At 47.4% G+C, this 142,666-nt stretch overlaps 3 protein-coding genes across 5 annotated transcripts; 2 read left to right on the top strand and 1 right to left on the bottom strand.

Moving 5' to 3' along the window:
* Window positions 1-21,719: 21,719 nt before the first annotated feature.
* Window positions 21,720-46,787, bottom strand: P3H1 (prolyl 3-hydroxylase 1). Of its 2 annotated transcripts, none has more exons than XM_077837250.1 (15): window positions 46,374-46,787; window positions 40,208-40,360; window positions 38,305-38,494; window positions 37,847-37,978; window positions 32,034-32,173; window positions 30,888-30,977; window positions 30,547-30,599; window positions 29,918-30,039; window positions 29,508-29,635; window positions 28,540-28,635; window positions 27,904-28,054; window positions 26,320-26,437; window positions 25,756-25,831; window positions 23,253-23,393; window positions 21,720-22,390 (listed from the first exon to the last, which is right to left on the bottom strand). In XM_077837250.1, the coding sequence occupies exons 1-15, from the start codon at window positions 46,785-46,787 to the stop codon at window positions 22,247-22,249; spliced, it is 2,148 nt and encodes a 715-aa protein (XP_077693376.1). In that variant the 3' UTR covers window positions 21,720-22,246. The 2 variants fall into 2 exon arrangements, with proteins under 2 accessions (XP_077693376.1, XP_077693377.1); XM_077837251.1 differs by lacking the exon at window positions 46,374-46,787 and adding an exon at window positions 41,143-41,236.
* A 127-nt stretch (window positions 46,788-46,914) lies between these two features.
* On the top strand, window positions 46,915-60,353 carry C18H1orf50 (chromosome 18 C1orf50 homolog). The gene is made up of 5 exons (XM_077837567.1): window positions 46,915-46,957; window positions 47,058-47,143; window positions 53,449-53,535; window positions 55,163-55,294; window positions 57,787-60,353. The coding sequence occupies exons 1-5, from the start codon at window positions 46,915-46,917 to the stop codon at window positions 57,970-57,972; spliced, it is 534 nt and encodes a 177-aa protein (XP_077693693.1). The 3' UTR covers window positions 57,973-60,353.
* A 4,914-nt stretch (window positions 60,354-65,267) lies between these two features.
* On the top strand, window positions 65,268-115,670 carry CDC42 (cell division cycle 42). Of its 2 annotated transcripts, none has more exons than XM_077837109.1 (6): window positions 65,268-65,358; window positions 80,944-81,085; window positions 100,796-100,868; window positions 104,600-104,709; window positions 104,822-105,019; window positions 113,675-115,670. In XM_077837109.1, the coding sequence occupies exons 2-6, from the start codon at window positions 80,981-80,983 to the stop codon at window positions 113,762-113,764; spliced, it is 576 nt and encodes a 191-aa protein (XP_077693235.1). In that variant the 5' UTR covers window positions 65,268-65,358; window positions 80,944-80,980; the 3' UTR covers window positions 113,765-115,670. The 2 variants fall into 2 exon arrangements, with proteins under 2 accessions (XP_077693235.1, XP_077693236.1); XM_077837110.1 differs by lacking the exon at window positions 65,268-65,358 and adding an exon at window positions 66,229-66,252.
* Window positions 115,671-142,666: the final 26,996 nt, after the last annotated feature.

The raw sequence follows: 142,666 nt of genomic DNA on the forward strand, positions 1-142,666 counted from the left end.
ATGGGCCTGGGGTGCAGGTTATCCTATCATAGAATCATAGAATCTTAGGGTTGGAAGGGACCTCAGGAGGTCATCTAGTCCAACCCCCTGCTCACAGCAGGACCAATCCCCAACTAAATCATCCCAGCCACGGCTTTGTCAAACCTGACCTTAAAAATCTCAAAGGAAGGAGATTCCACCACCTCCCTAGGTAATGTATTCCAGTGCTTCACCACCCTCCTCATGAAAAAGTTTTTCTTAATATCCAACCTAAACCTCCCCCACCGCAACTTGAGACCATTACTCCTTGTTCTGTCATCTGCTACCACTGAGAACAGTCTAGAGCCATCCTCTTTGGAACCCCCCTTCAGGTAGCTGAAAGCAGCTATCAAATCCCACCTCATTCTTCTCTTCTGCAGGCTAAACAATCCCAGTTCCCTCAGCCTCTCCTCGTAAGTCAAGTGTTCCAGTCCCCTAATCATTTTTGTTGCCCTCCGCTGGACTCTTTCCAATTTTTTCACATCCTTCTTGTGGTGTGGGACCCAAAACTGGACACAGTACTCCAGATGAGGTCTCACCAATGTCGAATAGAGGGGAACAATCACGTCCCTCGATCTGCTGGCAATGCCCCTACTTATATATCCCAAAATGCCATTGGCCTTCTTGGCAACAAGGGCACACTGTTGACTCATATCCAGCTTCTCATCCACTGTAACCCCTAGGTCCTTTTCTGCAGAACTGCTGCCGAGCCATTCGGTCCCTAGTCTTAGCGGTGCATGGGATTCTTCTGTCCTAAGTGCAGGACTCTGCACTTGTCCTTGTTGAACCTCATCAGATTTCTTTTGGCCCAGTCCTCTAATTTGCCTAGGTCCCACTGTATACTATCCCTACCCTCTAGCGTATCTACCTCTCCTCCCAGTTTAGTGTCATCTGCAAACTTGCTGAGGGTGCAATCCATACCATCCTCCAGATCATTAATGAAGATATTGAACAAAACCGGCCCCAGGACTGACCTTTGGGGCACTCCGCTTGATACCGGCTGCCAACTAGACATGGAGCCATTGATCACTACCTGTTGAGCCCGATGATCTAGCCAGCTTTCTATCTACCTTGTAATCCATTCATCCAGCCCATACTTCTTTAACTTGCTGACAAGTATACTGTGGGAGACAGTGTCAAAAGCTTTGCTAAAGTCAAGGAATAACACATCCACTGCTTTCTCCTCATCCACAGAGCCAGTTATCTCGTCATAGAAGGCAATTAGATTAGTCAGGCATGACTTGCCCTTGGTGAATCCATGCTGACTGTTCCTGATCACTTTCCTCTCCTCTAAGTGCTTCAGAATTGATTCCTTGAGGACCTGCTCCATGATTTTTCCGGGGACTGAGGTGAGGCTGACTGGCCTGTAGTTCCCAGGATCCTCCTTCTTCCCTTTTTTAAAGATGGGCGCTACATTACCCTTTTTCCAGTCGTCCAGGACTTCCCCCGATTGCCATGAGTTTTCAAAGATAATGGTCAGTGGCTCTGCAATAACATCCGCCAACTCCTTTAGCACTCTCGGATGCAGCGCATCCGGCCCCATGGACTTGTGCACGTCCAGCTTTTCTAAATAGTCCCGAACCACTTCTTTCTCCACACAGGGCTGGTCACCTCCTCCCCATGCTGTGCTGCCCAGTGCAGCAGTCTGGGAGCTGACCTCGTTCCTGAAGACAGAGGCAAAAAAAGCATTGAGTACATTAGCTTTTTCCACATCCTCTGTCACTAGGTTGCCTCCCTCATTCAATAAGGGGCCCACACTTTCCTTGACTTTCTTCTTGTTGCTAAGATACCTGAAGAAACCCTTCTTGTTACTCTTAACATCTCTTGCTAGCTGCAGCTCCAACTGTGATTTGGCCTTCCTGATTTCACTCCTGCATGCCTGAGCAATATTTTTATACTCATCCCTGGTCATTTGTCCAATCTTCCACTTCTTATAAGCTTCTTTTTTGTGTTTAAGATCAGCAAGGATTTCACTGTTAAGCCAAGTTGGTCGCCTGCCATATTTACTATTTTTTCTACACATTGGGATGGTTTGTCCCTGTAACCTCAATAACAATTCTTTAAAATACAGCCAGCTCTCCTGGACTCCTTTCCCCCTCATGACAGGTTTCAGAGTAGCAGTCGTATTAGTCTGTATCCGCAAAAAGAAAAGGAGTACTTGTGGCCTCTAAGGTGCCACAAGTACTCCTTTTCTTCCCCCCTGTCATGTTATTCTCCCAGGGGATCGGGCTGTGATGAAGCGGGACTGTTCTTAATGTTTCCTCTGAATAGTGTGTGGGTGCCTCAGTTTCCCCTATGCAGTTCTTAAGTATCTAGGTGGTGGGATAAGGGTGTATGATCGTTGCAGAGCTCTAGAGGGCAGGTGTGTGCAGGGGTCTGGACACAGAGAATGGCCAACACCCTGTTTCCTGGCAACTGATGGCCTGGGCCCTTCCCCCCTGCAAGGTGAGAGCTAAAGGGTTGGAGAACAAAGGAATCAGGTGACCTCCTGGCCCGGGAAAGGGACAAAGCCCAGAGGAGGAGGGGCTGGAGAGAGTTTCAGTTTGGGGCTGGCTGGGGACATGGAGTGAAGGGCAGCAGTGGTTGTCTGGCTCACTGCCCCCCAAAATGGACCCAGCTGAGGGGTCCTGTTCTCTGCACCTACAAGCTCTGTGTTAGACCATGTTCCTGTCATCTAGTAAACCTTCTGTTTTACTGTCTGGCTGAGAGTCACGTCTGACTGCAGAGTTGGAGTGCAGGACCCTCTGGCTTCCCCAGGAGCCTGCCTGGGCGGACTCGCTGTGGGAACCGCACGGAAGGGCAGAGAGGATGCTGAATGCTCCGAGGACAGACCCAGGAAGGTGGAAGTTGTGTGAGCTGTTTGCCCTGCAGACAGTCTGCTCCCAGAGAGGAGACTTCCCCAGAGTCCTGCCTGGCTTTGTAGGGAGCAGTTCCAGAGCATCGCCCGGGGACTCCATGACACGGGCCCATCAGTTCCCTGAGGTTGTCAAAGTCTGCTTTTCTGAAGTCCAGGGTCCATATTCTGCTGCTCTCCTTTCTTCCTTGTGTCAGGATCCTGAACTCGACCATCTCATGGTCACTGCCTCCCAGGTTCCCATCCTGTGATAAAGCTGTCCAAGTCCCTGGTGTTCTGTTTCAAAGAAGACACTGGAAGGGGTGGGGGGAAGAGGGATAAGTGCAGGAGAGGCGGGGTCCTAATTCTGAGCTCACACTCATGCAAACCAGGAAAAACTCCACTGAAATCAAGGGAGTCACATCAGCGTAAGAGAAATCAGAATCAAGGCCCAAATTTCAGAAGCTCTGAGCCCTCACAACTCCAATGGAAGCCCAAGGGAATTGCGGCAGCTCAAGTGACCTCTTTGAAAATCAGGTCCATGGTGCTTCTGTTTCAGAAATGACCTGGTGTCATTGAGGCCTCATGGGAATTTGAAAGGGTTGAACCCTCATTGCTCCAACTCCAGGAATTCATCTTTCATGGAAGTGCAGAAAGAGCCAATGGCAAAAGAGCCTGAGATGAATGTTAATGAGTGTAACCTTTGCCTCTCATTTGTTTGCGTCCAAGGACTGCTTTGTGCTGAGCCTGGCTCTGTGGGTGAAGTGTGGCATTTGGGATGGAATCTGGGTGCACCACTTTTGTAAACAAGACTTTCATTGACACAAGATGTTTTTGATCATTTATTTCTCTGGACAAATAAACTTCAACGTTGCCCAAGGAAGTACACTGGAAAGTGAGAGCTCGCCTTCCTTTTAATGTTGACAGGTAACAGCCTGGCTTCATTGAGGTAACCTGGCCCCCCCTCAAGCAGACATGCTGGAAAGGTGCCAGGATCACAGCAGAGAGGAATTAAAAAAGGGGTTGGTCTTAGAAACTGCCCATAAACTTGCAGAAGGAAGTAAATGTGAGTCAGGTCAGGCCCATACTGTGGCTGACCACGATCATTATGAGAAAATCTCTTGCAGAGTTTCTTCCCTTTTAGGGGTTGCATTTAAAATTCATCCCAGCACAGGGAAATGCTGGGACAAGCAGGTGGGGCATTTCCTCCCACGGTTCAGTAACTGCAACTCGTTGGGAAATTATTTTTTCTTCCTACAAAAATTTGGTAAAAATGGAAAAGTTTCATTTTCAACTAAATTAACATCTTTCTTCAATAGTTTTGGGGTTTGCATCAACACTTTTTGGTTGCTGAGCACTGAAAATCTCAGAGCCAGGGAGTTCTCCACACTCAGCCTAAACCTGTCCTTAATCCCATCCTGACATGGTCATGGTGCTACCATAATGTGAATAATTAATGAATAGCCCCTCTCAATCTTTTGTGTTAAAACCCTTGAAATATCTGCAGACTGTCCTGACACCCCTTAGTCATGGCTTAGGCAACTCAGACTTTTTTAGGCCTTTCAATCTTCCTGCCAGGCCCCTGATCACTTTTGTTGGTACGTTCTGTATCTTTCTGGCAATGTGCTTTGCAGAGCTGAACAAGGCATTCCAGGTGGAGTCGTGTCAGATAGAGAGGCTGCTGCCTCCCTGTGCTGGATTTGAGGCCCAAAATTGCATTGACCTTATCATCTACTGCATCCCACTGTAAACTCAGGTCGAAGTTGCTGTCCATTCTCCTTGTCGGGCTCCATGTCCATTCCTGCTTCCACGGTCTCTCCCTACCAGTGAGTAGTTGTGCTTCAGGTTATTTTGGAGAAGGTGGATTTCAAACAACTACAGGAGAGAGTCACGGGCTCCAAACCCAGAGACTGAGGCTAAGAAAAGGTGGGGCACTGAGCGAGCTCAGGGCAGAGAGACTTCTTCACATTCAGGGAACCAGGGAAAGCAGAACACGGCCAGGCATTTGGAGGGTAATCACTGTAGGGGCTGAATGCTGGGCAGAGGACAGCAGATCCAGCTGGCCATTGCACCCTCCTTTAGGACCAACACTTGACAATTTACTCCACTCCTGTGGTCCTGCAAACGGTGCCAGGCATACACATAAGGGAGCGCTGTGATCTTACACCAACAACTGACATTTCCACTGTGCTTGAATTTTTTGGACCCTCCCTCACTGTGTTCCCCAGAAATGGTAATTTCTAGACACTCCCTAGCCTGGCTGGCTGGAGTGGTTGTGGTTTGGGGCAGACGGTTTCGGTTTAACCCTGTTTCATACAGGGTCTCTCTCCTCTGCATTACAGGTGTGTGCATTACCCAAAGTAATAAAGAACCCTGTGCCGTCAGGGACCAGAACCTGAGTCTGACGTGTTCCAGTGGCAATGCAGCCTTTGCCACTGGAACACGTGAGACTCAGGTTCTGGTCCCTGATGGCACAGGGCCTTTCCCTCCACCCGACTGAGTCCAGGTTAATTCCACTCCAGAAAGCTGCGGCTAATCCCCACCTTGGTCTATGCTCTCCCGCGCTGCCAGCAGACCACTTGTACAGTGTGCTCTGCTGTCTGCCCCAGCTTACAGGGCTCCTGCTGGGGAGCTGGCAGAGCTGAATTCCAGGCTATTACGGGCGATTAGAGACTTCGGAGCATGTGGTAATAGTGAGGCAGGAGGTGACTGGGCAGGTTACTGTCACTCTGCTTGCCAAGCGGAAACAGGCTGCTCACTACAGCTGACTTCTCGCTTCTATACATCAGGGCGGCTGGGAAACGACTGGCCCAAGAGAGGGGTTGTGAGTGAAAACATGGCTCCCGAGCTCTGCAAGCATTCGCTCCTCATTGGCTGTCAGTGGGTCCTGTACAGGGGATGTCTCCTGAACCCTCAACCTGGCCACATTTGTATCCCAGACTTGGACAAACCCCACACAGCTCCCCTGTGGTTTTGCTGCATGGATTTCCTTTGCAGGTCGGCAGGGCTGCTGGTCATGGGGATGCTGAGAGCCATTGAACCAAACTGTAAACCCTGGATGTAATGGAAACCACTTCCAGCCAGGGGGTGCTGCAGCACCCCAGCACCCCAAGATCCAGCTCCTAGGCCAGCTAGTCCCCAAGGGCGGGGAGTGAGCGCAGCACCTCCTGCTGCTGGAGTCCTCCAGGGAGATCACTTGCGTGCAGAGGAATTGAACCCAGCTGAGCTCAGTGGCTGTGGTTGCTTTGTGGGGCTGGGAGACTGGCAGCTGGGTGTGGGAAGGGGGAGGGACTTGTGCATGCTGGGCTTAGGAAAGGGTTAGGCCAACACACAACTTCCCATTGCCGGGAAACAGGGACATCAGTGTCACATCTGTTACATCCCATCCTGCTGATCTGTCCTTGCCCCCTGGAGAGCGCCAGGCCCCTCAGCCCCATGGGAGTCAGACGCCTTGGGGGGTGGGGGGCACATGGAGAGAGCAGGACCCACAGGCTGAGGGATCTGTGGGAATAAAGACATACCAGATAGTGAGCCTGGGCCACACTGACTGGGGGAGGCAGCCGATCAGGGAAAACACAGGACGGCTTTGGGGGTCAAGCCCTGCAGAACCCAGCTCAGCCCAAAGGAGAAGCCCGTGTCTGAGGACCTGATTTGTCATCAGCCAATGGCTCCATTGTGCCAGCCGGGCTAACAGAGGAGCCATTGGAGAGGAGTTAACATTCCCCCAGGCTCTGCATGGGCGTAGACAGCTGGGAGGTTGCTGGCGGGGGTGGGGGTTAGCCCCCCCAAAATGTAGGAATTGCATTAATACATAAAGGAAACACAATGTTTGGAGCAGAAGCTCATTTGTCTCATTTTAATAAAAGTGGACTCATTTAATCACGGTGCAAAACTCCAGATTGAAGTGACACCACCAGCTGTTCTTTTATTATTTATCTCTTGTCCCCCGATCAGGCTGTCTACACCCCTGTTCTGGGGACTTCCGCGGTGCAGGGGGCCTCCACAACCGCCCGGGGCACAGAGGACACCTCAGAACAAGGGTGTGTGTGGGCGGGGGACACATGGCCTGGGTACTTCCCCAGTGTTTACACAACTGGGTTAAACTGGGAGGGAACCAACATGGAGACCCTGGGGATTAGAGGATTCCTGCCAAAACAGACACCCCACCATGGCCTTCCTCAAAAAAACACCTAGGCACTTGGGAGCCATCTCTGCTGGGTGCTTCCTCAGCAGCTGGAACAGCTTCCTTCCAGCAGGCCATGGCTGGAAGGGGTCTTGTGCCAGGGCTGTATTTCAAAGCCGTCTGGGAAACTGCCTGTGTAAGATCAACCATGTTTCCCAGGGCAGCGACTGCAGTGAGCTGGAGAAGTCATCAGGGTGATGGGTTCCGTCCAGCACCGGGCTCCTGCTGGTCTTTCAGCCAGACACAGATCATTTGACTTGCAGTTCAGCCAACGTTTTCCGGAAGAATCTGTTTGTCCCTGGGAATGGCTGTGCCGCAGGGAAGGAGCAGAAGCAATTGTGCCGCCAAGGGGCAGATGCAGCAAAAGAAACAGCAGGAAAAGAGGAGCTTCCAGAAGAAAACCAAATAGCCTGGTGGGCTTTGGGCTGACTTGATCCCTGAGCAAGGAGAGGGGAGCCCCTGTCCATGCAGTGCCCCTCCCATGGCCCGCATGAGCCCCCACTGCTCTTTGTGAGCTCTTCTGCACGCTCCTGGGGCTGGAAATGTTTAACTCTCCTGCGAATTCTCATTAGCAATCTGCTCACACCTGCATTCCTGAGCACACCAGAGGGCATCGCACTCTCCTGCATGTTCTCCCGGGAGGCCACCACCCAAGGGGTAAAACGTTCAATGGACTGAAAAGGGAATCGCGCCTTGGCTGAGCTCTAGCCCCTCACCTTGAGATCGCCTGCCCCAAGAGCCCAACCATCTCCCCACACAACTCCCCAGCAGTATGCCTCAGCTCCCTGGCTCATTGTCTCAGCTTCATACCATCCTGAATGGCCAGGGTCCTCTGCAGCTCTCTCTGCTCCCCACCCACAACCTCTCAGCTTCTCATCTGTAATTCCCCAGCCCCACCTTGAGGTCTGCTCTGCATCTTGGTTATGCTGTTCCCGCTCCCCTTCCCCCAGCACCTCGGCAGGGATCATAGAATCACAGAATATCAGGGTTGGAAGGGACCTCAGGAGGCCATCTAGTCCAACTCTCCAAACTCAAAGCAGGACCAATCCCCAACTAAATCATCCCAGCCAGGGCTTTGTCATCATCCCAGGGATGGCTTTTGCTGGGGAAAGTGATTTGATTTCATGCCCAGGAAGTGATCTCTGATCTGAGGCCTTTGCAACAGAAAAGTAAGAGAGCAAGCGAGAGGCTGTTCCAGAACACCCAATAGCCCAGTGGCCAGGGCACTTGGCTGGGATGCAGGAGGCCTGTTGTCAGATCCCCATGGTCTGATCTGGAGCAGGGACTTGAAATGCCTAGCAAGCGCTCTAAGTCCCAGGCTTAGCTGGGGACAGGACTCTCTCAATCTCGCCCACTGAAGCGATATACTTGGGGAAAGAGAGGAATTGACTCTCTAGCGGGGTGGCTAGTGCACTCAGTGGAGAGGTCAGAGACTCCAGTTCCTGCTCCCATGACTATTTCTAGCAGGAGAAATTGAGACACCCCAGAATGCCTCAGCGCCTGGTGGCCAGGTTGCGCACCTGAGCTGGGGAGACCCCTGGTTCAAATCCCTTCTCTACTTCAGGCAGGGGGGGAATTTCACATGGGTCTCCCACGTCCTAGGTGAGTGCACTGAGTGAAGGGAGATCAGCTCCGCCTGCCCCCAGCTAGTTTGTGTGGAGTTAGGCATGTGCCACTTGCCTGCAAGGAAGAGCTTAGATGCCTGAGTCCAGGAGAAAATTCCCGGCTGGCTGTGAATTGCAAAGAGAGGTAGACAGTGAACCCCCTGAGAAGGGCAGGGCTTAGGACCCTCCTCTCTTCTCAGCATCCCCTGATGGCTGGCTTAGGCGGCTCCCTGCCCACCATGCCGGTGCTTGTGGATCCCATTCCCAGCTGCTCATCTCTCCCCATGCATTGTACAGGGAGCGCAGGCTCCTGACTCAGGATTTGCGAATTCCACCGGGTGGCCGCAGGACACCTAGAAGCTCGGTGCTGCAATGCTGAATCTAGCCCCAGGGTCGGGAATCCTGCACCCTCTGACACCAGAGCTGTTTGGCCCAGTCTTGTGACCAAAGTGTTTCTGTGACACTCCAGCTTCTCCCACTAACAGCCCAATCGTAAGGCCAGCAAAGGAAGAGAAAACCTCAGAGCCCCACCCGCTTCATCAACTCTTTACTATTGGCCTGAAGCCCCCAGCCGCTGGAGTCAGGGAAGGGTGAAGCTTTGCTCCTGGCTCTACTCTGCCTCCTGATCCATCTTGCCCAAATTCCCATCATCCCCTATCCACCATGGCCTTCTGCTCAAACCTGCTCTGGCCCTGGCATGGCTGTAACACCCTGGGAGCGTACCGGGGCTTTCAGCCTGAGCAAGGAGTGACCGTTCTCATTTCAATGAGGAACATACTGAATGGCCAGTAGGGGCCATTAGATCATCTAGTCCGACCTGCTGCATGACCCAGGTCAGAGACCCTCCCCGCAGGGAGGGAATCAGTCACTATTATCTAAGGCCATTTAGCTCAGGAACTTGTGGTTGCATGAGAGCGGATCTCCCAGAGACAGCCAGTGTCGATGCAGAAGTTGTGTGTGGTGAAGAATCCAGCACTCCCCCTGCTCCATGCCGTCTCATTAGAGCTCAGGAAGACACCTCAGGAGCGGTGCTCATGGACGGGACGCCGGAGGCTAAATCCTTCCCTTGCCTTTCTCCATCCAAGAGCTCTTGCTTTCATTTTATCCTCTGTTAAAGGGCTGGATCCAGCCCCCATCTCCCAGCAGCATCTCTGACCCTCGGAGCTCCTGACCTATCAGCTGGTCCAGTGCTCAGTGCCCCACCCAGAGGTGATCAGGCAGTTGGGTGGGTGTCAGAGAGACAGCACCAGCCCTCTCAATGAAAACACAGGCACACTGGGGCTTGAGAAGCTGAACTAATCACGACATCCTGCTTCCAGGCTCTGGGTGTCTGAGTTCAAGTTCTCCCCCAGCTCTCCCAGATGGGGCTATTTGTGACAAGCAGATTAGATTGTTTATTAAACTATTTCTTCTGTCTTTCTAAATATTATTTATCTGCCCAGTTGGGCATTTTTATGCAGATCTGTCTGTACTCACATTCTCCGGATGGTTATGCTAATGGCAGGAGCTGCCAGACTCCAGCAGGGAACAATCCTTGCCCCTGTTCAGGAGCATGGCACAGAATGTTCCTCTTGTTCCTGCAGGGTGGCAGTGCCCAGCTCAGAGATGTGGGCGCAGAGGTGGCAGAGCACAGGCCTGGGCTGCCCTGGCCCTGCTAACACACACATGCCGACCACTGGGGCAGGCCTGCTGCCTCCTCACAACAACCGTCTCCAGCGACTGTCCATCCTACTCAGACTGCTGCATCCAGGGCCGGCCTGAGGGGTCTTTGGGTCCCTTTCTGCTTCCTGCTAGAGCAGTGGGGCTCGGCTATGGGGACTTTTCAGCCAAAGGGGTCGATTTGGACTGGTTACATTTTCAAGGCTCTGAGCGTGGAAACGGGCTGACACTTCGAGTACATCTACACTGCACAAACCCCCTGCACCAGCCAGTGTCAGCGCTGGGGCTAGAGACCTGGGCTCACGCTACGGCACTAAATGTAGCCACTCAGAGGTTCCCGCTTGGGCTGTGATGCCACCCTCCTCTCTGGGTTTCAGAGCCCGGGCTCCAGCCGGAGCGGAAATGTCTCCACAGCTATTTTTAGTGCCGTAGCACGAGCCCAAGTTGGTAGCTCTGGGCTCTGAGACTCGCTCCCCCGGGGTTGGGTTTGTTTTGCAGTGTGGACGTACCCTTAAGCCTAGTTCCTCAAAAGCATTTAGGCCCCTAACTCCCATGGAGTTCAATGGCCTTTCTCTTTTCCCACGCATGCTTAGATTCTGGGTCCATTTCAAGCCGCCCCAAGTCAGGGGAGCTGCTTGCTAGGAAACCAACCCTCGAAGCAGCGATTGAACAGAACAGCCTGCCCCTCCATGCAGCAGGCCTGGGATGTTTTACTGATGAACTGGACTAGTCCAAGCACTGGTTTCTGCTCAGCCAGCCAGAAGTGTCTCTAATGCAAATCCATACACCACCTCAGTCCGGCATTCACTGCTGCAAACTCTGGCAGGAGAGATTTGGGCAGATGTTTGAGGTGACCTAATCAAAAGCCAAGAGCTTAGTATAGGTCACTGGCTTTGAAATGATACCAACCACCTCCAAGTGGGACAGAGAAATGTTAGTTTCTCTTGCTGGAGATTCATTCGACAAACTTGGGAAATGCATAACAACATACAGGATACTCCCATTTATCCCAGACCCCATTATCTGAACCTCTGCATTATCCAGATCCCTTCCTTGTCCCTGTCCCCAGCACAACTGTCTATCAGTTAGCCACCCCGCCCAGCTGCTGGCATACACATCCCTGCCCCCTGGCCTCTTCCCTATGCCTCTGGGTGGAGTTGCTCTTCATCTGGTCAGTGTCATAGCTCTGGCCCTGGCTGATGCAGCATGGAGGTGCTCAGATCACTCTTCAGTGCGGCCCCCATGCTGCTCCCTGGCTGGCCCACAGGAGCCAGTGCTGGGGATCATGGGCACCCCAAACCGAGCAACTGCAGAAATCTGGCTGCTAGGGAGTCTACTGCACATGTGTAGTGACAGCAGCAAAGTCTATACACTGTTCACCTGTTTCTGGCTGAAAGGGAGAGCTCTGGGGCGAGAGGCTGCCCGCTCAAGTATACAAAGTCTTGGTTATGTGAACAAAATCCACGTCCCCCATGCTATTGGATAATCTGGAGTATAAACAATGTACTCCATATTTATACAGGGCCCAATTCTGCTCCCCGTGCTCTGCTGAGCAAGTCCTTTGTTCCACTAATAATCCCACTGAAATCAGATTTGATGATGACCTAAGGGTGGCAGAAGCGGACACTATTATACTGTGATCATAACCAGGGCTGGCGTTAGGGAAAATGGCACCCTGGGCAAACCTGTACTTTGGTGCCCCTGGCCCCCGTGCTCCCCCCACTGCCCTTGGGCCTCGCTGCCTCCCCACCCATCCCCCTGCACTCTGCTGCCTCCGCACCCATGCCCCCAGGCCTTTTCCCCCAACCCCACATCCCCGCTGCCTCCCCCCCATTGTTGCAGAAGTGGAAGGAACCTCCTCATCCTACCTCAGCATCCAGCCTTCCTCAGCTCTCACCCCCACTCAGCCAGTGTCCCTTGTTCTCCTGCCACAGCCACGCACCCGCCCCCCCCCTTCAGGAGCCCCAGGGAGGTGCAGAGCGGCGAGTTGAGGAAGGATGGGAAGGAGGGGGCAGCAATTGAGGGGGAGAGGTGGTTGGATGACAGAACGAAATGGAAGAGACAAGGAAGATAGCGCTCTGTCAGTGGTGCCTGACCTTTTATGGCTCCCCCTCTTGTGAGTGGGACTCTGGCAAGAGTGTGAAGGGGTCATCCCTATGCACGCCGTGCGGTTGGCTGTTGGAGGTCATGCTGTGGAGGGGCCGGGCCTGGGAAAATCGTGCCCCCCCCCCCCACCGACCATGGTGGTTCTACTTGGCATCCCAGCCTGGCCTGTGTTGTGGGGCCTCTGGTGTCATTCAGCTGAAGCACGGTGAGGAGTGGGACTGGGGGCAAGGGGGAGGCTGGGCCTGCATCCCCTCCTTGCCCCCTGACCATGGCACCCTCTCCTAAGGCCAGCCCTGATGACACCAACTTGTCCAAACCTGACTGTAGAGCTCATCGCTCTGGAAGTCGGAGGCCTAATGTTTTCAGTGTGAGAAATACCATGGCTTTTCTAACAGGGGGGTGAGGACCCTTGGACACTCATGGTCACCTCGGGCAGGTGAGTGTCTCTTTCCCGAAGATTATTTGCCAAGGACTCCTGACTGGCTGGCAGAGGAGTGGAGTGCACAGGGATACAACAAGCAGCTCTTTGCACCTATCTTTCAGGGTAGGGCTTGAGTGAAGTACCAAGATTTTTCTGGGGGAGGAAGATGCTTCCAAATGTCACAGCAGCCTCCTCCTACAGAGATGGACTGGATTCCCTGCCAGTTCAGGGACGATTGTTATTTACACTGTGGTATACGTCTGGGCTCAGGACTTCAGAATGCTAGGCCATCTACAAACCCTAGAAAGACTCTCTCTGCCCCCTATGGTCTAGTCTGCCTTTTGCTCCAGGTGGCAGCTGGAGGGGGAAGGAAGCTCCCTGTTGGCCTAATATACATTCGGTTAGTACATACCACAGAGGATGAAGACCTGGCAGTTATAAGAGCTGAACTGACCTATGTTTTTCCCAGAGTTCTGTTCACTCACGCTAAGCTACATCCCACAAGGCCATGCAATTAGTCCCACCCAGCATATGGACTAAACAAATGGAAACTTGTCAAAATCAAGACACTCATTGTATGTCTTAGTACAACTAGGGAGGTACCTTCATAGACCAGTACCTGGAATGGTAGTATTTAAAACAAAGATAAAGAAAGGTACAGAACAAGTTAAGGAACTAGGGCAAACTGGTGGATTACATTTTAGTAACGTGTAACTGGTGTGCAGAGTAGCAGCCGTGTTAGTCTGTATCCGCAAAAAGAAAAGGAGGACTTGTGGCACCTTAGAGACGAACAAATTTATTTGAGCATAAGTTTTCGGGAGCTACAGCCCACTTCATCGGATGCATTCAGTGGAAAATACAGTGGGGAGATTTATATACACAGAGAACATGAAACAATGGGTGTTACCATACACACTAACGAGAATGATCAGGTAAGGTGAGCTATTACCAGCAGGAGAGCGGGGAGGGTGGGATCTTTTGTAGTGATAATCAAGGTGGGCCATTTCCAGCAGTTGACAAGAACGTCTGAGGAATGGTGGCGGGGGTGTGGGTGTGTGTGTAAACACGGGGAAATAGTTTTTCTTTGTGTAATGACCCATCCACTCCCAGTCTTTATTCAAGCCTAAGTTAATTGTATCCCGTTTGCAAATTAATTCCAATTCAGCAGTCTCTCGTTGGAGTCTGTTTTTGAAGTTTTTTTGTTGAAGAATTGCCACTTTTAGGTCTGTAATTGAGTGACCAAAGAGATTAAAGTGTTCTCCGACTGGTTTTTGAATGTTATAATTCTTGACGTCTGATTTGTGTTCATTTATTCTTTTACGTAGAGACTGTCCAGTTTGACCAATGTACATGGCAGAGGGGCATTGCTGGCACATGATGGCATATATGACATTGGTAGATGTGCAGGTGAATGAGCCTCTGACGCTGTGGCTGATGTGATTAGGCCCTATGATGGTGTCCCCTGAATAGATATGTGGACACAGTTGGCAACAGGCTTCGTTGCAAGGATAGGTTCCTGGGTTAGTGGTTCTGTTGTGTGGTTGCTGGTGAGTATTTGCTTCAGGTTGGGGGACTGTCTGTAAGCAAGGACTGGCCTGTCTCCCAAGATCTGTGAGAGTGATGGGTCATCCTTCAGGATAGGTTGTAGATCCTTGATGATGCATTGGAGAGGTTTTAGTTGGGGGCTGAAGGTGATGGCTAGTGGCGTTCTGTTATTTTCTTTGTTGGGCCTGTCCTGTAGTAGGTGACTTCTGGGTACTCTTCTGGCTCCGTCAATCTGTTTCTTCACTTCAGCAGGTGGGTACTGTAGTTGTAAGAATGTTTGATAGAGATCTTGTAGGTGTTTGGCTCTGTCTGAGGGGTTGAAGCAAATGCGGTTGTATCGTAGAGCTTGGCTGTAGACAATGGATCGTGTGGTGTGGTCTGGATGAAAGCTGGAGGCATGTAGGTAAGTACAGCAGACAGTAGGTTTCCGGTATAGGGTGGTGTTTATGTGACCATTGCTTATTAGCACCGTAGTGTCCAGGAAGTGGATCTCTTGTGTGGACTGGTCCAGGCTGAGGTTGATGGTGGGATGGAAACTGTTGAAATCATGGTGAAATTCCTCAAGGGCTTCTTTTCCATGGGTCCAGATGATGATGTCATCAATGTAGTGCAAGCAGTATCTATTCAGGGGACACCATCATAGGGCCTAATCACATCAGCCACACTATCAGAGGCTTGTTCACCTGCACATCTACCAATGTGATATATGCCCTCTTGTGCCAGCAATGCCCCTCTGCCATGTACATTGGTCAAACTGGACAGTCTCTACGTAAAAGAATAAATGGACACAAATCACAGAATCATAGAATACCAGGGTTGGAAGGGACCACAGGAGGTCATCTAGTCCAACCCCCTGCTCAAAGCAGGACCAATCCCCAACTAAATCATCCCAGCCAGAGCTTTGTCAAGCCTGACCTTAAAAATATCTAAGGAAGGAGATTCCACCACCTCCTAGGTAACGCATTCCAATGTTTCACCACCCTCCTAGTGAAAAAGTTTTTCCTAATATCCAACCTAAACCTCCCCCACTGCAACTTGGGACCATTACTCCTTGTTCTGTCATCAGCTACCACTGAGAACAGTCTAGAGCCATCCTCTTTGGAACCCCCTTTCAGGTAGTTGAAAGCAGCTATCAAATCCCCCCCTCATTCTTCTCTTCCGCAGACTAAATCCCAGTTCCCTCAGCCTCTCCTCATAAGTCTTGTGTTCCAGTCCCCTAGTCATTTTTGTTGCCCTCCGCTGGACTCTTTCCAATTTTTCCACATCCTTCTTGTAGTGTGGGACCCAAAACTGGACACAGTACTCCAGATGAGGCCTCACCAACGTTGAATAGAGGGGAACGATCACATCCCTCAATCTGATGGCAATGCCCCTACTTATACATCCCAAAATGCCATTGGCCTTCTTGGCAACAAGGGCACACTGTTGACTCATATCCAGCTTCTCGTCCACTGTAACCCCTAGGTCCTTTTCTGCAGAACTGCTGCCGAGCCATTTGGTCCCTAGTCTGTAGCGGTGCATGGGATTCTTCCGTCCTAAGTGCAGGACTCTGCACTTGTCCTTGTTGAACCTCATCAGATTTCTTTTGGCCCAATCCTCTAATTTGTCTAGGGCCCTCTGTATCCTATCCCTACCCTCCAGCGTATCTACCTCTCCTCCCAGTTTAGTGTCATCTGCAAACTTGCTGAGGGTGCAATCCACACCATCCTCCAGCTCATTAATGAAGATATTGAACAAAACCGGCCCCAGGACCGACCCTAGGGGCACTCCACTTGATACTGGCTGCCAACTAGATATGGAGCCATTGATCACTACCCGTTGAGCCCGACAATCTAGCCAACTTTCTATCCACCTTATAGTTCACTCCTCCAGCCCATACTTCTTTAACTTGCTGGCAAGAATACTGTGGGAGACCGTGTCAAAAGCTTTGCTAAAGTCAAGGAACAACACGTCCAACGCTTTCCCCTCATCCACAGAGCCAGTTATCTCGTCATAGAAGGCAATTAGATTAGTCAGGCATGACTTGCCCTTGGTGAATCCATGCTGACTGTTCCTGATCAGACGTCAAGAATTATAACATTCAAAAACCAGTCAGAGAACACTTCAAGCTCTTTGGTCACTCGATTACAGACCTAAAAGTGGCAATTCTTCAACAAAAAAACTTCAAAAACAGACTCCAACGAGAGACTGCTGAATTGGAATTAATTTGCCAACTGGATACAATTAACTTAGGCTTGAATAAAGACTGGGAGTGGATGGGTCATTACACAAAGTAAAACTATTTCCCCATGTTTTCCCCCCCACCCGCCTCAATTCCTCAGACGTTCTTGTCAATTGCTGGAAATGGCCCACCTTGATTATCACTACAAAAGGTTCCTTCCCCCGCTCTTCTGCTGGTAATAGCTCATCTTACCTGATCATTCTCGTTAGTGTGTATGGTAACACCCATTTTTTCATGTTCTCTGTGTATATAAATCTCCCCACTGTATTTTCCACTGAATGCATCCTATGAAGTGAGCTGTAGCTCACGAAAGCTTATGCTCAAATAAATTTGTTCGTCTCTAAGGTGCCACAAGTCCTCCTTTTCTTTTTGTAAAAGGTGTGGTAACTTGTGAAGTCAGCCTGTAAGTATTCCTAGCTGAAATGTGTCATCATCTGAGGAGCGCACCTACTGTGGAAGGTAAATTTAACAACTCTGCCTGGAGACTGGTATCGTATTGAACCTTTCTTCCTCTATTACACTATTACTGACTTTTAGCAATGAACCTGACCAGCATTGGTTGTTTGGTCTCTTGAATATATTTCACACTGTACCAAAGTGTGGTCAAGCAATTGCCTATGCAATTTATCAGCATCCTAAAACACATCTGCATGCCCAGAGATGGCTGGATTCCTAGAAGAAGGGCACTGCTGAGCACCAGGTTATAGCAGTATGCTGGAGTTTGCTCTGCAGTATCTACCCAAATTCTGCATCCTTCCACATAGCTCAGGGGCAATCATTAAACTAGGGAACAGAACCGTGTAGCAGAGCACAGGCCTAAACTGAGTCACATACTGCCCAATGCTAAAGCCCCCTCCCCTCCCTTCTGTTGGTTACCCACATCCTCCCTCAGGTCCACCTTAGATTGGAGCTTCTTTGGAGGCAGGGACTGTGGGGGGCACATGGTCCCCCTTTGTTGGCTCTATACAAATAAATCTGAAGCTGGGCTGCTCACAGCCTGGGGAGCAGGGAATGGCTGACTGCATCAAGGCCCCTATGCTTACCTCTACATCAAAGCGGGTCTTTGGGGTCCCCCACTTCCCATCCCTGGACCGCGGCATACCCTCAGATTTCAGAGCATGTACAAATAGCCTCAGGCAGCTGGAGGCTTCACAGGGGCTGCCAGCGTGCTCTCTAGGAACGCCCCTACTAGCTATCAGGGTAAGTGCTAGCAGGCAGCTGGGTTCCCTTGAGGGGCTATGAAGCCAAGAGGAAGAGGATGGGGCTGGTACTGCTGGGAGCTGACGCCAGCTTTTAGTTTCAGTTGGAATCTGATCCAAACCTTCTTCATCAGCAGCAGGTTGTTACTGCAAGTGTCCGGCTGGACATTCAAGCAGCTTCCCCCACAGGTCATCACAGGGGGCTGGGCCAGTCCCTCCAGCAGGTGAAAGTGGAGGAACCCAGCCCTTCGCCCTGCTTGCAGAGACCGGGCTGACAGATGAATTGCCTGTAGAGACCCTATCACTGCAAGCTGCCAGTATTTTTGCATGCCCCCAGCTCCTACATACAAACACGCCCCTTCCAGAGCCCAGCCTTGGCCTAGTAACAGAGCTCTGGTGCTAATGGCCAGGTGTGCATTTCACTCCCATGGAGGTCAGAGAGAGGTGCAGAGACTCACTAGGGCTCCTGCAGGCCACTTTACCTTTGAGAACATAACATGAGAACAAACGGTTGCCTGTGCCCCAAATCGAACAGCCCTGCTCCCCCCTCGCCCCCGGAAGGCTGCTGGCGCTCAGCAAAGAGGAGTCACATTAACGCCAATTGTGGGGACTCCACTGATTTTACAGATTGGTTCAAGCTAATAAAAGCCTCTTGCTAAGCTCTACATGCAGCACACAGCCCCCTCCCTTCAACCCACTGCCTATGGGGAAAGCCGGCCTCCATGGCACAGCCTGCAGGCTGTTGAATCGGGGGGGGCAGGTGGCAGACTCAAGGACCCCTCCCTGAAAACATCCTGCTGCAGCCCCTCTCAGTGAAGCTAAGAGCCTGCTATGCTGTAGCATCTCCACTGATTCATTCACCTGCTGCATGTCACTGCTCAGGTAGCCAGGACTCAAACCACTGCAGGCTGTCAGCTGTGCAGCTGCTCCCTGGGAATTCTGTGCCAACCCCATCAGATGCTGCTGCTCTCACAGCCTGGTAGGCAATTGCTGCTGCTCTCCTACAAACCCTGTGCCGCTGGCCCCTTACTCCCTGGCTGGCAGGATCCTGTTCTGCCTGGTTAAATCCTTTACACATTCCCAGACAGCATCCAGCCAAGGGGACATCGCGACATGAAACAGTTCCACCCCCCAAAGTACAAATATAGTTGGAAACAAAGGCTTGATGAGAGCAGGTCCAATAATGAACAAGGGGAATAAAATAAGTGCTAACTTTACACTGGCTGAACTGCTGGCTGGCTTTGCAAACAGCAGGAGGTGATGCATGTCGCCCATTGTTCTCTCTAGCCCTGGGATAGTTTCTTTCCCTGCCCTCACCTTGCCCCTTAGTTCTTCTTTCACAGGCATCACAAGTCAATATCGCGACTGATGTAGCAGTTAGATGGCTGAACATCAAGGGCAGCGAGGTGTTGCATTTCACCCTTCAACCATCTAACTGCGCACTCCTCCCACCTGTTTGACCATCTGCCCCGCAATCACACTGTGACGACTGGGGTTAAGCCAAATTTCTGTACGGTGGCAGCCACTCTCACTGTTCCACTCAGCAGCCTGTTAAGCACAGTCCAGGATCCGTGTCCCAGGGTGCAAACAAGTGGATGTGAATTCTAAAGTTCATCGGCATGTCTGCGTCTCTATCCCACAGTAGCTGCCACTCTGCGAGGACACTGCTGTCTGCCCTGATAGCATTGTTCATCTGAGATTGGCACCAGACCGGCAGCACTGGACGTGAACGCACAAATGGCTGCTGCAAAAGGATGTCACGGAGTCAATCACAGAAAGTCAGCAGGAACGGCAGGTGGAGGGGTTTTCTTCTGGAGGTGGGCTGGTCTTCTGACAGGAAGCACGTTGCTTATTTGCATCTATTGGAACCATTGTTAGCCTTGCATGCAGCAGGTTGTTTTCATCAGTCGTAGCCCTCCATGCAGTTTTAAGGGTAATGACATTGGGTCGAAGTTTAGAGGGAGCTGTATGAGCCAACACACAGATGTTAACGTGTGGCCAAGGCAACCACTAACGATACGGATGGCTGTATTCAGCTCTGCATCAATGAGATGCGTACGCTGACGTCTGCCCAAACTGTAGCAATTCTATTGAAGCAAATACCAGCGCCAGGACTGAGGTTCATAAAACATCTGCCTCTGCTCCTCAGAAGGTTCCTGCTAGTTTCTGGATCAAGGTAGTGCGGGAGGTGAACTTTTTTCTTAAGTGTTCTAGATGGGACCTCTATGGTAGACTATGGTCCGGTCTGACTCCTAAATAAGTGACAACTGGCTGTAAAGGGAGTGGACAATTAACAACACCGACTGTAATGGGCTGATTGGCCAGGTGATTGTTTAGAAGGAAGGCTGCAGCCACTATCTTAGACTCACTTAATGTACGACTCCACTGATGAAGGTAACTGGCCAGAGCATTCATGTCCTGGCTGAGTGATCTTCAATATTGCTTAGAGTGTTACCCACATCATCACAACAGATGTTCCCCTGCCCTCTCACGGCGAGTCGCATAAAGCAAAATTTAAGGAGACAAGATGCAGGATGCATGCTCGCGTTCTAAGCAAATCCTAAGTTCAGTCCTTTTCATAGAGGGAAAGAGTCCCTGTGCCATGAACCGCTCAGCTCAGCTCGCTCTCCGCTGGCCTGGTTAGGAACTGCTGCCCTCAAGTGGGCAAACTACAGCCAGAAGGCTCTTCAGCCAACAAAACTGGAAGGGACCATCTATCCCAGTGCAGGTTCCATCCTACTTGTTGGATGCAGAGGCATCGTTGCTTGCTGAGAGGCCTTTGGCATGGAAGGGCTTTGATTCCCAAAGGATGCTCCAGCTGGTCCAGTAATCCCCATTAGCTCTGAGCATGGAAAAGCAGGGAGCCAGCCAGAATGGCAGCTTACGTGACACTGGGATTCTGAATTCTTCTACATGTGCCATCTATCAGCTTCAAGAACTGCACTGACAACAGCTCATGCAGAGAGCCCAGGAGATCCCAAGGGAATGGATATGGAGTATGGCAGGACAGCATAGCCCAGGCAAACTATACGGGGAACTAATATTCAATAATGGGCTCTTCAGGCTAGCAGACAAAGGTCTGACATGATCCAGTGGCTGGATGCTGAAGCTGGACAAGTTCAGACTGGAAAACAGGTGTCCATTTTTAGCAGAGAGTAATTAACCATTGGAAGAAGTTGCCAAGGGTCACGGAGGATTCTCCATCACTGGCCATTTTCAAATCAAGATGGAGGTTTTTCTCCCAGATCTGCTGTAGGAATGATTTTGGGGCAGGTCTCTGGCCTGCGCTACACAGGCAGTCAGACGAGGTGACCCCAGTGGGCCCTTCAGGGCTTGGAATCCACGACTCGACTTGCAGCACTCACAGCAAGCGCTATGGAAAATAAGCAGAGGAGCACGGATGAGGGTTACAGGCATGAAACCTGGAAGGTGCAGAGATGAGAGAAGGGCCAGAAAGGAAGCAGCAAGACAAGTGGGAGAGTGGAGACAGGCAAGGGAAGGATAAAGTGGGGGACAGAGCAGGGGACAAGGGCATCGTTGCCATAAGATACCATGATATTGTCCAAGCATGGACAATACACAGGGCAGAGTGGGATCCAGATGGTCCATTTCCAGAGGGAGACATTCATTAAAGGGCCGTTGCAGGGCAAAGGAGGACAAGGAATGCAGTGGATACCAGACACCTCCCAAATGAGGTCCTCAGTGGGGAGTACGGCACAGAATCCACAGCTCTGTAGCAAACAGACTTGCAACATGAACCCGGGCACTGAGCCAACAGACCCGTCCCCGTCTTCACAGCATCCCATGGTGCAGGGAGCCAACGGGTGCCTTGACTGCTGCCTATCCACTCAGTGGATCGACACTCTACTTATCCACACAGACACCAGGCTGTGACCCAGGGAGGAGCTGATCAAAGGAGAAACCAACAGATTAGAAAAGAAACCTTTATTCCCTGGTTGTCATTCGAAGGCACAGCCGTGACACAGTGTGTTCGAACCAACAGGCCCTTTGGAGGTTCACTGGCTGCAGCTCCAACCCTGACCAGCATCTCCCTAACTCCAGGCACTGGAAGTCCTCCCAGCAGCCCAGAACTTTGATCCCTCCCAGAACGTGTATGTCTCACAGTGTCTTACCCTGGGTTAGTCATGTCCTCACTGCAGGAGATGGGGAGGCAGGATGTGACTAGTGACACCAGGCACTTCTCAGGCATGTGGCCCAAAGCAAATCCAGCAAAGCTTCCTCTCCAGCCCCAGCTATGCCTTAGCTTCTGGGCAGGCCAAGGAAATCTCTGCTCCTGACAAGAGCTTTAAGGGAGTTAGTTGCCTTCAGTTTCAGGTCCAGTGTCCTGAATCCACGAGCTGCAGTCAAGGGGGTTTGAGTCCTGAAACGAGATATCTAGTCCCGCTTCCCTCAGCAGGGCCGAGCTGGCACCTAACAGGGCCCTTCCTGGAGGGCCATCACAACTCGTCCTTTCCCTCTACACTCTGCCCAGGAGCGTCTGTCATGGCTGGCAGCTCTGCTTCCGGCCCCTTCAGCTGAGACAAATCCACCTCCTCTGTGTTGAAGAGCATCTTCACCAGATCATCAGCCTGCACACGCTCCTGGGGGGAAAGGGCAGGTTAGAGCACGCCGCAAGAGCCAGCCCCCTGCTTTGCCCTTGTGGCACTGGGGAGGGGATCCCCAGAGCATAATGGGATCACACCCCAAATGCAAGGGCATAGGACTCAGAGGGACCTCCTGGGTCAGTGAGTCCTGTCCCTGCTATCGTAGCCAACCATTCAGATAACCCCATTCAGAAGCTTAGGACCTGCTCCAGAATCTCACTGCCTGGATGGCTAGAAACCTCCTAATGTCCAGCCTGAGTTTACTCCTGGCCAGCCCATTTATTCTTGTGCTGATGCTGTTCTTTAGCCTAAACAGCTCTTCCCCGCACCTGGTGTCGTAATAGACAGCAGTCAGCTCCCTCTCAGCCTGCGTTTCAGGCTACCCAAGCCCTGCTCTTTCAATTTGCTCTCGTAAGATCAGCTCTCCATCCCCCTGAGCATCCCAGCAGCCCTTCTCTGCCTCACTCCAGCACGGATTCATCTTTCTAGCACACGGGTGACCAGAACAGCACACACTGCTCCAGATGAGGTCTCACCAGTACTTGGTACAATGACATTAGAACGTCCCAACCTCTACTTAAAACATGCCCCTCCTCCCCTCCCCAACACACACAGCCTAGGCTTGCCTTTGATATTTTCACAGCCTGACACTTGCACAGCAGCTGCAGGGGGAAAGGCAAGTCCCCAGGGATCTCAGCCAGCTGTTTTCCGTACCCCAGAGCCCATTCCAGCGCTATGGAAGCCTCCTTGAGGAAGGCAGGGCAGAGGAGGAGGAGGGGGTAGGTGCACAGCTGGGGGACAGGCATGCGTGTGAGTGGAGAGGTGCCGAGGCAGTATGCCAATGCGGGGCAGTACTTACTCGTTCGCTGTGTCGCGGGTCCAGAGTGAACCACAGGGCAATGGCACACCGCTGGCCCTTGGTCACGGCCTTCACCCCGTGCGGGTTCTCCGAGCCAGAGGAGAAGCCGACAGCACGCCCGCACTGCGGCTGTACCTCTGCCTGCAGGGGACAGGTGCACGGATTAGGACCCAACCATCCAGGCAGCAGCGGGTAATGAGGGACGGGTGAGGTAAGAGCCAGCAGACAGGCCAGTCAACAGGGGAGACAGGACCTTGGGGGCCAGCTGGAGAGGGGATATTTGGGGGGGGATTAGAGTCCCCAGTGCAGGGCAGAAGCAGAGGCATCCCACTGCAGAGGGGTGGCAGCAGGGGACTATGCTCTCAGACCCTGCTGTGCAGAGAGAACTCCAGGCAATGCCGGGCAGTGGGAGCGTCTGCCCAGGAAGTGGCTGGGACAGCCCAGGTCATACCCACTCGGCTCCCCAGCTCTCCTGGAGGTTCCATCGACACCCAGCCTGAGTGATGCAGCACATGCTCTGCCACTGGGTCTTCCCCCGTGGGAGGAGCTCCCCAGGTTCCTGGAGGCCATGGAGGCTAGCCAGGCAGTCAGGCGCCAGGGGATTAGCCTCCACAGGGATCACTCCTGCCCTGTACTGCAGCAGAGCCCCAATTCTGCCCCTTGTGACGATGACGTTGTCTAATTTATAACTATGCAAATCATTCTTGCTACCACCATTATATAATTCCAATGAATCTTATACAAAATATAACTCATGGCCAGAAAGGGTTAAACAGCTTGCAGGCTAACTAGCCCAAAGCTGACCTTTAAAGACATATTAGAAATGGCAAGTAGGGCCATTCTATGGCTAGATAGGCTAGAACTTTGCAATGCAAACCTGTATTGTCAGAAATTAGAAGTGATACTATTTGTGTGTATCTTAGATGCTAACAGTGTAAACAGACAGTGCCTGTCTGTCACTATAGCTACTAATTCAGAGCTCAAAAGGGAATATTAACATTTAGATGAATCCTGGGCGAAATAATGTCATTGTTTGTATGTCTCTGAAGTTTGTGATAGCCTGCCTAATGGATAAATTGCCCTATGTTAATTTGTGTAACTAATTACTGGTGGTGTTTAGAAAACAGAAGGTTACATCCAAAGCCTATTGTTTATTCAGGACTGTGGGGTCAAGTAGATGCTAGAACATCAAGTGGATGTATAAAAAGAATCTTGGGGCCTGATCCTGTTTATCTCAGATCTGCTTAAGGTTTCATGCAGGGGAAGCCTATGCCACAAGGACTGAGCTCCTACCTCTGACTGGACCACCCTGAAATATAACCATTGGACTATAACCTATGGACTATTTCTGAAAGAACTCCTTGCAAATACAAAGCTCACCATCTCTGCTATGAATCTGAACCTCAAGAATTGAACTCATGTCTGTATTTATACTGATCTTTTAACCATACTCTCTCTCTTTTGATTTTTAATAAATTTTAGTTTAGTTAATAAAAATTGGCTGCAGTGCGTATTTGGGTAAGATCTGGAATATTCAGTAACCTGGGAGGTGATGTGTCTGACCCTTTGGGATTGGTAGAACCTGTTCTTTTATACAGATGCTCCCTGGGTTACACAAGACCTAACTTATGCAAATCTGCACTTATGGAAAAAGTTCCATAAGCTAGAAATAGGAACGGGTTTTTTTGTGTGTGTTTTTTTTTTTTTTTTGGCGTAATGGTTGAGTATACGTTTCCGACTTACGCAAAATTCAAGTTATGCAAGGCATTGTGGAATGGAACGATTGTGTAAGTCAGGGAGCGTCTGTATGATGAAGTAAGATTTTCAGAAATCTTCATCATATCTGACATGGGTACCTGGATGGAGGCTTGAGGCTGGGTCACTTCAAGGGAACTGTGCTGTTTGGACTTCTGAGTAACCAGTGAGGTATAACAGAAGCTGTTTAGTGCTGGCTGTGTAAATCTACACATTGAATTATCCACCAGTTTTGGGGTTTGTCTGCCCCATTCTTTGCAGTTCACCCTAATTGAGTGACCTCGGCTGACTCCCCACTGGGACCCTGGTCACACCCCTCTGTAGAGATGGCCCCATCCCACATCAGAGTGCAGCCATCTCCATTTCCCAGCCAGGGTAACAGCGGGAGTGCTGCCTCCCAGCCCTCTCAGCACCGGAACAGTCACGCTGCTCCAATGGGGAGTTATTCCTGATTAGCTCCATGCACAGATGCTCGTAGTCCAGTGGATTAAGCTAATTTGGAATAAAGCATTCTGGAATCAAAGTATCCACACAGGGAGTTAATTGGGAGTACTTAATCCACTTTAAAGTCACAACCTACCTCATTCTGGATTAATTTTCACGTGTAAACAAGCTCTCAGGGTGAACCCCGAGTGTTAGCCACAGGCAGAGTGGGGCAGGAACTGGGTAGAGCAGAAATGAGTCTCCAACCTCTCCAGAGCTGCCCAAACCAGAATCACTGTGCCCTTGGGGCAGACAAGCTACTTACAGTCACGGTGGTGGCGTCCAGTTCGGTGAAGTAGAAGGCTCCTCCTTCGAAGTCCCCATTGAGATACAAGATGACACTAGAGCCAGACAGAGCAGAGAAGGCATTCACTACCCAGCAGCCTCAGCACGCCTCCCTCTGCCCCAGGACTAGCCAGAGAAGAGACACCTACCGATCCCTCTCCCCCTTTCCCAAGCAGGCAGCGAGCATGGCAGGAAGCCTTTCTGCAGCCTTGCTGCTGTGGACTCTGAATGCTGGACAGCTCTGGATCTTCCTTCACACACGACAATGTCCAGGAGCAGTTGTAGCCACACTTCTGAGACTCCCTATTCAGCAAGGTCCCTGTAACTAAGTGTGTTGGCCCCTTTAAGTGCAGGTGCTGGCAGCCTGTCTGTCACTGGGGCTCGGTGGGGAATTCTGGGAAATGTAGTTCCCCAGTAAGGACTGAAAGGCCAGTGATCAGGTCACCAAGTAGAACCAGGCAATTGCAGGATGGGGACTCAGCCTAGCTCCTGTGAGCCTAGGCAGACTGTGCCTTGAGCCAAACACTGCTCGCATGGCTGTTACCTGTAGTCCCGGAATGTGTACGCTGGCGGCTCCTTGACGCACACCATGGCCTCTGCATTGAGAATGCAGTTATCCACGTGCACGGCATGGCTGGAGTCTGTCCGGTCTGCTTGCTTATCTGAGATGGAACGAAGCGTGGGTGGTTACAGAGCCTGTCCTGAGACGGCAGGATGTCCATCTACGGTCACCAACCCCTGCACCCCAGGGCACTCACAGCAAGGATGCCCTAACCCCATGAGCCTCTCCCCTCACAATGCTCTGACCTGCGATTTCGGGGAGGCCAGAATTCAGTGGCAGCTGGCAGAGCTGTGGTCCCTTGTTCCCTAGGCCTATAAGGAGTGGCACTGCTCCATGTCTTAGGGGTGCAATACCCCCAAACCTACCGCATCATCTCAATGGGAGCTCATGATTCCAGTTCAAACAATGACATGTTATAACTATCCCACTGCTCACCCTAGCGGACACATCCAGCCAATGCACTTTCCAGTTAGGATGGATGCACTGGGGGATACTGGGAATGGCTGGCCAAGTTCCTGGGGTGGGGGAACTAGGAGTTCAAGCAACCCCCAGAATTCCCAGTCACATCTGCCCCCGCCCATGAGACCTCAGAACCTCCCTCCCAGATTTTTAAAGGTACGTACATATCGTTGGGCTCAGCACTGCAACAGCAAACTGATTTCAGAGCCTAAGTCTCATGCTCTTTAGGAGCCTAAACTCACTGACAGGATTTTGGCTCTGTTCCTAAATCACTTTGGAAAATGTGAGTCTCCTAAGTCAGCTAGGCTCTGCAATACTGAGAACAGCAACACCATAATACATTTCACAATCTGGGCCAAAAGCTTTAAGTGCCTCTGAATGCTGGAAACCTGAATCACTTGCCTCCTCTGGTGTCAAGAGCTCCAACGCCCCCCTATCCAGCTGCTAACTCCCTGGCTGCCACTTTATGTGATGCTGTTATTTGCTGCCAGCAAAACATGGAGGCATTTTTGAATTGAAGCCACTGCAGAATCAACGGCTGAGTTCTGCAGAAGTGACGGGATTCAGCTTGCCACAGAGCAGGCAGCGCCTTGGTGCCAGTCTAGGACACAAGGCTGAAGTTCTGAGCAGTGACTATAACACGCCATCTCCCTCTTCCACTGCATAGTTTGCTCTCCATGTCCTCTGGATTTAGCAACCAAATCTGCACAGCTTCTTCCTCCTGTTAGCCCTGCAGAGCCAGCCCAGCCAAGAGGGAGGGAGCTGGAGTCTGTCCCCTCCTGCACATCAACAGAATGGTTAGCTAAGTGCCAGTCAGTTACACCTGGGCCAACTCACCCACACTACCTGGGCTGCACAGGTGGCATCAAGGGCAGAATCCTTATTACGAGGCAGGTGAGAGACAGAGAGCCCCCTGGAGAAGTGGTTTGATGGTTGTAAAGGGAGTCCCCCCGGCAGCAGCTACCCACAGGGCTGTGGGAGGAGACGGAGGGGTCCTGCCACCAGCAGCAGCCTGAATCACGAACACCGGGAAGGGGAGGTGCAAGACCAGCAGCCCACTGAGCAAGGGCGGGGGGGGGGGGGGGGGGGGCGCTGCCAGCTACTTGCCTGCGATGGCCGTGCGGCACACCAGGTGAGAGTAGGAAAAATAGAGCGGGGTGTCCAGGCGGAAGTAGGACTCCATCACGCGCCGCACCTTCTCCGTCACATTGTAGTAGAGCCTGGCACTGTGCATGGACACCTTGCCCTCCTGCCCCAGCTGCAGGGGGAGACAGAGAGCAGGAGCAGCAGTCAGGCGGCCTGGCTTCTTCCTCAGTGATCTCACCAGGTTTTGTCCCCAGAGCCAGCAGTTTGGGCTGGAGCGAAGGGCAGCAATGATAGAGACATCTCCTCCTCTCTGCAATCCTTGAGGGCATGAAGGTCCCCCCACCCCTTGGCTGATACAGGGACAGTTCTGTAAACTCACCAATCATTACTCTGGGGGGCCTGAATGGGTAGGGCACACCCTGGCGACTCCGCCATTCTCCGAACTTGGCTTCCTCAGGGGGCTCCCCAAATTTGTTTATGCCTCCAGGTGAGAGAGCAGGTTGGGCGCAAAGCATCCTGCTAATGCCTCCTTCCCCCTACCTGCCTCATCCCTTCCAGCCCATCTACCCCACCCCCCAAGCCTTTCCCCAGTGCTAGCCACACTCTTCTCTCAACCACGTCCACGGCATCCCCCCTCAGTCAAACAAGCAAACCTACCTTGAGGGACTTATAGACAGTCACGCCATAGAAGGTCTCGCTGGGAGTGTGAGGGGAGGTTTTCCCGCGATAGCCATCCCCAGCAGACGCAGCTGCCTGCAAAACACAGGGTCAGACGTGAGACCCCCATGCTGCCGCCTGCTCCTCAGAGAAGGGCAGGAGCGGGCTCTAGCCAGGGCACAGAGACTGGCCAAACCCTCAGAGAAGCCGAGCAAGCGTGGTAGGGCCAGAACCACCCCTCCCCAGGCTTTTCCCTGGAAAGGAACAGATGTGATGCCAAAGAGCACTGGGGCCTGGACAGGCCAGAAATTGTAACAAAGTCCCAGTGAAATAGTTCAGGGTCCTTGGCAAGGAGTTCAGATCCTGCCCCCCTGACATGCTGGTACATGCTGCAGATCCTCATTACCCCAAATCCAGCCTCCAACCCAAGCTCTCTCCACCCTGTCCTGGACCAGCCCTCACTATCGCACCCCCTTCCTGCTGCCGGTCAGAGGCCCCACCCTGCAGACACAGACCCTCCCAATATCAGCCTGAGACCCGTGGTAGCCAATGCCACGGGGATGGGGGAGCACGGTTATTGCTCGGAGCTGGGTAACAGGACGATCCCGGTGTGCAGGTGCCAGTGGGGCAGACGGATGCGACATTCTCCCCAGTCAGGGAGCTAGGAGGGCTGCTCTGGGGAACTAAAGTCCTGGCTTAAGAATTGCAGAATGAGACTGGATTTAATTCCTCTCAAGTGGTTCACTCTGGATTGTACTTTTAAATAGGTGACAGCCACACTCCCCAATGCTCTCCACACTTCAGCCCCATCCTCCCCTCCCAGGGTCACTCAAAGTAACCCCTTCCCTGCCCCCTGCTCAGCCCACTCTCCCCCGTCACTGAGCTGCCCTTCCCCAGCCTCCATGCCAGCCGGCCCCTCTCTTGCCTCCCCAGTCTCCGGGTGTTGGAGCCGGCGACGAGCTACTCACGTTGGTGAGTTTCTGCAGCTCCAGACACTCCTCCTCAGAGATGACTCCGTCCACCACCACTCGCTGAGAGCCGTTCAGCAGCCGGGAGTTCATGGTGATACTGAGCCCATCGTACAGCAGGGGCCCACCTATAGGGCCAAGGAGCAATACTGGAGTCCGGGGAGCCCTCTGCCGGGGAGTGCGCATCAGAGGGCACTGCTACCACTGGGTGCGTGACATGTACAGAGGGTGGCATGCGCAAGAAGGGGGAGATGCCATTTCGCCTCAGCCACAGGCCACTCCTTTGGTAGCACTGAACATCCTGCTCCCTGCCCAGAGCCCCCAGCTACAGCGCACACAGGGGTGATGGCTTGGCTGTCCGCTGGGTCACTGGGGGACATGTGGGCACATTTCACAACTCCCTCTCTTACCTTCCCGCATGAACTTGCTCATGTCCGCAGACTCTTTGGTTTTCTCCTCCACAAGCGTCTCTATCTCTTTCATCAGGTTGCTGATCTCCTCGGAGATTCGAGCCGCTGTCTCGCGCTCCACCCTGGGCACAAAGAAGCTGTGAGCTGCTCTCCTGCCTCTGGGGCAGACGTCTAAGTGATCAGCCAATTGGGAGATGGGCAGGGGGCTGGCGGCAGCAATCCTGAGGCCTCCACAAAGGGGGCAGAGATCGAGAGGTGTAGGGGAAGGAGATGAAGCTGTGGGATGGGTTCAACAGTCAGGCAGATGGGGCGGGCAGTGCCCGTGGCTGGGGGCTCAGCAGTCTGATGACATGCCCGTAACACCTTCCTGATGGGTTCATTCCAGCCCTAGCTCCCATTTTACATAGCATCCCATCCCACTGGCATGCTCAGAAACTCTCGCAGCCTCCAGCCCAGCCCTCACAGCTACTCTTGGAACCACCAGGCTCCCCCGCCTGCTGCAGCAGATGGGTTTGGAAGATTCCAGCTACAACGTGCATTAACAGAAACCCCCACAACAGCGATTCCACATGCCAGCAGTGGGAGCAAAGAGACGATGCTCCTGCAAGTGTTACTGAACGAGTTCTCACTTCTGCTTCTCACGCAGCCTCTTTGGGATCACCTCCTCTGGGGTCCACGTGTCCTAAAGGCAGGAAAGAAACCAGAGATAACCTCATCCTTGCCCGAGACACCCCAATCCATGGCTCAGACACAAGGGTGCAGCCCTGTCCAGGGACAGACAGTAGTGCCATTGAAGAGCAATCAGCCCATCACAGCTCCCTCTTCTCCTCTACAAAACCACCCCTCTCTTCCAGCACAGCTCCTCCCCTTGGTGCCCCACAGACCCCACCCCCGAGCATTCAGTCTAAACCTGCCCACTTCTAGTTCCCGCAGGTGTGTCCAGTACCAGGCCAAGGGAGTCTCCACTCACCGGATCCACAAATGGAATCCCGAAGGCATCGTAGCTGAAAAAGAGCAGCTCCTTCTCCAGCAGGCTGCGCTGGCGATACACCTGGATATTCTGAAAGCGTGGGAGAGATGGATGGGTCAGAGCAGCTTACATGGGCTTTCCAATAGACAAGCTGGTCTGGCCACTGCGGGGAACCAGGCGCCATGAGATGAGCATTACAGAGAGCAACAGAATTCCAAAACTGGAGGTGTGGTGGGAATGAAAGTGCAGGACTCTGCTATTCTATGCCATGTTTCAATCCCTCTCAATACACCTCAATCCAGTCCTGCAGCCCCCTGCTCTTCCAGTCCCAGGTCCCTGCATAGCTCTGTCGATGGAGACCATTTCCAGTCTGAAAAACTTAGGGATGAGCGTTAACGCCAGGTTCAAATGGAAAGCTGCTCTCACCCCTACCCATAGACTCTCCATAAAACATCTCCCCTTTCCCTTAATTCCTACTTTGTAATGGTAGCAAATAAAGCCAATAAGTTGATTTGGCAAGATGTTTTTATGACAGGTGGGGCTGGTTGTACCATCTCCATGTAAGCTGCTTGACACTCCCCATTATAAGATCCTGTTTTCATTTGCTTATCACTTTGCCAAGCTTTAACCATCTGGGCTGAAATGTCCCACGCTGAATGTCTGCTTCAGGCTGGATATTTTTCATTTTGGCCAGTTTGGCAATTTCTGCAAACGAAACGCCTGCAACACCAGACATTCCCTGATATTTCAGAGGAAGGTGCAGAACCCCACACTGGATCAGCACGCACTAACATGCGGATGGGATAGGCTTCTCCCTAGCCCTGCCAGTCAGTGATTGGCTGGTGCTCTGAGGCAGGATGCTAGCTTATGGTTATTCCTGGCTCACATAACCATAGAAATCTGCAAAGTACTCCAGCCATTTTTACTGAGTTGTGTCAGCTGAGCTTTGACCAGGGGTTCTGCATCCAGTCCCTTCAGCACCAGTTGGAACATATGTGTGAGGAATGAAGATGGCCAATCCTAATGCTGAGCAGACTGCAGCCCATCTGCCCTACAAATACCAATCCCAGGTCTGCAGATGCTGCTTCAACAGGCCTGGCAGAGCTCAAGGAGTGGTTTGCCGGGGACAGACTGAATATCACTCACTTCTCGAGGATCGATAGGTGCAGCCAGACTTTCCCCAAGGACAGCCGCGTAGTAGGCCAAGTTTTGATTCATCACTTCATCATTAGGGAAGAAAAGCAAGTAGGTCTTGGCGCATTCAATGGCTTTCTCGTAATTCCCACCTGCAAAGAGAAATCAGCTCATTGAGAGAAGCCGTCCCTCTGTGCTTTGCAGGATGCCGGCAAGGAGGGGCGCAGATCAGGAACAGGGCACATTTCCAGCACAAGGATAGTCAGACTCAGATTTAGCACAGGGTCAGATTCAGACATAAGAATGGCCATGCTGGGTCAGACTAATGGTCCATCTCACCCAGTCTCCTGTCTTCTGACAGTGCCAATGACAGATATCTCAGAGGGAATAAACAGATCAATTATCAAGTGATCCAAACCCTGTCATCCACTCCCAGCTTCTGGCAGTCAGAGGCTAGGGAAACCCTGAGCATTGGGTTGCATCCCTGACCATTTTGGCTAATAGCCACTGATGGACTCATCCTCCATGAACTTATCTAGTTCCAATTCCCTGCAATGGGAAACCTTGGTGTTCAAACCCTTTTCTCTCTGAAGACTAGGACTGGTTAGTTACTCATGTTCAGTCTCATTATCATGATCAGACTCATTTCCATCATTTATCTTTTGTTTCCCAGTTTCACAATCATGGGGAGCAATTTTTCCCTGCACTGCAGAAGAACGGCCATGAGAAACGGCTCTGAAGCACAGCTGTAAGAGCACTGCAACACCCAGCCAGCATTTCTCAGAAATACAAGGGTCATGGTGTCAGACCTGGCGAGTGCTGTAAGTGATGAGAAATTGGCTCTGCAGTAGGAACTGTCCTGGCTTCTCTGGAACCAGGGAGATCTCTCCTCTCAGCTCTTCATTCTGCTTTGACTACTTCTACACCCGGCCAGATCCAAAGGCAAAGTCCCTCTTCCAAGTAGACAGAGGCAGGACCTCCCTGCACAAGGCTGGCTGGCTTGCAATCCTTTGCTGATGTACCTTGTAACTCCAGTAAAACACGAACTGGGAAGATGGACCAAGAGAACAAACCAGTTTGGAAATCACAAAAGGGAGCAGAAGGGAGCTCGGAATAAAAGAAGAACTCCAAGAAATGACATCCAGTCTGTGCTGCAACCAGCTAGCATGAAATCATGCACCTCGTGTACAGGTGTGTATCAAGGGGAAGAGAGAAGAGTCTGGCATCTTCCCTCCTCCTCCCAGGCCTGGCCAATCTGCTTTGGACACAGCAGAGTTCACCTGATTTCAGATGAATGAGCCCTGGAAACAACACCTCCCTCAGTCCTGAAAGGAGCTTTCAGAGAATGGTAGAGTGAGTCCACACCAGGATGGGAAAGGCTCAAAAGCATGTCTGCATTTGGTAAGAGCCTTTGCAACAGGGTATAGCAGGGCCCCCCTTGGTCCTGCTTCTGCTCTGCTCCAAAAACCACTTTAGTGTAAGGTTATGCATTTAGGGATTAATAACAAGAATTTCAGTTATAAGCTGGGGACGCATCAATTAGAAGTAACAGAAGAGGAGAAGGACCTTGGAGTATTGGTTGATCATAGGATGACTATGAGCCGCTAATGTGATATGGCTGTGAAAAAAGCTAATGCGGTCTTGGGATGCATCAGGAGAGGTATTTCCAGTACGGATAAGGAGCTTTTAGTACCGTTATACAAGGCACTGGTGAGACTCACCTGGAATACTGTGTGCAGTTCTGGTCTCCCAAGTTTAAGAAGGATGAAGTCAAACTGGAACAGGTACAGAGAAGGGCTACTAAGATGATCCGAGGAATGGAAAACTTGTCTTATGAAAGGAGACTCAAGGAGCCTGGCTTGTTTAGCCTAACTAAAAGAAGGTTGAGGGGAGATACGATTGCTCTCTATAAATATATCAGAGGGATAAATACTGGAGAGGGAGAGGAATTATTTAAGCTCAGTACCAATTTGGACACAAGAACAAATGGATATAAACTGGCCACCAGGAAGTTTAGACTTGAAATTAGATGAAGGTTTCTAACCATCAGAGGAGTGAAGTTTTGGAATAGCCTTCCAAGGGAAGCAGTGGGGGCAAAAGACCTATCTGGCTTTAAGATTAAACTCGATAAGTTTATGGAGGAGATGGTATGATGGGATAACATGATTTTGGCAATTAACTGATCTTTAACTATTCATGGTAAATAGGCCCAATGGCCTGTGATGGGATGTTAGATGGGGTGGGATCTGAGTTACTACAGAAAATTCTTTCTTGGGTATCTGGCTGGTGAATCTTGCCCATATGCTCAGGGTTTAGCTGATTGCCATATTTGGGGCCGGGAAGGAATTTTCCTCCAGGGCAGATTGGAAGAGGCCCTGGAGGTTTCTCGCCTTCCTCTGTAGCATGGCACACGGGTCACTTGCTGGAGGATTCTCTGCTCCTTGAAGTGTTTAAACCACGATTTGAGGACTTCAATAGCTCAGACATAGGTGAGGTTTTTCGCAGGAGTGGGTGGGTGAGATTCTGTGGTCTGCGTTGTGCAGGAGGTCAGACTAGATGATCATAATGGTCCCTTCTGACCTAAGTATCTATGAATCTATGACTCAGCAATCATTGGTGCAGCTTATTTACAGGGTGCAATCCACCACCTTCTTATCATTTACATCTTGGCGGTTTCAGCCTTAGGGCCTTCTCAATCTCTGCTGGAAGGAAGGAAGAACTACCAATCATCTTTCACTCTCTGGCTTCCCACCCTGCTTCCTTCCTCTGGGCCTGTATATAGCCCCAGGCTAATCAGGCTGGCAGCTGTTTCCCCTTTGCCAATCAGGTACAGGTTTTTCTAGCCAGCTCCAATTAATCTCCCTGAATTGGAGCTGGCATGACAGAGGGCTGGCTCCGCAGTTCCTCCTCAGGACCCTGTCACAGCCTTGTTTTGGGTCTGCAAGGGGTGACCATACCCTGTGCAACTCAGGTTTGTGATGGTCCCACTGCCTGTGTGTACGGAGGGGATGTGGGGGTGATGGGAGGGAGACCCTAGAATCAGCCCAAGTTAAGCAGGAGAGTGTTGCACTGCTCCCATAGCTGGTGTGGCCAAGAAACGGAGACAGGCATGCACTTACTGCAGCTTCTCCACTGAATGTGGAAGGCTCTGAGAGGAGCAGGGTGGAAGGAGTCTGGATTCAAGGTCTCACCATGCCGTCCTTTGGCGAGCGCCCTTACCATATGCTCAGGTCTTCCACTCTCACCTGACAGTTTTGCTCAAAGTTCAACAGGAACAAAATATTGACACGTGTCTGTTTTGTGATGGGAACATCCCTGGGCCTTTGCTACTCCCATGTCTATCGTGCTGCAGCAGCCACTGAGTCGCTGGAGCCTGCACCTGGGGAGGGGAGCTTCCTGCTCAGAGCTGCCAGAACCTCACCACTCTGAAAACAGCTGCAGCTTCCTGCCAGACACCTACCAGCCTAGTGGAAAAGAAACCATGCCACCTGCTGAAGACAAAGAACTGTGTGCCAGGAAGCAATGAAATCACCCAGTTCTCATCTGCTGACAGGGAGGAAGTACACGAAAGCACCTGGACCAAAGCAGAATACACAGATGATGATTTCCTAGACAGCAGAGAGGCTTCAAAACAGTTTGGTTGGAGGCTGCAAGCAGGAAATAAATCAGACACTCGGAAGATAGAAATGGGACGGGAGCGCACCAGGAGCATGGACAGTTATCCCGGAGCTAGGGGACAGGTAACGGATGTTGCCAAAGCAAGGAGAAGGATCCTGGACTCAGAGGCTCACTCCGTCTCCATATCATCAGGCGCCACTGCCGCAGGCCTACTAGTTTTCACCCTCGGAATACACGTCCAAGTACTATGCTTAAGCAGTGCACAGAGAGACCCAACACGTTCCATTATGACCCCCCATTTTCAGTCACTTATAACTCCAACCAACTAATCATCTGAGCTGAAGTTTTCCAGGTTTCATTTCTTCCGCGGGTTGACTTTGTTCTGGAAAGTTTATGCAGAAGCTGAGAGGCAGTTCAGCTGTTTCCCAGGAGTAGGATAGTGAAAAATAACCAGTTTTGCCAATGTTAAAAAAAAATTATGACTGTTTTCTGAATAGTTCTAATGCCCCTGTGGTTTGGAGCAGGAGCCTGAATGCTGGCAGGGGGCAGCTGTGGGACCAGGGAGGTGCCTTTCACTATCCTCACAAAACCTGTCCAGATCTGGCCTCAGAAAATCATTTGCACATACATAGCAGAACTTGTTCGACATTTGGCCCTTAATTTTCTGAATGTTCCAATTGCACTGGGCCTGACACCATGCCCACCTGAGCCTCCTGCAACCAGCAAACACAGTGAGCTAGTGCACCAGGTGGGATAGGGACAAGAGAGAGGATGACCCTCCTCCAGCTGCTACTTCTACTTTCTTTCCCCAAAATATCCTTTGGCCAAGTGAGGGTCACTGGGTTAGAAGACCATGTGTTCTAGTCTGACCTTTCCCACTGACTGATGTTAATAACTTGGCACTTCATAGCTTTTCAAAAGTTGTAATTAACAGAGGCCTCCTGCTGGCTCCCAGTGTAGGGGTAAGTATAATTTCTCCCAACTTACAGATAAGATAGCCCAGTACCAGACACTGCACCAGGAATGGAACCCGAGTTTTAAATATGGCAGAGCTGGGTCTGCCAAAATTAAATGCTGCCTCAGGCCAAATTTACCAAACCTGTGACTCTCGGTCAGTAACGTGGAGTGGGTTGGCTGGGACACCATCACAGAGGCAGGATTAGGAAACAAAACCAAATACTAACCTACCTCTCAAGTGCGGTGTATGTCGCTACATGTTGTGCTAGTCTCAGCCTGTCTTGTTTGTTGGGACCAAAAGGGCCGATCTCATGCCCTTGCTTTGTCCAGCACCTAGCATGAGGGATCATCACAACCCCGATCGGGGCCTCTACGTGCTACTGTCATCCACATCAGGAACACTGATCTCAGGGTTAGGGCGCTGCCCTGGGAGCCCGGACAACTACATTGTATTCCGGGTTCTGCCTGACTTGCTGTATAAAGCTGGGCAAGTCACTTACACAAACATTTTCTGGGTGCCCAGCTGAAGACACCTAGGGTGTCATTTTTCAGCAGTGCTGAGTACCCACAACTTTCACTGACTTCAACTAAAGCTGAGAGCATTCAGGATTTCTGAAATCAGGCTCTAGGACTCCAGTTGCGCACCCAGCTTCAGTGGACACTTGGCCTTAGTCTCTCTGAGCCTCAGTTCGCCAACTGTAACACTCCTCTGCTATCTCACCTGGGTATTGAAGATAAATGCGCGAGTGTCTCTGTTCAGATACCACAGTTACAAGTGCAACACAAAAGCCCAGGAAGGAATAAAAGATTCCATTGTCAGTGCAGCATCTGGATAACGAGCAGAAAATAAGTCCTCGGGCTACACAGTGAACGCCAAGCAACAGAAGAAATACTGAACAGTTGCCTCGTTCCCTTGCACCATCCCTCCTGGGCACTGAATGATGCAAGGGCACTAGGGCAAAATATATGAGCTAGTGTAATTTACGGTTATATCATAATGCACGTACATAAAGGGGCACAGCAAGTTGCCTGGATAACAGTAACTCTGGTGTTTCCTAACTTCTGAGTGCCTGACTCTGCAACACTGACTATCTTTTTCTAAGGTAGTTCTTTTGTCTGGACTCTTGTACCCTCCACTATCTGTGCAAAAGAAAGAGGGATCAAGACAGCTAAGTTGTGTGCCAGTGATCCCAAGAACCCTAATGTCAAGGCTTCCCAAGCATCAGAGAAATAAGAGAAATGCTTCTTACTGTTGTAATAGGCAAACTGCAGGTAGTTGAAGTGGGATGGAAGGAAATCCTCAATGGGCTTGTCCTGGCCCGGCTGGGAGGCTAGTTCTGTAACACAGCTCTGCTTACAGCTCAGCACCTGCACATAATGATCTGGGAGAAAAAGACAGCACATTTTATTGGTCAGGGGAGATCTGTACCAGAGCAGCATTCTTCAGCCTGGAAGAGGCTTCACTCAGGCATTACTGTCATTAGGACCAAGAAAATGGGCTGGAGAATTTAAATCCCCATTAGCCCAACCTTAGCATAGTCTCTCGAGTCATCAACCCCCCATCTCTCTGGTGGAAAGTGCCCCAGAAATCTGAACTGATAGCCAAAAACATTCAAAGAGAAAGCTGCAGCAGTAAGTACAGTATGCAGGGGCCCGAGGCAGGCAGTCCCTGTGCTACACGCCAGCTGGTTTACCGTGGTGCACACACCCGTAATGGCCTGGACCAGGTCAGCATTGTATTCCAGGTAGTTGTAGCCTTCGTAATCGTAGGGCCCCTCGCAGAGAGCTCGACATTCGGTGTCAGCTACAAAATATTCCTCCAGTGCCTTCTCCATATGCAGAATGGCTGGTTCTGGCTGCTCCTCTGTGTAAAACTTCACACCCAGGCGGAACTCGTGCTGCAAAGAGCCAGGAGGAAAAGTGAACCTAGGCCCCAGCCAGACACATTCCACCCTGGGTGCAGTTCAGCACTGTCCCCGCAAATATCTCGCCCACCCTCTGCTCACTAAGGCCCAGGGGCAGTAGATTGTGGCTGCCCAACTTCACAGGGTCCCTCAATAAAAAAGATCTCCAAGCAGATGGCAAGCTGAATACATAGCACACAGACCATGGGGCCAGAGGACAGATGCTCTCTCAACAACAAATCATTACAGCCTTCAAAGCAAAACTGCACCGTCAGAGAGGGGTTAGTCTACTGTGGCCAATAATGCTATCCAGGGCTCAGGGCTCTCATCTTTCATGCATCTGTTTGGGCCACGGTCAATACATGGCCAGTTAGGCATGTAACATTTTGGCTCTTCTCCATGATGTGTCTGAGTGTTTGGGGAGGGAATAGAGTGGAAGAAATCCTCCCGTCCCAATATTTGCTGCTGGAAATTTCACAGTTCCACATTTCAGGTATTCCCAAAGATGAAGAGCTCTCTGGTTCTGTGCTATGTGCACTGGGACAGGCTCTCAATTCAGCACAGTGTCGCAGGAATGGTGCACTTCCACGCTGCTCCACATGGGAGAATCCTCCTCTCCCCAAAGGCCCCTTTACTGGTGCCCCTGACACGTGGCCACTTCACTGCACACAGAACACAGCTCTTTTAGCCAGCCGGGCCATTGAGCTCTGGTCCCATATGACCTTCCCCTGTCCAGCTGCACCCCTGAATCTCATGTGTCGGTGACAATGCAGGCTGGATGGTTTAGTATCCCTGGTTCCGGGCCTTTTCAGTCATTTTAAATTAATTACCATCTATTTTTTAATTCTGCCAGTCGAAAAACACCTAGAGTTTTATTATCTGTGATGACGCTCCACAAATGCCCAGCCCTCTCCATATTCATTGGCTTCGATGCAGAATCTGACACAGCAGGGTAGTCAGGAGGGAACTGGGGGTAGGATACCAGGCTGTTGCCTCCTCCTGTCATGTGAGCCTCTTTGCTACAAACTCATAGCCAAGGCCAATATCGAACCTTAGGGGTGGCCTGCTAAAGAAGTGATTTTGACACATGGGCTTGGGTTCCCTACGATGTGGGCCCTTCCCTGAAAGGTTGCTTCCCCTATCTCCTCCCGAAACACTCACAAGTACTGATAAGGTCAGGTTAGATCTTCCTTGGCTGTCCTGGAGGGCTTCACCTGAGCTGAAGGGCAGGGGAGTTGAATCTTTAACCAAGACATCCCTTCTCAACAGTGTTCACTGGGTGTTGGTAGTTAAATAGGTGTTTAAAAATAGCAAGACCTGAAAAGTTTTACAACATTGACAAAATCCTTTACTTCTCAATCACTCAGCTTTCACCTCCCTGCCCTGTGCAATGTCACTGTTTCACTTGGTCACCATCCCCAGACAGGACCTGAACTTCTACCACAGAAGCAGAACTCTCCCCCCAGCCTCTTTACTGTCATAAACCAGCAAACAGGACACCCCTTGTATTCCATCGTTTGTAGCCATTGCAGGTCAGCTCCAGAGATCACCCGCCTTGCAGGTGCTGAGTGAGACTTTGCTCATTCAAACTCTCCACACAGACTTTGAGTGCCCAAAGAAATGATGGTGCCAGGCTGGCAGGTGAGGGTGGAAGCCTTGACCCTGAAGAGAGATCTCAAACACTTGTGGGAGGAGGGTTGTTCTTACCATGTGAGGCTTGGCCTCCAGGTCTGTGAAGTCCGACTCTTTGACTCCTGCCATCATCTGGTAATACTCCAGATTCTGCCTCATCTCCACATGGTCGGGGTTCCCAATGAAGAAGGTATGAGCGGCAGCCACAGCCTTATCGATCTTGTGGATCTAAGCAAAGAAATCATGGGGAAAGGTGAGACCGAAGCCCCGACTCTCCACCACACAGGGACAATGTACTCGGCACCCTGGGAACATGTTACTATATCAGCACAGCACAGGTCTCGGCCACTTCTCCCCACGGATTTGCCTAACTCCACCCAGCCATAGTCCCTGTCCCCCAGCACACCCCAATTCAGCCACTCCCCATGGGCCCTGTGCATGCCCACACCAGGTTAACAACAGGACTGGTAACCTCACAGCACCTGACCCCTCCCTAACAAAAAAATGCAATTTATCTGTGCCCACCAGAACTCCAATTCAGGTCTCTTATTCCCACCACGCAAGAGGGCCCTTGGCGTGGTCCGTGTGGCAGCACTGAACTGGGGCAGGAATAATCACTGCTGGTTGACAGAGATTGCGCTGGACAAGCTGCCTTGCCTCCCTGCTTCATGCTGCAGACACACTGAAAGAGGCAGTGGGGATCTCAGCTTAGATAAACATTCCCCACTCCCAAATAACAATATAGCCAGGGCCCTAAGGCGTGGGAAGCTGCACTTCGATGGAGCAGTTCCTGGTTTTAATGAGTCTGTGGTTTGTTTTGCTTTGTCACATTGACTCTTTGGGGCAAGGGAACACGACTCTTAACGGAGGATTTCCTGGTTTTCGAATGCTCGAATTGGGGTATGGCGATCTCCTCCCCCACAACGGACATGGGGAGCAGATGGGACTGTTGAGGCAACAGCCTGAACTGCACCATAACTAAGTTGCTTAGAAATGAAACCATCAAGCACCTTTTTGTAAACGTCACAGGTCAACTTTACAAGGAGACTTGAGAGCACAAATAAACCACCCAGTGAATTCAGGATGATGCGCAACGCTGGAGAGTTTCAGAGCAGCAGCCGTGTCAGTCTGTATTCGCAAAAAAAAAAGGAGGACTCGTGGCACTTTAGAGACTAACAAATTTATCTAAGCATAAGCTTTCGTGAGCTACAGCTCACTTCATCGGATGTATGAGAGTGAAAATCCCACGCTGCTCTGGGGGAATGCTAGGACCAGACAAACTTAATCTACTGGGGAAAGCTACTGGCTTCTTCAACTGCCTGTGTACTAGAACCACAGGAGAACTTCCCCTCAAAACAATTTGTGTGGAAAACTGTACCAGCCCAGCCTTCCCCTGCAGGGCACAACCAGTCCCTGCCAACTCACCGGGAACATGTCCCGGACCCAGACTGAATGAACAGCCCATGTCACAGCTGGATGTCATTACTTATTAACCAAAACACAAATCCCGTCTCTTCCTGTCATAACTATAAAGAGAAGGGTAAACCCCTTTAAAATCCCTCCTGGCCAGAGGAAAAATCCTCTCACCTGTAAAGGGTTAAGAAGCTAGGATAACCTCGCTGGCACTTGACCAAAATGACCAATGAGGAGACAAGATACTTTCAAAAGCTGGGGGGAGGAAAAAACAAAGTGTCTGTCTGTGTGATGCTTTTGCCGGGGACAGAACAGGAATGGAGTCTTAGAACTTAGTAAGTAATCTAGCTGGATATGCGTTAGAGTATGATTTCTTTAAATGGCTGAGAAAATAAGCTGTGCTGAAAGGAATGGATATTCCTGTCTGTGTGTTTTTGTAACTTAAGGTTTTGCCTAGAGGGATTCGCTATGTTTTGAATCTAATTACCCTGTAAGGTATTTACCATCCTGATTTTACAGAGGTGATTCTCTTTTACTTTTTACTTCTTCTATGAAAATCCTTCTTTTCAGAAACTGAATGCTTTTTCATTGTTCTTAAGAGCCAAGGGTTTCGGTTTGTGGTCACCTATGCAAATTGGTGAGGATTTTTACCAAACCTTCCCCAGGAAGTGGGGTGCAAGGGTTGGGAGGATTTTAGGGGGGAAAGACGTTTCCAAACAACGCTTTCCTAATAAAAATAAACCCACATTTGGTGGTGACAATGGAAGTCCAAGGGAAAAGGGTAAAACAGTTTGTACCTTGGGGAAGTTTTAACCTAAGCTGGTAAAAGTAAGCTTAGGAGGTTTTCATGCAGGTCCCCACATCTGTACCCTAGAGTTCAGAGTGGGGAAGGAACCTTGACACTTCCCCAGCTCTCCATACACACCTTATACCTTGCATCAGTCTAAACATTTATTTTCTTTTGTGTTCCACAGAGCCCCAGGCTGTGGGCTGCTACTGCTTTAGCTAATCCCAGCTGTTTGAAAGTGTGGCTGTCCTGCAGGGGCAGCACAAAATTTCAACTAAGATCTAAAGGTCCCTGGTTCATTCCCAGGTTTTGGGAGGCTTTGCCCATGCTTCCTTATTTTGGAATGAAAGGACGGTTTTGAGGTTAAAGCACTGGACTGGGACTCAGGAGATCCGAGTTCAGCTCTTCGCTCTGCCACAAACTTCCTGTATGACCTTGTGCAAATCTCTGGGCCTCATCTCCCCCGTCTGTACAAGGGGAATAATAATCTTTCCGGTCTCTCACCCATTATGTCTCTTTAGATTGCAAGGTCTTTAGGGCAGGGATTGTCTTTTATTATGTATAGTATGTACAACACTGAGAACAATGGGGCTCTGATCTCGGATGGGGCCTCTAGGTGTGATGGTTAAGGCTGCATGCCTTCTGCAGTGTTCGGTGTGGCTGGCCCCGGGGCTGCCCGAGCAGATCAGGCGGCCCCTGGGCCAGCTGCACTGGCCGCTACTGGGGCGGTGTGGGAGGGGGCTCAGGGCTGGGATGGCACTTACCTGGGGCTTCCCAGAAGTGGCAGGCATGTCCCTGCAGCCCCTAGGCGGAGGAGCCAGGAGGGGGCTCGGTACACTGTCCCCTGCCCACAGGCTCCACCCCCTCTGTGCCCATTGGTTGCAGTTCCCAGCCAATGGGAGCTGCGGAGCTGGAACTCATGGCCGGGGCAGCGTGCTGGAGCCCCCCAGCCTTCCCTCCCCCTCAGAGCCGCAGGGACATGTGGAGCCAGGTAGGGAGCCTGCCAGCTCCGCTGCCTGGCTCCCACTCCCACAGCAGGAGTCCCGAGCTGTGCGCCGCTGCCCCCCCAGCACCAGTGGGGGTCCCGGGACATCCCCCCAGCACCTCCGGCCCACCCTCCCAGAGCACCCTTGGCCCAAGTTTTAGTTAGGGGTATATAGTACAAATCATGGACAGGTCATGGGCCATGAAATTTTGTTTACTGCCTGCGACCTGTCCATGACTTTTACTAAAAATACTCGTGACTAAAACGTAGCCTTAGCAATGGTCATTCAAATGATAATTAATAAGAGTCTCCCAAGGGAAAACAGCCTCCTTTTCCCTTCCCCTGGGGGGAGAGAAAGAAATGGAGAAGACATCATGTGAGACAGATGTCAGGCATGTTGTTTAATGCAGCTCTGGAAGGCATTCAGACACTGTGCTGATGGGTTCAGTATAAAAACCTGAACAGAATATACAGGGCAGTAGTGGAAGGCCAGACTCTTACGTTATTTTAAATTGGACGAGACAAAGCCCAGAATGCATCATACAGACTGATCCTGCCCTGGCAGGGGCTGAACAAGCTGGCTTTACAGGTCTTTTTCATTTCTGCCTTCTGAGAATCTATGAATTACACCTTATCCCAATGGTTTAATTTTCATGAGAACTTAAAGAGGACCCATCCAGGTGAAATCTAATCAATAAAAACCAGAACAAAACACAGCTGAATAGTTTCAGGTTCTGCATCTACCCAATGCTGCGCTGCCAAATTTTTAGGTTTTTAATCTATGTTTTTCCATTTAAAAATATTTTCTCTTCCCTCTTGCTCTGTGAAAGACAAGTAACAAGAGACACCAACGGAGTGTACAGTGGAGAGTGAAACTGTCAAATGCACAAAGTAAACAAACTGAAAACCAAATATTTTTTCCTCTCATTGCCTTCAGTATTTGATTTTAGCTGTTACTTGTAATGCCAGTAGGTAAAAACTATTCACACAGACATGGGATTAAATGGACATTTAATCAGCCTGACCCAGTATTTTCTTTAAAGCTTTCTTGGGGAGCAAAGCAGAGACAAAATGTCTGTGGCCCCCTATTCTTGGGCTACAGGAAAATCTCTGTGCCACAGAGAGTCAATGTGATCATCGATGCAATACAAAACTTCCCGAAGGAATCAAGACCCCCAACGCCACATAAGAATATTCTTTGCAGTTATTTCCTTTAAGTGCCCAGTGGGGCAGATTGTTAGCGCTAGCATCATCGTTACCACTAAAAATACAGATCTAATGGATGTAAACACTTATATGCCTCAGTAAGGTCACTGAATGGGACAAAAACATACCAGCGGCAAGGAAGGGAGTGTACAAAGGGGCCATTTTTTCACTTTTCTGACTACAACTGCACTTGACATCAGTTCTGAAACATGTGACCCTCCTGATCACATTACACTGGGCATGAAGGATGATACAGCCCCCAGCTCACTACGTGGCATTTCAGCTTCTGAAGAAGGGAGGAGGAGAATAGAGGGGGCTGGACTTTCTGCTGCAGGAAAAGGAGGGGAGACATCTGGAACTGCACATGTGGCATAAACTCCATTACCCTTCCCTGCCCTGGGATCGGAGAAGCAGCGAGAGGGGAGGATGGAGAGCTCCGTGACTGGATTCTGTTACATGTGCTGAACTGGGAAAAAGGAAATGTGCTAAATACAAACCAAGGCACAAAAGGAGTTAGGGGGGATATCCATTTCACGAGCATGTGGCACCCGCGTGAGGTGGGGGCCACAGACTTGGCACTGCCCCCACCATCTAGCCTACCCATCACAGCACAATACTGGCCTGTAGCTAACTCCCAGAGAACACCCTTCTGCCCATCTCTAGTGTTATCTCATGCTCCCACTGATACCTCATGCACTTCCTTGGGTCATAGCCTGCACTTCCCACTGCCTTTCTCCTTGCACCGTCCTGTTCCCCCTCCAGATGCAGCTGCCTCCCTTCCTAGCACCATCCAGCACCCCCACCTAATACAACTGCTCGCAAGCCCTCCCCAAGGAGGAATGTGCCTGCATTAAGAGCAGGGCACAGCTCCTCTGGATTGGTACCCAGGGAAAGGACAAATGGATCTGCATACCCTCCGTTTTGACCCTTGTTAAGGGGGCCAAGGTGGGTGACGGAGTATCTTTTATTGGACCAATTTCTGTTGGTGAGAGAGACAAGCTTACACAGAGCTCTTCCTCAGGTCTGGGAAATGCACACAGAGTCACAGCTAGATACAAGGGCAACAGATTGTTTAGAATAATTAGTGAACACATATTTCAACGGACCATTCTTCCCAGATTCAGCCCAGCCCACTAGGGACAGTACTGAGTGTGTGCACACCGTCAGAGTGGAATGGGCATGGGGTTTCAGCTGGGCCATAGCTTAATAAAACACTCAGCTCCACTACCACATAGGAGTGGATGCCCTGGATGGTGTCTGATGTGGACAGAACTCCCTTCCTTATTAGCAGGCAGCAGACAGACCAGATACGGTCCCGTGGCCTTTCAGTCTCACACTGAAATGAGCTCCTGCATTTGGTAACAGGTCTGATCTGCCAACAGAGTAATTTCTCAACCTCAAAAGTCCCAGCGGCTGCAAACAGCCCCCACGCTGCCGGCGGTAGCTGGTGAGTGAAGGGTGAGTGCCCAGCTTTGGGCAGTTTGGAGCCCATGTACATCACAATGCAGAGCATGGGATGACAGGGACCCTGCACTTTGATTTCCCCTGCGATTTATCTAAGTGGAGCAGAGCGCGGGACACCTGAGACAGAGCCACACCCATGGTTTCCCATTCCACCTGCTGCCAACCTCACCTGGGCCCCCTGCCAGCCCCTCCCTTCCCTCTGAATTTGCCTGGAAAGTGCCCTGGGGATCCACCTGGAGACAGCCCCCTGCAGAGACATGGGGGCCCAGGGCGGCCCTTTGTTCCCGGGGCTCCCCCATCCCCAGCCAGGCCTGCTCTGCCTCCCCCCTCAACCCACCTCCCTGGCCCGGTCCCCCCCGGTTCAGGCCCCCCGCCCGGGCCCGCACCTTGAAGTAGGCCACCTGCAGGTAGTTGTAGGGGCTGCGCCTGCGGAACTCGAGCTCCAGCTCCTCGCCGAGCAGGTAGCGGGACGGGGCGCCGGGGGCGCAGGCCCGCAGGCAGGCCGCGCGGCGCAGCAGCTGCCGGAAGAAGAGGAGGTCGCGCAGGGCGGGCGGCGGGCCCGGCTTCCCCGCGGGCCAGGCGGTGCTGTTGGCGCAGCGCAGCCGGCAGCGCACGAGCTGGGAGCGCAGCGCCGCCCGGGCCCGCAGCGCCCGCTCCATGTGCAGGATCACGGCGGGCCAGTCCCCGCGCGCGTACGCCTCGGAGCCGGCGGCGAACAGCGCGTCGGGCGGCTCGGCCGGCTCCGGGGGCTCCGCGGCGCACGGCGCCAGCAGCAGCAGCAGCAGCGCGCCCAGCGCCATGGCCGAGCGGGGAGAGACGGGCGGGACCGGCGGCAGAGCCCCGCCCCCGGCAAGGCCCCGCCCCTCCAGGCCCCGCCCCGCGCGTCCCGGAGCGCGGCCCCGCCCACGGAGCGCGGCGGCCGCGGCGATGGCGGACGGCCGGGCGGGGGTGGACGCGGCGGCGGCGGCGGGTGAGTGAGGCTGAGCGCGGCTGTAGCGTTCCCCGCCCCGGGCCGCGCCGCGCCGCTTTCTAACGGGGCCTCTCTCTCTCTCTCCCTCCCTCTCCCGCAGGAGCCGCTGTGGCGCTGGTGGAGCGCGGCGCCGGCCGGGGCACGGGCCCCGGCGAGCTCGTGGCTCTGGCGCAGCAGGTGCAGCAGGTGAGGAGCCCGGCGAGCCTGGGGTTTGGAGGTCGGGGCCCCTCGGGACTTTCCGGGCGGGGGCGAGCTGGGCTGCCCCGTCCCCGGGGGTCGCGGGTGGCCCCACGGGCTGCCCCGGCCCGGGGAGCTGGCGCGGCGCTGCTCGAACCAGTTCCGTTCCCGCGGGCTGCGAGCCGGCCCGGGCGGGCCCTGCCGGGAAAGGGCGAGCGAAGCCCTCCCAGAAATGTGGGGCGTGAGGGGCTCTCGCCGGCTCGGCTCGCCCCGTCCCTGCGCCAAGGCAGGGCTAGAGCTAGCTAGGCCAGGGCTTCTCACACTCGCCTTGGTGGGACCCGCGCTGAAAAGATTTCTGGCTGTGATGACCCTCCCGAAAAGTGACGACACCCATACCATGCCACCCTTATTTCTGTGCTGCTGGTAGTGGCCCTGCTGCCTGCAGAGCTGGGCACCTGGCCGGCAAAGGCTGCTCTCCAGTAGTCTTACAACCCCCATTTTTGGGTCTGCCCTCCTGGTTTGGGAAACACTGAGCTAGACCGTCCTGGCAGGTGTTTGGCTACCAGTTCTAAAAATCTCCAGTGATGGAGATTCCACAGCCTCCATAGGTGATCTGCTCTAGTGCTTAACTGCCCTGACTGCTAAGAAGTTTTCCTGGTGTCTAACCTAAATTCCTTTGCTGCAAATTAAGCCCATTTCTTCCTGGCTGCTGCTAGCCTGTGCGCTGCAATGGTGCCCGCTGAAGCAATTGCCAAGTGGTGTGGCAAAGTGTCCTACCGTGGGGGAAGAAACAAGGTGGCCCTTCCCGAAATCTTTGGCAGACGATTGCAGATTATCTCCAGGAAAGTTTCCTAGAGAGCTCTATGGAGGCTTCACGGGACATCCTGGTGTTCATAAACCCGCTGTTTGGCAGGGCCCTCTCTCCCCCTCGTACAAGGGAATGAGAAGCAGACAGCAACTGTCTCTGTATTGGTTATTTCACTAGCTCTTCTAGCTTGATTAAAAATGCAGTACATGAGCAGATGTGTCCCTACAGTATTGAAGCAAACTGTGTACTGACCAGACCTTCCCTCCCCTGCATCAGGCTTGCTAGAGGTAGACTGCTCAGGAGTCAAAAAGAGGTCCTGGCTCACCACTCCACCGGATCTCGTTGTCGCCTGCCCCAATCCTTTTTCGCCTCCACTTCCTCGTTCTCAGCGTTTGCTCTAGTGGTCTGTGATTCCAGTCCCGTCCCCCCCTCGAAGTATCCACTGGGTTCTTGACTGTGGAGGTGGGGTCGCTGCAGTGGATGGCATACACCTCCTTGTAGAGGAGCATGTCTGCAGCTCTGCACCAGAGTGATTATTTGCCTCCCTTGCCTTCTGGTATGCCTGCCTAAGCTCCTTGATTTTTACGTGGCACTGCTGTGTTGCTGTCATTGCGCAGGGCATGGAGGACAAGGGCTATCTGGTCATAGATATTGAAGTGCCCATGACTGCACAGACTTCTCTCCCCACAGACTTGGGAGATCCGCTACCTCCAGCGTACTCCAGGCAGGAGCCTGTTTGCTGTGCGGCGCTGGCATGATCAGCTGGGCAGTTGCTATGTTAGCTCTCCATGCCAAGCAAACGGGAAGAGCAATTTCAAAACTTCCTGGGGCTTTAAAATGGGAGAGGCGCATATTTGTGTACCTGGCTGCATGACAGCAGAGATCAAAATGGTGACCAGAATGGTCGCTGTGGGCATTATGGGACACCTGGAGGCCACTTAGGTCAGTGTAAGCACCACAGTGTCTACACCAGAGGTGGGCAAACTACGGGCCACATGCGGCCCGTGGGACCCTCCTGCCCAGCCCCCGAGCTCCTGGCCCAGGAGCCTAGCCCCCGGCCCCTCCCCCATAGCCTCAGCTCCGTGCACTGCTGGTGCAATGCTCTGGGTGACGGGCTGCAAGCTCTTGCCGGCAGCGCAGCTACAGGGCTGTAGTCTGACCCAGGTGGTATGGCTGGCTCCAGCTGGGCAGCATGGCTGCCTGTCCTGCCGCTCTGGGCAGCGCGGCCGTAGTGCTGCCAGCCACCAATGCTCCAGGCAGCACGGTAAGGGGGCAGGGAGGGTTGGATAAAGGGCAGGGGAGTTTGGGGTGGTGGTCAGGGGGCAGGGGTGTGGATAGGGGTCGGGGTGGTCAGAGGATGGGGAATGGGGGCAGGGGTTCCGGGGGCAGTCGGGGGACAGGGAGAAGGGGTGGTTGGATGGGGCAGGGGTCCCGGAGGGGGTGAGAAGCAGTGGGGGTCAGATAGGGGGCCGGGGCCGGGCCATGCCTGGTTGTTTTGGGAGGCACTGCCTCCCCTAACTGGCCTTCCATACAATTTCGGAAATCTGATGTGGCCCTCATGCCAAAAAGTTTACCCGCCCCTAGTCTACACTGACACACTCTGTCAACCTAAGTGCTATATCTCTTGCCACAGTGGTTTTATTATGTCGGTGTTGCGGGGGAGTTTAAAGTGGTGGGAGAACCAGTGCAGTGTGCACAGCTCCATAGCTAGGTCGATGTAAGATGCCTTATGTTGACCTAACTCTGTAGTATAGACTAGGGTTTGTTCATCCAATTGCTGCTACCCTTTTTGGTGAAAACAACAAACAAGGCATTTAACACTTTAGACGTTGCTGGATTTTCTGTTACTATTTTTCCCTCCTCATTGAGTAATGGGCCTGCCCTCTGTTTGCGCTTCCCCTTGCTTCTAATGTGGGCATCTTTAGAAGCTTCTATTGTGGGACTTGGCACCCTTGGGTGGAATATCACCAGTGGGTCAGCAATGATCTGTACACAATGATGTCTGACTGTCTGAAGAACTCCCACTGGACCCAGACGGGGAAGCAATGGAGGCCAGCAGAGCCCCGTGGTACACCTAAAACTTAGGTTGGCCTAGGTGCGTCACTCGGGTGTAAATTTTTCACACAGACTAAGAGTCATACTTAGTCCAACCTAAGCCTTGGTATAGACACCACTAGGTTGATGAATTAATTAGTTACTGCCTTGTGAGGGGGTGGCTTTATTGCAGTGACAGAAAAACCCCTTCCATCATTGTAGCACGTGTCTCCATGCTACAAGAGCAGTGCTCCACCTGTGCTGCTGTAGCGATAAGAACATGGGTTCACGTTTGGTTCATGCGACTGCCACTGCAATGATAAGAACTAGAAACAATTAAACCCTTGAAAGCTCAAATTCTGGAGCTCAATTCAGCAAGGGATGAAATCCACTGTAATTCTGCTGCTGCAGAATTTTGGAATACAGAGAGTCCTGGTTAAATCCAATAAGAGACCCGTTTGTAGTAATGGGCATTACTGCATATACAAATGGGTGGTACGTTCTCCTGTGGAATGCAGCATTCAGACAGGAAGACGGGCTCGTCTTCAGGTTAAAGTACTGGACTGGCAAAGCATAAGAATGGCCCTACTGGGTCAGACCAAAGGTCCATCTAGCCCAGTATCCTGTCTTCTGACAGTGGCCAATGCCCGGTGCCCCAGGGGGAATGAACAGAACAGGTAATCATCAAATGGTCCGTCCCCTGTCGCTCATTCCCAGCTTCTGACACCTGACATATGTCACCTGATATTAGGGCCCTGATCTTGCTTGGGGCCTCTATGCACTACTGTAATACAAATAATTCACTTTTGGTCCCTTCTTTCAAGGTTGTACTTGAAATAGAAAAAATCAAGGGAAAAGGCATCACTTGCTTCGTCAATCAGCATGAGGAAGAAGAGGCAGTTGCTTCCATAGCAGCAGACTAAGGGCTGTTCTACACTAGAAAACTAGTTTGACCCAGCTACTGTGCTCAGGGGTGTGAAAAATCCACACTCCTGAGCTACGTAGTTAAGCTGACCTAAGTCCCCATGTAAACAGCACTAGGTGGACGGAAGAATTCTGCCTTGCAGGGTGGTGGATTTTACTACGGTGATGGGAGAACATTGCTGTAGTAAGTGTTTACACTGAAGCACTACAGTGGTGCAGCTGCAGTAGTGTTTAGACAGAGGCTTATACTCCATATGGCAGCGATCGAGATGGCTCAGAGAAGAGTGAGAAGAATGATAGAGGAAAGGACTGGACTTGTTTGCTTTTGAAAGGAGAAGAACAAGACAGGACATGATAAAAAATACATAAAACAATGAATGGCTTAGAGAGGGTAGATCAGGAACTTCTGTTCTCCCTGTCTCAAAACACAAGAAGAAGGGAATGTTTAATGGAATTAAAAGGTGGGAAATTAAAAATAGATAAAAAGAAATACTTTTTCACAGAACATGTGATTGAAGAGTGAAACTTATTGTTACAGGAAGTTTGGCTAAACTTTTATACTATACCAGGGGTGGGCAAACATTTTGGCCCGAGGGTCACATCTGGGTGGGGAAATTGCTTGCAGGGCCATGAATGTAGGGCTGGGGCAAGGAGTTGGGGTACAGGAGGGAGTGTGCGGTGTGGGAGGGGGTGCGTTGTGCAGGAAGGGGCTCAGAGCAAGGGGTTGGGACAGAGGAGGGTGCAGAGTGTATGAGGGGGCTCAGGGAAGGGGGTTGGTGTGCAGGAGGGGGCTCAGGGCATTGGTGTAGGGAGGGGTGTGGAGTGCGGGAGGGGGTTCAGGACAGGTGGTTGGGGTGCAGGCAGGGGGTTCAGGGCAGGGCATTGGGTACGGGGTGCAGGAGGGGTTCGGGCTCCGGCCCAGCACTACTTACCTGGAGCAGCTCCGGGGTGGCAGCGGTGTGCACCTGGGCCAGGGCAGGCTGCTTGCCCGCCCACCCTGGCCCCGCGCTGCTCTGGGAAGCGGCCAGCATCACGTCCCTGCTGCCCCTGGGGAGGGGTGGGGGCAGAGAGCTCTGCACGCTGTACTTGACTGTGGGTATCTCCCCCGAAGCTCCCATTGGCTGTGGTTTCCCGTTCCTGGACAATGGGAGCTTCAGGGGAGGTACCCACAGACAAGGGCAGCATGCGAAGCTCTCTGCTCCCCTTTCGGCAGGGGCTGCATGGACGTGGTGCCGGCCGCTTCCCGGAGCGACGTGGGGCCCACGGCACCACGGAGGTGGCAATCCCAAAACCCTGCGGGGCCGTATCTGGGCCGTAGTTTGCCCACCCCTGTACTATACCATCAAAGTACTCCTGGTGGACACAACTTACTCTGGCAAAACTCAGCTTCTATTGGTATAGCCTATTCCAGCTTCTTCAATTAAATGAGCGTTACCAGCAAAAGTGAGGTTATGCGGTCTACCTGTATTTACACTAGGCACTTTTGCCAGCACAGTGGTGTCAGGGCTGTGATGAGGCGCAATCCCTGACTGACATGAGTGTGCTAGCAAAAGTCTGTAGTGTAGACATGGATTAACTATTGGAGATCAGGAGGAGACCAAATGAAGGAGACGGATTATCCCATCGTTCTGCCTACTGCAGGGTTCTTACATCTTCCTCTGACAGTGGTCAGTAACAGATGCTTCAGAGACAGAATACTGAACTAGCTGGAACTCAAATCTGATCCAGTCTGGCAGTTCCTATAATCCTGAAAGGCCAAGACTATTTTTCTTAGTGGTGTAAATCCTGATAAATTTTGAATTTAAAGTCTCAGTGACTGAAGAACAGCAAATGCAGAAGTACTGCAAGCTTCTTCCACGTAGCCCTGCCAACCTGCCTCAGACATGAACCTGCAGGACCACCATTACAGGTGAAAAGGGAGTTTAGTCTCCATGGAGGAATCAGTTCTTGACTTTTCTGCAGATGCTCAAATGGAGTGGTAGAGGCAATTTGTTCCAATTATGTTGGTAATTGTGATGTGACTCTGTCCACTGGGAACGTGGTGCTGGCTGCTTCCCGGAGCGGCAATCCTGTGGGCCGGATCCAAAGCCCTGAGGGGCCATATCTGGCCCGCGGGCCGTAGTTTGCCCACCCATGTTCTAAAAGCAAATATGTGGCAAATAGCTTAGCAAGATTAAAAAAAAATTAGACACCTGAAAAGGAACCACATCTTCAGTGGATACTTTCCTGGCTAAATGACAAATCTTGTGTTTCAGAGCATACACCTCATCAGACAGGTTCAAAAAGAACTCACTTTATGACCATACCAAAACTCAGGCTGTTTATGGCAAGTTTTCATGCCAGTCTTTGTGTAACAATGCACACTGTGCAATTTCCATAACATTACCTGAAATAACCAGCCTGAGTTTTGGTGAGGTCAGAAAGGCCAACCTGGTGGGAGTGGAGCTGGCAGGCATTAAACCCATACAGACTAATCTTTACAAGGAGTGAGAAGGCCAGTAAGTTTTCTCTGATGCCTGTTTATTAACATTTCCCTCTTTCTTACAAGGCAGATGAATTCATCCGAGCTAATGCCTGCAACAGATTGACCGTCATAGCTGAGCAAATCCGGTATCTGCAGGAGCAGGCCCGGAAGGTAAGGGAGAATTTAGCGTTATCAGTGCTTATCTGTCAATCCTGCAGGTTGAACTGATTTCTAGTACCTGTCAGAATGGTACATGGTTTGTAGTTGTGTATCCATTTCATGGTAGAGAGAACAGGAAAAAACAGGCAGCAGTCCAACTCTTCTTTCTGAAACCATTCTGTCGCTGGCAGAGAAATGTTTACCTTTTTCCAGGTAGAGTGAGTAGTGTGTGGAGGGCAAAAGTCTTGATACTTGAATATGTGACCAGAAACTGTAAGATCTTTGTTCTGGCTCCCAGCTTTATGAAGTAAAGAAGATTGCTCCTTTCCCAAACGGTATGAAGTGTACAATCTCTAAAGCAAAAGCAGCTGTCTCTCTGGAATGATAGGATTTGTGACATAAACCTCCCATACCATATAATTGTGCTCCAGTATCTAAGCTAACATCTTAGGTGTTACAGAGGAAGAAGCAACAAGGTTTGGATGCAGCCTGGATGTGTGGGGTACGGGAGAGAGAGCACTCAAAGATGGCTCACTCCCAGGTTTGGGAAGGAAGGAGGTTTGGGAAGCTTGGTTTTAGCTATGCTAAATTAATCTTGATTGCAAAACATCCAGGAAGAGATCTGGGATTCCATAGAGTGGAGAGCCAGAGCTGTTCTCTTCAGAAAAAGCTAAATGAAGTATGTGAGTAGGTAGATTTCCAGAGAGGATGGATGTAACGGGAGAAAAGGATTGGGTTTAGGATATAAACCTGGGGGGCTATGGAGAATAGGAGGAGGGTCCACCAAAGGAGTTACTGTCTGAATGACCAGGGAGGTGGAAGGCGAGCCCAGAGCTGACACAATTACAAAAGCCAAGGGAGGACAAGATTTGGAGGTCGGTATGACTGACTGTGTCGAAAGTAGCAGAGGTCAAGGATGGGTGTGTAACATGATTTTCATGGGGAATTTCTGTCCTCGCTTGTTAAGGACACAGTTCCCTATAGATACCCACCATAATAGATTTGATCTCAGCTACTTGGCTGATTTGTGATCCTGAGACAGATTTGAACCCATGTGTGAAAGGTAAGTGCTTTACCTTGTACAGGCAGGATCTGTGTTGCTTCCCTGAATTCAGCAGCCCTGAGCCTTTGGTGGTGATCCATCATTAACAGGTCTTAGCCCTGCCACTCCATTGGGTTGTAATTGGCCATTATAGACATATAGGTAAGCCTCAGAGTTAACAGAACTATACAAGTTTTCCTCCCCCCCCACGACCCCCACCCCCCACTTCTAGGAAGCAAGACCTGAAACTTGAAATTTGGAGCCATAAAGCCCCATGCTCACAAATATACCTGTGGCCTTTTTCTAGCAGGTCTGTTAGATGGAACGGCCAAGCTAGATTCCAAGGGAGGAGTCTACGTAGTGCCGATAGTTATGAGACATCGGCACAAATTAGCCCACATCGTTGAGTTGACTTTACTGAGGGAGTTTCTTCCCTTGCTTTCCAGAATTACAGCATAGTGCTCCTGGTGGAGAATTGCTGCTGTGTTTCAGTGCTGGAAGGCGTGCTGTATAGTCTGAGGTGTGAGTGTTGCACTTTTCTTTTCAGCTGTGTGGATTTCAGAGGGGACAAAGGTCTTACAATTCTGTTGTATGTAGGTCTTGGATGAAGCTAACAGAGATGCTGATCTTCATCATGTAGACTGCAATATTGTGAAGAAACCAGGAAACATCTACTACCTGTATCGGCGGGAAAGTGGCCAGAGATACTTTTCCATCCTTTCTCCTAAGGTAGGCGGTAACCTACTCTCCCGAAAGAGTGGGAATCAAGAGTGAGCATGAAGCGGATGTCACCAGCACACATTGGGGGCTGGCTCATTCTGTCTGGGGTCTCTCAGCAAAGAGTCCATTGACCCAATGGGGGTGCACTTACGAAAGCTGCTCTAAAGAGGGTAGGTTTTTTAATGGTGACTTGGTTTGTGCTCGCAGGTTGGCTTGGGAGCTGTATTGTGAAATAGTCTTTGAGTAAAGTTGAAAAGATTTTAGCTGTTTAGAAAGCAGGCCAAAAAAATATTCTAGGTTGACCTGAGAAGTGAATGGGAGATTTCAAGGAGTCCCCTCCTGGTGGATCTAACACACATGCTTGCAGATCTGTCTCCTCTGAACCCCATGTCAGTGAATCTCCTCAGGACAATCTTTTCCAATGTTAAGCCCAAAAGTTGTTTCCCTGCCTCCTCACAGTTCAGCGTTTCATGTGTTTAGACATGGAAACTGGGGGCTACTTAACTCTTAGTGGGAAGGTCTCAGAGAAGCTCCCCTGCTCTAGGCAGCCACAGCTGCCCTTTCCTTGGGTGTGAACTAAAGAAGCTTTAGAGTTTTCATTAAATATAAAATTGAGGATTCTTATTACAGATCAAGAGGGTTACATATGAAATGCCCCAAAGGGCTGGAAAGCTGTGATACTATCTCCTCCCATCCCCATGTACACCAGCAGCGGATTTCTGAGTAGGCCCCGTTCTGGTCACTATGCTCACTCTATACCAGTACTGTGATTGTTCAGGAATAGACAGGGGTGAAAGTAACTTGAAGGACTTACCGGTATGCCGGAGTCCTGAGCACGGGGGCGGGGCCTCAACTGGAAGAGGAGGGGCCCTTAAATCCCCAGACTTTAAATCGAGATTTAAAGGACCCGGGGCTCTGGCTGAGGTAGTGGCGGCTGGGAGCTACCAGCTGTGGAGGACGCTGGGAGCCCCGGGGCTCAGTGGCGATTTAAAGGGCTTGGGGCTCCGGCCGCCACTACCGCAGTGGAGCCCTGGGCCCTTTAAATTGCCGACAGAGCCCCCAGCTGCCGTCGCTACCCCAGGGTTCTGGTGGAGAATTAAAGGGCCCGGGGCTCTGAGTGGTGGCTGGAGCCCCTCACCCTTTAAATCACTGCCGCAGCCCCGCCGCCACTACCCCAGGGCTCCAGCAGTGGGACTCGGGCGGCGATTTAAAGGGCCTGGGGCTCTGGCTGCCGCAACCACCCTGAGCCCTTTAAATTGCCACCGGAGCCCCCAGCCACTACCCCAGGGCTCCAGCAGCAGCGCTTGGGCGGTGATTTAAAGGGCCTGGGGCTCCCCGCAGTGGCCAGAGCCCTGGGCCCTTTAAATCACCGCCTGAGCCCCGCTGCCGGAGCCCCCAGGGTTGTGGTGGTGGCCCGGGGCTCAAGCGCTGATTTAAAGGGCCTGGGGCTCCCAGCCACCGCTACCGCAGCGGAGCCCCGGGCCCTTTAAATCGCCGCCCGAGCCCCGGGATCCCAGTCACCTCTGCTACTTGGAGGGCTCTGGCAGCAATGGCCTGGGGAAGCCAGTCAAGTACGGCATACCAGCTCTTGCTGGTACCCCATACTGGCTTACTTTTACCTCTGGGAATAGAGATCAATGCCTCCTAGGGCTTTGCTCCTGATGTTACCCCACTCTGAGGAACCTCCTCTGAGGTAAAAGTTGTATTTTCTCTCTGACGTTCCAATATTCAATTCACATTCTTTAATAAAAGCAGATTGTAATGGCATAGTACAGAAAAGAGCAAACCAGAAATTGAGGCCCATATCAATGAATGCCTCTAGTTGGCTAAGCCACTACTCTGTCCCTGTCAGCTCTGTCACTGCACAGAGCTTCTATTAGAAAGTATGGTAATAGGCCTTAAAATACGTCTGAGTCATTGTTAGTGTTGCTAACATGTCTAGGGAGGTCACAGACTCTGAATAGCCTGGTACTCGTGTTAAGTTTTTGAAACGAGCGTTTGGGTATTTCATAACCCCAAATCAAACTAATATGAGTGAGTTTGCTTGAATCCTCCAATTCATATGACTCCTGGTACCTGTCCTCTCTTTTCCCCCCCTGCTCTCCCCTTCCCCCAACAGATATGTCTAGGCAAAATCCTGAGTCCCATCCCCCGAAATATCGCATGCATAGCTATTATATGCTTTACTATTCTTAACATACACTTTCTATTTTTATTTTCTTGTTGGAGAGTGCATGCTCAAATAAACCCCACTTGTGCCTAGGTACAGCTTTTTCCTTCGGAGGGCTAACAAATCATTAATGCCACAAGCAGGGAAGCAAGCCTTCAAAACTGCAGAAAGTCCTCTGTTAGGAAGTTTGACAGGACTCTGAATATTAAAATCTATCAATGTTGGTAGAGCTGTTCAGTCCTAGTAGACAGACCTGTGTATAATCTGTGTAACAGCTGAACTTCCCGTGAGTGAGACCAAATCCTGACATGAACTTGTCTGTTTTCTGCAGGAATGGGGGACCAGTTGCCCACATGAGTTCCTTGGTGCCTATAAGCTTCAGCACGACATGTCCTGGACTTCATCCGAGAACATTGAGAAACGAGATGCTGAAATTAGCATCCTTGACAAGCTGCTGAGCCAGCAGGCAGTGTTGCCTCAGTTTACAGAGCCCAACTTCCAAGGCCTCACCAAGTGAAGCAGGCTGGCAAGAACAGCGCAGGCATTCTGAACAGCTTCTAGAAGAGGATGGATTGTCCTTTCCTGACCACTGCAAAAGGAGTTCTAAGAATGGAGTCCAAGAAATGAAAACAGACCAGCAGCTCAGTTCAGCTACCCCTACTTCCAGATTTTCATTTAAAACTCTTAACACAAACCATTTCTGCCTTGCCCCACAGTATCTAACAACTTGTAGTTTAGTTAATTACTCTACCAGCTCTAAGAACAGACGTCTATCTTAAGTTCCTCTAGTATCTTCTCCCATGGTCTACACTACAGAGTTAGGTGGACGTAAGGTAGCCTACATCGACCTAATTATGTCAGTGTACACACTACAGCCTTGCTCCTGCTGATGTAAGTGACCTACTACACGGATGTAATAATTCCACCTCTGTGAGAGGCATAGGGCTTATGGTAGTGTAGTTAGGGTGACAGTGTGTGTAGACACTGTGGGATATTTACATTGGCTGTCATTCTTGTCAATTTCATGGTTCAGTGCTGGAGCCATGAAATAGACAAGAAAGCCGCTTACAGCTCGGTCTGTTACCCCAGGGTGAATGGAGGGCTCCCCCTCCCAGTCAGGCTGTTGCCCCCAGGGGCTCTCAACTCCCCACCAGGAATCTCATGTTCTTGAGTTCTACAACTGAAAGTTCCTTTTCTGTGCCCCCCTCTGCTCCCACACCATACCCCACTCACAGTGGTTGTTCTCGGTCAGTGAGGACCCAGGGTTCAGAAGTGCACCTATGTGAGTTCAGCTCTCACTCAGGGAAAAAGACACCTGGCTTGCTCTACCATCTGAGCACTTGCTCTGGCTGGCTGCCCTGCCAGCTGCTGCTCCTTGCTGCCTGTTAGTCACCTCTTACTACCACCAGTGTGACTCCTGTGATCTCTGCAGGTCAGTCTCTTAGTGATTTTTTGCTTTCAGTAGGTTGGGCAGAAACACTGCCCCACTGCAAGTGATTTCAGCTCTCATGGAGTACTTAACAAAGGCTCCTAATGACACCTATTTAGCTCTATCTTTGAACAGGAGGGAAGAACAGGTTAAACCAGACTGGGGACCCTTAGGGAGAGTCAGCACCTGTCCCTGCCCCTCTAACTTTCACAGGGGTCTGGCATTTGAGCCATTGGCATAACAAGGTCCTTTCAGCTGAGGGTGATCCCCTCATTTGGATTAAGCACAGTTCTGCTCTCCTTTATTCATAGAATAATGAAGACAACACTGATAACAGCATTTTACTACCCCTATGTTCAGTACTAAAGTGATTTGTAACCCAACACCAGCCAAAGTTGATCACTTTGAGCAACACTGCTCCCTCTGCTGGATATCTAAGCAGAGTAGGTGTGTTCATGTAAATACAGTTTGCTCCTGAAGTCTCTCCACCTCCCAGTTACATGTCAAGGGAGAGTTCATTCAGACCCTGCTTACAGTAGTTTGACTTGTGCCAAATGGTAGCAAGGCCAGTACTATCCAGTGGAGTAAATATAAGTACCTTATTCTTGGAGATGCCTCACTTCCAGGGTACTGAGCAGGTTCCCCCTGGCCTGATGATGCATGAGCCAGACTCAGTGCGGGGAAGCTTGTCATAGAAGGCTCAAGAAACTAGGCCCTCTAGGCCACCTTTCATCTGCTGCCTCCTTCAGGGGAGTGAGGCCTGGGGGAGTCCAGCAGGTGCCATTTTGAGGTTTGTTTTTCTGATAAGGAAAAACCAATTTAATTTTTTTTAATTAAAGCTAATGTTAAAATTATCAAATACACAGGTTAAGGAAAGAGCATGTATACATCTGACTATAATGCTTAAATTATTCAAAAGTACAGAGTTTGGTTTAAAAGTCAGAAAATACATATTATCTAGAACTCTGCCAAAACACTTAGAATGCCATTTGCCATCCACATGCCTGGGGCTTGCAAAGTATCTAGTGACTGAGTGCAGGGCTCTTAGATGCTCATCTTAAATATTGTAGCATTGTGTTAGGTTTTCCTCGAATATTGTAGAAATAAAAATATGCTCCACCACAAAAGAATTTCAGAAGCAGCTGTGCTGCCAGAATAGGAAAGAGATGTCTGTTCTCCCTTCTTTATTATGCAATTTGCATTACTTGTTGGGTTTACTTTCAGATGAATCATAACTTCTAAGCACAGGGAGTCAAAGCACTGGTTTTAAATCACAAAGCCTATGGGATTTCCAGCAGGGGCAGGAGGTGACTTAGTGAAGGTATTTTCTGTTGTTCTCAGCTGCTCGCTTATATTTCAGTACCAAAGAATAGAAATTTGAGAATTGATTTAAAAATATCTTAATTTGTTAGATGACACCTTCAGAGCCAAAGGACTAAAATGCAAACTGTTCCTTGTCTCCAACTTTATTACGGGTGATGCTATATTATTTATATAGAGATGAGGTGCACATAATGTTCAGTATGCACACAGGAAAACTAGGTCTCTGCCCTGGTAACTTAACCATCTTTTAAAAAAAAATCACTTCTAGCTAAAGATTTAAACATTGTAAAAAGAGCCTCAGTTATTTAAGCGGCAAAGAGTCCTGTGACACCTTATAGACTAACAGACGTATTGGAGCATAAGCTTTTGTGGGTGAAAACCCACTTTGTCGGATGCACGTCAGTTATTTAAATTAGTCAGTTATATAACAGTATTGATCTCTCTGCCCATTGCACAGGAATCACTTTTAGCATCCTTTCTGTTGACTGGAATGTCACATGGACAGGGACATCCAGCCCAGTTCGAGAGTCAGTTAACTAGCTCTAGTTATAAATTGCAGTGTCTTACAGCAGTTAATGTTAATATTAAGAATATTTCCAGTGTTGTTTTCAGCCCTGGGGAAACATTTAAATAGGAGGGAGGCCCCTATGACTTGAGCTATGCCTGAAAGAGCATTTGAAATCTCATGCACTGGCTTTGCAGGAAGCAAAGAAAAGGTCTGGGTTTCCCTCACAGCCTGTGCACAATCTCCAGCTGTAGTGGCCAGTTTGGTGAATCCACATTGCTTCCATTTGGTGGCAGCACAGAGCATTTCTTGCTGTGAGGATTCAGAGTAGCAGCTGTGTTAGTCTGTATTCGCAAAAAGAAAAAGAGTACTTATAGAATATCAGGGTTGGAAGGGACCTCAGGAGGTCATCTAGTCTAACCCGCTGCTCAAAGCAGGACCAATCTCCAATTTTTGCCCCAGATCTCTAAGTGGCCCCCTCAAGGATTGAGCTCACAACCCTGGGTTTAGCAGGCCAATGCTCAAACCACTGAGCTATCCCACTTGTGGCACCTTAGAGACTAACCAATTTATTTGAGCATAAGCTTTCGTGAGCTATAGCTCACTTCATCAGATGCATACTGTGGAAAAGTGTAGAAGATCTTTTTATACACACAAAGCCTGAAAAAATACCTCCCCCCACCCCTCTCTCCTGCTGGTAATAGCTTATCTAAAGTGATCACTCTCCTTACAATGTGTATGATAATCAAGGTGGGCCATTTCCGCACAAATCTAGGGTTTAACAAGAACGTCTGAGGAGGGTGGGGAAGGGGGTTAGGAAAAAACAAGGGGAAATAGATTACCTTGCATAATGACTTAGCCACTCCCAGTCTCCGTTAAAGCCTAAGTTAATTGTATCCAATTTGCAAATGAATTCCAATTCAACAGTCTCTCGCTGGAGTCTGGTTTTGAAGTTTTTTTGTTGTAATATCGCAACTTTCACGTCTGTACTCGCGTGACCAGAGAGATTGAAGTGTTCTCCGACTGGTTTATGAATGTTATAATTCTTGACATCTGATTTGTGTCCATTTATTCTTTTACGTAGAGACTGGACAGTGTTACGTAGAGATTGAAGTGTTCTCCGACTGGTTTATAACATTCATAAACCAGTCGGAGAACACTTCAATCTCTCTGGTCACGCGAGTACAGACGTGAAAGTTGCGATATTACAACAAAAAAACTTCAAAATCAGACTCCAGCGAGAGACTGTTGAATTGGAATTCATTTGCAAATTGGATACAATTAACTTAGGCTTTAACGGAGACTGGGAGTGGCTAAGTCATTATGCAAGGTAACCTATTTCCCCTTGTTTTTTCCTAACCCCCTCCCCCACCCTCCTCAGACGTTCTTGTTAAACCCTAGATTTGTGCTGGAAATGGCCCACCTTGATTATCATACACATTGTAAGGAGAGTGATCACTTTAGATAAGCTATTACCAGCAGGAGAGTGGGGTGGGGGGAGGTATTTTTTCATGCTTTGTGTGTATAAAAAGATCTTCTACACTTTCCATAGTATGCATCCGATGAAGTGAGCTGTAGCTCATGAAATCTTATGCTCAAATAAATTGGTTAGTCTCTAAGGTGACACAAGTACTCCTTATCTTTTTGCTGTGAGGAGTTGCTCTAATTCACAGGGAGCTTTGAGTGACTCTTAAAAGGAATACATTACCTTTGTGCTCTTATAGGTACTGGCTGCCCCTTTAAAGTGCAGGTTTTAACCTAGAAAGCCTTAAATGGATTCTGTCCTGAACACCTGCAAGATGTGCCTGTTATAGCCCAGTGGCCCAGATCCTCTGAGACATCCAAGCTTAATTCTCCCTACCCAGGGGTGCTGGGACAGTTTTTATAGTGAGGGTGCAAACCCCTTATATATTTATAGGAAACCACTTCAAACCAGAGGCTGTGGTCGCACCCCCAGTTCCTGCAGCTATGTCCCCAACCTATTTAACTGGAAGGGAGAGGAATGGAAGCTCAGAGAGGGGGCTGCAATGGTGGAATCTGCTCCCTGCTTCAGTTTAGCAAAGTTTTGAAGCTGTTGCCCTTCAGATCATATTGCACGGTCCATTTAATTGTTCTCCTGGTGGCTAAGGGCTGAGCTTCTAAGAGAACTCCCCTCCCCTTTCCTAGAGAGCTGGGGTTTGGGTGAGAGGTATGTTGCGGACTCTGTATGTGGATTGAATGGATGTGTCCCCAGAGCACCTAACCAGGCATTGCAGAAAGTGAAATAAATCAGTTGGTCTTAAATGACTAAAATGAAGTACCTTTTTCTTGGCGCGGCCCCTCTCCTGATGACCAAGGATCCTAGAAATCTGTTTGCCATGGAAAAATGTGGAATTTGCATTTTTACAGAGAATCTTTCGTTTTTACATTTTGTGAAAACATAAAAACACACAGTGGAACCCCGATTATCTGATCTAATTGAGACTGAGGTCAGATCAGATCATCAAAAATTTGGATAAATGGGAGAATTGGTGGAGCTTGGGCTGTCAGCTTATATTTAAATTTTTTAACTATAAAACAGATATCCATATATATTGTGGCTAGGGAAACTAAAGTTCAGTGTTTCATTTTAATTGTTTTAAAACTTCTTTTTTTTAACTGGACAATTTTGGGTTTTTTATCACAGAAAATTAGAATCCCTGATGATGATGCATGACTCAGACCTAGTGGGGGGCAGCCTGTCATAGAAAGTTCAGGAAACTGGGGCCTGCAGGGCACCTTTCATCTGCTGCCTCTTTCAGGGGAGTGAGGTCTGGGGGAGTCCAGCAGATGCCACCCTTGGGTTTGCTTTTCTGATAAGAAAAAAAAAATCTAGGATTTTGCCAAAACACTTAGAATGCCATTTTCCATCTACATGCCTGGGGCTTGCAAAGTGTCTAGTGACTGAGCACAGGGCTCCTCCGGACCCATGTGTCATTCAGTCCATATCTGACAAGTGCTGAGTTGTGAATGTGCTTCTAAGCAGGATGTGCATGTGTAGCCTGTCTTTGCTTCAGGAGGTGCTCTAAAGTGGTAAAAGTTACAGACTGTTTAATGTCTGACCTCCCAGTAAAACTAAAGTCGGGGTTTGGCAGAGCACTATGTTTCCTCCTAACTCGTTCAGTCTCTCTCCCTAGTTGAGAAAGGAGGCTAATACCAGTGCTGTGCACTTACATAACTAAGAGCATTGTGCACATAAGTGCATTGGTATTATTAACCCCAATAAGAGGGGTGCTGTCACCTACTGGGTAAGCCATTCTACGGCCAGATAAGCTTTGTTTCTCTTGATATGCTACAAACTTTCTGTGTTATCATTGGTAAATCACTTAAACTCAGGCCCAGATCCTCAAAAGTAATTAGGCTCCTAACTTCCAAGGGAGTTCAGTATCAAACTGCAGGCTCTGAGCATCTCACAATATTTATTCTTCACCACCTCTGTAGGGCAGGGCTAATATTTCCTGTGGCATAGAGAGACTAAGTGACATGCCCAAGGCCACACAGGGAGGCTGTAGCAAAGCAGAAATTTTAACTCTGCTCTCAAGCCCCAGTTTAGTGCCCTAACCACTAGACCACCCACTGCCCTATCACTGGTAAAGGTAGGGTGGGAGCATATCCCAGCCACCAGTGATTTAACCAGTGTCACCTAACCATATTCAAGCAAGGTCCAGGTGCCATGGTGATTAAAAATCTGGCAGATGACAGTGGCCTGGTCCACTCCCCACTGTTTGTCCCCTCACTCTTCATGTCACTTTTACAGCTTGGATTAGAAGCTCCATTGAGCCGGGGCCAGGCACATGGGTGGTGCTGTAAAATAGTTAACAGTAAATAATGCCCCCTCTTTTGCCCTCCAGTGTCCAAACTGGCTTTGCTGCTGCAGGAGAGACAAGAGAAAAAGCATGGAATAGGCAAGAGCGCAGAGGGCTATGGAGAGGCCACAAGCTAGCAACAGGCACAATGCGATGCTCAAATAAATAGGGCAGGGTGCTCTGGCAGTGGGCGCCCAGAAGGATGGGGCAGGGCGCTGTGATGATGGGTGCGCCCAGGGGAATGGAGTAGGGCTCTATAGCGATGGGTGCAATGGTGCACCCAGAGGGATGGGGCAGGGCACTGAGGCAATGGGTGCGCCCAGAGGGATGGAGGGAAAGTGCCCTGGCAATGGGGCACCCAGAGGGATGGGGCAGGGTGAGGTGGCAATAGGTACAATGGGAGCCCAGGGGATGCAGTGGGGCTCTATAGCGATGCGTGCAATGGGGCGGCCAGCGGGGTGGGGGCAGGGCGTATGGGGATGGCTGCGCCCAGGGGGATGTAGGGCTCTATCACAATGGGCGCCCAGGGGGATGGGGAGGTGCCGGGCGCAATGGGCGTTCCCAGACAGACGGGGGGAGGGGCGAGCCTCTGACCCTCAGTGGGTGGAAACCGGCTCGGAGCGGGCGGGGCCGAAGGTCAGGTTTGGGGGCGGAGCTACCACCGCAAGGAGGCGGGGTCGGGAAGTTCCGCTAAGCCGTGGACCCAGCCCACGGCCTCTCTTGCGCCGGCCCCTCCGTGCGTGCGCGGTAACGTAGCGTGCCCCTGCTCCTGAGCGCAGGAGAACCCGCACAGAGCTGCCAACGCCCGGCGGAGACTCTGAGGTGAGGGAGTGCGGCGGGGAACGGGACCCAGCGAATCCCGGGGGGAGCCTCGCCCCGCGCCCGCCGTGGAGTGGGGAGCGCGGGCATCCCCGCGCGCGTGGCTGGGGGGCCCTTCCCACAGGGAGCGGGCGGGCCGGGCCCGGGGTTCCGTGTACGCTGAGCCGCCCTCGGTGTGCGCCCCCGGAGCAGCGGGGATCTGGGCCCGCCGGGCGCAGCGGGGCCGGTGGGCGGTGGCCGCTTGTCTGCGGGAGGGGCTTCGATCTCCGGGCCCCGGGAGCTGGCGGGCGTTTGCGGGGGTAGGGGGCGGATACGGGGGGGTGCTCGTTCGCTTCCCCCTCCCCCGCGGCCCCGACTTCCTGCTTGGGTTGAGCCGCCGACATTTTACAGCACTAGGGAGGGCTGCGGGCCCCGGCCTCTCCGCTCGCGCCTTCCCTCCGTGCTGAACGGCCGCAGCGCCCGTGTCCGCTCCCAGCGCGGTGAGGGGGTTCCCGCAGCCCCCTGCTCTCCCGGCCCTCGCGGTGGGTGGGGGAGGAACCCGCCTTTTGCTGACCCTGCTCGTAGCAGCTGCGGCCTCCGCCTGCTTTGGGGCCTCGTTGCCGAGGGTGGGTCTGCACAGCCGTCCTGCTAACACAAATCGCCCAGGAGCGGAACGTGTAGGCCTCCGTGTATTAAACCATTTTTAGTGGGCTTACGGGCGGCACCCCCAACACCGAAGGCGTATACTTCAAGTATACTGGGAGCAGAGATTGGAGGTAGAGGCCTCAGCACCTGGCTATTTCCTGGCATATGCTGCACGTACAAGCTTTTTAACTGTAACTTCAGATCTCCAGTACTTCACTGCTATGACAAGCTAGATGTGTAAAAGGGACAGAAACCATCCTGTCTTTGTCAAAGGTAGATGCCACATATCATGCGTCAACCACCTAATGACACTTGTGTAGAGTAGAGCTGACTTAATATTACTTTACCAGCTTTATCTTTTCATTTCCTGATTCTTGTTCATTGAATATTTTAACTGTATTGTGACATTAACTCTTTTGTATACTTGTATGTTGTTTGTTCAGCCTTCTGGTCCATTGTCTAATGCCAGAGAATATATGAATACTAGTTTGTCTAAAAGGATTGCAGGATTCTTTTTTTTGTTCATTACCTAACTAACAGAATGAATGAAAGTAACTTCCTTCCTAGATATTTTAACGTTGATCCACTTGAGCTGCAAAGTTAATAGAGTTCCTGTAAAAAGAACCAGTAGTTCCATTTAAGCTTGTTAATTCAAAAATAGTCATTGATGCCAAATCGCAAACAGATTGGAAAATGAATTATGATTTTTCTGTGGAAGCAGTTTTCTTTGCCTTGTTCTCCCTTGCAGCCCAGTCATAGGTTCTCATGTAGTGTAAAAGCAGGTACACGTAGGATAGCATACTTTCCCCTCCAGTACTGTGTAAATGTTTGGCCATTTTTTTTAACTCTTTCCAGAGTCATGTAATTTTGTTTCTGGCTAGAGCTGCAAGAGAGTAAGATTCAGTGCTGCTAGGAGGATAGGCTGGTAGATCATTTATAAATCCCCTTTACTCCTTCCAAATCTCAAATGTGTTGTGAAAGTGATACATATGAACTACTGTAGTGTGCAAACCCTCCCCCTGTTTGTATTGTAAGTGTTCTTTTGGCTACGCAGACTATGCCTGCACTAGCCCTTTTTTGTGTGGAAAAACTTCATGCTGGTTTATAGTTACTGGTAGTAGCAACAGTGGAAATGCTAGCAGGGACAAGAGTCCAAGCGCACTATTCAAAGTGCCGTATGCTGAAAATTCTTGGAGCAGATCATCACAAAAGGATGGAACAAAGCCTGTTGCCTCGTCTACAATAAGACTCGCGAAAATCCACTGGATGTAGTGTTAGCAACGCTGGGAATTTTTTAAGCCAAAAGCATCATGTGAACAAGACCTCATTGAGGAAGCCATGTTGGTTGACAGTAATACAATTAGGAATAGTTTAGTTTGGCCATTTGTGTTTGAGTCCTTTGTCATGTTTACCTGTGGATATGGCTTGCTTCTGGGAAAATTAGGTGCATTTAAACTGTAGGGCATTATAGATTGCAGTGCCCAGGAAGTCTTTTTTTTTTTTTTTAAAGTGGGTTTGAGAAATGGGTCAAGAAATATCATGGTACTGCTTAGACTAATGCAGTAAGAACATAAGAATGTCCATACTGGGTCAGACCAAAGGTCCATCCAGCCCAGTATCATGTCTACCGACAGTGGCCATTACCAGGTGTCCCAGAGGGAGTGAACCTAACAGGTCATGATCAAGTGATCTCTCTCCTGCCATCCATCTCCACCCCTGACAAACAGAGGCTAGGGACACGATTCCTTACCCATCCTCGCTAATAGCCATTAATGGACTTAGCCTCCATGAATTTATCCAGTTCTCTTTTAAACCCTTTTATAGTCCTAACCTTCACAACCTCCTCAGGCCAGGAGTTCCACAGGTTGACTGTGCCCTGAGTGAAGAAGAACTTCCTTTTATTTGTTTTAAATCTGCTACCTATTAATTTCATATGGTAGCCTCTAGTTATATTATGTGAACAAGTAAATAACTTTTCCTTATTCACTTTCTTCACACCACTCATAATTTTATATACCTCTATCATATCCCCCCTCAGTCTCCTCTTTTCCAAGCTGAAAAGTCCTAGTCTCTTTAATCTCTTCTCATATGGGACCTGTTCCAAACTCCTAATCATTTTAATTGCCCTTTTCTGAACCTTTTCTAATGCTAGTATATCTTTTTAGAGATGAGGGGACCACATCTGTATGCAGTATTCAGAATGTGGGCGTACCATGGATTTATATAAGGGCAGTAAGATATTCTCTGTCTTATTCTCTGTCCCTTTTTTAATGATTCCTAACATCCCGTTTTGTTTTTTTTGACTGCCACTGCACACTGTGTGGGTGTCTTCAGAGAACTATCCACAATGACTCCAAAATCTTTCTCCTGATTAGTTGTAGCTAAATTAGCCCCCATCATATTGTATGTATAGTATACTATAGTAGGTTTCAGAGTAACAGCCATGTTAGTCTGTATTCGCAAAAAGAAAAGGAGTACTTGTGGCACCTTAGAGACTAACCAATTTATTTGAGCATGAGCTTTCGTGAGCTACAGCTCACTTCATCGGGCATCCGATGAAGTGAGCTGTAGCTCACGAAAGCTCATGCTCAAATAAATTGGTTAGTCTCTAAGGTGCCACAAGTACTCCTTTTCTTTTTATATTATAGTAGTGTAGTATATTACAGTAGATCTATAAATGTTGAGAGTTAACTTCGGTCAGTAAAGGGTTAACTTACTCATAATAAAATAGAAATTATTTTACTATCCTAAAATTTATATCTGAAGCTTTTGGTCACTGGAAATACATGAATATGGCAAACTTCAAAGTACAGTCTTGTAAAATGGCAGCTTATGCTGCTAATCTTTGTTTTCCTTTGAGTGTGCTGAAGGAAGAATTAGCATAGAAGAGTCTGTTAGAAAAGAGCATATTGACATGTACAAGATTTATACACGTACAAGCACAGAATTGACTCAACATGTTGGAACCAGTAGATCAATATTTCCATTATTACCTTCTCTGTAAAGAGAGCACCTTGTTTTAAAAATCTCTGCCTGGAGTTATTGAACAGGAGAATGGTGACAAACATTGCTTCTGATGCAAGATGGAACATGTCCAAGATTTGTTAACTTGCTTATATGGTGAAACTTCGACAGATCTGTATGTGCATATATGTAATGTCTTATGGTTGTGTTTATTCATGACCTGTAACTGATGCATTTACTCTGATTGCTTTGTAGCTGGATGTATGGTTGGCATGTTAAAATAAATTTGTTTGCCCTAAAGTGGCAGTTTGTTCCAGACAGGTTCCCCAGAATCTGTTTTCCCTCTGATACAGAAAATTTGAAACTAGACTCTGATCATAAAATATCTGACTTGCTGATGTTTGAAATTATTTGTAGTAATAAATGTAACTGGCAATATGACAACCAGATCATTTAAAAATGGGCTCTTTTGCAAGATTAGAATCACAGAGAAAATTAGAAATGAGGAAAGTAAAATGATTAGGAGATCAGAGAAGATATAATCATTATACAAAATAATGAACAGTATATAGCAGGTAATTTGGGTGCTTTTTATTTTTGTACTAAGAGAAGGGACAATGATAAATTGAAAAGGAACTGATACAAAGAACTAATTCTATGAGCATGTGATTCCATAAGTATCCATTATGGAATATTTTGCTCCTTCCTGTAAAATATTTAGTATAGGTCACTTTCAGAGACAAATACAAGACTAGATGGATCTCTGGTCTGATTCAATATAGCAGTCCCTTTCTTCCTGCTAGACCTTTGATCTAGTACCAAAACTAAAATGCCCTAGATCTTGTTAGCCGTACTCCTAAATATTCTAAATTTAACTTTTTAGCATTTGAATGTGTGCAACCCTACAAATCAGGAAAGATGTGCCTTGATTCCTGCTTGGAATCTCCTAACATACATACATAATACTATAAGCCCGTGGCTCTCAACTTTTCTAGACTACCGTACTCCTTTTAGGAGTCTGTCATCTTGCATACCCCCAAATTTTGCCTCACTTAAAAACTATTTGTTTACAAAATCAGGCATAAAAATACAAAAGTGTCTCAGCACAATATGACTGCAAATTGCTTGCTTTCTCAGTTTTACCATATAATTATAAAATAAATCAATTGAAATATTAATATTGTACTTACATTTTCAGTATATAGAGCAGTATAAACAAGTCATTGTATGAAATTTTAGATTATACTGACTTCGCTACTGCTTTTTATTAGCCTGTTATAAAACTAGGCAAATATCTAGATGAGTTGATGTACCCCCAGGGATGTACCCCTGGTTGAGAACCACTGCTATAAGCAACGTGCATTATTTCAATAACAGTAGTTTAGATGGATTTTGTTCAACTGACTTGTAATGTCAACAACCTATCAATGACTTTCTGTTCTTTAGGCACCCACATCCCATCGAAGTTCAAGGAGAGTTGAGAATCTAATTTATTTAAGCTCCTTTGAAAATCCAAGCCATAATGAATGAGTCATATGCTATGTTAGCCAAAGGAATCAGTGAGAGGGAATTGCCACCAATTCTGATACTCAGTTTGAGTCTGCTAAAGTATCATGTGTATTGTAGGGTTTAAATTTGGTGCAGAACTGTGGACGTCTTGAGTTTGCACAGCCATATGGGAATACAGTCCATCTCCTGCTGCTTCTTTATAAGTCCTTCTGTAGCTTATGTTACAGCTTACAGCACTTCCCTCCCTACAGTAGTGTGGGTAGAAATGTCTAAAATCAGTGGGAAGAGCATAGAGGTGTGAAGAACTTAGTTTAAGGCAGGAGGTGGTCTGCGGTTTTCTGCTACATAGCCTGTAGTTTATTGAATTGCTGGGTGAAAGAAACAAGCCTACCCACCTCTGTTCCCTAGACACACTGTAACGTTAAACTGAATCAAGCAAGGTGCAGAATTTTAGAGATACCAATATTTAATTGTTTAAACTGCTGCTTCTCTGTCTCTTGTTAATGATTCCCACTTTCAAGAGAAGTTTAAATCTCCAAATTGGCCACAGCATCCTCAGTTGATAATCAGGTCACAATGCGGGTCCTTCTTCTGAATGAGATAGGAGAGAGAGATTTTAATAACATTGTTAAATTTTTTAGAAATGTAGAAGGAACAGAAACACAAGTTTTTTAAATCAGCCCTTCTGAATTTCAGATGTTGTGCTGATACTTTACCCTCTGTTCTATTTAGGATCTCTTGCCACACCATCACTGCATGAGCATCCAACTTTTTGTACACAGTACTTTCAGTTGTCTAAGGAATAGACAATAAAATTGAAAACTGATTACGTCTTGTTCATGAAACATTTGTTTTATAGTATCTCCAGACTCATTATTTGGGATCTGGGCCCCATTATGCTAAGTGTCATGGGCCTTTTCTGTGCTTTGAAAACTTACACCAGTGTAACTAAATCTAGTAATGCCAGTGTCCTTTTGCTTAATATTGGCAAAGTTATGAGAAGACATGGCTCCTGCTCCAAAAAGCTTACAAAAGAAGTAAAACCAAATATAACAAGTCAAAGTAACAAGAAGAGGGAGGAAATAGTTAAGGCAAGAGAAGATTAGGAGTATAGCTCTCTGTGGTTTCAACTTTATGGTTCTGAACTGAAACAAAATCTACCTTCTGTTTCTATATAATATAGCTGTAGGAACAGCTAAGGTTGTCTTAGTTATTTCCATTTTAACCACCTTTCAAACTGAAACTTACTATCCCTGGTTTCTATCCAATATTGAAATTCTGTTTGGAAAAGATGAGTAAAAATACTTCTGTCTTTGTGAAATTAATGGGAAAATTCTTCCTCTGCCCAAACTACTTAAATCTGTAATTTTTTTAAGAACAGTTTCAGGCTGATAGAATTGGGTGAAGGACATGGAAATTTTGCATGGGAATAGCCCTTAATAAGAAGCGTCTTCTAGCTGCTTGGTAAAAATCAGTCTTGATTTGATTGCTTTTTTAAGCCTTTGCTCATGTGCAGTAGAGTTGGTTTGAGTTAATCAAGTTTGACATTCCAAGTGCAGTGTGTCCATGCTGTGGAAGTGCCTGATCCTCATGGACTATAAGCTTAACTCCTGACCTTCTGCAGAGGTGGGTTTTAGAGATTTTTAAGCAATTATCAGAAACACAGTCTTGTAAGAATTGCTGCTGTTCTCATTGAGAAAAGGCCTCCTTAGCTTATGCAGCAGTTCTCAAACTTCATTGCACCTTGACCCTGTTCTGACAACAAAAATTACTACATAACCCCTGGTGGGGGTATGAGGGTAGAGCCTGAGCCCCACCACCCCAAGGTAGCAGGGCTCGGGCTTCGGCCCCAGTGAGTCTAATACTTGCCCTGGCAACCCATTAAAATGGAGTCATGACCAACTTTGGCGTCCTGACACACAGTTTGAGAACCACTAAGATTTCCTCTTTCTGGCCCCAGTAATTGCTGTTTCTTCCTTAGGGGGGCCTCTGCATATACCTACTCTCGGGATAAGTCACCAACAGCATTGTAAGCTTCTGAATTTTTTTCAGGCCCATGCTCATCACAGCACTTGAATGGTCAGCACCTGGTGTTGCACAAGAGAGGTATGACTCTCAACTGCTTCACTTCCTTCCTGTGGTTAGGCTGCATGGAGAGGAAACTCTCTCTTTAGTCTGGCTTTGCCCAGGCTTCTAGCCCTCTTGAAATTGAGTTGTTGGTGGTTTATGATGATGACAAAAATTAAGTAGTCTGATGCTGTCAGGATACTTTTTGTGCTATGCGTCCTTTCGTATACTTGAGTGAAATCTGACACCACAACTACCCACAGAAGGGGCAAATATAATTTGTCCTTTTACTGATGGGCCTTTAGTTATCTCATAAATTACAATACTGCATTGTGATGGGATAGAATGCCTAGAAGACACACACACAGGGCACAATATTCTGGGACATCCACTGGACAGAGAGCTGAGAGGAAGGATGATAATTCAAAACCAATTACATGGACATGGTCTTATCCATGCTTCAAAAAATGTGTGCTCAACCAGTGACAGGAAGCCAGTGTGTCAGAGTAGGGCACTGGCAAAAGTTAAACACTGTTAGCTTCACGGTTATTAAGGGTGTTAACCGTGGGGTAAGCAGACACAAACAATGTCAAGAGTCAGCAAAGCAACAAACTAGCTGAAAAAGTAGTGAATAGGTATTGGAATTGGTGAACAAATAGTTACATCCACAAACTGTAGAAGGGCACAAAATTAATTTTAAAAAAATCTGACATTTTTACTTAGTTATTGCAAGTAACACAGAATATCACTAAACTTAAAGGGCAAAACATTTTATTTTTCACTTTATATACTTAGTGTTTGACAGCATTTCATTGATGGTCAGTTTCCTCAACCTTTCACACAGCAGTAAGGCAGAGAGAAATCTCTTTAACCTCCTCCAGCCCCCTCCCCCCCCAAAAAAAAGGAAAAAGAAGAAAATTGAGACTCGAAGGAATGTGTACAACCTGAAACTACTTGTTTGTTCAGAAAATAATCAAGTTAATGTTACATCCCTGTAACATCTTTGGTGTGGTGAAAATTGTTTTGGGGGTAGAAATAGTTTGGAGTTAAGATAATCAGGAAGATAGTATCAAGTTTCTTAAGGCACTGTGAACAACCATTTACATGGGATTGTGTGCCATTTTACTACACCTGCTGTTTTGGTGATGAAGATAAACCTTCATTTTTATTTTTTGTCAGTGCTTGTAAGCTGCTGAAATTTTCCATGCTTGGTCTCAGTTTAGAAGTCACTTTTGAAAGGGAATTTTGATCAAATTAGCTCTAAACCAATTTGAATAAAAAAGTATTGTGTTTTTAGGTTGCTTTTTTACATGCAATACTGGAAGTAAAACCTTCAATATCCAAAGTCTTCAGATAAGATTCTTCTGCTGGGCTAAGAGTATAGTTGGATAGATTAACAATATTGCTGGGTGGGTTAAGGGAACCACTGTTGTGGATAGCTCACCTTAAGTGATCACTCTGGTTACAGTGTGTATGGTAACACCCATTGTTTCATCTTCTCTAGGTATATAAATCTCGCCACTGTATTTTCCAATGAATGCATCCGATGAAGTGAGCTGTAGCTCACGAAAGCTTATGCTCAAATAAATTGGTTAGTCTCTAAGGTGCCACAAGTCCTCCTTTTCTTTTTGCGAATACAGACTAACACGGCCGCTACTCTGAAACCTTTGGTTACTTTGTGAACTTGCAAAATAAGTACAAAAAATAACAGAGTATAGCTTCACTGCAAAAAGAGGTTGTGTGCTTATCTCAGGTTAGCTAACTTGACTTTAAATAGCAGTGAAGACATGGCACCTTGCCTTTTAGCTCTCCTTAGAAGCTAAAGATAAAGCTTATAGGGGAAGGAGGGAAGAGTTGAACTTGAGCTGCTAACCAGAGTTAAAATCAGTTGCCTTCACTACTGTTTCACCTCAAGTTAGGAACACTTATATATGTATTTTGCATTGGAGATGTCCTCTTGCTATCGTTGCAATCCAAGTTACTAATTACGCTACTAAATACGTAGATAATAGATATAGGAAAGTCTCATGCTCAGCAGACGTAAGGCAGCTGGAACTTGTAGATTCTACAGGTAAATAGCTTTGAATTTCTATTTTTTATTGAAAACTAAAATATGAACTTTAGTAATGCTAACAGTGCATTAATTTATTGGAATCTGTCAGTTACATAGTTAATACCGTTGGTTAATACTTACGCTCTGTGTTTTGAGCATTGGCCTGCTAAACCCAGGCTTGAGGGGGCCATTTAGGGATCTGGGGCAAAAATTGGGCATTGGTCTTGCTTTGAACAGGGGGTTGGACTAGATGACCTCCTAAGGTCCCTTCCACCCCTGATATTCTATGATACAGTACACATCCAGCTGCAGGTCAGTATGAGTGGAAGTGGGATCCATGTGATTCCACTGTGTCCGTGATTCCATGCATTATGAAGCACATTTAGCCTTGGTTTCTAGAGAAGTAATATGAATGCTGTAAGTAGGCCGTGAAGCCATTTAAAACATGGCTTTGCATCTGAAACCACTTTCAAAAATAGTTTCACTTTGTTCTAATGAAAACTTATTAAATATGAGCATTCAACAAGCAAAATGCCTCCCTGAGCAAATTCCTTACTTGAGTAATTTGTGACTTAATCTCAGATCTTGTAATAATTGAGTTGATGTGTTGCAAGTGATTTTTAATGTTCCAAAGAACTTGATTAAATAAGTTCTCAGTTACCAACAAGCAGTTATTTACCTGTAGTGAACTTTTAAGTTCAGCCAATCCATGCAATGAAATGGTCGCAGTTACATGGTCCATAAAAGAGGAAGCTGTGATGCAGCCGGTGCTCAACAGGAAACTAATACAGGAAGTGTACACAAATTTGATGGCTCAGTTTCCTCAGGCTAGATAGAAGTATGAACATTTTAACCTAAAAAAGAGGCATTGATGCAAGTGTAAGTTACTTAGACTCAAGGCTGGAAATGGAAAAGCTATGTTTTCCATATCAATTCTAATTGCTCATGCTGCATATGCGAAGGTAAAAATTTAATAGCTTATAGATTCTGATTTTAGGGCTAGAAGGAATGTGATTGTCTGATCTTTTGCTAACAGCCCATAGAATTGCCTTCTGATTCTTACAATGATCCCAATAACTTGTGGTTGAACTAGGGCATATTTTAACTAGTCTGCAATGTGTGGATGACTCTGTTGCCTTAGGAACCTTTTAAGCTTTTTTGTTTTAAATCTGGAGGTAAATCAGGAAACTTGCATTTTAATTTAATTACTGATAAGAGACTGTGCTTAACTAAGAAATCAAGGCATCTACTTCTGTAACTCTTTGAGCTGTGCATCAACCTGTTTTGTGTGCTGGTAGAAACTAAGTGACACTTAATACTCCTGACCACTGAAGCTCCTTCAGTAGGAATCTAGTAGTTTTGCTGAGCTAAGGGGACAGACTTTATTAATGTGCTATGTACTTCATAGAGCAGATAGAAATGATCCTTAAGTAAAAAAGGAATAGAGAGATGGACTGGGCAGAAAACATGGAGAGAAGGCAAACACAGGAAGGAAATGTTGTATACATTTCATCTTAATTATAGTTAACACCCAGGGACCCCATCCTACTAGATGTACACACATGGACACTGTTCCTGCCTTGAAGTACTTACTACCTATAAGTGTGAACAAGTATTTCCCTGCTTTTCTCAGCAGACAGTGCACTTTTTATCGGGTGTGAGGAATTTGCTCATATTCTATGTTGGACTAGATTATTTCTTCTCTTAATGTGTAAAAAGAAAAGGAGTACTTGTGGCACCTTAGAGACTAACTAACCAATTTATTTGAGCATAAGCTTTTGTGAGCTACACTGAATGCATCCGATGACGTGAGCTGTAGCTCACGAAAGCTTATGCTCAAATAAATTGGTTAGTTAGTCTCTAAGGTGCCACAGGTACTCCTTTTCTTTTTGCGACTACAGACTAACACAGCTGCTACTCTTAGTGTGTGTGTGTGTGTGTGCTTTTTTTTTCCCCTGTAGATATTGTTTAATTTTCCTTTATTAGGCTTACACAAGGTGTCAGGTAAGACTTTCAGAAATGGAGGTCTAAACTTAAGAGCCTAAATCTATATTTGGAAATCAGGCCATTTATTTAGGTGCCTAAATATGGCCTTAAAAGCAAAAATTTATATATGATTTAAAAAAACATCTTGGCCCAAGATTTTTTGGACAATAACCAGCATGGATAAATCCTTAAACCTGACTTCCCCCCTCCCTCCCCCCCCCGCGCAAAAAAAAAAGACCTCTGAATGTGTCTTTAAAAGGACACCACTGTATTTGGGAGTATTTTATACATGTTGTTGAAAAGGGATTATTTGGCATGTAAGTAACTTTGGAAAGATTCAGTTACAGTTTTAAATTCCACAAAGGAATTTCCTTTTTTTATGTATCTTTGTTTATGTTCCCTGTTGTATTTAATTATTGCACTTGTTATCTTTTTAGAACAAGTGATTCTGAAACTCTTTACTATTATACCTCGCTCTCCTGTCAAAGGAGGTTAGTTCAGGCCCCCTGTTCACATTGGCCGAAGCTATAAAGTTTTTATAATTAAACAATCAGAAGCTCATCCATTTCATTAAAGTGTCATTGTGTGTGTTTATCATTTCTAGTTGTGGAAAAACCTATCCAAACTTAAAACTGGGATTAGCCTTCAATGGAATTCAAGGGTAGGGCTCCAAAGGGAGAACAACAGAATGGGAGATAAAGGAGATTAAGACCTGGGAGCTGCTATCTGCTACAGTTTCCTTCTGATGATTGTGGGTTGTCTGTAGTCACCAATAAGTGGAGCACTTAGAGTGGAGAAGAGTTACCTTGTTCTCAGTGCTGGTATTGTAGTGGCTCCCAAGGATGGCCAAGAAGAGTTATTGCAGAGGAAGCGCTGAAGGGTGGGTGACTGACAGATTGTAACTAAAGCTGGTACAAGCATACAAAAAACTGAGAAGCCCATGCAGCAACTTGCATTTTCTTACATTTTTAACTTACCCTCTTGAAAACAGGAAGAGAGTTCCAAGCCTCGCCCAGATACTATCCACTCCCTACCAATGCAGCCTGGCCACACAGCTTGAGAGAGCCTGCTGCAGAGCAAATCCAACAAGAAAATACAGATCAGCCTATCTTCCGGAATGTATCCCATTGGAGAGTTAGTGTGGCATATTCATAATTTTAGATCTGTTTTAAGTTGGTTCACACTTAGTATTTGAGCTTGTGGTCTGGTGTCACTTTTGAATACACTGGGTAACTTAGTTGGAGTTCTGTACTCCTTCCATTTTCATGTAGAAATTTTATAAAATGAGCCAGTAAATTCTCACTGAAGCTTAGTCTATGCTCAATTCACTTCTTAACCAACTTTCTCTTGCCCCTTATCTTCTCTGACCTTCAACTTCTTTCCTTTGCCTTATTTCTTCCACAGCTAAGCACATGAATATGTAGCTATTTCTTGCATCAGGTATATTCTAGTACACCTCTACCCCAATATAACGTGACCCTATATAACACAAATTCGGATATAACGCGGTAAAGCAGCGGGGCTGCGCACTCTGGCGGATCAGTGCATCAGCGTGTCTGGCTCTGACACGCCGCTCTGAGTGGCGTGTTAAGGGTGCCGGGCCGAGGGGTTGGATAAGGGGCAGAGGGTCTCAGGGGGAGGGGTGGTGGTCAGGGGACAGGGAGCAGGGGGAGTTGGATGGTTTGGAGGTTCTGGGGGCGGGGCGGTCAGGGGATGGGGAATGGGGGTGTTGGATAGGGCATGGGAGTCCCGGGGGGCCTGTTGGGGTGGGGGTGTGGATGGGGGGCGGGGCAGTCAGGGGACAGGGAGTAGGGGGGTTGGGTGGGGTCCTGGGGGTGATTAGGGATGGAGGGGGTAGTCAGGGGACAAGGAGCGGGGGGGTTGGATGGGTCAGGGGTTCTGAGGGGTCAGTGGGCAGGAAGTGATTATTAATAACAGAAATGCTCGAGGCCAAAGCAAGTTTGATACAATGCAATTTCACCTGTAATGTGGTAAGATTTTTTTGGCTCCCGAGGACTGCGTTATATCGGGGTAGAGGTGTATTGCCAGCAGCTGCAATGGTGTTGCTCTTGCCACTGATGGGGATTGCATCTGAATCCTTATGCAGTTCTGCATCCTAGCATGAATGATTCACCATAAATCATTTTAAAAGTAGTGTAGTCTAGCCTCTGTTTTTATGGATCTGTTGCTCTAAAACAGTGATACTCTGAGGCTTCATGAGCTGCAAGTGGCTGCTGCAAAGAGCTGTAGGAGACCTGATATTAAAACAGTGTGATTTAATTTTTAACCAATCAGGTTGCTCTTACTATGTTGTTAACCAATTAAATTATCAACTTACACTAATTTATTGGCTGTGAGAATTTTATACATTAAAAATATATAATACAGTAAACGAAACCGTGAATTCACACTACTGTGGCTCTTTTAGGTAATGCTGATTGCTAATTTGGCTTCTGAACCACTGAGGTCTGAGTATCGCTGCTCTAAAACATCCCCACCCCTTTATTTTTTTAATAAGAATCCTGTTTCTTAAATCAGGACTGAGTTGGTCTCAGTGTTGTCTGCTTTTCGCTCATGTTTTTTTTCTCTGAAATATTGTTCTTGTACCTCAGAACATACTATAACTAAAAGCTACTCTGCCTTTGTATGCAAGTGCCATAGAATGTAGGGAAAATATTAAGTGAGATTGTGTAGGTCATTAAATATTTCTCTGGTCACTGGTCTTAACCTCAAATATGTAGTCAAATTGACCTGAATGAAAGGACTAAATCTACCAATAATCCTTTTGAACAAGGACTTGTCTTTTGAAAATACACTAACCCTGCACTCTCCTGAGGGGCCAGATTATTGAAACTAAGTATTAGGCACATGAACGTTGTGTGTTCCCTAAGATGTGGCATCAGATTAGATGTTGGAATTTTTGTAGCATACGTATGCGTCTACATAGGTTAGCAGATTCCTGTTTTTTCTGGTGCTAGCCAAAGTATGACACAGAGTAGAGGATTAATGTCATTGTCTACATAAGTCTTCCCCGTAGTAAAGGGCTTAATGTGTATGAAAAGAATGGTATAAATGACAGTGTTGAAGGAGTGAAATGCCAGATGGTGCATTATATCTTGTTCTGAAAAAGTGTCTTTGCTACCATTTCCTAAAATTGGCTTAATTGTTATGCACCCATGGCTCAAAAGATAAGGTTGCAGTGAGAATTCTGTTTCAAACCTTTTTACCAACCACTGAAAATGTTTGGTCTAACAATTTCCAGATCTGTTCTGAAGACAAATAAGCATTTGAAGAAAAACTGGTAATTCTTCACTACTGTCACATGGATGGAGAATAACTTGTTATAAAAATGCAGATTGCATTAAAATACTTGGATTGAATTGAAATAATTATTGAAACTGTCTAAACAGAAGGTAACATTGACAACCAAATTAAGGCTGTCTACACTACAGACTTTACAGTGGCACAGTGGTACTGCTTGCTGAAACTCTCCCGCCGACATAGTGCTGTCCACACCAGCACTTCTGCTGGTGAAACTTATGTCGGTCGGTCAGTGGGCAGGAGGGGGTGGGGGTGGCTGACAAGTTTTACCAACAAAAGTGGTGGTGTAGACCAGCAGTTCTCAACCTTTTTCTTTCTGAGGTCCTGTCCAACATGCTATAAAAATTTCACTGCCCACCTGTGCCACAACAGCTGTTTCTGCATATCCAGTAGATTAAAAGCCAGGGTCGGCAGTAGGTGGTGGCAAGCGGGGCAACTGTTCGGGGACCTATGCTGCAGGGGGCACTATGAAGGTAAGTTGCTCAGACTTCAGCCCCAGGCAGTGGGGCTCGGGCTTCAGCTTTCTGCCCTGGGCCTCAGTGAGTCTGATACTGGCCCAGCTCTCTGGATTATTTTGACAGACCCCCTGAAATCTGCTTGTAGACTCCCTGCGGGCCCCAGACCTCTGGTTGGGAACCACTGGTGTAGACAAAGCCTAAGTTTAGTTTTGTTGTGGCCCAACCCTTGTGGACTTGTATTCTTCAGTGATATGGACTTGTGGACACCCTTCCCAAAAAGTTGGTTTCTGGACTCTTTTTTTTCTTCATGCTGTTTGTCACCAGTTGGAGGCAAGATGCCAGCTGATACTGTAAATTGACCAATAGGTGTGCTGAACAGAAAATATCCACTGAACTAAGGCTAAAAAATGTCTAGTGTATTAACCAGTTTCTATAACCTGTTCGAAGCTTGTGTGAAATTGAGTGTGGCTACCTTGGCCAGAGGGCTCCAGTGCTCAAAGATGCTCATTCTGTAGTTGAGACTGCTCGATGAAACTGGATTAACACTTTGTGCTTTTCTGTGAGAAAGTAAGCAAAAAATCTAAATATTTTCTTTTGTTCCCTTAGATTCATATTGGATTTGATATACTAACGGACTTCAGCTATGCAGACAATTAAATGTGTGGTCGTGGGTGATGGTGCTGTTGGTAAAACATGTCTCTTAATTTCTTACACAACAAACAAATTCCCATCGGAATATGTACCAACGGTGAGTATAAAGGGTGAAAATGTTATTGGTTTTGGGTGTTGCGGGCAGGTGAAAGGAAAAACATAATCCTGTAGTTTAATTTATAGTCCTATATACTGTTACTTTCTTGTGCTCCTCCCAGATCTTTACTTTTACCACATCTCTCCCTCTCTACTTGATACCCAGACCTCATGACAAGCTAGGAAGCAATGTGTTCAAGGCACATTCTGCTTATAATAAGCAAAAGTTATAATAGCTTCTGTATTGCTTCTCTTTGTGTGTTTTGAGACATTGGCATAAATCACAGACAAGAATTCACTTATCTGTTCCTGCTGCATAGCCTTCATCTGAAGACCTAACCCTCTCATCTGTTGACAATACAGTTGGGTGCTGTGAGTGGGATTATTTCAAGCTCTTTTAACTTTAGGTGGAGTATGAGCAGCATACATGCTTAAAAGATGTAATTTTAAATAGGGATACTTCCTGACCATTCATTTTTTCTAGCCTCAAATGCATGTGCTCACGCTGCTTCTCCTGTCTTTGGGGAGTGATACTGTCCCTCCTCGTATCAGTCTGCAAGATCTTGAGCCTGAGGACAAGAAAAAAGGCAGAACTGCCTACTGGCTCTCCTACTGCAAGAGATTTTGGCAATCAAGTCTTACAGTTCTGAGGCTTCCAGTACCTCAGTTTCTATGATGGACCCATGTTTGTCTCGTGACCCATCTAGGGGCTAAGAGGTAGTGGAGGTAGCCATAATCTTAAGATTGCAGGAATCAAGGCAAAGAAATCAAGGCAGAGTTGACCAGCAAGGATCAGAAGGTCTGTTGGTACAAGGTATCAATATACTTCCCACTCTAGTTTAAGCTTAGAAGAAGCATGGCATGGTTGTGACTGCAGAAGATAGCTCTAGTAAGCATTACCCCACAGGTCGTAATCTTCTCTGTGGCCCTGAAACAAGGGCAAGAGGAGGTATCTAGAACCCCTTCTTCCTTTCCTTTGGAGGAGGAAAATAATCACTAAGTGAGAGTGCTGAGGTGGCAGTACAAGCTTCTGGTTCTGTTGCAACTGATTCCCTAGTTCTCCAAGTGATTGTGCACATATGCATTCCATTGTAGGGGGTGTCTGTGTGTGCACTTGAGTTGGAGACTTTTGCCAGTAGTACCACTAGTTAGCGCATGTGCCCCTGCTTTTCTCGTGCTCTCAGGCAAGGGCATAAAAGGGCCATGTCCACCACCTCCCTCATACTTTCTTCGCACTGCTTGTGGCAAGAGCTGGAGCTCCACTTAGCCTTAGCTTTGGTCAACCAGTTTAGAAAACAGTCTCTACAAAGTTGTTATAGTTATACTGTAAGTGTCTATATAGTATAGAATAGTATAGTTTATATATACTTTTATTACTACCTAGAAGATTTACTATGAAGAAATCCCTGGTTCTAAACAATATGCCACATGCAGGGCTGTTATTCTGGTCAGGTGGGCACAAGAGAGAGAAACAAGAGAAGGGACTGAGACTTGAACCTGCCTGAGCCCCCACGTGGAGGGCCCGAAACCTGAGCTGTGTGTGTCAAAGCTGAAACCCAAGGGCTTAAGCCCTGACAGCCCGGGGTAGGGGCTGTATCCTGAGCCCCGTCACTCAGGGCTGAAGCCCTTGGGCTTTGGCCCTGGCCCTGGGCAGTGGGGCTTGGGATTCAGCCCCAGGCCTCAGCAAGTCTAATGCCACCCTTGGCAACCCTATTAAAACGGGATTGTGACCCACTTTGGGGTCCCGACCCACTGTTTGAGAACTGCTGCTCTAGACCCTCTCTCCAACACAGACCTCAATATTCCCCTAAGAGGAGACCAAGATCTCCTAGACGTCACCAGCTGTCTTTAATGTAGTGGGCCCTTCTCATCAGACATCTTCAAAACAGTGATTTGGACATTTTGGTTGAAGACAGTGTATCAATAATATCTCCTTTTGAGTCATGTCTATCCCTTTTTTTCCCAAGCACAGTGTAAAAAAAAAAAAAAAAAAAATCACATCAGACAAGTGGGTATTCAGCATGGTTAAGGAGGGATATATTATCCAGTTCCTTTTAGCAACCCATATTCCTCATCCGTCTTCAGGGCCCGTCTCATGAGACTGTTACTTCAAGTGCTATGGTCTTTTCTGGAATTGGGAGCAATAGCAGAAGTTCCTTACCAACATGAAGGGAAAGGCTTCTATTCCCGATACCTTCTGATTTAGAAGAAATCTGGGGGCTTCCATCGTATTTTAGACTTAAGAAAGCTGAATAGATTAATCAAAAAGATCAAGTTTAAGATGGGCACCCTTGCTTCTTCCCTGGAGATTGGTAGCTGTCCTCAATTTTACAAGATGTATACTTCCACATTGTGATACATCCCTCCCACATTAATTGTCTTCGATTTGTGGTAGGCACCAACTACTACCAGTACAGTTTCAGTTTGTCATAAGCTTTAAGGGTCTTCATCATGTGTATGTCCGTGTTAGCAGCGCCTCTGTCATTTAGGCATTCAAACTTTCATTTACTTGGACAATTGGCTGATGTGGGCAGCATCAAGAGACCAGATCCAATGTCATAGTCATCAGTTGCCTGTCATTGAGTCATCTTTTGTCTATGCCTGAAACTAAATTTGGAGAGGTCTCAAGTGCAACCCACTCAATGTATATCTTTAACAGGGGCATACCTCAATAGTCATGGCTTCTCTCCCAGTAGAAAGGTATAGAACTATAGCAGCCCTTTCCAATGGCCTCAGATCCAGCCCTATAAGAGTGCATAAACCTGCCTGCAGCTCCTAGGCCTTGGTTCCATCATAAATGCATTTCTTCTTCCCTGGTCCAGTCTGCTCCTATATGCATTCCCTCCAGTTCCCTATCATTCCCAGAATTCTCAGGAAGCTGAAGTAGGACAAAGTATTGTTGATCCTCATTTTACCAGCATGGCCAAGACAATGTTGGTTCACAGATCTACATTGCCTCTCTATCCGTACACTGAGAACTTCACCTCTAGTGGCAGATCTTTTGTCACAGAACTAGGGTGAATCTCTGCACGCACCTTACTGCATGGATGATCTCTGGATGAACACTCATGAGAAACTGTGATCCCGATAGGTCCAGACCATCTTAGTGAGTAGCAGAAAGGAGTCTGCTAGAGCCACACACAAATCAAAGTGGAAGAGATTTTTCCCTTGGGGCACAGTCCCACAAATTATCACCACATCACAGTCCAGCTTTGATCCACTGTCTACAGCCAAGCTCTAAGATACAACCACATTTGCTCCAATCCCTCAGACAGAGACAAACACGTACAGGATCTATATCAAGCGTTCTTAAAACTACAGTATTCACCTGGTGAAGTGAAGAAACAGATTGACGGAGCCAGAAGGGTAGCCAGAAGTCACCTACTCCAAGACAGGCCCAACAAAGAAAGTAACAGAATACCACTAGCCGTCACCTACAGCCCCCAACTAAAACCTCTCCAGCGCATCATCAAGAATCTACACCCTATCCTGAAGGACGATCCCTCACTCTCACAGATCTTGGGAGACAGGCCAGTCCTCGTTTATAGGCAGCCCCCCAGCCTAAAGCAAATACTCACCAGCTCCCACACAACAAAAACACTAACCCAGGAACCTAACCCTGCAACAAACCCCAGTGCCAGCTAAGTCCGCAGATCTATTCAAGGGACACCATCATAGGACCTAACCACATCAGCGGCTCGTTCACCTGCACATCTACCAATGTGATATATGCCAGCAATGCCCCTCTGCCATGTACATTGGCCAAACCGGGCAATCTCTACACAAAAGAATAAAAGGACACACATCTGAACTCCTACTGGTTTTTGAATGTTATAATTTGTGATGTCAATCTCCCATGTCACTCAATAACAGATTTAAAAGTGGCAGTTCTTCAACAAAAAAACTTTCAAAAACAGATCTAACGAAAAACTGTAGAACTGGAGTTAATTTGCAAACTGGACACCATCAAATTAGGCCTGAATAGAGACTGGGAGTGGATGGGTCATGACAGAAAGTAAATCTATTTGTTAGTCTCTAAGGTGCCACAAGAACTCCTAGTTGTTTTTACAAAAACTAATTTCTCCTTGCTAAATACTCAGATCTTCTTGTCAACTGTTTGCAATGGGCTACCTTGTTTACTTTTGGCCGCCTCAACACTAGAAAAGTGATTTCCACTCGTTGTCAACTGAGAGTTGCCTACTTCCAACTTGAATTGAATTGGCTTGTTAGCACTGACCCCCCCACTTGGTAAGGCAACTCCGATTTTTTTTCATATGCTGTGTATTTATACCTCCCTACTGTATGTTCTGCTCCATACATCTGATGAAATGGGTTTTACCCCACGAAAGCTTATGCCCAAATACATTTGTTAGTCTATAAAGGGCCACAAGGACTCCTTGTTGTTTTTGCTGATACAGAGTAACACGGCTACCACTCTGAAACCTGTCCTACATTTCAAATCCACAGGCCTCTCAGATAGTTTTGAGAGTTCACCTGGGTTCTGTTTCAGCATATCATCTGCCAATACATGGATTTTCCATCTTCTCTCATCCTCTTGTTTTGAGATTTTCAAAAGGCCTAGTTAATACTTACCTTCCTGTGTCTGCTCTGGTGTCTGTATGAGATTTAAATTTAGTTCTCTAGATTCATGGGTCCCCCTTTGAGCCTGTGGTGACAACTTCACTATCTGTGTTGTTTCTGAAGATCACATTTTTAGTGGCAATCACTTCCATGAGGAGGGTTTCAGAACTTAAAGCTCTTCTTGCTGACCTTCCTTTTAGAGCCTTTCATAAGGACAAGGTGTTCCTTAATACACATCCTAAGTTTATGCTTGAGGTAGTTCAGCCTTCCATCTAAATCAAACCAATAACCTTTCAGGTAGTCGTGTGTCGTCTGTGTCCGTCCCCCCCTTCTTCTCCATCTCCCCCCCCCCCCCCAAAAATCCCATTCCTCTCAGGCAGAGGAAACTCTCCATTGGATGTTCATAGAGCTCTGGCATTTTATTTGGACTGTACTAGATAACCTCGTGACCCCCTGAGGGGTTGAACCCCTTATTACATGGGTGGTCGCAAGCTGTCAGCCTCCACCCCAAACCCCACATCACCTCCAGCATTTATAATGGTGTTAAATATATATTAAATGTTTTTAATTTATAAGGGGCGTCACACTCGGAGGCTTGCTGTGTGAAAGGGGTCACCAGTACAAAAGTTTGAGAACCACTGCTTTAGATCTTCTCCAAGACTTTGTAATCTTTATTGAAAGAGCGAAGGGTCAACCTGTATTGTCTGAGAAACTCATTGGATTTCTGGAACTACCAGCTCACTAAAGTCTCTCTCTCTGCCAGAGCTCAATCCTCCACTTCAGCTTTTCTGAGCAATGTTCCAATAGGTGGTGTTATATGGAAAGCACCAGCATGGTCAGAACTTTTCTACACTTTATGCCATCATGCAAGCCTCTCGTGATGATGCCAGCTTTGGTAAGTTGGTGCTACAGTCTGTTTAGATCTCCATTCCACCTGAAAGGGAACTGTTAAGTCACCTACCGTGGAATGTATATATGCACAATCACTCACTTACAGTAACCTGTTCTTCAAGATGTGTTGTGCACAAAATACACTCCACGACCCTCCCACTTTCCCCGCTAGTCATAACTGAGGAAGGACTGGAGAAGGAAATGGTGGAGATGCTCTTAGGTGACAGCATAGAAGAGGCATGAGGAGAGAAGGGACACATGCTCTGCCACATGGTACTACTGGCAAAAATCTCCAGCTCGAGTGCACTGAGTTTGTACACACCTACAGTGGGATGTATATGTGTGCAACATGTCTTGAACAACAGTTACTGTAAGATAAGTAACCATTTTTTCTGGAGCTCCTTAACAATAGGGCAGTCTCTTCCAGAGAAGAAAATGACTCTGATCCACTCCTGTATCTGGGACTATAGGAAGACTCCTACCTTCCTAATCTTGGACCTAGGGGCTGTCCAGACTGGCCTCTAGCATCCAGTGTGGACCTGAAGCTGTTGGAGGTTAGGCTCAAAGCCCAAGGGTCTGTGCATATGCACTGATTTGAGACTCCACCTTCTAGCAGGAGTGAATCTTATTACATACATTGGAGAGATTGAGTTTGAAGCTTGAATGATGTGGCTGTACTGGCAATCTCTGTGATTCTACCTATACCACAGGAAGAGGATGGAGAAACTACCCTCTTGCAGATACACTACTCCTAGGATCAGGGATTATTAAGTCCACTTTTGAATCTATGGGAGATGGCTCACTGTTTTGTCTATGAAAACTGCATTCCTTATAGCTGTAACAACTGCAAGAAGTGTCAGTGATCTTAAGGTTCTTATGACTGATCTTCTTTTCATGGTTTTCCATGAGAATAATGTGGCCCTTTGTAGTCACCCTAAATTTTTTCCAAAATTGATAAGATTACCATATATTAACCATTTGTTATATATATTAGTATCTCTTCCAGCTCTGGGTACCTAAACCAGTCGCTCTCAACCTTTCCAAACTACTGTACCCCTTTCAGGAATCTGATTTGTCTTGTGTACCCCCAAATTTCACCTCACTTAAACTACTTGCTTACAAAATCAGACGTAAAAATACAAAAGTGTCACCGAAAACTATTACTGAAAAATTGCTTGCTTTCTCATTTTTACCATATAATAAATAAATTGAAATATAAATATTTTACATACATTTCAGAGTATGGTGTATAGAGCAGTATAAACAAGTCATTGTCTGTACGAAATTTTAGTTTGTGCCGACTTCGCTAGTGCTTTTTATGTAGCCTGTTGTAAAACTAGGCAAATATCTAGGTGAGTTGATGTACCCCTTGGAAGACCTCTGCGTACCCCTAGGGGTACATGTAATTGCTTCTACAACTATTTGCAGCACATGTAAAGAGTGCTTTCTACCCTTAAAAATTCAACGTCCTTCATTGCATACGGTGATAAGGGAAATTTATTTCAGTGCGTGTCAAGTGAATCAGAGTCTGTATTCGCAAAAAGAAAAGGAGTACTTGTGGCACCTTAGAGACTAACCAATTTATTTGAGCATAAGCTTTCGTGAGCTACAGCTCACTTCATCGGATTCATACTGTGGAAATACAGAAGATGGTTTTTATACACACAAACCATGAAAAAATGGGTGTTTATCACTACAAAAGGTTTTCTTTCCCCTCCCTCTCCCCCTCCCCCACTCTCCTGCTGGTAATAGCTTATCTAAAGTGATCACTCTCCTTACAATGTGTTTGATAATCAAGATGGGCCATTTCCAGCACAAATCCAGGGTTTAACAAGAACATCTGAGGAACAGTGGGGGTGGGAGAGGAATAAGCAAGGGGAGATAGGTTACTTTTTATAATGACTCAACCATTCCCAGTCTCTATTCAAATAAATTAATTGTATCCAATTTGCAAATTCATTCCAATTCAGCAGTCTCTCGTTGGAGTCTGTTTTCGAATTTTTTTTTGTTGAAGGATAGTCACTTTGAGATCAGAAATCGAGTGACCAGAGAGATTGAAGTGTTCTCCGACTGGTTTTTGAATGTTATAATTCTTGACATCTGATTTGTGTCCATTTATTCTTTTACGTAGAGACTGTCCAGTTTGCCCAATGTACATGGCAGAGAGGCATTGCTGGCACATGATGGCATATATCACATTGGTGGATGTGCAGGTGAACGAGCCTCTGATAGCGTGGCTGATGTTATTAGGCCCTGTGATGGTGTCCCCTGAATAGATATGTGGGCACAGTTGGCAACGGGCTTTGTTGCAAGGATAGGTTCCTGGGTTAGTGGTTCTGTTGTGTGGTATGTGGTTGCTGGTGAGTATTCGCTTCAGGTTGGGGGGCTATCTGTAGGCAAGGACTGGCCTGTCTCCCAAGATTTGTGAGAGTGTTGGGTCATCTTTCAGGATAGGTTGTAGATCCTTGATAATGCGTTGGATGGGTTTTAGTTGGGGGCTGAAAGTGACGGCTAGTGGCGTTCTGTTATTTTCTTTGTTAGGCCTGTCCTGTAGTAGGTGACTTCTGGGAACTCTTCTGGCTCTTTCAATTTGTTTCTTCACTTCCGCAGGTGGGTATTGTAGTTGTAAGAATGCTTGATAGAGATCTTGTAGGTGTTTCTCTGTCTGAGGGGTTGGAACAGATGTGGTTGTATCGCAGAGCTTTGCTGTAGACAATGGATCGTGTGGTGTGTCCTGGATGGAAGCTGGAGGCATGGAAGTAGGAATAGTGGTCAGTAGGTTTCCGGTATAGGGTGGTGTTTATGTGACCATCATTTATTAGCACTATAGTGTCCAGGAAGTGGATCTCTTTTGTGGACTGGACCAGGCTGAGGTTGATGGTGGGATAGAAATTGTTGAAATCATGGTGGAATTCCTCAAGGGCTTCTTTTCCATGGGTCCAGATGATGATGTCATCAATGTGGGCACCAATGATACTGCCAAGAATGACCTTGAGCGGATCACTGTGGACTACGTGGCGCTGGGAAGAAAGATCAAGGAGTTTGAGGCGCAAGTGGTGTTCTCGTCCATCCTCCCCGTGGAAGGAAAAGGCCTGGGTAGGGACCGTCGAATTGTGGAAGTCAACGAATGGCTGCGCAGGTGGTGTCGGAGAGAAGCCTTTGGATTCTTTGACCATGGGATGGTGTTCCATGAAGGAGGAGTGCTGGGCAGAGACGGGCTCCACCTTACGAAGAGAGGGAAGAGCATCTTTGCGAGCAGGCTGGCTAACCTAGTGAGGAGGACTTTAAACTAGGTTCACCAGGGGAAGGAGACCAAAGCCCTGAGGTAAGTGGGAAAGCGGGATACCAGGAGGAAGCACAGGCAGGAATGTCTGTGAGGGGAGGGCTCCTGCCTCATACTGAGAATGAGGGGCGATCAGCAGGTTATCTCAAGTGCTTATTTACGAATGCACAAAGCCTTGGAAACAAGCAAGGAGAACTGGAGGTCCTGGTGATGTCAAGGAATTATGATGTGATTGGAATAACAGAGACTTGGTGGGATAACTCACATGACTGGAGTACTGTCATGGATGGTTATAAACTGTTCAGGAAGGACAGGCAGGGCAGAAAAGGTGGGGGAGTAGCACTATATGTAAGGGAGCAGTATGACTGCTCAGAGCTCCGGTACGAAACTGCAGAAAAACCTGAGTGTCTCTGGACTAAGTTTAGAAGTGTGAGCAACAAGAGTGATGTAGTGGTGGAAGTCTGCTATAGACCACCGGACCAGGGGGATGAGGTGGATGAGGCTTTCTTCCGGCAGCTCGCAGAAGCTACTAGATCGCACGCCCTGGTTCTCATGGGGGACTTTAATTTTCCTGGTATCTGCTGGGAGAGCAATACAGCGGTGCATAGACAATCCAGGAAGTTTTTGAAAAGTGTAGAGGACAATTTCCTGGTGCAAGTGCTGGAGGAGCCAACTAGGGGGGGAGCTTTTCTTGACCTGGTGCTCACAAACTGGGAAGAATTGGTAGGGAAAGCAAAAGTGGATGGGAATCTGGGAGGCAGTGACCATGAGTTGGTTGAGTTCAGGATCCTGACACAGGGAAGAAAGGTAAGCAGCAGGATACGGACCCTGGAAAAGCAGACTTCGACTCCCTCAGGGAACGGATGGGTAGGATCCCCTGGGGGACTAACATGAAGGGGAAAGGAATCCAGGAGAGCTGGCTGTATTTCAAGGAATCCCTGTTGAGGTCACAGGGACAAACCATCCCGATGAGTCGAAAGAATAGTAAATATGGCAGGCGACCAGCTTGGCTTAACGGTGAAATCCTAGCGGATCTTAAACATAAAAAAGAAGCTTACAAGAAGTGGAAGGTTGGACATATGACCAGGGAAGAGTATAAAAATACTGCTCGGGCATGTAGGAATGAAATCAGGAGGGCCAAATAGCACCTGGAGCTACAGCTAGCAAGAGATGTCAAGAGTAACAAGAAGGGTTTCTTCAGGTATGTTGGCAACAAGAAGAAAGTCAAGGAAAGTGTGGGCCCCTTACTGAATGAGGGAGGCAACCTAGTGACAGAGGATGTGGAAAAAGCTAATGTACTCAATGCTTTTTTTGCCTCTGTCTTCACAAACAAGGTCAGCTCCCAGACTGCTGCGCTGGGCATCACAACATGGGGAATAGATGGCCAGCCCTCTGTGGAGAAAGAGGTGGTTCGGGACTATTTAGAAAAGCTGGATGTGCACAAGTCCATGGGGCCGGACGAGTTGCATCCGAGAGTGCTAAAGGAATTGGCGGCTGTGATTGCAGAGCCATTGGCCATTATCTTTGAAAACTCATGGCGAACGGGGGAAGTCCCGGATGACTGGAAAAAGGCTAATGTAGTGCCCATCTTTAAAAAAGGGAAGGAGGATGATCCTGGGAACTACAGGCCAGTCAGCCTCACCTCAGTCCTCGGAAAAATCATGGAGCAGGTCCTCAAGGAATCAGTCCTGAAGCACTTACATGAGAGGAAAGTGATCAGGAACAGTCAGCATGGATTCACCAAGGGAAGGTCATGCCTGACTAATCTAATCGCCTTCTATGATGAGATTACTGGTTCTGTGGATGAAGGGAAAGCAGTGGATGTATTGTTTCTTGACTTTAGCAAAGCTTTTGACACGGTCTCCCACAGTATTCTTGTCAGCAAGTTAAAGAAGTATGGGCTGGATGAATGCACTATAAGGTGGGTAGAAAGTTGGCTAGATTGTCGGGCTCAACGGGTAGTGATCAATGGCTCCATGTCTAGTTGGCAGCCGGTGTCAAGTGGAGTGCCCCAGGGGTCGGTCCTGGGGCCGGTTTTGTTCAATATCTTCATTAAATGATCTGGAGGATGGTGTGGATTGCACTCTCAGCAAATTTGCGAATGATACTAAACTGGGAGGAGTGGTAGATAAGTTGAAGGGCAGGGATAGGATACAGAGGGACCTAGACAAATTAGAGGATTGGGCCAAAAGAAATCTGATGAGGTTCAATAAGGATAAGTGCAGGGTCCTGCACTTAGGACGGAAGAACAACCCAATGCACAGCTACAGACTAGGGACCGAATGGCTAGGCAGCAGTTCTGCGGAAAAGGACCTGGGGTGACAGTGGACAAGAAGCTGGATATGAGTCAGCAGTGTGCCCTTGTTACCAAGAAGGTCAATGGCATTTTGGGATGTATAAGTAGGGGCATAGTGAGCAGATCGAGGGATGTGATCGTCCCCCTCTATTCGACATTGGTGAGGCCTCATCTGGAGTACTGTGTCCAGTTTTGGGCCCCACACTACAAGAAGGATGTGGATAAATTGGAGAGAGTGCAGCGAAGGGCAACAAAAATGATTAGGGGTCTGGAACACATGACTTCTGAGGAGAGGCTGAGGGAACTGGGATTGTTTAGTCTGCAGAAGAGAAGAATGAGGTGGGATTTGATAGCTGCTTTCAACTACCTGAGAGGTGGTTCCAGAGAGGATGGTTCTAGACTATTCTCAGTGGTAGAAGAGGACAGGACAAGGAGTAATGGTCTCAAGTTACAGTGGGGGAGGTTTAGGTTGGATATTAGGAAAAACTTTTTCACTAAGAGGGTGGTGAAACACTGGAATGCGTTACCTAGGGAGGTGGTAGAATCTCCTTCCTTAGAAGTTTTTAAGGTCAGGCTTGACAAAGCCCTGGCTGGGATGATTTAATTGGGGATTGGTCCTGCTTTGAGCAGGGGGTTGGACTAGATGACCTCCTGAGGTCCCCTCTAACCTCGATATTCTATGATTCTATGAATGTAGCGCAAGTAGAGTATTAGGGGACGAGAGCTGAGGAAGCGTTGTTCTAAGTCAGCCATAAAAATGTTGGCATACTGTGGGGCCATGCGGGTACCCATAGCAGTGCCGCTGAGCTGAAGGTATACATGGTCCCCAAATGTAAAATAGTTATGGGTGAGGACAAAGTCACAAAGTTTAGCCACCAGGTTAGCCGTGACATTATCGGGGATAGTGTTCTTGATGGCTTGTAGTCCATCTTTGTGTAGAATGTTGGTGTAGAGGGCTTCTACATCCATAGTGGCCAGGATGGTGTCATCAGGGAGATCACCGATGGATTGTAGTTTCCTGAGGAAGTCAGTGGTGTCTCGAAGGTAGCTGAGAGTGCTGGTAGCGTAGGGCCTGAGGAGGGAATCTACATAGCCAGACAATCCTGCTGTCAGGGTGCCAATGCGTGAGATGATGGGGTGCCCAGGATTTCCAGGTTTATGGATCTTGGGTAGTAGATAGAATATCTCAGGTCGGGGTTCCAGGGGTATGTCTGTGCAGATTTGATCTTGTGCTTTTTCAGGGAGTTTCTTGAGCAAATGCTGTAGTTTCTTTTGGTAACTCTGTGGGATCAGGGGCTTGCCTACAGTGTATTCCCATTATAGAAATCTGTAGGGCTTCTACGTGGAACTCAATACATGCTCTTAATAAGCCTTACGCCTTCCACTAAGCCTCAAGTTATTATCCACGTTTGAGAGCAGTATTCGGTCTAGTACTCCTAAGCCCACCTTTCTGGGGAAGGATAGCACTACTTGCTAAATTATTGTAAGCTAAGTGACCTTGAGGAAACAAAAGTTACTTAGGAGCTGGTGGTGGTCAAGATAGGCTTCTGCATGTTCATACTGGCCATCTTCCCTTCTTCCTTGGCGTTCTGTTATTCTCAAACTTTGAGGTTCAGGTGGAAGGAACTTTGGCTGTTGTTACATCCCCTTTTCTAGCCTTGAATGCAGAATGTTCAGTCTGAAAGTGGGTAGGGTCTGCTTGCAGGAGCCCGAACAAGCACTGATGCTGGAATATTCCATTGGCCTGCAACTCTACAGGGCCATCTCCCTATAGTGTGAATGCACAGAGGCTTATTTCAAACTCCTGTTAGTGGACAGTGACTTTCATTTTTATTGCTAATGCTCAAAGTAATAAAAGAACACAGGCAAAAAATATAGAAATACAACAGCCAGTACTGTTTCTAAAATGGAAATGATTCATCCATTTGTCAGCCAGCCTTAATGTCTCAAAGGCATTTATAGCTGAAAAAGAAACTTAACTGAGGGCCTGCAAGGCTATTTTCTGCTGTGGTCCTTGCAACACTGTTAAATGACCAGTTGTGATTCCTGGCAGGGAAACTTTAAAAGCACCTAAGGGTTCTGTGTGGGATTGTTGAAATATACTTTCTTATCCCCACTGGTATTTGTTACCTCAGCGGTAGAATCTGGGATGATTGTAGTTATGATGGACAGTAAGTCTCTTCTCACCCTTCGTTCCCCCCCCACACCCCCCCTCCCAATACACCAATAAGAGTAGAGAGTGACTGGCTAGACATGACTCATTAAGTCAGTCTTATTATTCTAGCACAAAAAAAATTGAGATCCCCTTTTGTTGGTTGTGCTCAGGGAGAAGGAAGTATAAAGCAATCTGACAAGACAGAGTAGAGCAGGGATAGTCAATTTTTTGTCAAGGTCCAAATTTCTTGGTGAGGGTCTAGTGAAGGTCCAGACTCCAGAGAATAGCAATAAGTATAAGTAAAAAAAGATTTTAAAGTCCATTCTAAAGCATCTAGTGGTCCAGATTTGGCCAGCATTCTGTCTATTGACTACTTAGAGTAGAGTGAAAGAGAAGGGGGATTGCCACTTTTTGCATACACTTGGGTTTTTAGGCACTGGTGTTTGCTGTGAACTCACACTTTCAGCTTACCCCCTGTTAGCTACACTGGTGCAAGTAATGGTTTGCACTTCTGGACCACACGAGCCATTCAAGTAGCTGCAATAGTGAAAACCCCAGTATAGACAAGGCCTTCATCTGAAACTACTGCATTGTCACTACACCAGTGTGGTGGATCCCCTTTCTCTTTCACTCTATTCCATCTCCTCAGCTTCCATCATTTCCCTCTTCCTAGAGCCCGGTCAGCAATGGAAGAAAGGGGAATAATGCAAAGAAGTCCAAGATATTCACCACATCTGAGAGTACCCTTGCAAAAAAGGAGCTATGGAGACAGTTCCTCGAGGGGTATCTGTGGGAGAGGGAGTAATGGGGTAGGATTCTACCTCAGGTGCTTGCTGATACCAAAGATGGTAGAAGGCCTACCTGAATCTGAGATGAAACAGATTCATCAAGTCCCTCAAGTTCAGGATGCTGAGGTTGAACAGTCATCCCTACCCTTTCCTAAGCTGGCTGTGCAGATCTTCATCTAAACAAAATACTAGCCTCTACATCAGGGGTGGGCAAACTTTTTAGCCTGAGGGCCATATCTGGGTATGGAAATTGTATGGTGGGCCATAAATGTTCACAAAATTAATAATTCATGTTCAGACAGGGAAAACACAAGTTTGTTTCAAAATCAACACTATTTAAAAAAATGTTGAACAATGCGCTGTTATACAATTACATTACTGGGCTGTTGATTTTACTACATAATTTTGCTCCTGTCTGAACACAAATTATATGTTACCCTGGCTTTGGATTTGTTGGGCGTCAGCTTCCAGTTATTGAGATTCACCAGCCGCCTGCTGTCAGAAGTCTCCTCCCACATAGGTCTCAACAGCCCACAATCAAATAGCCTCTGGGTGCTAGGAAAGTCACCTAAGCCAACAAGTAGCAGGCACCTGGGCTTGCATGTTCCAGGCTCCGATGGTGCATGAGGTGTGTTTGGGTTGTGTAGCCAGAGTAACATGCGTGTTCTCATGCCCATAACGCAGGAGTGTCGGGCAGCTGGAGTGGGGGAAACCCCTGACCACTCCCCAGCTGGAGCACTGGGCGGGTAGAGCGGGAGTGCTGGCGTGGACCTTGAGGGACAGATTAAAAGGTCGGACAGGCCGGATGTGGCTCGTGGGTCATAGTTTGTCCACCCCTGCTCTACATAGCCATCTGACAGTTGCACTGGAAATATCTGACTGTTGGGGAGAAAGTTACTGTTGGTACAGAGGGCAATCCTTTGATCTATCCATGGCACCAGAGATGTTCAAAGTGCTTAGCTGTGGTAATTACTTGTCTTACTCTACTTTGGCTCATTCAAGCATGATTCAGCCAGGCGCATGCATGCATACTTCTAGGTTGACATCCTCTGTTGCAGACTCTTGGTCTGTAAATAAACAAATAGTATGCTTGTTTTATACTGGAGGATATCCTATGAGGAGGAGCAGTTCTGGATCCAACTCTGGCAGAAGCAAGATCTGAAAAGCCATGTCTGTCTTAAAGAAACCCTGTCAGGGAACAGTGTTTTTCCTCAGATTGGTGTCTTTGTTCACATGACTATAAATAGTCACCTACACATGAGGCCTCTATCACACTGGGTGTCCTAAATCACACCCTAAAAATGGACACTTTAGACACTCTCTCCACCAATTCTTCATATCCTAAAACTGCTCAGATGGTGGGTGCCCAGGGACAATGTAATGAAAGTTTCCTTCAGCCCACTAGCTTCCTTAGCAGTTATCACCACAGATACTTCCAAACTGGGCTAGGAGCCCATTTACACAAACAAGAAGTCCATGGTCACGTAAATGCGCCGGAATGCAGAGGTATTTGTTTGGGTCCTTGTCATAAAAATAAAGGGAAGGGTAACCACCTATCTGTATACAGTGCTATAAAATCCTTCCTGGCCAGAGGCAAAACCCTTTCACCCGTAAAGGGTTAAGAAGCTAAGATAACCTCGCTCGCACCTAAATTACCAATGAGGAGACAAGATACTTTCAAATCTGGAGGGGGGGGGTGGAACGAAGGATCTGTGTGATGCTTTTGCTGGGAACAGATCAGGAATGCAGACTTATAACTCCTGTTAAGTTAGTAAGTAAGCTAGCTAGAAATGCGTTAGATTTCCTTTTGTTTAATGGATGGTAAAATGAGCTGTGCCGGGTGGAATGTATATTCCTGTTTTTGTGTCTTTTTGTAACTTAAGGTTTTGCCTAGAGGGATTCTCTATGTTTTGAATCTGATTACCCTGTAAGGTTTTTACCATCCTGATTTTACAGAGGTGATTCTTTTACCTTTTCTTTAATTAAAATTCTTTTAAGAACCTGATTGTTCTTAAGATCCAAGGGTTTGGGTCTGTGTTCACCTGTACAAATTGGTGAGGATTTTTATCAAGCCTTCCCCAGGAAAGGGGGTGTAGGGCTTGGGGGGATATTTTGGGGGAAGACGTCTCCAAGTGGGCTCTTTCCCTGTTCTTTGTTTAACACGCTTGGTGGTGGCAGCATACAGTTCAAGGACAAGGCAAAGTTTGTACCTTGGGGAAGGTTTTAACCTAAGGGGGTAAGAATAAGCTTAGGGGGTCTTTCATGCAGTTCCCCACATCTGTACCCTAGAGTTCAGAGTGGGGAAGGAACCTTGACAGCCCTAAAGTCACTTCTGCCATCTCTTCAAGGTCCAATTGTTCAGATGCTGACAGAAGCACAAGGGCAGTGAACGTTCAGAACAAGCACGAGAGAAGTCTTTCCCAAATACTCTGCAAAGAAGCCCTGATTTTTTCCCACTGGTATCTTGACCATCACATGCACCTAGTGGTTGGATTGCACTTGACAGAAAAGATTCAAAGCAAGCATGAGTGGTGTGTGAAATAATCAGAGATTGTTTCAGGTAGGGATTGTCAAGCAGAGCCCTTTGCTTCCATAGCAAATTCAAAGTTATACTTTCTTCTGTTCAGGGAAAATATTGCCGGTGAATACCTTCCTCTGGTACTTCCTCCTCTAACGCCCCTACTAACTCATCTCACTCCTGTGGTTGTTCAAAAGTTATGTTGACACAGAACAAGTGTCTCCATGGCTTCAGGATGGCTCAGGCATCACTGACAGACCAACCTTATAGAGCAGTCACGGGAACTGTGCTGGTAATTGTTAATGCCTTTATTTGTATTGTGCTAATGCCTAGAGCAGGGGTGGGGAACCTGTGGCCCGCGGGCCGGATCTGGCCCCTTGTTCATTTTCATCTGGCCTGCGGGCCACACATGTTCAACTCACCTAGCGGGGTGACACGGAGGCTCAGGGCAGCCGGCACTCGCAGTTCCAGCCCCGCAGGTGGGCACTGATGCTCCAGCCCGTGGGGTTGGGGGCACTGAGACTTTTGGCCTCTTCTCTGTGGGGCTGGAACCGTGAGCGCCAGCTTGCCCCACCACCGGGGGAGGAGCCCTGAGTCTCGGTGTCCCCCTACAGGGCTGGAGCCATGAGCGCCAGCTCGCCCCACTGTGGGTAGGGGGGGAAGCTCCAAGCCTCTACTTCCACCTCCCTCCTATTCTCCCCCCCTCCCCGCCGGGTAAGTAAGTTGAACATGTGTGACCCACCATCTTTATTTTATTTTTTATTATTTTATTTATTTTTGTTGGGTCAATGGCCCCGATACAAAAACGATTCCCCACTCTTGGCCTAGAGGCAAGGACTCCATTGCTAAGCACTGTACAAACAGAGACAATCCATGCCCCAACGAGCTTACATTTAATCAACTTCCTCTGTTTTAGGATCTCCTATACTCCAGAGGTATGATCAAGTTCTCCATCCCAATTTGGAGTTTCCAGACTTGATAGCATGTATCATAGGAAGCTGGCTTCCACAGAGCTAGCTTACTCTCTTCAATTTCAAGCAGTCTTGCAACAATCTAGGAATTCCACCTAAAATAAAGTTACACTAACACATGAAAGAAATTTTCAACATGGACAAGTCACTAATTCAGCTGCAGTACCCCTATCATCCTTCAAAATCAATCTGGCTGCCATATCAGGTTCTCATGCTCCAGCACATGGAGTTAGCATTCTTTCATCCCATCACTTTGATGCCTGAAAAGTCTCAAACGCTTTCCTATTGCAGAAGAACCTGTCATCCCTCTTTTTGGAACTTTTAAACTCAGTGCTAACAAAACTGATGGAACCACTAGGAAAATGCTCTTTCCTGCCTGTCATCCAAGGCAGCATTCTTAATAGCCATCACTTCTGTGAGAAGGTTTGGTGAACTTCAAGCCCTGATAACTGACCCACCCTATAATTCTGGTGTGAAAGGACAAAGTGTTAAACCATACCCAAAGTTTATTCTTGAAGTGGTTACAGATTTCTCTTCTACTGAGATATCCGGTAGAAAGTGTTACCCACTGGGCCTTATGACAACGTGCATAATATTCACCATGATGACCAGCAACGTGAGTACAGGGAATATTCATCTGTCCACGTCTGGTTGATCTACTTATCAGGTATTTCAACTATAGAGCATACAAACAATTATGGAGTTCACTGTGAGGATACTCAGTGGCATGCTGCTTAATTGTTGACCACCCAATGCCTACACATACCATAATTCAGCTGGGAATAGTACTTGACCCCAAAGAAGGAATCTGCCAACACTTCAGATTACAGAAACTCCATTTCACCATAGATAAAAATCAGACTATAGAAAGCCAAAACTAGGGCCACTTCCCCTTTGTGGGAATGAAGGTGCTGCTTATAATTTCCTGGGCCTTTTCGAAAATGTGGTGGCTATAATAGTGTCTTTTGTTCACACAGTAGCCCAAGAAACATTCCTTCATCGGGAACCTGGTTCAAATATCTTCAAATCAGATACCTTTCTTTCAATGGTAGATTTCCCAACCTTTTGAAAGGATGTAATAACAGATATCACGGCAGGAGTGCAATTGGGCAGATAGTTGCTGACAAAGGAAGTGGGGCGTTCACACGCAGTTCAGACCTTTAGCAGGATGTCTCCTATGATAGGCACCATCTTGGGGGGATGGGAATATCGCTAGGAATCTCTTAACATAGGGCTGGTGGTCAAGAAAAGAAAGTTCAAACTATACATCTTCTGCAGCTGAGGAGACTGGCTGTGGTTGCAGCAATGCTAGTCAGTGTTGGGGGATCAACAAGGATGAAATTAGATAAACATGAGAACAAAGGTTCACAGGGCAATAATAGTTTTCCAGAGGCCAGAAATGATTAAGTCCCTTGTCATGTGGCACAAACCCTTAATAGACATAGCTTAGTTTATGCTTTCCCCAAATTTTAGAATTTCACTGTCACAAAGCTCATAGTTGAAAATATGCAACTACATTGTAGACTTGGGGGAGATGGGTATTTTTGGCAGCTGAATAGGGTAATTAAATATTTTGGTCCCCAGAAAGGTAGGGAAGGATGGGCGTGTGTAGGGGCAGGGTGGGTGGGTACTGGAGCTTCTGGTATTAAGAAAGGTGTATATTTCCCTGCCATTTTGGGCAGCAGTGACTCTTTGGAAGTGGAGTGCTTTGAATGCCCCACTTCCTTTGTTAGCTACTAGCTGCCCAGTTGCACTCGTGCCCTGATATCTGTTACTACATCCAGCAGTAATGGAGGAACTCATGAACTTAATTCTGCTAAAATGATCGCAAGTGAAATGGTTAATATTGATATTTTAAATTGTGTTCCAGAGTTGTCACTCCATTGAGATACTGTTTCAGGTTTGCATGCTCAAGTAGATTTCCCTTTATAAATTTATACTCCAATCATGTTGGAAGGATTTCTTTGATCTATATGGGCTTAACTTTTTTAAATGAAAGGTTAGATTGACATACTGTTTTATGACAACTTAATTATTCTTTTCTCTGGGACCATTATGTAAAGCATAGTTTGAAAAATCATGTTGATATGCTGTTTTAAAATTAAATATTTCTGGAGCAGCAAACTGAGAGAATCTGAAAGGGGAGTAGGAGAACCCATATTGGACAAAATGGCTTGTTTTTATTCAAAACTTGTTTCTTGCTTCTCCCCCCCATTCCCCCCCTCCAGGTTTTTGATAACTATGCTGTAACAGTGATGATTGGTGGGGAGCCATATACCCTAGGATTGTTTGATACTGCAGGTGAGAATGTTAACTTTTCTGTATTTATACTAACTCGTAACATTTGGTACATTTTAGGTATTAGTTATGCACAATCAGTTCCTTGAAGAAAAAAACTATACTAGTTTGCAACAGTCTATCTTGCCAGCCATCATGGCAGACTTATCAGTTAATAACAATTTTCCAATTTTTTAAAGGTGACTTGATAGGGGGGTGTGTGTGTATATGTGTGTGTATACACACACTTTTTTTTAAAATTGAGCTTTTTCCTTCTTTATCTTATGCAAACTAAAGAGCCTGATGGGCTTTTATACTCCTTTTTTCTGCCTTTTTTAAATCTTAAAACACCCCAGAGATGTCAATTCATTCTTCTCTGGTTTTTCTGGAGGATCTCTGGTGGGGCTTGCATAAACTAGGATAAATGGTGTATCTTTAAAGTTTTTAATTTAATATATTTTTAAAGTCCTATCTACATTAGAGTTCTAAAATGTTCACTGTCACCTTTAAAAAACAAAACTCATCTTGGTCTAGGTAAACCCTGAGATGACTGGAAGATATTTGAACAAAAACCTTTATTAGACAGCTGGGAGTGTTGAATCTTGAACTGTAGGTTCTTTTCAAAATGCTAGCCATTGAAGTTAAATAAGAGTTGTTAAAAGTTCTTAAAAATCCTTACTAAAATTCCTTCCTATTTGTTGCATAACTTTCATTCTCAAGTCCATGTGGTACAGTAATTTTACTAATTTTTTCAGTAGCCTGTCTTCTGGCCTAGATAAAACCTGAATTTGTAAAGTCAAAAATTTGCTGCTGTTTAGGCATCAAGCTGTCATGCTGGCTTTATCTGTCATGAAGCAAAATAGGCAGGATAACATGCCCAATGTTTGAATTATTATTCATTAAAGGTGACCTTCAAATAAATAAATGTGGGTGTCGGTCAGTTTTGGCTGTTTTTTTGATGGAGGATAAAGGCTAGAAAGCTTTTATATTTTAAAATGTTTTGTTTTTTGTTTTAGCCTCAGTTTCTAGTGTAAAGTCTACACTGAAATGCTCTAGGGTGACTGGACAATCGGTGCTATTATATACAAGAGTGACTAAAAATTCCATCCCCTTCTTGTTCAACTTTCAAACTGTTTAAAACTTTTGTTAGCCCCTATTCCAATGCCTAAAGAATTCTTGATCTGGAAAAAGGGGTCAACATTGAGGTGGCAAAATTTGCAGATGATACAAAATTACTCAAGAGAAGTCCAAATCAGACAGTGAAGAGTTACAAAGTGATCTCACTAAACTGGGTGACTGGTTAACAAAATGGAAGGTGAAATACATGTGGAGGCCAAAAGTGTTAACTGGGTTCAAAAAAGAATAGGTCCATCAATGGCTATTAGCCAAGATGGTTAAGGATGCAAACCCATGCTCTGAGTGTCCCAAGCCTCTGATTGTCAGAAGCTGGGAGTGGACAGCAGGGGATGGATCACTCAATGGCCTGTTTTGTTCTGAAGCGCCTGGCATTGGACACTGTTGGAAGACAGGATACTGAGCTAGATGGGTCATTAGTCTGACCCAGTAGCAGCATTTTTATGTCACTATGAGGTGAATGAGTGTGAAGATACTTGATGCTATCCAAGACCGTGCTTGTCCCAAAGAGATTGCTCATTGTCTGTCTTTTAGATAGACTAAATAGGAACAAAACACTCAGAACCAGGGGAAAGCTGCCATATAACAAAGCCAAACTGACTCTTTCCAGTTCTGTTCTTCGTGAACCTACAGTTTCAGCACAGTATGTAGTAGATTTGTTGATTGATCCTTAACTATGTAGCACAAACAGCATAGATGGGAGCAATGAGAAGTAGTTCCAAAAATACACAATGATTCAGATTCAAATAGTGGGGACATTAATGACCTTTTCAGTTAAGTTTCTGTATTACTAGAAACACTAAAAGGAAATGAGGACTTCTCTTATTTAGATCAGTTTATGGGAAAAGTTTGTTGATGCCATTAATGCTATAAATATTTTACAATTGTAGAGCAAGTCTTTGACTGCATGTTAATGAGAGAGACTGGAGCTGTTTACCAGCTCAACTCTAAGCTAGGTCAATTGTACAGAAAATAGTTAACATCAAACAGCAGTCGTTATTTGTCCATGTTACAAAACCCAGTATAACTGATGTCCTTGTTAAATATCAGTAATTCAATATTGAATGGGCCTTGGAGACCACTTTTTTTTGCCACTAGAGGAAGTTCCGTGTTAGAACTGATTTGCTGAGGATGCATTTGTTGCTGCTTGTCTGTGCTGCAGCTATCTAGAGATAAACAGGTGACTTTGCTCTCTCAATCTGTGAATCCAGTACCTTTCCACACTTGACTGTTCCTTAAAATCCTTCTTTAAATCTGCACAACACTTTCAAAAGACTAGCCTAGGAGCTTAAATTTGTAACTTTGCTAGACACTAAAAGTAATAATTTTAATAAAGACTCTGGATTTATGGTTTATTACAACAATCTGTAACCCATTAAACCTCTCTTTTTGTCCTATGACTAAAGGGGTGTTAACGGGCCACCTCACCTTAAATGTTTCCTTAGTTTAGCGTAGGTAGTCACAAGGTTGAACAGATAGAATATATTCTGTTTAGCTGTGATACTCTTAGCACCTTTCCCAGTCCTGAGGAAGAGCTCTCTGTAGCTTGGAAACCTGTGTCTCTCACCAACAGAAGTTGGTCCAATAAAAAAATTTTCTCTCACCCACCTTATCTTTCTAAAAAGAAAAGGCAGAGATGTTGATCACTTAAGATTAAGTACCAAACTATTGAGTTAGGCAAAATCTAACTGTGCCCTGCAAAGAGGGAGGAACCATCTCATAGCCTTGAAGAAGTGAACCTTGTGGCATCCCTTTAGATCACATCATCATCCAGGCCCTTCTTGGGCCTTCTTAAGGCATTTAAGGTGGTGCTATCATATGATTTTGATCCTTCATAATCCTAACTACTCCCCTTTAAATCTGTAGTTTCTGTAACAACACTATTATCAAATAGTCTCCATCTCTGCTTCACTTTTATCTTTAATTGATAAGGCCTTTATTCTGTGATCTGCATCTGATATTAAAACAACATTTTCTCACCACTCTGACTTCATTTTTTGTATCATTTCTGTAACTTCATTTTTTGCTTAGGCTTTTTACATGGGAACAATGTGCGTTAGTGGCACAAGACTTTTTAATGAACAAAGATGACTCCCAGCATGCTGTTGTCAAATTTAAGCAACTTTGTATGTGGACTCTGCTGTAGCTAGAATTTGCAGAACTGTACAACCAAGAGTAAAGAATTCTAGAGTTTGAAATACTTATGATTTGAAACTTAGTTATATATGGGGATTCTCTGATTCTTTTTTGTAAATGTTGTGCTTGCATCACTCCAAGGGCATAGTTAAGGTAGATTTGATGGGGTATTTCCTTCTGAGTGTGGTGGTGATGTGCTGTGTTGAACTGGATGTGAAGACCATGCTTTCTATAAATTGTTGATTTTGCTTGCCTTGTAACATATTTGACATAACTAGATTTCTGCCCCGTTATGTGGGAGTGGCCAGTGGTATTCTCTTATGGTTAAGGTTAAGCAAAATGTCTTTTTATTGGAATACAAATTGGATATGCAACTCTTCACCAATACATCCTATAAACATTTGTAATTTGACTAAAAGAATCCTTCTCTAGGAGAGACTTCTGAAGGCTCCCCTTTTAATGCTGCTGTTTTTCTTTTTTTCTAGGACAGGAAGATTATGACAGATTGCGACCCCTCAGCTATCCACAGACAGATGTGTTTCTGGTTTGTTTTTCAGTGGTCTCTCCTTCTTCATTTGAAAATGTGAAAGAAAAGGTTTGTCATATCTTCCTACCCAAAACTGGAGCTGTAGCAATGCTTTAGGCAATGTCATTTGAAATTGCCTCAGGAACTTGAATAGTAACAATACGTTCTTTGTCCCCTTTAGTGGGTACCTGAAATTACTCACCATTGTCCAAAAACCCCTTTCCTGCTTGTTGGGACCCAAATTGATCTCAGAGATGACCCCTCAACAATTGAGAAACTTGCTAAGAACAAGCAGAAGCCCATAACTCCAGAGACTGCTGAAAAACTGGCCCGGGACCTGAAGGCTGTCAAATATGTGGAGTGTTCTGCACTTACACAGGTGAGAATCGTCCACTAAACATCTCTCACAGTTGTGTTCACTACTCATTTTTTCCCCTCCTTCACAGCTGTGGAGTACAGCTAAATAGGGCATGTTAAAAGGTGAGAGTGCTCTTTCTGCTGGTATGGATGCAAAATGGCTGAGCAGAAAGGAAGTTTCTGAAGAAACTTCAGACATGAAGAAAATCCTAGCATGGAGAGTAAGCAGTCCAACTAGAGGGGGATGGAGATTTTGTGGTTAGAAGAGGGATCTCATGCCGGGGTTTGTTCTGTGTTGGAGGAACTGCAGTGTAGTGTTAATTATTTAAAGAGCACGTTTAAATAGGAAGCTGTGATCTGGATTGTTTGTGGGTTAGGACACAAGATTAAGTTTATCACTGGGGAAAGCAGAGACTTTTTGCCAAGGTCAGTTTTCTTCCCTTTAAAGAAGGTTAAATTAACACACGCCCCCCGCTGCGGCTCTCCCTCCCCCTCCCCGCCACGCTAATAACCTTATAGCAGTCTTGAAAGTCTTTCCCTTCCTGTGCAGCCTATGGTGAGCTGTTTGCCTGCCTCCCACCAGAAGTCTAATGTGTCACCAACTAACAATGAAATGGCAACTCTAAGACATTACCCCCATCCACAGAAATGGAGATAAACAGTGGCAGCAGTTTTTTTATTTAAAAAAAACAACCAAAAACTCCAACATGTTTAACTTTAAAGCCAGTGGTGATTTAAGGCCAATGAAATTGGAAATCCTGTGGAGGTCCTAGAGAGTAGGTCAGCTTCTTTAATTACATAGACCCTAGTAATTTAAAATCTTGGCATGCTTGCTCTTAATCACATAATTATGTTAAAATATTACTAATCTGACTTGAATCCACAGAAAGCTGAAAATTGAGTTGGCATCTTATGTCCCTGCCTTCCATGCGTGGGGAAAGATATGAGATACAAAATGTCATGCTTTTCTCAGTTCCATGCATTGTCTTGGCCCAGTATCTGGAGTATGAAGCCTTACCTCAGTTTCCTGTATTCTGTGAATCTTGCCTTAACCCCAAATTTGTTGTTCACAGATTTCAAGGCCAAAAGAGAACATTATGATCATCTGATCTGACCTCCTGTATAATGCAAGTCATAAACACCCCCAAAATAATTCCTAGAGCAGATCTTTGAGGAAAACAACCAACCTTTATTTAAAAATTCAGTGATGGAGAATCCACCTTGACCGTCTGTAAATTGTTCCAATGTTTTTAATTACCCCCATTGGAAAAAATTATGCTGTAATTGTCTAGCTTCAACTTCCAGCCTTTGGATCATGTTATACCTTTTTCTGCTAGATTGAAGAGCCCATTATTAAACATTTGTTCCCTGTGTAGGTGCTTACAGACTGTAAGCAAGGCACCCCTTAACCTTCTCTTTGTTTAAGCTCAGTAGATAGACTCGGAGCTCAGTCACTGTCAGGTATGTTTTCTAATCCTTTAATCATTTTCGTGGCACTTGTCTGAACTCTCTCCAATTTATCAACATCCTCATTGAATTGTAGGTACCAAAACTGGGCACTGTATTCCAGCAGTGGCTTCTCCAGTGTCAAATACAGAGGTAAAATAATCTCTGTGCTCCTCCTCAAGATTCCCCTTTTAATGCATCCTAGGGTCACTTTGGCTCTTGGCCACAGTGTCACATTGGCAGTTCCATGTTCAGCTGATCATTCACCACACCCCCCAGAGTCACTGTTTCCCAGAAAGATTTAAATCAAGGTTTTCTGCTTGCTGATTTTTAAATTTGATTTAAATCTGTGATTTAAATCATTCCACCCTGTTTACAACTGTATGCATGCTGCTAACCAGGTTCTGGTGCATTCTTGCTGAACAGTGTGTCCAGGGATTATTTTCTTACCAATGGCAGTGAAATTAGAGGCAACTGTCCCAGTAATCCATGGCATGGACTTCAATTCTTTTACTTACCTTTTGCACGCTTTGAGAAAATGCAAGATAAGATCATTGTTTTAAATTATATGCAGCACTGACCGTTGGATAAGAACTCATTCAGTATCAGAAATTCAACATCCATCAGTTGTTACTTCCAGATATTGAAATAGAAACTACATACTCAAAATTTTGCAGGAGGAGAAATTTCCATATTTCCTGGGGCTCTGTTTCTTGCTTTCCATATATTCTAGAAATGGTAGTTCAATTTGTAAGAAACTCTCACTTTTTGTCTCAGACCATCTGGAAGCTTTTTTCCTCAGGGGCTCCATCCTCTTCCAAAATTCTACTAATGCACTTCTTGATGATGTCTGAAGATGGAAGCAAGCAGGTCTTTACTTAGGAGTCCCAAATGCATGCACATTGGATCCACTGGTAATTTTACTGCTATCCAATATGAGGTTTAAAATTCGTGACCAGTATAAAGCAGTGTTGGCTAATGAATAAAGCACTGGCCTGGAAGAGTTGAGTTCTGTTCCTGGCTCTGTTAGTGGCCTGCTGGGTGATGGTGGGCAAGTCATTTTTTTCCCCCATCATTAAAATAAGGATAATGTGATTGACCTCTTGTAAAGATCCATGGATGAGAAGCGTTATATAAGAGCGAGATGGTGGTATTGTGTTGTGACATTCCCATCAATGGGTAAAGATGCCTTTCATGCCTCACCTCTTGTGACCATAGATTGCTGCTGTTCTACTGTCTACTCCTTTAATATTAAATAGAGTAGTTACTGGTTTTTCCCAGGGCTTTGGGAAAAGGGGATGGATAAATAGCTCTTAAATGTAACTAATCCCCTGAGTACTAATACCTTGTTCACCAAAATTACTGTTGGTGGTTAGCTGGAGTAAACAAACTGTTTACTTGTGGTCTTTTGTATGACCCAAATATACTTTCGTTGTGCATCTCTAAACTTGCCCAGTAATTCTTCTTGGAAAAAATTGTAGGTCCACCAATTTTTTCTTCTCTTCTCTATCTTTTTAATTCCCTGTTCTTTTTAATTTGCCCAGCCCCATCTCTTCCCTGTTCTTTTTAATTTGCTACTGTATCTTTATTTTTTTGTTCTATTTTTTTCTTTAACTAAATCAGCCCCAGCCACTGAACAAAAATTTACATACCCGGAAGCCTACAGAGGGAAGCTAAAGTTCCTAGTTAGCTTCCACCTGCTGATCTATTGTATGTGAGCTAAATGTAAAAGGAACCTGACTTACCCTGGGTAGGATTAGTCTTTCCTTCCTTCTAAGGAAACTCATCAAATCTAGCATCAGGGAAATGGACTAGAATTGTATAGTCCTTGTTGGTTTCCCTTTTCAATGGATTCTATATGTAAAGTGCTTCTCCACTGCTGGCAGTGTCATGGCTAGTGACAGACAGCTGATTGGGAAACCTGGTGGAGTTGCTTCCATGTGGCAGACAGAGACAATGCTTGATGGATGGGATTTAGTCTTTTGAGGGGAAAAATAAATTTCAAGCTCCAGTGTTTCCATCAAAGTAATAGTGAATCATAGGCAGATAAGTTCTGGGACTTTGATGTGAAGATAAATGTGCACCTATCTGGTACACACCTTGTGTTGGCTGGATGAGTCTGTTGTACAGCATTGGAGATTCAGTGACAGTTTCACATAGGAGGCCCAGGGTTAATTTATGGGTGTCTCTCCTGATTTGAGAGGAAGGGTAATCTAGTGGTTAAGACTGTTCCTAGCTCTGCTAATAGACTTCCTTTGGTAAATCAGCACCTCAGTCCATCTGTAGAAAGTGTGTAATACTTCCCTACGTCATAAGAGGGTTGTGAGCTGCTTGGATACTAGTTACATGTTGCTGAAAAAACCTATCATTTTTTTCTTTAAAATGTGCCTTAAAAAGTAGGTGTTCGTGACTATGAAGAGGCTACTTAACCTGCTTTTGGTCTGTTGTCTCCTCAGTATATCACTTTTACAGCCTAATCTTTAAATTGTTCTAGATTCATTGAGCACTGAAAGGCTCTATTTACCCTAGACCATGGAGAGGTTTGAAAAATGGTTTTTTTTGTTTTGTTTTTGTTTTTTTAAACTGGTTGTCTTCCTCTTTCCCTGCTAAGTCAGACTTCAGCATTCAGCATGTTAACTGACCATTCTGACACATCCATATTCAGTCTCAGTCATGTTTTGAAGAAGGATTTCAAGCAAGGCTCTTAATGGACTACCTTTTTTCTCCATGTCAAAGACCCCCTTGATTTGAAATCTGTTTTCAAAGTAGTTGCGTATCTGCCCTGGTGACGTTAGTCACTTTCCTTTTAATTTTTTTTCTCTCTCCTCTGGTTGGTGCTTTTGAAAGATCCACAGAAACAAAAGGAGAAACTCGTCCTTTCTATAAGAAATGAAAACGATTTTACACAAAATTTGACATATGTATGAAGCATAGAGGAGAAACACTCTTTTTTTCCAGTTATCTTTCAGTTGTAACAATCTTAGGTGTTACCTGTAACAATAATAGGCTTAAACATTTTCAGCTAGAGGTGATTTTTTCCCCCAAAAGGCGACTGTCTTCTTTAATGGATTCTAAGGTCTTTCTCTGCTAAATTGAAGAGCCATTATTACATATTTGTTCCTCAGGTAGGTACTTACAGACAATCAAGTCATCCCTTAACCTTCTCTTTGTTAAGCTAACTAGATTCACCTCCTTGAGTCTATCATAGTAAAGCATATTTTCTAACCCTTTATTCATTTTTGTGACTCTTCTCTGCACCTTCTTTATCAACATCTTTCTTGGACTGTGGGCACCAGAACTGGACAAAATATTCTACCAGTAGTCGCACCATTGCCAAATAAAATAAAACAGATGAAGTAACCTCTCTACTCCTACTCAAGATACCCCTGTTCATGCATCCCAGGGTTGTATTAGCTCTCTTGGACACAGTCACACTGGGAGCTCATGGTGGATAATCAGCCCAACAAGACCCCCACATTTTTTTCAGAGTCACTGCTGCTCAAGATAGTCTCATGTCCTGTGAGTATGGCCTATAGTCTTTGTTTCTAGATTGGGGCGGGCAAACTTTTTGGCCTCAGGGCCACATCGGGTTTCCAAAATTGTATGGAGGGCTGGTTAGGGGAGGCTGTGTCTCCCCAAACAGCCAGGTGTGGCCCTGCCCCCGCCTCCTATCAAACCCGCCCCCCCCGCCCCCCGGCTTCTCACCCCCTGATGGCTCCCCTGGGACTCCTGCCCCATCCAACCCCCCTGTTCCCTGCCCTCTGACTGCCCCAACCCCCGACCACCTCCCCCAACTCCCCTGCCCCTCTATCCAAGCCCCTCTGCCCCCTTACCGCGCTGCCTGGAGCACCGGTGACTGGCGGCACTACGGCCGTGCTGCCCGGAGCACCGGGTCAGGCAGAGGCTCTACAACTGCGCTGCCTGGCTGCCCAGAGCGTTGTGCCTGTGGCGTGGTGCTCTGAGGCTGCGGGGAGGGGGAACAGCAGGGAAGAGGCCGGGGACTAGCCTCCCAGGCCAGGAGCTCAGGGGCCTGGCAGGAGGGTCCCATGGGCCGGATGTGGCCCGTAGTTTGCCCACCTCTGTTCTAGATGCATACACTTGTAATTTGCTTGTGCCCATTTTATGAAGTGATCCATATCACTCTGAGTCAGTGACCAGTCCTCTTCGTTATTTACTGCTTCACCAGTTTGTGTCCTCTGCAAGCTCTAAAGCACAACTAGATATATTCCCATATACACACATCTAAAAACCTACACTAAAGCTTTTCCTAAAACCAGTATTCAAAGCTGAGTGCTTTTCCCAGTCAAATCAGTGGGGGAGAAATGCTTTTCAGCTTGGGTGACTGAACTTCCTCCCTATGCACAGATGGTAGTCTCTGAGGAATGAGTTTTACCTTTTGTTTTCCTTTGTTTCTTACCCTGTAAACCTCTTTCTCTGAATTTCTGCAGGTCACACTCATGACAGTAAAGTTAGCAAGTCCAGTTAGTATAAACTGAGCAAGGTTTCTCTTCTGGTGCCCACGTGTAACTTCTTAGAATTGTATGGCAGTGAGAATATATTGTAGAATTCTTGTTTCTGTAGAGCTAATGAGCGGTTCTCAAACGGTGGTTCAGTACCCCATTTTAATGGGGCCAGCATTAGATTTGCTGGGGCCCAGGGCTGAAACCCAAGGAGGCCCCCTCCTCCCAGGGTGGTGGGGCTCTCCCCTCGCCCCTCCCTCCCCATGGTCATGTAGTAATTTCATTGTCAGAAGGGGGTCGCGGTGCAATGAAGTTTGAGAACTGCTGAGCTCAAATGCATGCTTTGTGCTCATGTGTAACCCTTGCAGACTTCTTAAAGCTTTTGACTGCTTGCTTGATGTTGGATTCCATAGTGTCGAAGCATTCCAATTCTAACATCATTTTTCTGTCTCCCTGTAATTTGAGTGGTTATAATACTTGCTTTAGTAACAACATAGTTGACTAACTGGAATATACCATTTTTATAGTTGGCTGTCTAAATGTCAAAATAATAGCACTGATAAGGCATTGCCTTATGTTAAATGACTGAGCCCTTACAGTGGAAGAGTGGTTTACCAGGCACAAGTCCTGCTTCCATCCCAGCATGAACATGCCCAGCAGTCTGTGTTGGAACTCTTCAGTTATTCAGGGGCTGAATTCACATAGCAATCCAGTAATTTCAAGGTACCACTTAAAACTAACTGCTTCTGCAGTAAGTGGGGAAATCAGCACAAGTTTGAAACTCCACATACCTAAAATGCTAACGTACCTAATATGGATAGGAAAGATATGTACCTGACCTTCCATCACAGCCACATGGGACTTTTGTTTGTATGTAAAACTCATTGGGAATGTTCAGTCTAATAGTTCAGATAGGTGGCAGCAATGATTCTGTTAAGACTTTGAAACCTGTTAAGACACCAGTATTCTCACTAACCTCTGCTATGTTTGTCCTTTTGTCCTTATGGGTGTACGTGTTTCATCCAATTGTTGGCTTTCTGTACACTTCTGTCTTGATTGATCTCCTGATCATCTAAATGGTGAATTATTTTCTCCAGGATCTACTTTGTTACAACAAAGTAAATCTGCTTGCTGCTTCTGTGAATTCAGCCCAACTTATCCTGAATGCTCTTTATCTGCTTGTTTTTCTCTAATCCTCTAACCTGGCTGCTGTTTTTTTCTCCTCCCCTCTGTCTTGTAGAGAGGTCTGAAGAATGTGTTTGATGAGGCTATCCTAGCTGCCCTCGAGCCTCCGGAAACTCAGCCCAAAAGGAAGTGCTGTATATTCTAAACTGTTTTCTCCTTCCCCTCTTGCTGCTGCTTCTTCTGTCCCACTACTGTAGAAACTTGATTAAAAATGAATAAAACCATCCTGACTGAAAGCTTCCGTGTCTCTGCTTAACATCTTAGAGCAACCTCTGTATTAGCTTTTGGACTGAAAACAACATATACAGTTCCTTAGTAAAACATTTGTGACTGTGGAACATGAACTGGACTCCTTTAACTCTTTGCTGCGTGGGTTGCCAGATGTTGATAACTTTACAATTTAGGTTACTGGGGAAAAGGCCTGGGTGTGTCATTTAAAAACTGAACAAAAAAAAAAAACCCTCATCAAGAAGGAATAAAGACATGTTTAATCTTCCTGAGCTCCAACTGGAAAAAAATGCATACTTCATTTTCTACCTGAGTCTATTGTTAACTGTATTTGCATGATAAACATACATGAAAGTGACCTGCAAGTAATGGTGTAATGTGAAGGGTTTTCTGGTTCTCCTTTGTGCAGTGAGACTTTCTGTTGCTATTGCTTTGGCTGTCTGTGCTGTAGTGGAGTATTTGTCAGTCCTCGGGGGAAGGAAATATCAATGTATCTGCTACTGCTTTACAAAGATGTTAAATTCTTGCTTTCACTAACACCAGTAGTCCTCTTCATTTTAATAATTGATTCTTAAAGCTTGTTAATGTAACATGTAAAGTTTGCCTTTTAATTTCATGCTTCTGATTTTTGTCGTAAGGGGAAAAACTTCAATTGTAGTTACCTTAAATTTTGGAATTAAAAATTGCAGTTTGTATAAATGACTGATGAAGCTTTTTTTCTGTTTGCATTCACTGGCTTCAATTTAACATTTATACAATGTTATAGTACCCATTTTGTAATTCTCCCATTTGAATTCTGTTATGGATACCATGCACAGCTTCTGAAATCTACCTGGCTGCTGCTAAACATTTGGTGTGGGGAACAGAAGCTTGATTAAAATATACCAGACTGCAATCCATCTTTGTATGCTTGCCTCCTGTATAACACAGGTGTCACTGCAACGTGTTCTGGAATCATTACTATTCTGTGTTCCAGATCCAGCTGTTTCATCTGAATGCAGTACTTTCTGCTTTGTCATTAGTGTGAAATTTGTTACCAGCAAACTAATCGTAAAACCCCCATTGATTGAGGCAATTACTTCTGTATTTGTTTTGCTTCTTATGAAATACACTGGTCTGCAGAAAATGGTTTCAAATGACTGCTGTACTATTCTGAATATCAAATACTCTTCTAAAGAACTCAGTACAGCAACACAATTTGGACAAAGCCAAGTTAAGCAAAATGACTTTCTGGAAATTGTAGATCTCAATATTTTATTCACCATTATTGGGGTTTAATTCTGTCTTGGTTTTATTTTTGTTTTTTTATAACAACCCAGAAAATGAGACCGCCCCTTTCTCTCTTTGCCCCTTTTCAGAAAGGCCTAAAGAATGTATTTGACGAGGCGATATTGGCTGCCCTGGAGCCTCCGGAGCCGAAGAAGAGTCGCAGGTGTGTGCTGCTATGAGCGTCCCTCCACAGCCCCTCTGCAAAGCTGATGTTTGATGTCATACTAAAAGCAATGTTTAAATCAAACTAAAGATACAAATTTTAAAATTTGTTTTTGCAATAATGACAAATGCCCTGCACTCCCACACTCTCCCTGTGTGAGTTGAGAATGTTAGTGTTCATTCCCAGTGCCCTTCCCAATTCAGTTAAAGACTAGTTAATTTTGAGTAATTATGTATCAGAAAATACTGATCATTACTAGTTTTTTATTTTGTTTACTGTTTCTAATTTTTGTTTAAAATCCAGGCATGCTTGTGTTGACTTTCTCTGTAACAGACTAATTCTAGGCTGTGTTACTGAAATCTTGTCCCAAGCTGGCAAGACTCTGATTCGTTGACCTTCTGGGGCTATATTCTGTAATCAGCAGGCAGCCTGGGTATGAGCATGTTTCTGACTCAGTTTTGAGGACTGAAATTAAGATGTCCCAAGCTGGTGCTCCTTCTCTAAAAGTTGCCTTGTTACCTCTCCTCGTCACTTTCCTCTGAGCAGGTCAAAAATTCCTACCCTGTCCTTTTAAGTTATAAAACCTTTGAAATGGGAGGTGAATTGTTCCTTTCTCTGTGGATGCACCATCAACTTGTATTTAAGAAAATTAGTTTATTGGTGGTGGAGGTGAGGAATGGGTCATTTTTCCCCTCAAACTTGACATTACAGGCTTTCATCAAATGTGAAGAAATAACGGCACCTTTTTAAGCACACCCAACTTATAGTTGGTTTTTAACAAGAAAAAAACAAACCCAGAAAACCACATACTTCTCTCAATCACTGAATTGCTTGGTACGGGCAGGCTTACAAATTGCCAGTATGGTGTTGCTAGGACGCTTCTAAAGAGCCTGGGATGTATTAAGGTGAGTTGGGGAAGTGGTGCTAGTGGGTGCATATCCTACAGAACAGTTCAGCCTCCTTTTAGGAGGGGTGGAAAAATAGACCTGCTTCAGTAAGAAAGAACTGCAGGGGAGGGTTGTCTAGTGTTTGGTGTGGCACCATAGGGACCAGTTAAGGGAATCCCCTTTATCTGCATTGTGCATGTAAGTAACCGTAAAGCCTGTAAGATGGGTTCCAGTCTAATAAGGATCATGTATGAGATCTTTAGACTCCAGTGTTAATAGGGATTTTACCAAAACTATATTTTGGCTTGCAGATTCAAATTTTTTTTAATACATGGGGAATCCTATGTCTTCCCAAATTCCTAATTCTTGTAGACTCATTAATGTTGAACCAATGCTTTTTCATGTCTAAGTTCTTTGTATATGCATTCTTTTCAGATGTATTAAACATGAAATATCTTCACAAGCCCGCCTAAGGGTAATTTTTCCCCCAGACTCTCATTATGGTTCTTTAAGGACTTGCAAACACAGCCAACTTTTCCCCTTTGAGCCCTGCTCTCCAGTTGTGAGTAGCTTTCATTCCATTCTTTACACCTAGTTCCAAATATTTATCCCTTTCCATTGCTCTCCTCCCCCATTAATGGTCTCATTTCTGTCAAGCTTGCTGTAATGCTCACAAAGTAATCCTTCCACATCAGAAAATTACTGCTGTAGCATCAGGGTCTGTAAAGAGATGTATACTGTTCGCTTACAACTTAGGGCTGTTGCGATTTTACCATTTAATATTTCACGTGTTCCAAAATCTTTCATAAATGAAAAGATGACATCTTCAGATTACTTTTTCTGGAGTGAGATGCAATGCTATTACAGAAACTCCATGTTGCTTTCTGCTTGTGCATAGATCTCAGGAAACCAAATATTATGATGTTCCCCACTCCAAACATACGTTTTGGTTTTGTTAGCAATTTGTGGAGGTCACTGAAGTCTTGCAGTGTGGAAGCATTATTTTGTATTAATGATTAAAACACTTTCCAAAGAGCTTTGTCGAAGATTACTTTTGTTTTAAGAAGTTGAATAGAATTGTACAACAACCTAAGTAGTCAAACTTAAAACCCGTGTGGCTTCCAACTTTTGAGCTTTGCTGTCGGTGTTTCCACTCAGCACTGTTTTTGCAGAGTTCAACTTCTGATTGCGTAGGAAGGCTGTGCTTCAAGGTGAGTTTGTCAGTGCTGTTGAAATACTGGCCTTGACAATCCTATAAAGGTTAGGGTCTGCAGGCTTCTGACTCCGCTTATGGCAGAGACAGAGACTGGTATTTCCCATGCTGTTCCTCAGACTCCAGAGCTGACCATGCTCCTGCAGAACATGCCAGTTTCATTGTTGGATTTAGATCACAAAGCTTGCTTAGGTAAAAGGCAGGCAGTAAAGCAGCAGTACCCAAACTTTTCCTGTCGTGCTCCCCTTCCCCACTTGGATTCTGTCTGCACAACCAAAGCTTCCTCATCAGAGGAGCCTGGGCTGAAGGCAGAGCTGAGGACAGGGAAGGAGCTGGGGCTAGAGATGGAGCTGGGCTGGGGGCAGAGTGCAGCTGTGGCTGGGCTCGGAGCAGGGCTGGGTGGCACTTCCTCCCTGCCCTGTGAGTGATGGCTTGTGCCACCCCGCATGCTTACTGAGTGTTCCTCCGCACCCCCCTAGGGAGTGCACCTCACATTGTGGGGACCACTGTACTAAAGTGAGTTACTGAAACAAAGCCTGAAATGGAGGAGACACATCAATTTCCATTGTTCTTCCTGAAGTAGCTATTTTACTCTATAAAGCTGTTGCTCTGGCTCATAAGCATCTCATTTTTCGCCTGTGTACATCCTCGTGGAGGAGTTGTGAATGCACCTAGTTGGCTGGTTGGTCTCATTCAAGACCAGTAATGTCTCATGTACCATCTCCCTCTCAAAAAGGGATATGCCAGTCTTCTACCTAACCCCAGCAACTTAGCGAGGAAGAAGGCCTGCAGTTCAGACTTGGCTGAGTGCCTAACTTCTCTCTGGAAGAGAATGCTGATGGTATTTGATTCATGGAGAAACTTTTGGGTTTTCAAGGGACTGTCTTGACTTAGTTCCTGGGTAGGATGTATTATCTAAATTGCAAAACTAGCTTACAAACCTTGTGCAGAGGGCCTCTGCTAGAGGAAGGGGAAAAAAAGGTTTTGCTTAAATCTAATCAGTTTTCTCTTTTGGAACCCATCTGTCCTAAAAATCTACAAGGCTACCCCCAGCAGCTGGCACCAACACCCAAAAAGTCTTTATACAAGTTGAATGTAGTGTAGTAATCTGTGGACTCTATTTGTCAGGCTCAAAGTGGTGGTAGGGGAGCTTAATAGAAGCATGTTTACTACATCATTTTGCCTCCTTTGCTTAGACTTTAAATAGGAGAACAAATGGCTAGATCCCCCAACCCCTCCCTCTTTTGACAACAAATATCCTCCTATATGAGTTGTTTGTCATTGGGTAAAGTGGCGGGAGAGTAATTTTGTGGGAACATTTTATTAAAACACTACCAGCACTCTGTTATTCAAGACAGTAGTCTGTAGTAATGTATCTCAATGGCCTTGAATTTGTCTGCTGGTGTCCTGGTCACAGATTGTACCTGTATCTGACTTCAGGCCACAGCATTCCACAGTTGAGAACCTGTGACTTTATGCTGATTCTCCTATTATCTGTCCATTCAGAAAAGAGAATGCACTCAGAGGTTGGAAAGTATGCTCACAAGAGGTGGATTAGAGCATCCCCAAGAACTTTAGTCTGCTTAACAAACATAGTTAAGAGCAGAGTCATGGTTTCATATAAAGTAGTTGTCTGTTTCAAAGAGGCTACATGGTAAAGGTAATTTACTCTAATTTAGTAAAAAGAAAAGGAGTACTTTGTGGCACCTTAGAGACTAACCAATTTATTTGAGCATAAGCTTTCGTGAGCTACAGCTCACTTCCGATGAAGTGAGCTGTAGCTCACGAAAGCTTATGCTCAAATAAATTGGTTGGTCTCTAAGGTGCCACAAAGTACTCCTTTTCTTTTTGTGAATACAGACTAACGCGGCTGCTACTCTGAAACCTCTAATATAGTAGTAATATCAGATGGCTAGGGGCTGGAGCTGAGGTGTGGAAAGAAATTCTATTCCCTGCCACACTTCCAGTGTTTCTTAGCAGAAAGATCTTGCCAGTGAACAGATTATATTTCAACACTGTAATAAGAGACAAGGTAGGTGAGGTAACATTCTTTTATTGGACCAACTTTAGTTACTAGAAAATCTGATTTCCTTCCCCAGACCTGAAGCGGGCTCTATGTAGCTCAAAAACTTGTACCTTCTACTACCAGAAGCTGTTCCAATTAATATTGCTCCCTCACCTATCTTGTCTTTCTCGTGTTCTGGGACTAGCATGGCTATACCAATGCTGCAGATGCTATAATATAGCTTTTAATCATTACTCTAGTGCTGTGAACAGTTCCCACTTCTCAAAAGTATTTTTTCTGTCTAGGTTAACTCTAAAAATCTGATGCCAATACTAGTTCAGCTTTCCCCACTGTAGCAATATCAGATGCTCAAATGTAGATGGGCCACCGATCGTTTTTATCCATGTCAACTAGACCTGCTCTGAGCAAGGTTACATCACAGTGCGAGCCTACGTTAGCCAGGTAGCCTGTCTGCATTTCCCCTTAGTGCTAATATCAGCAGAGCTGAACTGCGTTGAGAAATGGTGAAAAAATTTTGGAAACTTCTGTGGGTGGAAAGGATCTCTAGCAGGCAATTTGGTGGTTGCAAAGGAAAACCTTTAACTTAAGTATTAGGACTAGAAGCAGAATTTTTGGTTTAATGAAAGCTCCGATTCTGCAAAAATTGATATGGCACCAGAGAAGTATCATGCTGCACATCCCTCAGCATGGTGTTCCAAAGTAGTGGGAGTTGTAATCTTTTGAAGAGGAGGCCAAGCAACAGAACAGTGCTTGATGGGCCATGTATCTTCTAGCTAGTAAAACCAAGCCACTTAGGGAAGAAATTGCCTAGCAGGTTTACTTGTACTAACTCCATCCTTGTGGTAGAATAGCACCTGTATCCAAAGCTTTTTATTCTGAAAATGGGGTATCTTTACCTGGTTAGAGTGGTCCTACTGAGCAATAGGCCAACCTTTTTTTGGTTGCAGGTACCCGGAGCAATGCTCATATGATCTTCCTGCTGTTGATTTCTCTCGTAGGCTTATTATTTATAGAGATTTTTCCCTACAGCTTTAGAAGGCAGTGACCCAATTAACTCTGGGTCTGGAACACAATTGCAGTTAAAGGGGAGAAAGGCTTTTAGCAGCTAGGCTGTGGAGTTACTCCCTAAACCTAAGTTACTTCTGATCCTTGGTTAGTTGCAGGGAGTTGGCTCCAAATTCACTGTACCTTCCAGCTTTGTGTCTTGGTCATTTTTTGCAAAGATGTGTAGTGGTAAGAGTGACGATGGAACAGGGCCCTGTGTATATGCAGCGGTGGGCTAGAGCAGGGCTTGTAAGACAATTTCGGCATAATAGTATGGCACACTTGAGTGCTTTCTGAATTTGTTGTGAATTTACTCCAGGTGGCTCTCTCTAGCTATCTCCAGGCTCAGTTACTGCTTCTGTTAAGGAATTAAGTCCTAAGCATTGGAAAAAGCTCCATTTTGTACAAAAGGCAGCAGCCTCTTGGCAACTCAAGATTTGTTGTGAAACACATCAAACTGATGCTTTGCAGGGTTTCCCTACTGAGTAGAGTCCAGACCACTATCTGCCCTGATCATCGAAGTCTTCAGTGCAGTTGGCCCTAGCACCCTGATGGCTGTATTCCACCGTAACTATGAAACCTCTGACCAGTGCAGAGGAGGCTTATGAGTGCTGGAGCTAGACCTAGACTGTAACCTGGACCGAGACACACTCTCTGCAAGAGAGAGACCACAGGCCTCACCCTACTCAGAACTCAGCTCTTCCACTTAATACTCCCATTATCTTTTTCTCAAAAAAAAAAAGGGGGGGGGGGAGGGCAGGAAACTACTTGAGTTATTTCTCCTACAGCCTGAAAATAATAAGGGGAGTGATGCACTTCCTGTTTTTTAAATACATGAGGAGCTCACAGGTATTATGGTGATTAGGAGAATAGACCTATCAAGGTAGGTGTTGCACCAGTCATTGTTACTGTTCCTTGCTATATCCCCCAGCATATCCATTAGTGGAATCCAACTAAAGCAAGTTGGCAGTTTTACCTGTCTCAGCAGCAACATCTCCAATGATGGATCTCTTGACAAAGAGATCACAAAAAGAATACAGAAAGCTTCTCAGTCATTAGGAAACTTTAGCAAAGCTTTTGACACGGTCTCCCACAGTATTCTTGTCAGCAAGTTAAGGAAGTATGGGCTGGATGAATGCACTATAAAGTGGGTAGAAAGCTGGCTAGATTGTCGGGCTCAACGGGTAGTGATCAATGGCTCCATGTCTAGTTGGCAACCGGTATCAAGTGGAGTGCTCCAAGGGTCGGTCCTGGGGCCGGTTTTGTTCAATATCTTCATAAATGATCTGGAGGATGGTGTGGATTGCACTCTCAGCAAATTTGCGGATGATACTAAACTGGGAGGAGTGGTAGATACGCTGGAGGGGAGGGATAGGATACAGAAGGACCTAGACAAATTGGAGGATTGGGCCAAAAGAAATCTGATGAGGTTCAATAAGGATAAGTGCAGGGTCCTGCACTTAGGATGGAAGAATCCAATGCACCGCTACAGACTAGGGACCGAATGGCTAGGCAGCAGTTCTGCGGAAAAGGACCTGGGGTGACAGTGGACGAGAAGCTGGATATGAGTCAGCAGTGTGCCCTTGTTGCCAAGAAGGCCAATGGCATTTTGGGATGTATAAGTAGGGGCATAGCGAGCAGATCGAGGGACGTGATCGTTCCCCTCTATTCAACATTGGTGAGGCCTCATCTGGAGTACTGTGTCCAGTTTTGGGCCCCACACTACAAGAAGGATGTGGATAAATTGGAGAGAGTCCAGCGAAGGGCAACAAAAATGATTAGGGGTCTAGAACACATGACTTATGAGGAGAGGCTGAGGGAGCTGGGATTGTTTAGCCTGCAGAAGAGAAGAATGAGGGGGGATTTGATAGCTGCTTTCAACTACCTGAAAGGGGGTTCCAAAGAGGATGGCTCTAGACTGTTCTCAATGGTAGCAGATGACAGAACGAGGAGTAATGGTCTCAATTTGCAGTGGGGGAGGTTTAGATTGGATATTAGGAAAAACTTTTTCACTAGGAGGATGGTGAAACACTGGAATGCGTTACCTAGGGAGGTGGTAGAATCTCCTTCCTTAGAGGTTTTTAAGGTCAGGCTTGACAAAGCCCTGGCTGGGATGATTTAACTGGGAATTGGTCCTGCTTCGAGCAGGGGGTTGGACTAGATGACCTTCAGGGGTCCCTTCCAACCCTGATATTCTATGATTCTATGAAAGCTACGTAGCAAAGTCCTGAAATCCCACAACATAACCCTCTCAACAAAAACAAATCTTTATGATGCTTTTATGTTCATATCTCTCTTCTATGGCTGTGCGACCTGGACACCATACAAATAGCATATCAAACAGCTAGAGGCCTTTCATAACTGCACTCTGCACACCATTAATGGGATCCGCTGGCAAGACAAAATTACCAACCTGGAGGTTCTCCAACAGTCAAATGCCAGAAGCATTGAGACCATGCTGATAAAAACCCAAGTACGCTGGGTTGAACATCGACTCCCCAGAAAAATTTTCTATGGAGAATTGGCACAAGGACATCGGAATCAAGGCTGCCCCAGAAAACACTACAGGGACAGCACCAAGAACAGCACACACTTTGGTGCAATAAAACTGGATGATCTTGAGAAGGCTGGGTTAAATAGATCAGCCTGGCAACACACAGCACTCAGAGCTTTCCAAGCCTTCGAAGAGGACAGAAATAATCGATTGTTAGCTGCAAGGGAAAGCAGCATACTACGACTATAGCTATCAAGACTCTCACCAATGACTGTCTGCCCGATCTGCTCACGAGTATGCACATCACGCTTTGGACTTCAGATTCACTCCAGAATCCGCAAAAAGAGAGAGCATGAAAACGTCATTGTTGAACTGATGAACTACACATCATAATCAGGTAGGTACAGTTGTAGACTCACTTGTGGTGTTTCTAACCTTTTTAAAGCGAATATGGCACAGGGGAACTGCAGTCCAAACTTCAAGTGTAGCTTGTCTCATTAGGAGAGAGGACCTTGGAGAGCAAAAAAGAGAGAACTGCCATGGAAGTTGCTTCTTTCCCATAATATTTATGCTAACATGGCAAGTGAAGGCCAGAGAAGGCCACTACATTAAGCAGGAGCCCCGAGTTGATCACTGGCGCTTTGTGGCAATACACTCTGTGAATCTCTTGATGTGCTACATGTGCTGTTTGCTACTTTTTTACTTTTGGATGTTAAAACAAACAACTGTTGAAAATAACTGGTTCCCTTATACCAGTGCAGTTCACCCTTTCCAGCACAAGAGCCAAACATACGATGGAGAAGTTTCAAGGGGCCAGAGCATCCTGGGGCAGGTTCTCAGTCTAGTTCTGCTCACTCAGTGCAAGGGAAGCAGAAATCACTTGGCAGTTCCCTATTGGGGATTCCCTAGTATGTTCACAGCTGATCCAATTAGCCCATCTGCTTCTCTTTCTTCAGCTCCTGCTTCAGGGGGCATTGGAGATGGTGGCGTATGATCCCTATAAGCTGCTCTAGCCTGTGCTGGGGCAGAGGATTAGGGGCTATTGCTGTGGTTCCTCAGTCGTGTCCCTGTGGCTGCTCAGCTTCAGGTGCACATGCACGCTAAATGCCTTTTGATCAGTGGTGTTCGTTAGCAGCGCTGTTCTGCCTGTGCATGCACCCTGCTCACACTTGTACACAGCACCAAGGCTATAGAGGGCTGCGCAGGCAAACCAGCGTCCATTCCTTCTCAACCACCTTGGCCTAAGACAGAACTGTAACATGTCCGCTACCAGCATGCCTCTTATTAGAATAATTTCCTTTTTATCTTAGTAGTAGTTTAGTTTTTAGTTTTGTTTTAGAGGATTGCCTCTTTCTTTTCCTCTCTTCTCCCATCCTGGAGAGTTGTCTCCTTGGGAGGATATGCCCAGCTCCCTGGGCTTCAAACATTGCCTCACTTGCCTTACTCACACATCTCACAAATCTATGGCTAGGAAGAACCAAGAGATCAAACTGAGGCATCTGGTGGTGGAGTGCTCTCTTTGCCCTATTGCAGAGCAAGGTCAGGATTCCCCTCTACATCGGTCTCTGGGCAGATCTAGCGCCCCTTTGACCTCAGCTCATCACTCCCCCAAGAAGGGGAAGGTCTCAGAGACCTCTAATGGCCCCAGGAAAAGGGTCTCTGACTCACTGTAAGGAGTCTGCTCCAAAGAGGCCTTGTCTTCTACTAAGTCAGCGGTCTTGGAATAATTGACTTCTAGATCCAGTGCTGCGGACGCTGCAAGTTCCTCCATTGCGGTTAGGGCTAGAAAACCAAGAAGGTCAAAAAGTAAACACTGCTCCAAGCGAGCCTTGGTACCAACCAGGCACAACAAGAATGACTAGGAAAGAAACACATCCAGACAAGATGCATCTTTTATCAGGTTTTAGAGTAGCAGCCGTGTTAGTCTGTATTCGCAAAAAGAAAAGGAGTACTTGTGGCACCTTAGAGACTAACCAATTTATTTGAGCATGAGCTTTCGTGAGCTACAGCTCACTTCATCGGATGCATACTGTGGAAAGTGTAGAAGATCTTTTTATGTACACACAAAGCATGAAAAAATACCTCCTCCCACCCCACTCTCCTGCTGGTAATAGCTTATCTAAAGGATTACTTTAGATAAGCTATTACCAGCAGGACAGTGGGGTGGGAGGAGGTATTGTTTCATATTCTCTGTGTATATATAAAGTCTGCTGCAGTTTCCACAGTATGCATCCGATGAAGTGAGCTGTAGCTCACGAAAGCTCATGCTCAAATAAATTGGTTAGTCTCTAAGGTGCCACAAGTACTCCTTTTCTTTTTGCGAATACAGACTAACACGGCTGTTACTCTGAAACCTCTCCTTACAATGTGTATGATAATCAAGTTGGGCCAACTTGGGTAATAAGCTATTACCAGCAGGAGAGTGGGGTGGGAGGAGGTATTTTTTTCATGCTTTGTGTGTATATAAAAAGATCTTCTACACTTTCCACAGTATGCATCTGATGAAGTGAGCTGTAGCTCACGAAAGCTCAAATAAATAAATTGGTTAGTCTCTAAGGTGCCACAAGTACTCCTCATCTTTTATCGTTATCTCCGTTGGGCCTACCGGTGCCATAATAATCTAAACATCTTACTCCAGCACCTTCATCAGAGCATTCTGAATCCTCAGTATGGTCAGCTTCCTGAGACAATTGCATCAGTGCTGACACCCCATTCACTACTGCAGGGATTTTGATTCATTAAGGACCTAGCCATAGCAGAGGAACTGCAGTCTCATGGGCACCAAGGTTTCCACAGTACCAAGACTAGTTCAGTTGCTGGACTCCCATTTACCACTGACACTCAATTTGCCACCATTTTCAGTTGGGACTCCTCCATTGCTCTGAGGAAGAGGAGAATGAAGGAGACTTTCACTCAGTCCATTCAGCCTTGTCAATCTTAGTATAGAGTTTCCCCCACCTACTCATATAGGAACACTTTCTGTGTGGACCATGGAGACAGGGAAGAGCCCAGAGCAAGTAATCAGAACCCTGGGTGCCACCATTGCTTTTCTATGGATCCCTGCAGTGGCCATACTGGGACCACTGGACTGCTTACCATCAACAGTTTTCTCGGGCTCCAAACCCAGCCCACCGGGATGAGACTCAATCTCTGCTACCTCAGACCATTCCCAAGCAGGGGGAGACATTTGAGGAACAGGTTAGGGCAGATGAGGAGACTATCTACTGCTATCTCATCACCTGATGAAGCAGTGATGCCCCCTCTACCATCTATGGCTGATGACTTTAAGCAATTCTAAGACCTCATCAAGCACTTGGCAGACTCTCTTCAGATACCGCTTAAGGAGTCGTAAAATAAGTTATTGGATATTCTCCAATCAGTTACATCTAGAGTTACGCTTCTGATTAACAAGGTGATCTTGGATCCTGACTGGATTGTTTGACAGACCCCAGCACCAACACCACCAACTTGCTAGAGGGCTGATAAGCTATACTACGTTTCCACCAGGGACTCTGAATTCCCATCCCTCTCCTAATTCCCTGCTGGTGGAGGTTAGTAAATGAATGGAGGAAGCAGTATCATGCCAAGGTAACCCCATATGACAAGGACCAGAAGAGTCTCGATCATTTTGGACAGAAGTCCTATTCATCGGCAACCCTACAATTTTGGATCACTAATTACCAGGTGCTTATGTCCAAATACAAATAAATGCACTGAACTTTGCATAGTTGATATAATTATCATGTTCCTCTGGAACAAGGAGAGCTCCAAGCTTTTGTTGTGGAAGGACCGTTACTAGCCCTCCAATCCCTGCAAGTGTCCCTAGACCCTGCAGATGCTGCGGCCTGTTCAGTCTCTGGGGCACCAGTCATAGCTTCAGCAGCCCAGCTTCCCACGGGGGGTCCAGAGTATGGTGGAGGACCTTCAATTCAACGGGCTCGAGTTATTTGTAGAGAACATGGATGAGTCCCTCCATACTCTACAAGACTTGAGCCACGCTGCGGTCACTATCAGTCTATACCCCTGCGAGCAAGAGGAGGTTTAGTAGATCGCACATTGCTCAAAGATCCCACCCAATAAATTTCTCTGAGTTCCAGATGCTAGCTGAGCCCCCTAGAAAAAAGAACAGCTTTCATAGGAAGAGAACCACAAAATCGTCTGGTTCAAGCACTCAGTTGGCTTTGTCTTCAAAGCATCAGTTTTGATGGACTGGTCTAGGGTTTGAAGCCGCTCCACTCTTTGACTTGCCAGCTCCAACAGTTTGCCCACCCTCCCCCATTTGGAAGCCATTGTTCCCATTTCTGCTGTGCATGGGAGCATATCACCACAGACATGGGTTTTGGAGATTTTCATTGGGCTATGCCATCCACTTTACACGCGCACACACCCTTTCCAGTCCCTCTTCAGGGACCCCTCTCTCGAGCTCCTACTAAGACAGGAGATAATCTCCCTTCTTTGATAGGAATGATAGTCTCTCAGCTCTACACGGGGTGGGGGTTTCTGCTTGATAATACTTTGTACCGAAAAAAACCTAAACCCAGAGTGTAGAGACAATTTTAGATACAACACACTTTTTATATAAAAAAGTCAAGTCCCAAAAATTCAGGATAGTGACTCTTGGCAGCTATAATTCCTTCATTGAACCCAGGGGATTGGTTTTCAGCTCTCTAGCTCCAAGATGCATATTTCCATATCACCATACACCCAGCCCTCAGAAGGAACTTGCACTTTCTGATAGGCTGGGATCACTACCAGTATTGTATACTTCCTTGTGGTTTTTCTTCAGCCCCAAGAATGTTCTCAAAGGTTCTAGGAGTAGTGGCTGCTTATCTTTGTCAAGAGGCTCTTATGGTATTCCCATACCTTGATAAGTGGCTGTTCGAAGGTCTGTCTTACAGGGAGGTACTGGTGACCAACCAGAGGGCACTAGCGCTGTTTCTGCAGTTCGGCCTCCAGACTGATGTAGACAAATCTGAATTGAACCCTGTGCAGAAAATACATTTCCGAGGGTTGTTTTTGGATTCGCTGACTGCCAGGGCCTATCTTCCCACGGACAGATTCGTAACCTTATCAAACTTCATCAAGACTGTTGAAGTGAACCCTTAAACCTCTGAGAGGCTCTGGTATATCCTAGGTCACATGGCAGCTTGTACTTTCATCACAGATCATGCAAGATTACGTCTTCTCTGCCTTCATGGGTGGCTCAGGCCAGTCCTCATCAAACAGACACTGCCTGGACAATCAAGTTTTTTCTATTCCACACCAGGGGAAACATTCCCCAGACTGATGGAAATACCACCACAGTGTCAGGGATGGCGGCATTCTTCGGCTAATGCGGATTGTGTTCATACGGTCCGGGGCAGATAGTCACCTCAGAATGAAGGACCTGTATTACGCGTTTTCCCCAACACCTCTAATTCTAAAAGTGACTGACAGGATCAGGTAGGACAAGGACATCCAGATAGTCCCCATGTAGACTAGACAAGCATAGAATCCTTATCTCTTTTTTGACTGTCTCTTCATCCCGCGATCAATATTCTATACTTGTCATCTCTCTCAAGGTGTCAACCGAGTGCTTCACCCCAACATAAGGATTTTCCACCTCGATAGTTCTCTTCCTCTGTTGGATTACCAGCTGCAATTAAAGAAAGCAGGCTTATCAATTAGCTTGATTTAAGGTTCACCTGGCTGCAGTATCAGCATCCATTCTCCAGTGGAGGGGTTCTCAGTTTTCTCTCACCGTACAATTGCAATGTTTGTTAAATTTACTTCCCTCAAGTAAAAGAGCTTTCATAGGGCCTCCTTTTGAACCTGTTGTAACCTGCTCTTTATTAAACCTGTTCATGAACACTGCCTTTTTAGTAGCCATTACATCAGCTCAAAGATGTGGGAAAATGGGGCTTTGATGGTGGATCCTTTCTTTACTGGTGCGTTGTTTTTTTTTTTTCCAGGGATCAAGTTTCCCTACAACCACATTCCAAATTCCTTCCTGAGGTATTGTCTGAGTTTCACTTGTACCAGACCATACTTACCATTTTCCCCCCGCAACTCCCAACCACATAATTTAGGTCAGGAATCTTTCTTCCATACAGTAGATGTCAGAAGAGCTTTGACTTTCTATCTCAGTAGGACCAACCCATTCTGGAAGTCTGGACTATTTATCTCCATTGTGGATGGGATGTATTATCACTTGCTATAAGATTGACAATATTCAATCTCCTGCTAGGGTTCTGGCCCACTCTCTATTAGATCACAGTTTACATCCTATGCCTTTCGTAAGGATGTTCCAGTACCTGAAATCTGAAGGGTCTTCTCCCATTATGAGGCTTTTTTCCCCCATGCCTCTAGATCTGACGCGGCAGTGGGAAGTGCAGTTCTGTAGGCTGTACTAGACTCTGTTGTGACACTCCCTCCTGGGGATACTGTACAGTAGTAACGGTAGAGAAGAAGGAACTGAAGGTGGTTTGCCTGCGCAGCCTTGGTGCGGGGCAAAAGGGTGTGTAGGGTGCATGCACGGGCTGAATGGACACTGCTAAAAAAATTGCCCAGCAAGGGCACATGCACACTTGAAGTGGAGCACCCCTGGGGACACACCTCTTGAATTCCAGTTACTGCACAGGGTGAGTAATCTTTCCTTCTTAGCTCTTCTCCCACCCCCACCCCCCTTACCCTAGGTGGCTGGGGAGAAGGGGGCCATCCTGTGTTAAGGGGTTTCCTAGATTTAGATGGAGACCATTGAGCTCTGATTCTTCTCTCTTGGGCTCCTGCAGCTGGGCAGGGAAGCAGGCAATGGAACAGCCTGTTCTCCTCCTCCAGTATAGGTGCCCGCGGGGGGTGCTGCTGAGCACTGGGAAGAGGCAGTAGCAGTGTGGGAGGCTCCCAGCTCATATTATCGGTGGCCCTGGAGCTGCAGAGAAAGGGGGGCCCCCACCTCCCTGGGGCTGATTCAAACACTTCCATTTAGAAGTTACAGGGTAGAGCTTAGGGACGTGCTTTCACTTGAGAGTCAAATACACATTTGATCCTTAGTACTGTTGTGCTGAGGGCCACAACTGCTGCTTCCCCTGGCATGTTTTGGGCTCTCCTGCTTTAGACTGTTGGGAACTGTTCTCGCGGAATGAGGGTAGATAAAAGCCACCATGACCTGCGGTCAGTTGCCCTACAGAACAGTGGTATTTAGCTTCAGGCTTGAGCTGGGAAAATATAAGCAAACTCCCTAGTGTCCCTTTGGGAAAGCACCCACCCTTACCGCTTCCTCTGTGGCGTGCCAGCACTTGCTGTCAGCACTATGCACTGTACTCTGCAGGGTGTGGCCTTTGTCAAAACATGAGCAGAATATTGTGTAGAAAAATAAGCACATTGACTGCTGACCATCCGTAAGAGAGCTGTGTGGTGCTATGCATCACTCCAGCACAGCGGAGAAGAGTGCACAGACTCCTGAGACTCTTTTAAGTCTTCTCTGGGAGTAGTAAAAAATTGCACCCCAGTTGAAAACAGCATTGGAGGAATAGCTCATGTGTCTGCTCCTGCTGTACAAAGTGTGCTACCCAGCGCTCTCATCTCTTCAGCTGGGAGCACTGGGCACAGGCCCCTCTCAAAAGCTGTGTTCTGCAGAAGGAGAATGGCCCTGTCTGCCACTGAAGCATCTTAATAATTGGTTTAAAGTGCCAGAGGAACCGCCAACTGCTCTTTGCTTTGTAGTATTTTTATTTTTGTAAAGGCCAATATTTTAGACAAGAGAATCTTTATTGGATTTGCCCTTTTTAGTTTTTTAAAGCACTTCTAGTCTCTAGCTGTACCTGAGTAGTTCCTGCAGCCTAGCTTTTTGACTTTAGGAGGGGCTTTGTTCTGGTCACTCACTGGTGCAAAGGCAGAGCTCTTGCCCTGGTGAATGGGAAGTGATACAGGTGTAGTACCCTGTCTTGTGCCGCTAGAAGAGATCCTGTCAAAAAGCCTTATAAACCTATAAACAAAAACCTTTCTACAAACCAGTGACCATGCTGATCAATTTAAAAAATCCACTCTAAATAGAAAATACTAACAGCCAAATTGTTTCAGGAGACCCAACCCTCTCCCAGGTATGGTATGAGGATTGCTAGGCAGCCTGTGCACTCCCACACCTTAATTCCCAACAGCTGCCTTTAAATCATCTCTTTCCCTGTGGTTCTGTCGCACTTATTCATTGTCTCCATTGACTGCTGTAGGCATTAAGATGCACAGACTGTATCGCAGTGTATACACACACAGGGCTGAATTAAAGTTGCATGAGGAACTTGCTGTTTAGCATTTCCTAACGTTGTGTACTTGACCTTTCACCTTTAACATTCTTCTGATACTTTTACTAATACTCTTGTAGCAGATGCAGATGGTATATTACATACAGGACCTGCAGCATTTGCATACAAGCCATGTTAGGCAGTATGAGCAGGGTACTGCATTAGTGTAGTTTGGGCTGGTTCAGTCACACTGCTGTAACTTGAAATGATGCAGACACAAAAGTAACAAACACAGACGGTTCCACTTTCCTAGGTTTGTTAGCTACCCTCCCTGATCGTCCTGCTCTTCCTTCCGCTTTCTCTTTAAGGTTGTTCTGTTAATAAAGTCAGTGTACTATAGGTTTTATTTTTCTGAGGCCTGTTCTCTCCACCCACCTTTTGAATTTTGCCAGGAATTACTTTGAATTTCACTCACTTTAACACAGTTATCCTAAGTCGTAACTATTGATTGCAGCTCTTTTCTCTTTAAAACCCTATACTATCCTTTACTTACCCTCTCCCCCTAGTAAAATCTCAGTGTGGTTGCATCCTTCCCAGCAGCATCTAACGTGCCCCGTGCAGCGTGGGGTGATCATGGTCAGCTATATGTAGTAGAAGGGAACATACTGTTTTATAGACTCTCCAAACGCTTCCAAGGTTGGCTCTGGGCCTCCTTGCTATTTCCGCGCCCTCAGATCCCCCTTAGAATTTTGGAAGTTGAAGAATTGTGGCCAGCTCTAGCATTTGCAACTAATAAGAGCCCTATGCCCAGTGACTGGCCTTTCAATTCAATTAGACTTTTGGGGCATAACAAGCTTTACCAGTGTTGCTTAGCTATGGGGTTTTTCTCTTTGTTATAGTCATCTGTCAGATGCTTACCTAAGCTAGGCACACTTTGTCTGGGTTTGGGCCCTCATCCATATATCATTTTGGAGCCAGCAATACATTGTTTTAAAAGCAGACTGACTGGGGAAGTTGGCTACTGGATCAGTACTGCCAGAAGCCTGGGAAGCCCTTAGCTATCTAGGACTCCTGCTTGGGTCAGCCTCTCCTAGATAGTCCACCTGTAGCTCCTTATATTATAGCCAGCTTGCCTCCTTGGGTGTCTTATTTCTTCTGGGTGATCCTGAAGCATTGTTTAGCAGTACCTGGGAATGGTATCCTCAGGACTCTAGCCTCATTCAGCAGGTCTCCCATACTTCCCATTGACATGTGCAGGGCCAAGTCCTACTTGTCTATCTCACGCCCTTCCTCTTCCCGCAATCCAGAATGCTGATTTCTGATTGAAGGGTTGGGCCTTTGATGTTACAGCTCTGTGGTAACGCTGCAGGGTGAGACCGCAGTGCTCTGACACAAAGGTGTAGCCCGATGCCCCTTCTATTAATGAAGAGGGAAAAAAATTACTAGGAGAAAATCCTGTTTAAAACAGAGCAGGGGGAGAGATGTTTTACAGCGATTGAACAAAAAACCATCGGTTTTAGCACGAAGTCACCTCCCTCTTCTCTCACCTTCCCCGGTTAAGGAAGTGCAGTGACATGAAGCTCTGATGATTCAGTGGAAATGTAAAGTCTTTAATTACCCCAGCGGACAGTTTAGGGCTTGAGTAGCACTTTGATTCCTGAGCAGGAAGGGCTGTTCCAAGACAGAAGTGGAAAGGGGCCCTAAACAAGCCCCGCTCAGTTCGTTCTTAGAAAGATACAGAGGAACAGAAAAAAAAATCTGATTTTCAACAAGCCCCACTGCCCAGCATCTTCGAGCCCTCGGGCCCCCTGTCCTAAGGGAGCCTCCTCTCTGTCCCAGCACTATCTGTTACCCGAGGCAGGTAGCTGGCCCCACTGCCACAGTAGCTGAGCACCTCACACTCTGGAAGGCATTAACCCCAGCACCTCTGTGGGTAGAGCAGTGCTGTGTCTCCATTTTACAGAGAGGAAGCTGAGGCACAGAGCGGTTACTTGGCTTGGCTGAGGTCACACAGCAAGTCACTGACCAAGCAGGACTTGAGTCCAGGTCTCACAAGTCTCAGAGGAGCATCTCCAAACACTGGACCATCCTTCCCCTTTTAAGTGTGCTGAGGGCCAGGAAATCTCCCCCCTCCCATACAACCTATCTAAACTGATAATGAAACAATGTCCTTTCTGGTCCCCACATGTCTACGCCCATGTGAGAAGAAAGCATCACTGCCTCCCTTTGTGGGACATGTGGCCTGTGGCTGGGACTTGGACAACACCCACCTCCTAAGGGGAGGAATTCTGCAGCACATGCCTGCCCCGCACTCAGCAACCTCATGGATGCTGGTGCAGCAGTTCCCATCCACGTACACTCAATGGGGCTAGGCACAGAGCTGATCCCAGAGAGCACCAGCCTCTCCACCCTTCATCTGGCTGGAGCTCAGCAGCTTGGGGCACACACCTGGCTCTGTGGGCTGCCCAGGTAACAGAACCAATCTGCTGATTGAACCCTTAGGACTGCTGTGGTTACTGGGATGGTTAGTTATGTTGAGCAACTCCCCACCCCCCAGTGTGTTCTAGATACTTTCCGGAAACAAGCCAAGTCTGCTTTGAGCCCCAAGCAGTTTTCAGTCTCAGTTTAGCCCCATTAGATCCTGTCTGCACTAGGAGCATAACAGGGACCAGGGTCTTTACATAGGACCTAGCCCCTAGAACTGGGTGAAAGCACCACACCCCCTAACACTTGTGTGGCCATTGCTAGGCCAGTGTGGAACAGGAAGAAATATTTCACTTTACAGCGGAGAATACTACTGGCAACAGGGCTGAGCTACCCAGGACTGAGTCAGCAGCAGCTGGTTCCACCTTGGCCTAGCAAGAGGGTGTGAAGAGCTGACAGTGCTCAATGGTTTCCTTTCAACTCCTGCTGGGTGGCAACTGTAAAGCCTCAGGAGAAGGGCAGGTTTCAGCTCTGCAATGAGTCATTCCGGCAGCCCTGGAGTTGATAAATGCATTTCAAGATGCCCTCTGGTGGTTTCACAAGGAATGACTGGGATTTCCAAAGAAGTGATTTTTTTTTTCACCTGTATTATTGCTCTCGTGTGTGTAATGGCATCCACAGTAAATCAGGCAGAAGAGTCTCTGACCCCGTCCTGAGCCTAGTAACAGGAGCTGAGCGAGGGATCCAGCAGGGTGGGAAGTGCAGATGCCATGCTATGACTATAGCTGCCAAGCATCCTAGCTGGCATGCTGGGATGCGTTGTGCTTCAAGGGTAACTTCGTTCACATCGCTGTAGGGCATAGGAATGGCCAGACTGGCTCAGACCCAAAGGTCACGTAGCCACTAAGCTATCTGCATGAGTGGCCAGAACCAGATGCTGCATTCACCCCCTCAACAGTAGGAGACAGTCTCTTTATCCAACATCCATTAACACAAACCACAGACCCCGTGGACCTGGGCTGCAGGTTGGCTGCTGAGCAGACCTCTCAGCTCCTGCAGCCTGAGCCCGGGATAGTCAGACTCCCCAGCTGCCCTTGCAGACGCAACCCTCGCTGCCCTCAAAACATCTACAGATTGTTACCAATTGCTAACCACAGGGCTGAAGCTTATCCTAGGATAAACCTGCAGATCTTGACTCTCCCCCGCCCACGGCCAACAATGCCAGCTGGGTGTGGAGCTGCCTCCAGCACAGAGCTCATGGGCAGCAGCTCAGCAGGTGTGTCTCTGCTCTTTTCCTCTTGCTTTTCACAGACTGCGCTGGCTACATGTAAGGAGCCACATATAAGGCATCTGAACAAAGTGAATGGGGCTTCCATGTGGGAATCTCTTCCCCACCCCTTCCCATCACCGCACAACTCTGGCACTTTAGCAAGCAGGTGCCCTGCATGCCCCATGTTCCATATTGTCCCTTCCATCCAGTGTAGGGCCTGGCAGCCTGTGTGTGTGTGTGTGTGTGTGTCAGAGAGAAGGGTGGTTCTCCTGAAGCTTTCTTCTAAGTCCCCATCTAACAGATGCACCTACTACCCAGCCAGCCAGTGGGAGAGAAGGTGTCCAAGATGCAGGAGCGCAGCAGAGGACAACAGCATGTTCTCCTGCATCCTTGCACTTGTTGATCTTCCCAAGGCTCCCAACAGGGAGACTCTCCTTGCATGCCTCCCTGCACTGCTAGTCCAGAACTGCTCTGCCACATGGACCCCTCCTGCCTGTCCCAATCGCAGAATGAGTCCCTCTCGTACATGGGGGGGGGAGGTGGTATAGGAAGAGATGCCTCTCCCCATCGAGGGGGCAGACATGCACCAGCCCAGTTACAGGAGAATGGGACTGACAATGGGCCATTTACCAGTGCAGAGGTAGAGATCCTGACTGTCCACTTGAAGCTCTGCTGGGAGGAGCACTCTGCTCACTGAACAAGGGTAAATGTGAACTGGGGGCTCAACTTGCTCAACAAAACAAACAACATGCCCTGGCTGGCTCTGATGCAGAGGGTTCATCCTTCTCCTGCTCCTTCCACACTTCAGCTCAGCTCTGGTCTAGTCACCAATGTGCGGAACCGTGCAACTGTCTCCTCCCTTCCCTCCTGTTCCTAAAACACGGCCACCCCTTGAGATCCGACTCAAATGCAGCCACCACCTGTGGAGACCCATGGCCCACAGCTCAGTCATGAGGATGATCTTCCTCAACAAAGCCCCATTTAAAGCCCCTCTGCTGCCCATGTGCCAACTCTGTCCCTTCCTTCCCAGAGTTTTCTGTCCTCCACTGACCCCACATTCTGTCCCAAGCTGTCATCCAGCTTAGGGCTGGAGGATCTGGGCTATGCTGGAGCTCTTCAAGGGAGCCTGTCCTACATAGGAGCAAAAGGAATAGAATCATAAAATATCAGGGTTGGAAGGGACCTCAGGAGGTCATCTAGTCCAACTCCCTGCTCAAAGCAGGACCAATTGCCAACTACATCATCCCAGCCAGGGCTTTGTCAAACCTGACCTTGGAAGCGTTCTGTGTTCTAACAGCTCCTCCAAAGCCAAAGCAAGTGGTACTGCCTTCTCCCTGCCCTGGGGCTCTCGCTGGGGTTCCAGAGCTGGAAGGTGTATTTTTGTTTGGAGATGGAACGGAATGGGATGGCAACAGAACCAGGTAAACCACAACTGCTTTATCAGCTGCCTCCAGGTGTGTCTGTTATTGCCAGACTGGTCTGCCACCTCCTCTCTCCAGTGGGCTTCCTCCAGCAGCCTAGGCTTGGACAAGGGCTAGCATTGCCTGCTGGGAACTTGTGTTCTCCTTGCCCTCACCTCCCACCTCCCCGTGTAAAATCAGAAGCCTGCTGGCCAGCTCTATTGTTGGTGCTGGCCTCTGCTGCATTTCCCTTGGGGAAGTGATTTCCTTTCCAGCGCCCCTCTCACTCCCCCCAAGCCTGCTCCTCTCCACCCCTTACCCTGCCCAGCCTCCAGTATCCGTAGGCCATGCTCCTGCTGTGTGCGCTGCATGCATCCCTGTCTCCTTGAGCAGCACGCACCCTGCAGATCGTGGAGCCAGAACCAGGGTGCAGTGGGGCCTGCATCTGCTTGAGCCAAGCAGAGGCTAAGAGGTGAGTGTGCTAATTGTGCCTGCTGAGTCAGTGCCTCGTGATGCAGCAGCACCTGGCTGGGAATGGGAAGGGCCATGTGGTGTGTGTCTGAAAATCCCAAATGAACAGTATGCCCTGAGCCAGGTGCCCTGCTCATCCCCCTTCTCCCGACTCTTTTAGATCCACTTTCACCCCTTTAAGAAAATGCCTCATGTACCTAGAAGCCCCTTTAGCTGCCCAAACTGCCAGTCCTGGGCACGCAGGCCTATGGATGTTCAAACTCATGGATGACAGGAGAGGTCCCAGAAGACCGGCAAAGGGTTAGCATGGTGTCCATCTTTAAAAGGGGGGAAAAGGAGGAGCCAGGGAACTACAGACGAGTCAGCCTGACTCCGATACCTGGGAAGCTACGAGAGCAATGTCTCAAACATTCAATTTGCAAATACCTGGAGGATGAAGGGGTTCAGCTCTAGCAGCCAGCCTGGATTTACCAAGAACAAACCCTGCCAAACCAGCTTGATTCCTTCTTGCACAGGGTAACTAACTTGGCAGATGGAGGAATGTGATGGACTAAATATATCTGGACTTCAGCAAGGCTTTTGACACAGTCTCACATGACATTCTGATAAGTAAGCTGGAGAAATGCTGGCTCAGCAGAACTAGCATTAAGTGGATACATAATTGGTTAAACACCTGCAAACAAATGGAATGATGTTGGATTGGACAGAGGTCTCAAGTGGGGTTCCACAGGGATCTGTTCTGGGTCGTGTTATTTAATATCTTTATTAGTGACCTGGATGTACATATGCAGAGCACACTGATCAAGTTTGCAGAGGACACAAAGCTGGGGGGGTTGCAAATACTTTGGAGGACAGAGCTAAAATTCAGAGGGATCTGGATAAATTGGAAAACTGGGCTATAGACGACAAAATGAAATTCAGCAAAGACAAATGTCAGGTGCTACACTTAGGAAAGAAAAACCAACTGCACAAATACACAATGGCAGAGAACTGGCTTGGCACAGAAGCACTGGTGAGAAGGATCTGGGAGTTGTGGTGGATCACAACCTCAACATCAGTCAGCAATGCGATGCTGTTGCAAAAAAAGCAAACGCAGTTTTAGGTTGCGTTAACAGAGGCATAGCATGCAAGTCACAGGAGGTGATACCGCTCTACTTGGCGCTGGTTAGGCCTCCGGTGGAGCACTGTGTCCAATTTTGGTCACTAATGCATAGAAAGGATGTAGAGAAACCGGAAAGGATCCAGAGGCAAGTGACAATGATCAAAGGGACAGAATGCAAACCTACAAGCAAAGGCTGAAGGAACTAGGTATTTTAATTTGGAAAAGAGGAGATTAATGGGGACATGATAGCACTCTTCAGATATTGAAAGGCTGCCATAAAAAAGATGAAGAAAAGTTGTTCTCTCTTGCCACAAAAGGCAGGACAAGAGGACATGGGCTCAAACTCCAGCAGAGCAGATTTAGATTAAACTAAATCTAGAAAAATCTTTCTAAACTGTAAGAACAGTCGTCCAATGGAACAGATGCCTCAGGAGATCATGGAAGCTCCTTCACTGGAGGCTTTCAAAAGGAGGCTGGATAGCCGTCTGTCTTGGATGGTTTAGAACCACAAATGCTACATCTGGGCAGGGGGTTAGAGTAGATGGCCCTTGCGGTCCCTTCTAACCCTCTGGGTCTATGATTCCTCCTGGCTGCTGCGTGCATGAGTGAGGAGATAGTCCTCAACTCATGCCAGTAAAAGCTGTGTACTGCACCACAGCATCACATATTCCACATGGATACAGAGAGTGTGTGTGTGTGTGTGTCTGAGCGTGGTGAGAGCTGGGGGTGCAGCGCCATGTGAGGGTGGGGGATGTGTGAACAGACAACCAATAAGCAAAGGATTTGACTCGCAAAGAGGCTGCAGCACCTTCACTTTCTCACCGCATCTGATGCTGGTGAGGAATCACCTCAGGGGATTGGTGCTAGTTTAACAAACCTCTGTGTGACCAGTGCTCAAATTACAGGTGACTCGGGGGCAGGGGAGTTAGCCCCTAAAAGGAGTAAGGGGGTCTATTTCACTTCTGTCTTCCCTGACTTCTTACTACTCTGTAAGTCAGCCACATGCGATTCAGGCCCTCCTAGTTTTTCCCCATAATTTGACCGTGGTGTGAATCTTTGAACCCTCAAGGCCTTGCCTAATTCCCACCTGGGGCCAAGCAGCAAGAGAGAGCCAGCCTGGCTCCGATCCCCCCAGAGAGAGCCTGCCTCAACCAGAAAGCAGCTCCCTTCGCTCCATACATTCCTGCCTTTGTTGCTGTCTGATGCCAACACAAGCAGGAAATCAACTTGGCACGATCCCTCCCCCGGGTAAGTGGTGTTTTAAATATACATAGGCTCAGGGTTGGGCTGCCAGAGCTGAGGGGAGGAAAAGGAGGGGCTGGAGAAGGGCTGGCAGAGAAGGAAGGGGTGGTAGGTGGAGAGGGATGAATGCAGCTGGTGGTGCATGTGGCTGGGAAACAGAAGAGACTGGGAAGATGCACTGAAATAAATAAAAACAACACAACTTTGGTGCTCTCCCTACACTGCGCAGCTCTGAGATCCCTGCCCTGGGCGAGGGGCTCCACCCCAGGAGCCATGAGTGCAGCATCAGGTACAAGACTGAAGGAAGATCAGGTGAGGCCACTCAGCCTGAGGGACTGGGGAGCCGCTGTGTGGTCAGGATGCTTTCCTGGACCGCAGTTCCTGTGAACTTTCTCTCGGCTCCCTTCCCTGCCCCGGAAGGTCAGACGAGAGACGTTGGAGCGACCCACTAGCGCCCTCTTCCCTGTCGCAGCCACGGGAAGGTGCATTTCCACGAGCACTCGTTTGGATTTGTCAATGATAAACGGTGCTGGCTCCACCGCCCTGGAGGCACAAGTCTTGTCTGCGAGCAGCAACGGCCCAGGCAGCAGCCCAGCTCTACGGGTGAGAGGAGTGGTCAGTCTTCATGGCACGTGATCAGCTGAGAGTGCCAGTTAGAGGGGCTGACTCATGATTTTTGATCTCTTGAGCTTGGCAGGAGTGAGCCAGCCAGAACCACAGCAGGAGCCTTCGCCCCAGAGAGAGCCAGAGCCAGTGGGCGCAGCCAGGTGGCAGCAGGGAGAGCAACCGCCCAGACTTGCTGGACCAGCTGCCCTGCAGGCCAGCCTGTCTCCCCCCAGGCTGGGATTGCAGAGCAGAGGGAGCCTGGCTGGGCAGGCGCGGGGCTGAGCCAGCTACAGAGAGGTGACAGAGCTTGGTCTCCTGCGCAGCAGCATCAGACCCTGATCCTCCTCCTGTTCCCTCCCCCATGAAGGCATTGAGGAACAGGGAGGCACAGTGTCAGGGGGAGACAGGCCTGGAGTGGGGAAGAGATTGGAAAGGAGAAATGGAAGTGCTGGGGGAGCAGGATGCTTTGAGCCTTATGGGCCATGGGGGTGTCAGAAGGAACTTACACTGTAGTATGTATGGGGGTGGCAATCACAGTCACGTCTGCCTGATGCATCGAAGGACAGATGTGCTCAGCGTCGCTGGGCGCTTCCTTCCAAGGACACACACAGCCGGCTGGGTTTTTTAAATGGCAATTTCCTTATAATTAATCACAAGGACAGTGACACCTGTCTTGGGGCTGGGGGGCAGTTCTGAAGGGGGTGGTAATGATTAGGTGCTTCCTGGAGGGGGTTTCTTAATGGAATTGGACCAGGACTGTACTTATTTTGTTCAAGGATACTTTGGGTCTTAAGACAGGCGGTTGCTTAGCAGCATGTTTGCCTGTGACAGGTATGACAGCATGAACAGCTGTGGCTGTATTTGCTGCACACGTAATGGTTTCAACCCCCACGCACAGAGAGCTTGTCTACACAATGTAATCAGCACCATGCCGCTGATGTCAACGGAGCCACCGTGAAGAGCTGGCTCAGAGAGTAAGAACAGGATATTTTTGTAATTGAACAAGTCTTTGTGCAGCAGCTTTCTGTGTGGTACTCAGCTGGTGGGAAAGCGAATGGGAAATGTACACTGTACACACACGTTCCTACAGAGCCACAGGGCAAGATGGACAATGGCTACGTGAGTTTTAGAAGGAGAAAAGGAAAGGCACCAAGAAATCTCTTCAGAGGGCTGAAAGGCTATAACAGAACCACTGAGAAACAGCTTCCAGGAGAATGCCAGCAGAAAACGAGGATTAGCTATTTACACAATGTAGACACAGGAAGCACAAGAAAAAGCTGGAGGGAATGCAGACGGGTAACGAGCCACCTTCATTTCTTCTGGAAGTGTCTCAAATTGAGGGACAGATTCGCTGATGTCTCAGCATTGCTGCAAGAATCCCCCAGTCCTTGTTCTGCAGTCAGGGAAGTGCCCACATTTTAATGAAATGATACCTGCTAAGTACAGCTGCAATGGCTGCCGATATGAGCATTTCACTGCTTGGGCTGCAAGGCCACAGTGCACTTCACAAAAGTAACAGGCTTAAGAGACCTAAAGACTTAAGGACAGCGATGCAAGGAGCTAGATTCTAGTTGTCCCTGGCCAGCTGAGTGTTCCCCTGGCAGGGGGATAGATTCAGCTGGCAGAAAGCCAGCTATTGTGCCAAGTGTATGGGGCATGCTGAGGGAAAGGGGGCAGAGTGGGGTGGGCCACAGCACCCCTCCACACCGGTTCTCCGATAAGAACGGCCACACTGGCTCAGACCAATGGGTCATCTAGCCCAGTAGCCTGTCTGCAACAGTGGCCAGTACTGGGGCTGCTTCTCTGAAGTGTCCCTGTGGACGCACCACTTCAGGTGCACGTGTACCCCACTTGCCTCTGAGCAGAGATTTTCCTTAGCAATGTCTGTTCAGACCACGCATGCTCCCTACACACCCTCATGCCCCACACCGAGGCTAGATAGGGCTGTGTGGACAAACTGCTCAGTGGACAGAACAGGGCAATTCTGGAGAGATCCTGTCTTTCCCTCCCACCTTCTGGCAGTTGGAGGCTTAAGGGTTACATCCCTGAGCATCTTGGGTAATAGCCATTGATGGACCTATCCTCCAGGAACTTCTTCAGTTCTTTTTTGAACCCAGTTATCACAACATCCCATGGCAATGAGTTTCACAGACTAATTGTGCATTGTGTAACACTTGCTGTCATAGGTGAGAACAGGACCTGCTAGTGCTGGGGCCAGTTGCATTGCAGCTTGAGAATCAAGGAGCTGTAACCAACCCTGCCCCATTCCCTGCTGCCTGACACAGGAGGGATTCTAGCTTGTGCTGTTTCTGTCGCATTCACACTGAGCTGAGGAGAAATGGTGCAAGTGGAATGGACAGAATAAAAATAAATCATTGCTTAAAACTCTTCTAATAGCATGGAAAATCACTCTACACCAGGACCAGCAGTGCCTTGGTTCGGCATGGTTTCCTGCTCGTGTGCAGATAGCTGATATCTCGTTCTTACTGACCATGTAAGAAAATGATCCAAACTGGCAACAATTCTGTTTACCATAAATTAAAAACCCGAGTAAGTGAAATAGGATTCTGTTCCTGGGAGTATGTAACAGCTGGCCCAGGGAGCAGGCTGGGAGCCTGACGTTGGTTGATTTTTAAAGCCCTGTTCAAATAAACTTTGAAAGGTTTTGCACAATTTATTTCCCTTCATTATTTCATAAATTCTGATCACCATGATTTGGTATGCCGTTGAATAACAGAGACAGTGATTTGTCTCACTCATACAGCAGAGTGGCAACAGGCAGGGATGGAATTGGCTACAAGGAACAATCTGGAATTTATCATTTCTGTTTGGCACATCTGCTAGTTAAAATCCATGTCACTCGTCTTGCCACAGTTGTTTCAAAACTTGCTATACGGTCCCCACCAGTGAATTTATGCCACTTTTCCATGGGCTCATTGCTCAAATCCAGATCCTGCATCTGTTACAGCAGATGCCTCATCTCCCTTCCTGCGAGACTGTAGTTCTTGACAGTGAGATTCAAAGGTCAGTGAGACTTGTACCCAAGGCTTGGGTCATTTTGTTAAGATTGATGACATCTGATTACAGTCCAGCAGCAAGTCTGCTATTTACATGCAAACCTTTCTGCTGACCAGCAGGGGGCACAGGCCACCTTCCTACCACTGGTCCAGGCTTGTTCTCCAGAGTAGTTCTTCTTGGCGTGCTTGTTCACATCCACTCCACATTAGGTGTGCGCGCCGCGTGCACGAGCGTCGGAAATTTTCCCTGAGCTGCTCCCGTCGGGCCAGCGGGCCCCCCGAGTGGCGCCACTGTGCCATGCATATATACCCCCGCCGGCCCGACCCCCTCCAGTTCCTTCTTACCGTCAGTGCTGGCGCTGGAACGGCCTCCTGCCCCGGGCCGTGGGGCATGCTGCAGGCCCACGCCTTCAAGGCTTGCGCCACGTGCCACAAACCTATGCCAGTTAGTGACCCCCCCGACTCGTGTCTACGTTGCCTAGGGGATGGACATCAAACGAAGGTGTAGGATTTGCAAGGCGTTTAAACCAAGGATAAGGAAAGAAAGAGACTTTCGCCTAAAGCAACTGTTGATGGAGGCCGCATTGCAGCCGCCGGGCCCGGAGTGCCCAACGCCGGCTCAGGCTTTCTCGGTGTGTAGTGCCCCGGAGCCGTCGAGAGACCCGGCACCGGCTAAGCGCCGTAAACTGTTGGCCCCAGAGCACCAGGCTAGGCCCCGGCACCGATCGTCCCCCCCGGTGCAGCCCCTGGCGCAGCCGAAAGGAAGGCGTGGTCGTTCCCCGCACGGGAGGCTGGCGCCTCCCAAGGCCCCGAGTGCCAACAAGAGCGAGAAGGTTGCGGTACCGGTGCTGACGCAGGCGGTCCCGGCAGCACAAGCCCCACCGAGCCCAGACCTAAGTGAGCTCAGTGCGGACGATGGGCTCGAGGGCTTAATGGATCAGCCTCCACACCTGGCACCCTTGAGGATGCAAAGGACCTCATCGAGCTGTTGGCGGTGAGCCCCCTCCCGCATGGGGAGAACCCTCCGGCGCCCATGCCTCGGGTACCATCGGGGGGTAGGCTGGCAATGGTGTACCACTCGAGGACACTATCCTGGCACCGCTCCCGGAGTTGGTCCCGGTCGAGCTCCGACTCTGCAGTCTCGCAATTGCCAGCAGCCCAGAAGGAGGTTGCCGCACTGGCAGCAGGTTGACGCGAAGAAGCACCAGAAAGGACACGTCTCTCTCCGGCACTGCCCAGAGACCAGCACTGGGAGGAGTTGAGACGGCCCTCGCCAGAGGTCTCCCGCAGATGGTCCCTGTCCAGGGAAAGCTGGCACCGGTCCCGATCCTGGTTCCAATCCCAGGGATACCGGTACCGCTCCCGGTCTCGCTCAGCCAGGAGCCGCTCGTTCTCCCGCCGGTGCAGATCATTGGCACCGCCATGGCCTTCACGATCGGCGTCGCCACAGTCCGGCGCCGGCTCCGGCCACTGTAGCTACCCGCACCGGGGCCCGGAAAGCAGGGA

This window comes from Eretmochelys imbricata, chromosome 18 (assembly GCF_965152235.1).
Source record: "Eretmochelys imbricata isolate rEreImb1 chromosome 18, rEreImb1.hap1, whole genome shotgun sequence".
In the NCBI taxonomy this organism is placed as follows: domain Eukaryota; kingdom Metazoa; phylum Chordata; order Testudines; family Cheloniidae; genus Eretmochelys; species Eretmochelys imbricata.

Excerpts from the sequence above, each read along its gene's own strand:
- P3H1 (XM_077837250.1), bottom strand. The coding sequence starts at position 46,787 with ATGGCGCTGGGCGCGCTGCTGCTGCTGCTGCTGGCGCCGTGCGCCGCG. Across the intron at positions 37,979-38,304 it reads CCTGGTCCAGGCCATTACGG|ATCATTATGTGCAGGTGCTG; the intron begins GTGTGTGCACCA and ends TTTTTCTCCCAG. Across the intron at positions 22,391-23,252 it reads ACCCGCGACACAGCGAACGA|GAGCGTGTGCAGGCTGATGA; the intron begins GTAAGTACTGCC and ends CTTTCCCCCCAG.
- C18H1orf50 (XM_077837567.1), top strand. The coding sequence starts at position 46,915 with ATGGCGGACGGCCGGGCGGGGGTGGACGCGGCGGCGGCGGCGG. Across the intron at positions 53,536-55,162 it reads TGCAGGAGCAGGCCCGGAAG|GTCTTGGATGAAGCTAACAG; the intron begins GTAAGGGAGAAT and ends TGTTGTATGTAG. Across the intron at positions 55,295-57,786 it reads TTTCCATCCTTTCTCCTAAG|GAATGGGGGACCAGTTGCCC; the intron begins GTAGGCGGTAAC and ends TGTTTTCTGCAG.
- CDC42 (XM_077837109.1), top strand. The coding sequence starts at position 80,981 with ATGCAGACAATTAAATGTGTGGTCGTGGGTGATGGTGCTGTTGGTAAA. Across the intron at positions 81,086-100,795 it reads CATCGGAATATGTACCAACG|GTTTTTGATAACTATGCTGT; the intron begins GTGAGTATAAAG and ends CCCCCCCTCCAG. Across the intron at positions 105,020-113,674 it reads AGTGTTCTGCACTTACACAG|AAAGGCCTAAAGAATGTATT; the intron begins GTGAGAATCGTC and ends GCCCCTTTTCAG.